The sequence below is a fragment of the Trematomus bernacchii genome, unplaced genomic scaffold (assembly GCF_902827165.1).
Source record: "Trematomus bernacchii unplaced genomic scaffold, fTreBer1.1, whole genome shotgun sequence".
Classification (NCBI taxonomy): Eukaryota; Metazoa; Chordata; class Actinopteri; order Perciformes; family Nototheniidae; genus Trematomus; species Trematomus bernacchii.
Genome location: NW_022987876.1, coordinates 1,628,770 through 1,772,948, shown reverse-complemented (window position 1 = coordinate 1,772,948; position 144,179 = coordinate 1,628,770). Strand labels below are relative to the sequence as shown.

At 40.1% G+C, this 144,179-nt stretch overlaps 11 protein-coding genes, 1 long non-coding RNA gene, 8 other non-coding genes and 2 pseudogenes across 20 annotated transcripts in view; 12 read left to right on the top strand and 10 right to left on the bottom strand.

Moving 5' to 3' along the window:
• Window positions 1-9,291, top strand: part of LOC117469596 (heterogeneous nuclear ribonucleoprotein A/B-like) — an 11,238-nt gene extending 1,947 nt beyond the window's left edge. The window contains exons 3-9 of the mRNA XM_034114033.1: window positions 555-723; window positions 1,283-1,441; window positions 2,517-2,648; window positions 2,772-2,880; window positions 5,828-5,980; window positions 6,560-6,654; window positions 8,493-9,291. Coding sequence (XP_033969924.1) covers window positions 555-723; window positions 1,283-1,441; window positions 2,517-2,648; window positions 2,772-2,880; window positions 5,828-5,980; window positions 6,560-6,636 — 799 coding nt within the window. The 3' untranslated portion in view covers window positions 6,637-6,654; window positions 8,493-9,291. The remainder of the gene's footprint in view (window positions 1-554; window positions 724-1,282; window positions 1,442-2,516; window positions 2,649-2,771; window positions 2,881-5,827; window positions 5,981-6,559; window positions 6,655-8,492) is intronic.
• Window positions 9,292-11,720: 2,429 nt separating this feature from the next.
• Window positions 11,721-11,793, bottom strand: trnav-aac. The gene has a single exon. It is a non-coding gene; the product is annotated as a tRNA-Val (tRNA).
• Window positions 11,794-12,559: 766 nt separating this feature from the next.
• Window positions 12,560-12,632, top strand: trnav-cac. The gene has a single exon. It is a non-coding gene; the product is annotated as a tRNA-Val (tRNA).
• A 12,241-nt stretch (window positions 12,633-24,873) lies between these two features.
• Window positions 24,874-24,946, top strand: trnav-cac. The gene has a single exon. It is a non-coding gene; the product is annotated as a tRNA-Val (tRNA).
• A 2,479-nt stretch (window positions 24,947-27,425) lies between these two features.
• On the top strand, window positions 27,426-27,498 carry trnav-aac. The gene has a single exon. It is a non-coding gene; the product is annotated as a tRNA-Val (tRNA).
• A 5,012-nt stretch (window positions 27,499-32,510) lies between these two features.
• trnav-cac lies at window positions 32,511-32,583 on the top strand. The gene has a single exon. It is a non-coding gene; the product is annotated as a tRNA-Val (tRNA).
• Window positions 32,584-35,063: 2,480 nt separating this feature from the next.
• trnav-aac lies at window positions 35,064-35,136 on the top strand. The gene has a single exon. It is a non-coding gene; the product is annotated as a tRNA-Val (tRNA).
• Window positions 35,137-42,158: 7,022 nt separating this feature from the next.
• On the top strand, window positions 42,159-42,231 carry trnav-cac. The gene has a single exon. It is a non-coding gene; the product is annotated as a tRNA-Val (tRNA).
• Window positions 42,232-44,710: 2,479 nt separating this feature from the next.
• Window positions 44,711-44,783, top strand: trnav-aac. The gene has a single exon. It is a non-coding gene; the product is annotated as a tRNA-Val (tRNA).
• Window positions 44,784-47,049: 2,266 nt separating this feature from the next.
• On the bottom strand, window positions 47,050-47,506 carry LOC117469484. Its single transcript, XR_004554598.1, has 3 exons — window positions 47,451-47,506; window positions 47,164-47,223; window positions 47,050-47,066 (listed from the first exon to the last, which is right to left on the bottom strand). It is a non-coding gene; the product is annotated as an uncharacterized LOC117469484 (long non-coding RNA).
• A 16,939-nt stretch (window positions 47,507-64,445) lies between these two features.
• Window positions 64,446-64,848, top strand: LOC117469595 (histone H2B 1.2-like). Its single transcript, XM_034114032.1, has one exon. It carries the CDS (start codon window positions 64,455-64,457, stop codon window positions 64,830-64,832), a length of 378 nt encoding a protein of 125 aa, XP_033969923.1. The 5' UTR covers window positions 64,446-64,454; the 3' UTR covers window positions 64,833-64,848.
• A 1,452-nt stretch (window positions 64,849-66,300) lies between these two features.
• On the top strand, window positions 66,301-66,677 carry LOC117469592 (histone H4). Its single transcript, XM_034114031.1, has one exon. It carries the CDS (start codon window positions 66,318-66,320, stop codon window positions 66,627-66,629), a length of 312 nt encoding a protein of 103 aa, XP_033969922.1. The 5' UTR covers window positions 66,301-66,317; the 3' UTR covers window positions 66,630-66,677.
• Window positions 66,678-67,484: 807 nt separating this feature from the next.
• Window positions 67,485-68,135, top strand: LOC117469579 (histone H2B 1.2-like). Its single transcript, XM_034114019.1, has one exon. The coding sequence runs from the start codon at window positions 67,498-67,500 to the stop codon at window positions 67,876-67,878; it is 381 nt and encodes a 126-aa protein (XP_033969910.1). The 5' UTR covers window positions 67,485-67,497; the 3' UTR covers window positions 67,879-68,135.
• A 513-nt stretch (window positions 68,136-68,648) lies between these two features.
• On the top strand, window positions 68,649-69,081 carry LOC117469586 (annotated as a pseudogene).
• Window positions 69,082-77,883: 8,802 nt separating this feature from the next.
• On the bottom strand, window positions 77,884-85,796 carry LOC117469554 (low choriolytic enzyme-like). Its single transcript, XM_034113993.1, has 10 exons — window positions 85,708-85,796; window positions 85,518-85,602; window positions 83,174-83,198; window positions 83,004-83,054; window positions 82,490-82,621; window positions 82,263-82,380; window positions 81,351-81,529; window positions 80,601-80,682; window positions 78,931-79,058; window positions 77,884-78,780 (listed from the first exon to the last, which is right to left on the bottom strand). Coding segments are annotated over exons 2-10 (771 nt in total). The 5' UTR covers window positions 85,572-85,602; window positions 85,708-85,796; the 3' UTR covers window positions 77,884-78,778.
• A 16,657-nt stretch (window positions 85,797-102,453) lies between these two features.
• Window positions 102,454-106,198, bottom strand: LOC117469541 (histone H2A-beta, sperm-like). Its single transcript, XM_034113968.1, has 3 exons — window positions 106,190-106,198; window positions 104,981-105,085; window positions 102,454-102,738 (listed from the first exon to the last, which is right to left on the bottom strand). Exons 1-3 carry the CDS (start codon window positions 106,196-106,198, stop codon window positions 102,454-102,456), a joined length of 399 nt encoding a protein of 132 aa, XP_033969859.1.
• A 2,564-nt stretch (window positions 106,199-108,762) lies between these two features.
• LOC117469563 (histone H3-like) lies at window positions 108,763-109,176 on the bottom strand. The gene has a single exon (XM_034114001.1). The coding sequence runs from the start codon at window positions 109,168-109,170 to the stop codon at window positions 108,763-108,765; it is 408 nt and encodes a 135-aa protein (XP_033969892.1). The 5' UTR covers window positions 109,171-109,176.
• Window positions 109,177-110,713: 1,537 nt separating this feature from the next.
• LOC117469576 (histone H2B 1.2-like) lies at window positions 110,714-111,148 on the bottom strand. The gene has a single exon (XM_034114017.1). The coding sequence runs from the start codon at window positions 111,133-111,135 to the stop codon at window positions 110,755-110,757; it is 381 nt and encodes a 126-aa protein (XP_033969908.1). The 5' UTR covers window positions 111,136-111,148; the 3' UTR covers window positions 110,714-110,754.
• Window positions 111,149-117,241: 6,093 nt separating this feature from the next.
• On the bottom strand, window positions 117,242-135,932 carry LOC117469540 (annotated as a pseudogene).
• Window positions 123,992-124,434, bottom strand: LOC117469569 (histone H2A-like). The gene has a single exon (XM_034114009.1). The coding sequence runs from the start codon at window positions 124,420-124,422 to the stop codon at window positions 124,039-124,041; it is 384 nt and encodes a 127-aa protein (XP_033969900.1). The 5' UTR covers window positions 124,423-124,434; the 3' UTR covers window positions 123,992-124,038.
• On the bottom strand, window positions 133,839-134,563 carry LOC117469571 (histone H2B 1.2-like). Its single transcript, XM_034114012.1, has one exon. It carries the CDS (start codon window positions 134,546-134,548, stop codon window positions 134,168-134,170), a length of 381 nt encoding a protein of 126 aa, XP_033969903.1. The 5' UTR covers window positions 134,549-134,563; the 3' UTR covers window positions 133,839-134,167.
• Window positions 135,933-137,202: 1,270 nt separating the features above from the next.
• Window positions 137,203-137,624, bottom strand: LOC117469583 (histone H2B 1.2-like). The gene has a single exon (XM_034114023.1). It carries the CDS (start codon window positions 137,613-137,615, stop codon window positions 137,238-137,240), a length of 378 nt encoding a protein of 125 aa, XP_033969914.1. The 5' UTR covers window positions 137,616-137,624; the 3' UTR covers window positions 137,203-137,237.
• Window positions 137,625-144,179: the final 6,555 nt, after the last annotated feature.

The window sequence follows — 144,179 nt, the reverse complement described above, 5'->3', positions numbered from 1 at the left end:
AATGGTAGAAATAATGACATTTAAAATGTGTCCCGAACTTCAAGTTCACTTTCGAGGAGCTGCAGTGCCCGTCTTTGAAAATGCACTCCTTGAATGTTGCAGTTCAGCAGAGTATTGTATAACTAAAGCAAAGATGCATTGAATTCTAGTGAAGAAGACTCTTAACGGTCATTTTACAACAGAGCTGCACAAGAAAAGGCTGTGGTAGCTCGATACGTTATGCTATACCCCATAAACGTGACGCAATGTTAATTAGCACTCTCATTTTGGTACAATTCTATTGCTCTTTTGCATCTAGCTAATATATGTGTAACTTGGCACAAGCACAATATGCAAGTGAAAGCAGTGCTTCATATTTTTAAATGTGCTAAGGCACTGCTTAATATGCAGCTCCATAGTCATGATCTTGATCAGCAATTTTGGCCATAACCATGTAAGCTATACTTTCCAGTTCATCTTGTTTCCTAGTCAACAAAGATTTGGAGAAATGTATAAATGTTTTGGTTGCTTTATGTAAAAGATTAGGAATTCACCAGCAACGTTTGTGTTTGCAGTAAAATGTTCGTGGGTGGCCTCAGTTGGGACACGAGTAAAAAAGACCTGAAGGATTACTTCACAAAGTTCGGCGAGGTGTCGGACTGCACCATCAAGATGGACTCCAACACCGGCCGGTCCCGAGGCTTCGGCTTCGTTCTCTTCAAAGAAGCCGCCAGCGTGGAAAAGGTGTTAAAATGCAATATCTGCTAACATGCATTATTAATTTAGCATTTCTGGCTCTTTTGATGTCTTGTATGACTTTTAAAGTGGTTCGTCAGTTTAGGCAATGGTAACATAAGAATTCCCAAAGATATCCAACCCAGCTTTTGGCTTGTAGACCCTAAAGTAGACTAATGTGGGGGGAAAAGGGATTTATAGGATTAGGGTTTTTGATTGGACAGAAAAAAATCTAGCCAACAGCAAATATGGACTTGCTGAATATAGATACAGATTTTGAATATATAAATATTCAATTGGTAAATACAAATAAGGGTAGTCATTTTATGAGCAACTGAATAAATGGAGCATCTCAAACAAAATATTGTGCCAAAGATATTCACTTTAATACGATGCCAGCTGTGACTTGCGTCCACATTTTTGTATGAAATGAAAGTACACAACAACATACATTGAGTTGTTTGCTGCACCTTTCCTAATTCCCTGAGACGTCACATGACAAAAGGAGATATTTTTGGCTATTTAGCTATGTGTTAGCCCTTAATGCTAACTGTAACTGTGTGTTCAGGTTCTGGAGCAGAAGGAACACAGACTGGACGGCCGTCCAATCGACCCCAAGAAGGCGATGGCCATGAAGAAGGAGCCCGCCAAGAAGATCTTTGTCGGGGGTTTGAACCCCGAGGCCACAGAGGATGCTATCAGGGAATATTTCGGAACCTTCGGAGAGGTCAGTGTTACTGGATAAGGTCAAATAAAACCACGGGTTAATACCACCGGGTGTCATGTTAAGAACCACTGGCAGAAAGACAGGAGGGCTGCAACTACTTTAAGAACTGAATATGTGTTGGAAGAGAGGGACCTCGTGTGTTCTGAATGGGGAAATGTTAGAATAATATTTGGTCTCGGCCCCGATCAAGACGTGCTGCTTGCAGTAGCTGCAGGTTTCAAAGGGCGCCAACATTAACTCCTTCCTGTGGTCTGTTGATTTCTCCCAGAGAAACAAAGGGGCTAATCATTTCAGTTGGAAGGAACAAAATCCCTTAATCTTATCCCCAAATCATTCGGGGTTGTTTAATGCTTTTTATATTTTTCATTTAACATGATTTCAATCGTATGCTTTTCTTTATCGGCTGACAACAAGAACAAATATTATTATATTATTGCAGGTACTTGCATTAAAGTGTCTGCTGCCACCAGAGCTGCATTGTGAGCTGTAAAACTCAGCAAAGCTCAGGCAAAATCACTAACTTGGGGTGTAAGCTACTCGGGCATATCATTAACACAGTACAGCCTTTTGTAATTTAGCATAACCCGCCTCGTATGTTGAGAAATGATCACAGGATTATCTTTAAATAGGAAAAAGTCAAATTCTTGTGGTTTTTGTTTTAAGTTAGGGGGCAGTTTCTTTATCCGTTTGACTCATGTTGTCACTATTTTTCTCTTTGTCATGATTTGTCCCTAACCCCCGCTGCTCAGAGTTAAGGGTTGAGGGCATCAATGATCTTAATATCACATTATATTACCCAGATAGTAAATGCACACTAAAAGAAAAAGACTAATCTCCTTTTGATTGCATAACATATTCCTAGAAGTCAAAGCCATTAAAATTCAAAGGCAAATGAATAAACAAAAACTATGGCAAATAATTTAAGATATCTTTTTCAGTTACTTGACAAATCAAACCAACCCACTAGAAGTCTTTTGTTAAATTATTGGAGGGGGCTTGAAAGCATTTTCGGAGGCGGCGTATTTCAGTTTTTATAGACCGTTTCTTGAACAAAATCCTTCACTTCTCCTTCTAGATTGAAACCATTGAGCTTCCCATCGACCCCAAATCGAAGAAAAGGAGGGGCTTCATCTTCATCACGTACAAAGAGGAAATCAGTGTCAAGAAGTGTCTGGAGAAGAAATACCACACCATCCAGGGCGGCAGGGTAACGAACAGTCATATATTTCTGCATACAGTGATGATATTTGCTGAATCAGATTTAGCAGGAACTGTTTTTTTGTCTGTAGTCAGGATCTAACGGTGTGCGTTTTTTGTTTTATTTCCACAGTGTGAGCTGAAAATCGCCCAGCCAAAGGAGGTGTACCAGCAGCAGCAGTATGGTGGGGGTCGTGGTGGAGGTTATGGAGGCGGTCAGGGAAGAGGCAGAGGCCGTGGAGGTGAGAATTTTAAAGAAATTGAATCCAAACTTGGGTCAAACCAAGCCCCCAGGAAGTGCTCCGGGACCCTGTGCCCAATATTCGTAGTGGCCAAACGGCGGTACTGCAACTTCCGTATCAGTCTGTGACGTCACCCAGCCCAAAACAACTTTTCCCCATTGACTAACATGGAAAGACAGGAGGGCTGCAACTACTTTAAGAACTGAATATGTGTTGGAAGAGTGTGTTCTGAATAATATTTGGTCTCGGCCCCGATCAAGACGTGCTGCTTGCAGTAGCTGCAGGTTTCAAAGGGCGCCAACATTAACTCCTTCCTGTGGTCTGTTGATTTCTCCCAGAGAAACAAAGGGGCTAATCATTTCAGTTGGAAGGAACAAAATCCCGTAATCTTATCCCCAAATCATTCGGGGTTGTTTAATGCTTTTTATATTTTTCATTTAAACATGATTTCAATCGTATGCTTTTCTTTATCGGCTGACAACAAGAACAAATATTATTGCAGGTACTTGCATTAAAGTGTCTGCTGCCACCAGAGCTGCGTTGTGAGCTGTAAAACCCTGCAAAGCTCAGGCAAAATCACTAACTCGGGGTGTAAGCTACTCGGGCATATCATTAATACAGTACAGCCTTTTGTAAATTAAACTGTAAATCAGTGGATAATTTTTTTTAATTAAACTACCCAGTATGAACTATTTTATAGCCCTTATTAAAATCATTCTATCCTTAAAGTTGTAAAATGCACTAAAAGCCGAATCTAGATTTATTTTCTGTCTCCATTCATTCTACTGAGCCAAGAGTGGGAGCTCGGGGGGCGGGGCTTAAGGGGCGCATGCTCTGTGACTTCACATACCAAGCCCCCTGGAAGTGCGGACTGAGGAAAATATTTGTTGTGGCCAAACGGCGGTACTACACTAACGTATCAGTCGCTGGGCCCGGAAAGACTTTTCCCCATTGACTAACATTGGGGAAAGAGACGCCTGTAAAAAAAAAATGTAAACGAAATAAACCACCCAGTATGAACATTTGTATAGCCCTTATTCGGTCCTCAAGTTGTAAAATGCGCTAATAACGTTATTCTGAGTTATTTTCCTCTGCATTACGAACGTGCATCTAACCCACGGGACTGCGCCGCCCGGCACGTTCATGTGACATGTTCAGTACTACATGAGTTTTACCTTTACCCATGGATGCACAATAAGAACGGATTATATGATTATGTGAATACTTTCGTGACGTTTCGCTCTCTCAAAAGTTGGGCCATTTTGTCTTCATGCGCCAATGAGCAACTCTCATAAGAAAGAACGAGGCCCCGCCTCCCACGCTGTATCCAGTTCTTATTATACATCCGTGGGTCAAACCCGTTTAACTCATATTCCCTCTTTATATACATTTTCTAAGTTTGATATAACTTAATAACAAGATTTAATTTGTATAAAATACCTCAATTTGAACATCTTACACACTATTAAATCCCTGCTTACTTCTGCACCAAACACTTTTTTTTTACTTATCTTGTGTTTTCTCAAATTCTATTCAAAAGTTTGCGCCTTTTTAAAAATTCTTCGCCCATATTATGCATGGCTCTGTTAACCTGTTTCACGCCTTCCCCCCGGTACCGGGCGGATAAACGCGTCATTTGCAGGAAACAACGTCTAAGGAATCTTAATATTGAATAAAACTATGAATGTGTTATATCCATGTAACGGGAAGAAACTCAGCTAACTGATCTTTTTAATTTTTTTTTTCAAAAAAAACCCACAATGCTAGCACTCAGCCTCTGAATTAGCCTCGATCGAAAAAAACGGGACCTACTAAGGCACTTAAACTCACTCATAACTCCCTTATTACTTATCCTAGATGCACAACCAAACACTATTTTTTGGTGTCCTGGAGACACTGAATCTAACGGTGCCCACCTCAACACTCAGTGATAAACATTCGCGACGCTATCAACGAAAGCGTACATCATCACATGTGGAGCAAAGAAGCTAAACATGTAAATATGGCTCACCTTGGTCAAAAGTGGTCTTCAATGGCATTAAAACGATAAAAAAACGATGCTGCAGTTAATCCATAGGTTCATCCTATGTGTCTGTGCCTTCTTTGAAATTATTTCTGATAATCCATAAGCAATACAACTGCGTTTTAGTTTCCAAACTCCAGAAGGAGACATTCCTCCAGTTTAGTTTCGCTTTCCACACGCGAAGCGGCAACATTTTTTCTTTACAAGCTGTCTGGGTGGGAGCCTCCTCCTTCGATTCTATTGGCTCTAACGGTCACAAGGGTATGTCAACCAACCAGATCGAGCAAGGGGGGCCAGAGATAGGTCAAATCCACCCAAATGACCACAGATGGCCCAGTTTTTGGCTAAATCTCTCTAAAAAGGTCAAATTTCACTTGTTTTGCATCAATCTTGATACAGGGTACTTATTATATGTTGTACTTTGGATTCCTAAAGCTTTTAGTCTACTAACCCATCATCCAAGGGTAGTTTTCACTATCTGTAAAAAATAATTTTTGGACGGACACTATAATTTACAGTTTTTTACTATGTAAAATCTGAATTTTCTTTAAAATAAAAAACATTTATATTGATTCTGACACTTCTACATCCAACTCACAGGTTTATCATTACTTTGAGAAAAGATTATTAATTTAACCCTTTTAGAAGGGAAGATATGGTCATTTGTTCTGGGAATGTCATTTTCGAGCCTGAGACCTGAAAAACAGGCTCAGAGTGGAACAGGTTAAGGCCCCACCCTCTGCGCCATGGGGAAACATTGTGAACAAAATGTAGTCCTTTTTTATATAATGGATTACTTCTGGCACATCTTCAGATGCATTAATGTCTCCTTAAACTTTTTAAGTGTTGTAATTTTTGTGGTTCAGTACGCCATTTTCAGTCTAGAACTTTGTTGTGACCCTTTTTTTGTTTTTGTTTTTGTTGACTCTGTGTCAGGTCAGGGCCAGAACTGGAACCAGGGCTATGGCAACTACTGGAACCAGGGATACGGTAACCAGGGCTACGGCGGTTATGGCGGCGGCTATGGCAACTACGACTATTCTTCCGGTTATGCATATGGCCCCGGATATGACTACAGTAAGTTGTTGTTTTTTTTAAGATGGCTGCTGCAGTGTATTGATTGGACAAAGGTGGATTATTACATTTAAAACTAGTTGTTTAACTAGCAACTGGCCGTTAAATAAGATCCGTTTTGGGTTAAATGGAACCTGTAAAAGTGATATAGCCCATAAGACTGGGTTTAAAAAGTTTCTATATCCATTTAACAGAAAAGCAATGACAGTCCTTGGAGAAGAGACTTGTGTTAAGGAATTTAAATGTGTAATAATTGCACTGTTTTTCCCTTTGTCCTGGTCCTGGTGTCTCTAATCACTTCATTAATTCAGCAAAATGTAATAAATACAGTCTATTATGTCAATAAGGTGTTAATTGCCCACAGGGGGTAAAGAGCTCGCCCAGATATATGTACAGTTAAAGCTATACAAAGCATACGATCGGTTGCAGCATGCATCGACTTCATGCGATAAAATATACATGCATTCGTACACACTTGAACACCTTGCTTTCTGCAGAGGTTGCCGTTCTGAATAATTCATCAGCTCTGACCCGGTTGACGTTTCGTTACTGAGTTTGTCTTCTGCTTCTTTCCCATTAAAGCAGCCGACCAGGGCAACGGCAGCTACGGAAAGACTCCCAGACGGGGGGCACACCAGGCCGGCTACAAGCCATACTGATGATCACAGTGGTGCAACGTAAGAGCTATAACTCTCTCCTTTTTAATTAAAGACGTGTCCAAAAGCACAGGCACTTTAAAACTATAACCGTGTCATTTATCCACCAAACACTTAACTGCATCTTATAGCTGCTTCTCCAAGTTCAACATGAAAATAACTTGGAAATCTGAGTAAAATGACTGATTTTGAAGATGCGATACATCACTCACCCGTTGGCCCTTATTTCTCTTAGTTTAAGTTAGTCTTTATTTGACAGGGACCGTGCATATTCTAAAACATAAGGTTGTCATCTTGAAGAGAACTTGTCTTAGTGTTTAAGATAATTATGTGTCTGATAGTTCCAAAAAAAGACTGACTCTTGTTAAAAAAGCCAGTGTTAGCCAGAATGCAATGTCTTGTTACAATAGCCATTATTTACTGAACATATTTTAATCTCTTTGATGATTAGCCTTTCAAAAACATTCAATCAACAGTTTGATCTTATGGCGTGTTTCCACTACACGGCCTCGCTCGGTATGGCTGGGCCTCGTTAGGACTGGCTCACTTTATGGCGCATTTCCATTACAGTTTAGGAACTGGGGCAGTATCTATAGTAACGCAGTGTAGGCGGAGCCGTGACGTCATCTTCAATGAGAACCCCAGAAAAACAACACAGCCGTTAGCTGTTAGCACTCAGAGCTCACAGCTCCTCATCTCTGTTCAGAAACTAGACAAAAGTGAAACAAGTACAAACCACAGACTGCCTGTGTCATGGTGAATACAGTCGCTGCTTTATTTATGTCTGTATAGGCCGTTGTTGTGAGTGTGGACGGTCGGAGCATATACTGCGTTAGCTTAGCCAATCTCCATTTAGAAAACACGCATTTTAAAAGGTTTTTCTCCTGCCGTCTGTCTGCAGACTTGACAAAGCATTAATTCATGGTTTTTACTAACCGGTATCAGTATGTTGTTACTTCGGCATCATTTAGAAACGTGTATTACAATTAAATCACGGTCAAATATGTCCATCTTGTTGTAGTTGTAGCCCCCTTGCCAGCGACGCTCTCTCTAGTTTAGCATACTCAGCCCGACTCAGCCTCGTTGTCTCTGGCCCTAGACCCACGATTTTATGAGGCCAGAAAAACTGTGAATTAGGACCCGCCGGCCGGTACTAGGCCAAGTGGAAACGCAACCAAAGACGGGCCGCTGACGTCACAGCCCTCTTAAACCGTGCTCCGCGCTGTAGTGGAAACGCGCCATTACACCTTCTGTACCAATAGGTGCTTTCAAACCAAGTGCTTTTCCCATTTAGTTCCGATAGTTCCTGGGATTTTGCGTTCACACCAAAAAGAGAACTTAGTTCATGAGAACTTTCCCCCTTTGTTAGTCCCTGCTAGAGAGGTGGTACTTTCCTGGGGAGAAAAAAGTTCCAATTTCGATTGGCTGAGCGAATTGCAAACCACGCCCCGTAAAAGTTTTTTTTATTAGCCCAGCGCACCAACGGAGAGAGAATAACTTATGGCAACACAAAAAAAAACATGGGAGATGAGGAGGTGTCGGCGTTCTGGCGAATTACTCTGAAGGCTTCAGTAGAAGCTGCTGTACTGAGTGGAGGGCTCTACGACAAGTGGAAAGTCAACCAAAAACGGGCCGCGCACGGCACGCTTAAACCACACTCCGCGCTGTAGTGGAAATGCGCCATAAGTACGGCAAAGTACTTGGTGTGAAAGCAGCTATTGAAGTACATTTATTTCAAGAAAGTCAATTTAAAATGACAAATTCACGATCTTGAATAATTTTCTTAGTCAAATTGAAGTTTTGTGCAACGTTTTTCGATGTGAAGTGTCTGATATTAAATGTATTGTTCCCCCCCTCAGGACTCCAGTGAGACCGACGGCTGGATGGACACACTGGGCATGACTCGACCTCTTTTATGACAGAAGACCATTTGTACAGAAAAACAACTGAAATGTAACTTTTTTTTTTTTGTTTCTTTTTTTTTTTTAATCTTTTCATTTTTAGGTTTTACTTTTCCCTTTGGTGTTTCTTTTTTTTTTTTTTCTTCTTCTTCCCCCTTCCACATTTCCATCAATGGAAGTGTAATTTTTACTGTACTTTTTGGTACCTGTTTTGATTCTAATGTATTGTAAGGCTTGTATTTTACATGTATGCTGGCTTTACAGGTTGAAAGATCTCGGCGCTGTAAAGGAGCTTTTTTGACAAATAAAACCGTTTTCAGTAATTTTTTTTAATTTTTTTTGGTTCTTATGCTTCCAGGTTTTGGGGTGGAAGATTAAGACGCTGAATGGGTTTAGGATTCAAATTCAATTGCCATCATTGATTTCTGTCTTTTTCCCCTTTATGTGGAACCATTTTAACTAGCTATAATTTGACTTTTCTTCCTCGAAAAATTCACCATGAAATACAGATGTTAATGGCGGAGTGGGGGGGGGGGGGGGGTGAATTCAATCTACATACCCTTTTACATAACAAGCCACTTGTTTAAGTTTCTATGCTGGTTTAGTTTGTGTTTGTCAAGTGTCACTGGTTTTTAGAAATAACCGCTTTGAAGTTAAATGTCTGCTTAGTTTTTTTTGTTTTTTTCTGGAGGCCATTGGAGTCTCCTCAGCTAGTGTCTCTGGCAATTTATTAGTAATAAACATCCTCGTTTGTAAAGTTTTGTGGTTTTCTAATGATTAATGTTACCGATAATGATATTTGTTCCTGAAGAATGCAAACGATGGCTTTTTCATTTTGGAATAGTTATTTATTCTGGTCCACAAACTGACTTTGATAAGACTATGGTCCCCGTCCACACATTTAAAACTCCTGAGGGTGAAAAGGGTTTCAGTAAAACATGTGCTTTTAATTGGATAAAACTACAGGTTTGGTTTCAAGGTATACGTTTGGTTCTTGCTGAACCCATGTTGTATAATGTGGTGAATGTCATTTAAGCTAATGGTTTAAATATGGGGAATTTATTTAAACATTGCATAGAAAACGTTAATCTTAAAGGATAAACCAATTGCAACTCAAAACATCTCTGATCCAGATATGGAATAACTGCATGTGGAATTAGAGTAGATTTCATTCATTGCATTAAAAAGGCTTACGTTCAATTAGATATTGGTCCCGATTTGGGATTATTTGAGTCAAAGCAGCGTGCAGATGAGGCATTGCACATGAACACAATAACAACAGTACATATAAAGAAATTGTGATTTGTATATTGAGTACAGTATTGAAATCAAGGTACATTATTATAGGCTAGCACAATTCATAAAATGTAAACATCGTAAGACAATTTAAATTTAAGTACATTTTTTAATTAAATCCTGATCACAAAGGGACAAACCTGAAATACATTATATACAAATGAGTGTGATGGCCTCATTGAAAAGGATCAAACTGAGTGGGATCCTGTGAAGCAAAGAGTCACTAAAGACACTATGGAGACGTGAGCCATCTTCAAAAGGTGAGTTGTCGAACAGAGTTGTTGCTGCTGCAGGGTTCTTACGGTCATTAAAAACCTGGAAAAGTCATGGAAATTCAAAATGCTAATTCCAGGCCCTGGAAAAGTTATGGAAAGCAATATTTTTCCCAAAGTTTTGGAAAAGTCATGGAAATGTAACTAAAGTTGCATCAAATATAATTTATATTTTAGCTAATCGCCGAAATAGTAATACTATAATAATACATACTGTATGGTATAGTAATGAAACGTAAAATGACATTTAACTGATGAGGTATTTTGCTGGTGAGAGATTTGAGTTGCTTTAGCGTGTAGAATCTAGTAAGCCTATTTGATTTGTTTTTAGATAGGCACAACATGTTTCATATGCAGACCTTATTTTCCTGTTCCATGTTAAAATAAACCATTTTCAGTGGTACCGCTGAGAAAGAGTATTTTTTTTGGTCATGGAAAATTAGGTAACGGTCATGGAGAAGTCATTGAAAATCCTTGGTGAAAAAGTGTATGAACCCTGTGCTGGAAGGAATGGTTTCCTGTGGGATCCAACTTGCATTAAGCTCTGAAACCCATTTTAAGTGAATATATCTAAAGGAGGTGCTTGAGTAAAGTATTGTTGACCTTTTCTTTATTAAACTGAATAGTACAGAGAATATTGTTCTTACGTAAGGGGTCAGAAACGGCCAATTAAGTCCATCTGCGGACCATACATATCTACATAATCCTTCTATTCGGTTTTAACATTAATATATTATGAAATACTGTACAAGAATCTTCAATAGAAAAAAGGTAACACTAAGGGATATAGTGTGTATGTGTAAGCTTAACATAATATTATTGCATCTTTAAACAGTCGATGCTAAAATATACAAGTGAAAATGTATATTTATCTCAATTGTTTTCTCTTAAAGGTGGGGTATGTAATTTATTTCAGAAACACTTGTTATATTCCATGGAATGCTCTTAACATCCCGATAGCAATGAATACATTAAATGCTTTGACAATAAATACATTAAAACATTTAATCTGTGGAAGCCGTGGCGCTGTAAAAAGCACGACCAATCATCTGAGCCGGCCCGGCTAAAATAACTGGATGGCCTATACCTGCCTGTCAGCCTTCCATCTGTGCACAAATTTATCTTGTGCCCTCATTGGTCATGTGCGCGTTTGTGTGTGTTGGAGGAGGGGCTCTGTAAGGAAGTGGCAGATTTTTCCCGGCTGGGTATTTTCAAATTCTAGCGCACTCGAGCTGGTTTCTCCAAAAATACATGCCCCACCTTTAATATACTTGTCACAATAAACTATAACTTTGTTTAACTTCTATACAGTTTTCAATAGGAAAGATGAGCATCTTATTTGAGATGAGCAACTAACATGTGCTCAAATTGTTTCAAATCAAGGCTGGAAGAAATACCAGAAAATAAAGAAACCTATCTTTCAAACCAGTTGTGGAGCCAAAAAGCTTGACCACGCAAAAGAGGTTTAATTTTAGCGGTGTCGCTGTTTACACTGTGATATTGACTGGATTAGCATCGAGGGTGTTTGAAGAGAACATTATAGAAAAAGAGATTAGCTGAATACAGTGCACAGTCCTTTCACTCATATAAAAATATAAAGCGTTCTGAGAGAAAAACATGTTTCCGCCCGGTCTCGAACCGGGGACCTTTCGCGTGTTAGGCGAACGTGATAACCACTACACTACGGAAACTGATGGCTGTGATGCGTTCACGGACCTTTATAAAACCAACCTTTAACGAATACATTATAGGCATGTGAAGTAAAAGTTAGATTTTTGAATGTTGTATTTGACACTAAAAAGGAGCAATTACGTTTAAATAATATGTATAGGATTATTATCAACTATCTAATAAATAAAATACAGAAACTGAATTGTATCTGATGACATTTCGGGTATCCCCTTACCCGCAAATACTCATCAATCACTTTGGGTCACACAACTAAGGAAAGAGCGCCCCCGAAATACCACTTGTGGCCAGAAATATATATTACATCCGTAGTGATAAGAACTACCATAGAGAATGAATGGTAAAAGTTAAGGGAGTTAAGCCTTACTGTTGCCGTGCAAGATCCTTAGGTCTCAGTTTGACTCCGTCTCAGAGCTCTGACAATCTGCTTTCATTTGAATTGAAAGATTTGGATCATGGGACTCGATTTTAGAGCCCAAGTTATAATGGCTTGTATTTGCACAGCATGTAAGTTTAACATGTGAATGTTAGAATTGTTGATTTGTGCTAAAATAACTATTGGTTGTTTTGTTATCAGTCTCATCCCCATTGCAGGTCCTGAAACATTGCATGCCTCTTACACCATTTAAATGTCAGTTTTATCGCTGAAATGTGTTTTTCTAAGTTGGGCCTTGTGAGTTTCATTGTCTGAAGTGGAGGAAAACTCTCGCCCCGACCGGGAATCGAACCCGGCTCTGCCGTTTGACAGGCGGCAAATCGCTTTCATCTGTTTCCGTAGTGTAGTGGTTATCACGTTCGCCTCACACGCGAAAGGTCCCCGGTTCGAGACCGGGCGGAAACACATTATGTCTTGATTGTTTCCATTTATAGAAAATAAAAAAGATAAAAAAGGCAGCACAGATTGAAGAATAACAATATGTAGAGAGGAAAGGAAAATGATTCATTCACATCTGGGGGCTAACCATCCCAAAACAACATGTCATGGACTTTAGAAAGAGCGGAGAAATGTAACTTGTATTTCAAATGACATTCATTCCACAATGGTGAGTATTTGTGGTGGTTTCTTATTATGGTTCTAGACTAAAAGTAAGAAATAGCATGAAGTGGCATCCCTCTGAACATGTGTAACCAACTGTTAAAGGGCCCATTTCTGCTGATCATATTTCCATTGTTGAGGTCTACTAAAATAGATTTAAATTGTGCAATTTTCAAAACTCACATTGGTTTCTCATACAGCATCTCTGTATAGTATGTGTATTCACTCTCTGTCCTAAACGGCTTGTTGGAGCTCCTGCCCCCCCGCTCCCTATGAGCCCAGTGTGCTCCGATTGGTCAGCTCGGCCACTCTGTTCTGATTAGTCAACCACCAGAGAGGCTCCGCCCATGTCTAACACAGTGCTTTTTTCGGCTCTAAGCGGAACATCAGTTTTACAATGGCGTCAGTAGTCGGTACAGCCGTATATGTTTGAACTGGAGTCCGAACCTGAAAGTGAGACAGACCAACGTGATAGACCTGATCCACCGTCCCAAACTAGACTAGAGCAGACGGTTTCACAGTGGAACGTTTTTATTTAGTATCGCTCTTACATTTCAGATGTTAGAAATGCATCATTTATCTACATCACAGTAACAAGTTTGTCCGCTAACTAACCGAACTGTACCTACAACTGTTGTTATTTAGGTGCACTTGTGGAAACTGCGCCATGATGCCTACCGAAGTGGAAAACGTCTGTTGCAAAGAAATTAGAAAGGTAGCCTAGCTGACAGTTACAACATTATGTAGCCAGCTAGCTGAAAACACCAACAGTAGCACACAACATTATATACCAAGATATACACCATACATATTTGTCCATTCCTCCCTTATAGGCGTTTTCGGCATCTTGCCTATCGCCGCTTTGTAAGCTGGTGCTGGTGCTTTTTAGGACGAGGCATCAGAGTGGTCATCCCGTCATGTGTTGTCCGCCGGATACGCCAGGAGTTTCTTGATCTGGCTGGACGAAATCAAATGCAAATCACAAAATATTAGAGAAACTTAGTTGTTTTAGGTTCATTAGCTTGCCAGCTAGATTAATATGCTAACCTACGTTTGCTAGTTGTTCAGTGTAATATGCCAACCTACTATGAACAACAGCTAGTGGTTCATATTAGGCTAGCAAGAACATGTTTACAATTGCAATCTTATACGGGTAGTCTGCTACGTTCGGTCATTCATTGTAGCTGGCATAAAAACAATGTTTTCCCTAGCATGTCTAGCTCTTGGTAGCCTTCTTTTTTAGCTCGGTAGCATTCACGCTACAAACGCCAACTATAATGTAATTAAGTTTCGCGACTGACCGTACGGTAAATCACCCGGAGTATACTGTCTATGAGTATTTCGTGTGTGAATGCAGACATTCTCCTGCTATGAGATACATGTAAGGCCATCTGCTGATATTAGAGTTGATATATGGAAACGCTAGCAACTTAGTTAGCCCAGTTAGCACTGTGTCAATGGCTTAGCAGCCCGAAAAACGTTTACCCATTTAAACAGTCGTGGTAGATACCTTGTTTGTTTTAAACATCATAAATACACAAACAACAATGAATACTTACAGGTTGTGTACCCGAATCTCCCGCTGGTCCAAACAAAGTAGGAACAGCATCGTTCTTCAGTGCCCTACGCTGTACATATCCGGCATGAATCGCTGAAAGGTTTGGGAAGCTTTGTTTCGTGAAAGGCTGGCAGAGGGTGTGGCCTCTGGGTATTCACACGTCACAGTACCCAGGAAGTAAACAATGGAAAATGAGAAATCTCCAACGAGGCGTTTAGGGGCAGCATAGACTGTGTTAGAGTTAGAGTAAAAACTGTAACTATAAGTATCTGAAATAAATATGTGTACTGAAACAAATAGCAATAACTGTATTGCATTGTTTTCTTATGCACAATTACTTCATACTGTCTTTGCCTTTTTCGTCCTGCATTTATTGTGCCCCTCTCAGAAAATAACTGGCCCCAGCCTGGCCCCCCCAGTCAAATTGGTCTAGAACCCGCCACTGCTTTTGAGTGTCAATAGCCGCGTTCACACCAAGTACTTTCCTGTACTTAGTTCCGGCACTAATGGCGCATTTCCATTGCAGCGCGTAGCTCGCTTTAAGCGTGCCGTGTCGTGCCGTCCCCTTTTTTGGTTGTGCTTCCACTAGGCCTCGTTCCGGCGCGGCACGGCGCGGGGCCACTTTTTCCCCTCTTTTCTGGCCCTAGAAAATTGTGGTTCTATCGGGGCCAACAAACAGGGCTGAGTCGGGCTGAGTATGCTAAACTAGAGAGAGGAGCGCTGGCAAGAGGGCTAGAACTACAACAAGATGGACATATTTGACCGTGATTTAATTGTAATACACGTTTCAAAATGATGCCGAAGTAACAACATACTGATACCGGTTAGTAAAAACCATGAATTAATGCTTTGTCAAGTCTGCAGACAGACGGCAGGCGAAAAACCTTTTAAAATTCGTGTTTTTCTAGATGGAGATTGGCTAAGCTAACGCAGTATATGCTCCGACCGTCCACACTCACAACAACGGCCTATACAGACATAAATACAGCAGCGACTGTATTCACCATGACACAGGCAGTCTGTGGTGTGTACTTGTTTAACTTTTGTCGAGTTTCTGAACATATATAAGGAGCTGTGAGCTCTGAGTGCTCACAGCTAACGGCTGTGTTGTGTTTCTGGATTTCTCATTGAAGATGACGTCACGGCTCCGCCTACACTGCGTTACTATAGTAACTACCCCAGTTCCTAAACTGTAATGGAAGCGCAGCATGAAGTGAGTCGGCCCTGTTAAGGCCCAACGCGGCCAAGCCGTACCGAGCCGTACCGAGTGTGGCCGAGGCCGACCGTGTAGTGGAAATGCGCCATAAGAGCCCCGGCGCTTTTAACCCCAGGGCACTTAGTACAGATCGCGTTCACACCGGAGTACTTTTCCCTGAGGGAAGATTACGCAAATGAGCCGCTGACGTCACTTCTTCTTCTTCTGCTTTGGCTTTACTGGCAGGCCACAAACCACTTCACGGCGAGTACAGTAGGTGGCGGTATGCACCTTAAAGTTGTTTGCAATCCGCTGCAAAACAAGAGAAGAAGAAGAAAAACTTCCCGCGTATACTGCGACGCCCACCCACTCGCTGTACATTAGGCGTCTGTTGTTTACCTTCCGACCTCAGACATGATGGAGATGGAGTCGACTGAAGTTGTGCTGTTTGTGCTCATGTTATACAGCTTTGTAACTGAGTTAATGCAGCCTGAGCAACTTGCGTACAATAACAAAACAAGCCGAGCACGAGTGGTGGTGGAGAACGCTTTTGGCAGACAGAAGGGCAGGTGGCGGTGCTTGATGAAAAGAAACGACTACAAGATCACAATCCAGGTGGCAGCATGTTGCATATTACATAACCTTTGTGAAAGTAATGAGTACAGGGACGAATGGACTGCCTTACCGGCGACCCAGCTTTATGAGGCATCTGAACAGCGTGTAAATTGTAAACATTTTGACAATAAAGCTAATCTTTTGTATAGTGCTTTTGTTTCTCTTTTATTTTCCAGTCAAGACAGGCAACATTACAATAGTGTACAGTGTGGCAATATAATAACAATAAACTGTGCCAGGTGTGTTGTATGCACAGTAAATAGGCTCAGCAGCAAACCCACCGTTATTAGTATATATATATCTTCCTGAGACCCACTGCATCCGTCTGCCATAAACACTATGGAAACATAAATGTTAGTTTCGGCCCATAGTGGACTCCATTTTGTGTTGTGTAAAATGGGGGGGGGGGGGGGGGGGGGGGGGGGAATTAAAGGTTTGCAAATCCCCATGTCCTCCTCAGAGGACAATCATAAAAACATTTAGTTTTAGGTCAAATAATATTTAAAATGATATAAATTATCATATTTGTGTATGTGCCCCTGCCATTCCTCCACAAGGTTGCAACATTGATGATAAATAAATGACAAATAAAGCTTTGCCAGTTTATAACCGATTGAAACATGATGGTATCAGAATAATCACTTACATGTGATGTATAGGATGCTACACAGGTCACTAAAGATAAAGTGTCAGGAGAAATAAGCAAGCTACAGGATCTGTTTAACAGTAAATAGAAGTTCACATTTTTAATGTAAATAAAATAGAAGTTGTACATGTAAATTAACATTATCAATATAAAATAAAGTGTCAGTTGTATCAAGACTATATAATAACAGTAATAACAATAATATAAAATGAACTGGTGAGCATCTTGTCCTCCGTTTCCTGGGCCTTGGTGAACAGCACCATCTGATCTCCACGCAGCGACTCATTCACCACGGCACGCCGGTCCTCCAACGCCTGGACGGTGTCAAAGAAATTCGCATCCCGTGTCTGCTTTCCTAAGAGGGGAAAATAAGCAAGATACAAGATCTGTTTAGTCGCCATGTAGTTTTACAACATACTAGGAATGTGTTTTTTGTATTTTCACAAATAGAATTAAGGTTTCACAAATCTGAAACTGTGTTATAAAGAATATTTTGACTCTCTGGGATAATCCAGTCCAGATTTGATGAGTCTAGGTATAGTGGTTTTAGATCAGGACCTGGTCTAATGTGGTCTACATGTAAAAAAAAGCACTGAAATCTCCCTTTTTTGTATTTTTACAAATAGAATTAAGGTTTCACAAATCTCAAACTGTGTTATAAAGAATGTTTAGCCTCTCTGGGATAATCCAGTCCAAATAAATCGGCTATGCAGCGATTTAAGAGGTTCAAACACGGAGGATTGTGCTTCATGTATGCTTGAATTTTGTTTAATGTTGTTGAGGCAAGTTTTCGTACCGGAAGTCATATGACCTCTAGCCCTGATGTTTACAATGTTTGTGTGAGACATTTGTAAATGCCGGTCTAGGCGTATACGTTTTCACGCTGTTTCATAATTGTACCAAGAAGGAAATAAACATGATTGTGAACATCAGTTCGATGCGTAACGTTCTTTCAAGACAAAGTTACAGTGTGTGTACCTTTGCGTTTGGTTGCTGGTAAGGGGGACGACCAAGCGCTGTGATCTAGAATGCAAAGCTCGCTTGTTTCCAATCCCGAGAGTTGTCCATCCTCGCCTGAAACAGACGATTAGTGCCATGAGTTAGTGAAGCAAATTACAGAAACACTACACAGTTATTCACAAGTCAAAACGTTTTCATACGGCCGAGAATATCTAGCTAGCTAGATGTAGCTAGCTCGGGGCCGGTGTTAGCCTATTCAGCCTAGCATGGCTAGCTTGATCTACTGAGCAAATAAAAGTACATCTGAGACCATTATTGTGCAGATTAAAACCCCAGTGCATGTAGTTGATTTTACCTTCGTCGTGGTCGTCATCGTTGGCCACTGAATCCGCCGTTTGTAGTCCTGCCCGAGTTTCTTTATTTTTAGCCGGTGTGTGCCGTGGGGCTGTGCACGATTCCCAGGTCGAGTGAAAGCTACTGAACTGGCTTCAGTAGCATTCCCTGGGTCGCGTCCTCGGCGTAGATCTCCAGAAGCGCTGACACCTCCTCATCATTTCTTGATGCTTGCCATAACTGCTTTCAAAAACAAACCCAACGCTCCGTCGGTGCGTTGGGATTTTGTAGCGAGGGAAAACAATGGCATCTCCACACAACATTTTCACAGTTGTACGGGCGTGGTTTGCAATTCGCCCAGCCAATCAGCACTGGGGCACTTTTCACCCTCAGGAAAGTACGCTCTCTCAGCCGGCTCTAAAAATGGGGGTAAAAGTACCCGAGATTAAGTACGATTTTTGGTGTGAACGCGACATAAGGGGTACTAACGGAACTAAACGCGAAAAGTACGGTGAAAAGTACTCCGGTGTGAATGCGGCTATTGTATCTTTCAAAGAACTGGTGATAAACTCGTCCCGACGGGGAATCGAACCCGGCTCTCCGGCTTGACAGGCGGCAAATCCCTTTCATCTGTTTCTGTAGTGTAGTGGTTACAATTAATTAATAATAACAATATGATAAGTGTTAATTCAGTCATAGAAAAATAAGCCCCACTTACGTTTGATAAGTTTGACGTGAAGTCGAATTGTGTCGGTAATGTCGTCTCTCTATCTGTAAGATGCTGCTGCTGTTGCTCCGTCTCTCACTCTCTGTCACTGGAAACGGGGTCTCCTTACCTCTACCAAAAGGGCGCAACAGCGCCCCCAATTTCTCGCTTGTGGCCAGAAATATATTGCAGTCACAGTGTAAGGACTACCATAGAGAATGAATGGTAAAGTTAAGAGAGTTATGCGAAAGGTCCCCGGTCCGAGACCGGGCGGAAACATATTATGACTTGTTTGCTTCCATATATATATAAAATAAATTAAATAGATAGTAAGGCGTCATTAATTGAAAAATGCCCAAATATTGAGAAATAATGTAATAATTGACAAGAATATAATTTGGTGTTCATGTCAATTATGAGACAGATCGCTATCTGTCCCTTGATTTTCTGTTGAACACAAATTACTGATGCGTCCTCGAACTCAGCATTAAAGGGGCGTCAACATGCACGTGAGTTGCTGTTGCTTTTTGGCGGCGTGTTGCTTATGAAGCACCTCGTGGGGAGTTTTGGTCAGAGACAGAGACACTTCATGACCGCATCACTTCTCCATCTTTCAAACCACCGCGTTGACCGGCCTTGTGCTCCGGTCCTCGGTAGGTATGCTGCTGTCCGCATGTTGTGCTAAAACCTAGCCTTAGCTTTCCTTTGAGGGGGAGGCTAACATTAGCATTGTGCCGCCTCGTTTTCTCTATATAAACTAAGCACAAAAAGTAAGGAAATGTGTGTTTGTTAGATTATTTCTTTGTTGAAACAATACTTTTTGGCAATACATCTTATACCATAGGAAAGCCTGTATATATATATACCTTTTTAAATGGTGCCACATTTGTGAGGAACATACATTTGTGGGATCGGCCAAATCTTTTTTTTTTGGCTGTTGACTGCTGTTAATGATTTAAAGTTACAGATGTATTTTTTATAAATAAATAACATAACAATAGCTTCTCCAGCCACTGGGGCTTGTCAGCATGCCAGTACTTTTTGCAGACCTTGCAGGTGAGTCGCGAAGCTAAAATATAGTACTGGCCGCTTGTCCCAAGGATGACTCTTGGCCTTCCAATGCCAGAAGAAACTACCTGAGGGTTCGGACAACCATAGAGACAGGGCAAAACACAATTGTTTCTCACCCTCTCCATGATCGCATGCTCTGGCTTCCAAATAAAATATGGATGAAGCTGATAATACTTGGGTGAAGGCAGGTCTGAGATTGAGTCTATAAGCTCAGGCTGAGGCGGATAACGCCACAGGGACAACATGTTCATAAGGTGTCGCACTGGAGGTGAACCTGGCCACAGACCCAATGTTTCCAACTCAGTCTTCATCCATATTTTCTGCTGGTGGGAGCAGTTCCAGTGGGCAACATCCTGACTATAGCCCGGGACAGAGGCTGCAGGCTGGTGTGCTGCGACCAAAGGGACAGGAGGCGCTGGAAAAGGCAGATCTGTAAAACACCATAGTACATACACAACAAGAGAACATTTAATAAAGCCTTAAAGGGCCCATGTCATGGCCATTTCCACTGATCATAATTACATTGTTGAGGTATACTAAAATAGATTTATACTGTGCAATTTTCCAAACTCACATTGGTTTCGCATACAGCATCTCTGTCAAGCATGTGTATTCAGCAGTATTCACTTTCTCCACTAAACGACTCGTTGGAGCTCTTGCCCCCCCCTCCCTGTGAGCCTAGTGTGCTCCGATTGGTCAGCTCGGCCACTCGTTCTGATTAGTCAACCACCAGAGAGGCTGCGCCCATGTCAGTGCTTTTCCCGGCTGCTCTCAGCGTAACATCAGTCTTATCATGGCGTCGGTACAGCGGTATATTTTATATACATATATATTTTTAACTGTTGTTATAGAAGAGTGTGACGGCCCCAGGGCCTTTGTCTTACGATGGGGTGGAGCTGAAGAGGCTAATCAGCACGATCACGGACACCTCCGGACACTACGGCCCCAGTCTCTCTCCAAAGCGGCTGCAGGAAGACTAACTCTGCGATCCTCTCAACCACCTATCTCTGCATTTATCACAATAAATGTGCCGTGGTTTTGTAAACTCGTGTATGTCTCCTTGTCTTTGTGGCCTACGAGCCGCTCATAACAAAGAGTAAGTTATTTTTACCCGTTATAAACTACTACTGTTTGATGAGAAATCAAATCATGGTTTGCTATATATGAATTCAGGGAAGAAAGGATAGGCCTACTAAGTATTTCCATTAAACTTTATTTTTAGAAATGTACAAAATGAACATAAATATACATATATACACGGTATATCATCCATTCCTCCTCCTCTTGCCTGCGCACAGCCGGTGCGGTGCGGTGCCTTTTAGCACGACGCCTCAGTAGAATCCCTTCCCCGTCATGGATTGTCCGCCAGGATCTGGCTGGACGAAATCAAATGCAAATCACAAAATATTAGAGAAACTTAGTTGTTTTAGATTCGTTAGTAGTAGTTGTGTAATGAACAGCTTGCCTGCTAATATGCTAACCTAGCTTTGTTTACCTTGGTAGCTAACACGATATGAACGTTAGCTTGGAGGAAAGGCAACTATAATGCAGTGTAATAAAACTACTATGAACAAAAGCTAGTGGTTCATATTAGGCTAGCAATAACGTGTTTATAATTGCAATCGTATACGGGTATTCTGCTACCATACAATGTAACTTGCATGAATACATTGTTTTGCGCTAGCATACAGCTAGCCTCGTTAGCTACATGCAGTATATGTACGGTCACAATGTACGGTAAACCGGAGTATACTGTATGAGTATTCCGTGTGTGTGACTGCAGACATTCTCCTGCCATGACAAACATGTAAGGCCATCTGCTGACATTGTAGTTGATATATTTAAACGCTAGCAACGTAGCATCACAAAAATGTTTTTCTGACCAAAACTAGCTCAAGCTCCGTGTGTTAGATCGCTACGCCAGCTATAATGTAATTACGTTTCGCGACTGACCGGCAAATCACCCGCAGTATACTGTCAATAGGTATTTTGTGTGTGAATGCAGACATTCTCCTGCTATGAGATACATGTATGCAAGGCCATCTGCTGATATTAGAGTTGATATATGGAAACTCTAGCAACTTAGTTAGCACTGTGTCAATGGCTTAGCAGTCCAACACAGTTTACACATTTAAACAGTCTTGTTTGATAAATACACAAATAACAATGCAAACTTACAGGTTGTATACCCAGATCTTCCCCTGCTCCAAACGGTCCAAACAAGCTGTGCATATCCGGCCTCAAACTGGGCAATGTTTTGGAAGCTTTCGTCTGTGAAATGCCGGTTCTTCGAACCTCTGGAGGAGGAACACGCCGCTGCTGGTGTGGCCATAGCTCTTCGGGATTGGTCCATTTCGTTCCGGGTACCGCATGACATCAGGCGGTACCCGGAACTAAATGGAAGACTCAAATGGGCAGTGACGTATCTCCAACGAGGCGTTTTGGGGAGGTATTTTCTGTGTTAGAGTTTTACTCGCTACAGGGTGTACTTTGAGGGTTTTGACTCTGCACACCGTTTACATGCATAAAAACCTTCATAACACACAAGGGGACGGGTAATAACCGGAAAAGCATGACATGGGAGCTTTAAATATATGACTGCCATGATTAAACCGTCAGGTTACTGGTGTAGCCAACATCATTCACAAGGAATGAAACTAATAAATACTCCCCAATCACCTCGAGTCGGTCGGACACTTGTCCTCCAATCTGAAGGACCTCAGTGAGAGCATTTGTCCTCACATGCTCATGTTTCTGAGCGGCAGACTTGTCCTGAAGGGAAGGATTTTTTTTTATTCTCATTCCCTCCTCTGAAGGGTCCTGTCGCAGGTGCCAGATGGACCCTTCCTGAGAGACATCCTTATCTTTCCTGGGAAAAGTTGGTCTCCTTCATCCTGCACACAGAATAACACAATGATTTGTAATGTTTTGGTCACAACTTTTATATTGAACCGACGGAGAGGAAGGTGGACAGGCAGGCAGATGTATTACTTCATTGCCCTGTAAATGTGGTTGATTACAACAATAGTAAATCCTTTCAGTCACAAAGCACATAGACTACTGTTGGAGCTATACATCGATTTATGTCATTTGGTCAGCTTCCTGTCCCCAGAGTCAGAACTAAACACGGAGAAGTTCAGTTATTATGCTCCAAATATCTGGAACAAACTCTCAGAAACCTGCAGGTCCGCTGCAACTCTGACTACTTTTGAATCCAGGCTGAAGACTTTTCTTTTTGCCGCTGCTTTTAATTGAACTATTCACATCTTAAACTGCACTGTAACGGCCCGTCCACACAGCGGCATAACTTTGATTCATGTACTTTTTCTTTTAATGTTCATTTTATTATCTTTGCTTTTTAATGACTGTTTTGAAATGCCATTTTCTTAATGTCTTTCATTTTTGTGAAGCACTTTGAATTGCCTTCTGTTGAAAGGTGCTATATAAATAAACTTATGTAATTTAGTAATTCAACATTTATTTTCTAGCTGTTTGTGTTAATGTGAAACTAATAATTGTTTTATTGTAATTACTTTTGGTGTAATTATTTAAGTTAAGCAAAGCCATTTTTAAAGGTGGTTTTGGGCACCAGCTGATTAGGTTTTTATTGGAGACAGGTGGTGGTGTGATTGCTGCACCAGAATGAAATGCCACAGGTGAAACCAATGTTCTTTATACGTTGGATTATTGGATTACAACTAAATAAATGGAAAAAACCACGTCTTGCCTTGACATTGAATGTTTTCCAGCGTAAGATGTGCTTACTGGTGCCCTAGCAGCTGTTTTTAAGCACTATATAGCAGATGGGTAACATATTTATAAAGACATATTTATTTATGCATAAAAGAAAATACCGGGCGGAAACAAATCTTTGTCTTACTTACACAATACACAAAATAAAGTAGATAAAAAAAGGCAGCACAGATTGAAAAATAGCAATATGTGGAGAAAAGAGATATTATTGATTCATTTCTGCGGGGTAGTGCACCCCGGAAACTACATTGTGGACTTTGGAAAGAGCAGAGAAATGTACCTTGTATTTCAAATGACATTGATTCCACGATGGTGATTATTTTAATTTTTTTTGTATTACATGGTCCTAGATTAAAAGTAAGAAATAGCACATAGTTGCCTCCCTCTGAAAATGTGTAACCAACTGTCAGGATTTGTGTACAGTCCATGAAGGCAGCAGACAAAGGGACATTGACCGACTGCATTCTTTAAATTGTCTAATTAGAGCCAGGTGTTCATTTCACATTAAAAGCATGTTGAGTAAAAATCGTTTGATTTTTGAGTGTTGTATTGGACACAAAAAAAAATAGCAATTACGTATGCATTTTATTTCTAGGATTATTATCCCCTGTCTAAAAAATAAAACACAGAAAAGTTATGTTACTTTTTGGGTATCCCTTTTCCCATAAATGCTCATCAATCACTTTGGGTCACATAACTAAGGAAAGAGCGCCCCCTAAATACCACTTGTGGCCAGAAATATATATTACATCCGTAGTGATAAGAACTACCATAGAGAATGAATGGTAAAAGTTAAGGGAGGTAAGCCTGTTGCCGTGCAAGATCCTTAGGTCTCAGTTTGACTCCGTCTCAGAGCTCTGACAATCTGCTTTCATTTTAATTGAAAGATTTGGATCATGGGACTCGATTTTAGAGCCCAAGTTATAATGGCTTGTATTTACACAGCATGTAAGTTTAACATGTGAATGTTAGAATTGTTGATTTGTGCTAAAATAACTATTGGTTGTTTTGTTATCAGTGTCATCCCCATTGCAGGTCCTGAAACATTGCATGCCTCTTACACCATTTAAATGTCAGTTTTATCGCTGAAATGTGTTTTTCTAAGTTAGGCCTTGTGAGTTTCATTGTCTGAAGTGGAGGAAAACTCTCGGCCCGACCGGGAATCGAACCCGGCTCTCCGGCTTGACAGGCGGCAAATCCCTTTCATCTGTTTCCGTAATGTAGTGGTTATCACGTTCGCCTCACACGCGAAAGGTCCCCGGTTCGAGACCGGGCGGAAACACATTATGTATTGTATGGCTTCACATCTTTATATATACAGTCTATGCTTCACATATATACTAAACTCTGCAAAAGATAGTTATCAGCAAAATAAATGGAAGAGGGAGCCCTGTTTGAAAAATGCCAATATGCCGAGAAGTTATTCCTTCGTTGTCTGCTTCTTTCAGACTACGAAGGTGCATGCCTAACGCTATGGACTTTGGAAAGAGAGGAGACATTTTAAGAAAAATCTAAATTCAACACATCTGGAGAGGCATGGTCCTGTAACTTTTATTTTTCATGACATTAATTCCACAATGGTGAGTATTTGTAGTGTTTTTGTTCTATGACTCTAGAGTAAAAGTAAGAAATAGCCTATACATGCCTCCCTCTGAACTTCAACTGTAAAGATTTGTATACAGTCCACTGCTACACTTTCTAACTTGTCTAATTAGAGCCTAGGTGTTAATTTTCACATGAAAAGCATGTTGAGTAAAAATGTTTTAGTTGATTTTAGAGCCCCGGCTATCATGGCTTGTGAAATGCAGCGCTGCCAATTTAATATTGTGAATGTTATTATTGTTGATTTTTGCTAATCAAACTTTTGTTAAGTATCATTTCAGTTTCGCCTTACCCACAAATGCTCATCAATGACTTTGGGTCACATAACTAAAGAAAGAGCGCCCCCGAAACACCATTTGGTGAAGCTAGGTTTCTTTTTCAGATACAAGTCGTGTTTCTCGCTTGAAGCCAGGAAAAGGCTAGTCTCTGTGACCTTTTTACCTGTGCTGGACTATGGTGATCTGATCTATATGAATGCACCTGCCCATTGCCTGATCAAGTTAGATACCGCCTTTCACAGTGCGCTGAGATTTGTTACTAACTGTAAAGTATTAACTCATCACTGTACCCTGTATGCCAGGGCAGGTTTGCCTTCACTAACTGTTCGGAGGCTCAGTCATTGGTACATGTTTATCTATAAAGCCATGCTGGGTAAACTACCAACTTATATCTGCTCTTTGATCTCACAGAGAGTGGCAAGTAGCTATTGCCTGAGATCCCAGCAACAAACTGTTCTCTCTGCTGCCGTCTGGCAGGCGGTACCGCAGCATCAGAACAAAGACTACCAGACTCAGAGAAAGTTTCATACCACATGCCATACGAATATATTAAACACCTGAGCTTGAACTATTTTAATTTTTTTTGACTATTTAATTTTATTCTTATACAAATGTATGTCTTGTTATTGCACCGTTGCAACGTTAAGGAACCTGTTACTTAAGTTTTTCATTCATTGCATAACTACACCGTAGTTGTGTATGACATGACAATACATCTTTGAATCTAATGAATCTCATTGATAAATGGTCTTTGGAAATGAACAGTTGTATTCCTCTTTAAAAGATCATATATAGTCTTAGAAAAGGATCTAACACCTTTCTGAAAATCTGGCAGCCTTACCTAGAGTATAGGTACATCAGTGACGCCACCATAGGTATGTGATCTGATTAGCCAACAGGCTTCTGCAGCACTATGTTATCTCTTTGTGTTTCACTCTATGACTTTTGTTTGTCCTATGATTTGTTTATTTGGGTGAGTGGGAGGGGCGATGCTTTGTGTTTTGTGTTATGTATAGTTGTTATATACACCTGAAAATGATAAATAAAATATTCAAAAACAAACTAAACAAATGCTCATCAATCACGTAGGGTCACATAACAAAGGAAAGAGCGCCCCCGAAACACCATTTGTGGCCAGAAATATATTACATCCGTAGTGATAAGAACTACCATAGAGAATGAATGGTAAAAGTTAAGGAAGTTAAGCCTTACTGTTGCCGTGCAAGATCCGCGAAAGGTCCCCGCTTTGAGACCGGGCGGAAACACGTTATGTCTTGTTTGGCTTCACATATATAAAACTCTGCAAAAGATAGACTCAACACACCTGGAGAGGGATGACCCTGTACCTTGTGTTTCTAATGACATTAATTCCACAATGGTGAGTATTTGTAGTTTTTTTTCTTCTATGGTCCTAGAGTAGAAGTGCCAAATAGGTAGCACATAGTTGCCTCCCTCTGAACATTTCAACTGTAAAGATGTGTATACAGTCCATGAAGGCAGCAGACAAACTACTACACTTTCTAACTTGTCTAATTAGAGCCAGGTGTTAATTTTCACATGAAAAGCATGTTGAGTCAAAATTGTTGAGTCGATTTTAGAGCCCCGGTTATCATGGCTTGTGAAATGAACAGTGTGTATGTAAGTTTAATATTGTGTATGTTATAATTGTTGATATAACTTTTGTTAAGCATCAGTTTCATCTTCAAGGCAGGGCCCGAAACATTGGAAGTGTCTTACACCCTTCAAAAGTCATTTTCAGAGGGTGGTTTTAAAGGGTGTTGTGGGGTTCACTATATATTACAAGCAGGTGGTTGAATATTCGCCCTGACGGGGACTCGAACCCGAGTCTCCCGTTTGACAGGCGGCAAATCTCTTTCATCTGTTTCCGTAGTGTAGTGGTTATCACGTTCGCCTAACACGCGAAAGGTCCCCGGTTCGAGACCGGGCGGAAACACATTATGACTTGTTTGTTTCCACATATATATAAAATAAATTAATAGTAGATAGTAAGGCGTCATTGATTGAAAAATGCCCAAATATTGAGAAATAATGTAATAATTGACAAGAATATAATTTGGTGTTCATGTCAATTATTAGACAGATCGCTATCTGTCCCTTGATTTTCTGTTGAACACAAATTACTGATGCGTCCTCGAACTCAGCATTAAAGGGGCGTCAACATGCACGTGAGTTGCTGTTGCTTTTTGGCGGCGTGTTGCTTATGAAGCACCTCGTGGGGAGTTTTGGTCAGAGACAGAGACACTTCATGACCGCATCACTTCTCCATCTTTCAAACCACCGCGTTGACCGGCTTGTGCTCCGGTCCTCGGTAGGTATGCTGCTGTCCGCATGTTGTGCAAAAACCTAGCCTTAGCTTTCCTTTGAGGGGGAGGCTAACATTAGCATTGTGCCGCCTCGTTTTCTCTATATAAACTAAGCACAAAAAGTAAGGAAATGTGTGTTTGTTAGATTATTTCTTTGTTGAAACAATATTTTTTGGCAATACATCTTATACCGTAGGAAAGCCTGTGTATGTATATATATATGTGTATGTATATATATATATATATATATATATATATATATATATATATACCTTTTTAAATGGTGCCACATTTGTGAGGAACATACATTTGTGGGATCGGCCAAATCTTTTTTGTTTGGCTGTTGACTGCTGTTAATGATTTAAAGTTACAGATGTATTTTTTATAAATAAATAACATAGTTGTTCAGAGTACAAAGTGACCAAAATGTATTAACTGATATTAAATATAATTGGTTTGGTCGAGGTAAAACATGTTATGATGTCATTTAACCATATTGCAGTGAAGATCAGAATCATTATCAGGTTTAATGCAGTTTTTTTTCATAAACAAAGATTTTGCAATTCACATTTTATATAGATTACTAAATGTACAATCAGGTTTATTTAGAATTATGCACAATATGGACCAAATTGCAATGAGTTTCTAGTGATTGTAAAACACTAGAATGAATCTTCAGAAATTAGCCTGTGAATCCCACAGCTCCAGTATTGAAAGGTTTGAGGATGTTAAACTTTACTAACTCAAACATGTTCTGTGTTTGCCCACAGGCGGAGAAAGGGTCACAGTGATGCAGTACAGCAGACAATGTCTATACTCAGCATCTCTGAAGAACAAAAGAAGTATCTGGATTTTAACTTCAAAGGCTGGGAGTTGAATCCACCTCTAGGTTTTTGGTAACAAAAGAGCACGTCACCCAGCTCAGGATCCTCCAGTTCTCATTCATGATGGCATAGGAAGACATGGTGCCGGACGACAGCACAACCTTCCTAGCCACTCTGCGAGTGTGATCTGACCTCAGTGCCTGACCAAAGGTCCCCCGAAGCAGCAGAGTACGGAGCTCCTCCTGCCGCTGATACTCACGGACCAGGCACTCCACCAGGTAGTGGGAAGAGACAGAAACTCCACACCAGCCATCACCATCCGAGTATCCACCAAATGGAGCCGGAGTATCTTCCTGTCTGAGGAACCCAGTGATAGTCCTTTGGCCGTAGACTCCTGCCTCAGCATCCCTGACATTCTGCACACACAGCAGGTAGGCCAGATGAGCTCTCTCATATTTGAGATTGAGCGCCTCCGTCAGCTGCTTGGACATGTCCTCTGGTGATCTGCCGCTGCGCCTCATCTCATCCAGGACAGATTTGCAGACCGCCTTTTTGTGAGTCAGGAAGGCCGGCACGATGTTGCTGAAGCGCTGGGGTAGCTTCTCCAGCCACTGGGGCTTGTCAGCATGCCAGTACTTTTTGCAGACCTTGCAGGTGAGTCGCGAAGCTAAAATATAGTACTGGCCGCTTGTCCCAAGGATGACTCTTGGCCTTCCAATGCCAGAAGAAACTACCTGAGGGTTCGGACAACCATAGAGACAGGGCAAAACACAATTGTTTCTCACCCTCTCCATGATCGCATGCTCTGGCTTCCAAATAAAATATGGATGAAGCTGATAATACTTTGGTGAAGGCAGGTCTGAGATTGAGTCTATAAGCTCAGGCTGAGGCGGATAACGCCACAGGGACAACATGTTCATAAGGTGTCGCACTGGAGGTGAACCTGGCCACAGACCCAATGTTTCCAACTCAGTCTTCATCCATATTTTCTGCTGGTGGGAGCAGTTCCAGTGGGCAACATCCTGACTATAGCCCGGGACAGAGGCTGCAGGCTGGTGTGCTGCGACCAAAGGGACAGGAGGCGCTGGAAAAGGCAGATCTGTAAAACACCATAGTACATACACAAGAGAACATTTAATAAAGCCTTAAATATATTACTGCCATGATTAAACCGTCAGGTTACTGGTGTAGCCAACATCATTCACAAGGAATTAAACTAATAAATACTCCCCAATCACCTCGAGTCGGTCGGACACTTGCCCTCCAATCTGAAGGACCTCAGTGAGAGCATTTGTCCTCACATGCTCATGTTTCTGAGCGGCAGACTTGTCCTGAAGGGAAGGATTTTTTTTGATTCTCATTCCCTCCTCTGAAGGGTCCTGTCGCAGGTGCCAGATGGACCCTTCCTGAGAGACATCCTTATCTTTCCTGGGAAAAGTTGGTCTCCTTCATCCTGCACACAGAATAACACAATGATTTGTAATGTTTTGGTCACAACTTTTATATTGAACCGACGGAGAGGAAGGTGTACAGGCAGGCAGATGTATTACTTCATTGCCCTGTAAATGTGGTTGATTACAACAATAGTAAATCCTTTCAGTCACAAAGCACATAGACTACTGTTGGAGCTATACATCGATTTATGTCATTTGGTCAGCTTCCTGTCCCCAGAGTCAGAACTAAACATGGAGAAGTTCAGTTATTATGCTCCAAATATCTGGAACAAACTCTCAGAAACCTGCAGGTCCGCTGCAACTCTGACTACTTTTGAATCCAGGCTGAAGACTTTTCTTTTTGCCGCTGCTTTTAATTGAACTATTCACATCTTAAACTGCACTGTAACGGCCCGTCCACACGGCGGCGTGCGTTGAAGCTTCAACGCTTCTGCCCATTCACTTTGAATGGGGTGACGTCACGCTTCGCCGAACTGCATTGTGGGAGCGAAGCGTAGCTTCAAAAGCGTTGCTCGCTGCAAAAGTTGAGCAATGTTCAACTTTTGAAGCTTCGGCGGAAGCGTCAGCCAATCAAATCATATGCCAGTACAAGCTCTAGCCAATCAAACCGCGTGCTTGTGTGTCCGGGGCGGGAGAGTGATTGGTTGTTGGTCGAGTTTCAGCCCCCCCCCCCCCCGCCGGCAAGCTTCAACGCACGCCGCTGTGTGGACGGGCCGTAACTTTGATTCATGTACTTTTTCTTTTAATGTTCATTTTATTATCTTTGCTTTTTAATGACTGTTTTGAAATGCCATTTTCTTAATGTCTTTCATTTTTGTGAAGCACTTTGAATTGCCTTCTGTTGAAAAGTGCTATATAAATAAATGTATGTAATTTAGTAATTCAACATTTATTTTCTAGCTGTTTGTGTTAATGTGAAACTAATAATTGTTTTATTGTAATTACTTTTGGTGTAATTATTTAAGTTAAGCAAAGCCATTTTTAAAGGTGGTTTTGGGCACCAGCTGATTAGGTTTTTATTGGAGACAGGTGGTGGTGTGATTGCTGCACCAGAATGAAATGCCACAGGTGAAACCAATGTTCTTTATACGTTGGATTATTGGATTACAACAAAATAAATGGAAAAAAACACGTCTTGCCTTGACATTGAATGTTTTCCAGCGTAAGATGTGCTTACTGGTGCCCTAGCAGCTGTTTTTAAGCACTATATAGCAGATGGGTAACATATTTACCCATCAAATAATCACAAATGCATAAAAGAAAATACCGGGCGGAAACAAATCTTTGTCTTACTTACACAATACACAAAATAAAGTAGATAAAAAAAGGCAGCACAGATTGAAAAATAGCAATATGTGGAGAAAAGAGATATTGATTCATTTCTGCGGGGTAGTGCACCCCGTAAACTATACATTGTGGACTTTGGAAAGAGCAGAGAAATGTACCTTGTATTTCAAATGACATTGATTCCACAATGGTGATTATTTTTATTTTTTTTGTATTACATGGTCCTAGATTAAAAGTAAGAAATAGCACATAGTTGCCTCCCTCTGAAAATGTGTAACCAACTGTCAGGATTTGTATACAGTCCATGAAGGCAGCAGACAAAGGGACATTGACCGACTGCATTATTTAAATTGTCTAATTAGAGCCAGGTGTTCATTTCCCATTAAAAGCATGTTGAGTAAAAATCGTTTGATTTTTGAGTTTTGTACAAAAGAAAAATAGCAATTACGTATGCATTTTATTTCTAGGATTATTATCCCCTGTCTAAAAAATAAAACACAGAAAAGTTATGTTACTTTTTGGGTATCCCTTTTCCCATAAATGCTCATCAATTTGGGTCACATAACTAAGGAAAGAGCGCCCCCGAAATACCACTTGTGGCCAGAAATATATATTACATCCGTAGTGATAAGAACTACCATAGAGAATGAATGGTAAAAGTTAAGGGAGGTAAGCCTGTTGCCGTGCAAGATCCTTAGGTCTCAGTTTGACTCCGTCTCAGAGCTCTGACAATCTGCTTTCATTTGAATTGAAAGATTTGGATCATGGGACTCGATTTTAGAGCCCAAGTTATAATGGCTTGTATTTACACAGCATGTAAGTTTAACATGTGAATGTTAGAATTGTTGATTTGTGCTAAAATAACTATTGGTTGTTTTGTTATCAGTGTCATCCCCATTGCAGGTCCTGAAACATTGCATGCCTCTTACACCATTTAAATGTCAGTTTTATCGCTGAAATGTGTTTTTCTAAGTTGGGCCTTGTGAGTTTCATTGTCTGAAGTGGAGGAAAACTCTCGCCCCGACCGGGAATCGAACCGGGCTCTCCGGCTTGACAGGCGGCAAATCCCTTTCATCTGTTTCCGTAGTGTAGTGGTTATCACGTTCGCCTCACACGCGAAAGGTCCCCGGTTCGAGACCGGGCGGAAACACGTTATGTATTGTATGGCTTCACATCTTTATATATACAGTCTATGCTTCACATATATACTAAACTCTGCAAAAGATAGTTATCAGCAAAATAAATGGAAGAGGGAGCCCTGTTTGAAAAATGCCAATATGCCGAGAAGTTATTCCTTCGTTGTCTGCTTCTTTCAGACTACGAAGGTGCAGGCCTAACGCTATGGACTTTGGAAAGAGAGGAGACATTTTAAGAAAAATCTAAATTCAACACATCTGGAGAGGCATGGTCCTGTAACTTTTATTTTTCATGACATTAATTCCACAATGGTGAGTATTTGTAGTGTTTTTGTTCTATGACTCTAGAGTAAAAGTAAGAAATAGCCTATACATGCCTCCCTCTGAACTTCAACTGTAAAGATTTGTATACAGTCCACTGCTACACTTTCTAACTTGTCTAATTAGAGCCTAGGTGTTAATTTTCACATGAAAAGCATGTTGAGTAAAAATGTTTTAGTTGATTTTAGAGCCCCGGCTATCATGGCTTGTGAAATGCAGCGCTGCCAATTTAATATTGTGAATGTTATTATTGTTGATTTTTGCTAATCAAACTTTTGTTAAGTATCATTTCAGTTTCGCCTTACCCACAAATGCTCATCAATGACTTTGGGTCACATAACTAAAGAAAGAGCGCCCCCGAAACACCATTTGGTGAAGCTAGGTTTCTTTTTCAGATACAAGTCGTGTTTCTCGCTTGAAGCCAGGAAAAGGCTAGTCTCTGTGACCTTTTTACCTGTGCTGGACTATGGTGATCTGATCTATATGAATGCACCTGCCCATTGCCTGATCAAGTTAGATACCGCCTTTCACAGTGCGCTGAGATTTGTTACTAACTGTAAAGTATTAACTCATCACTGTACCCTGTATGCCAGGGCAGGTTTGCCTTCACTAACTGTTCGGAGGCTCAGTCATTGGTACATGTTTATCTATAAAGCCATGCTGGGTAAACTACCAACTTATATCTGCTCTTTGATCTCACAGAGAGTGGCAAGTAGCTATTGCCTGAGATCCCAGCAACAAACTGTTCTCTCTGCTGCCGTCTGGCAGGCGGTACCGCAGCATCAGAACAAAGACTACCAGACTCAGAGAAAGTTTCATACCACATGCCATACGAATATATTAAACACCTGAGCTTGAACTATTTTAATTTTTTTTGACTATTTAATTTTATTCTTATACAAATGTATGTCTTGTTATTGCACCGTTGCAACGTTAAGGAACCTGTTACTTAAGTTTTTCATTCATTGCATAACTACACCGTAGTTGTGTATGACATGACAATACATCTTTGAATCTAATGAATCTCATTGATAAATGGTCTTTGGAAATGAACAGTTGTATTCCTCTTTAAAAGATCATATATAGTCTTAGAAAAGGATCTAACACCTTTCTGAAAATCTGGCAGCCTTACCTAGAGTATAGGTACATCACTGACGCCACCATAGGTATGTGATCTGATTAGCCAACAGGCTTCTGCAGCACTATGTTATCTCTTTGTGTTTCACTCTATGACTTTTGTTTGTCCTATGATTTGTTTATTTGGGTGAGTGGGAGGGGCGATGCTTTGTGTTTTGTGTTATGTATAATTGTTATATACACCTAAAAAGGATAAATAAAATATTCAAAAACAAACTAAACAAATGCTCATCAATCACGTAGGGTCACATAACAAAGGAAAGAGCGCCCCCGAAACACCATTTGTGGCCAGAAATATATTACATCCGTAGTGATAAGAACTACCATAGAGAATGAATGGTAAAAGTTAAGGAAGTTAAGCCTTACTATTGCCGTGCAAGATCCGCGAAAGGTCCCCGGTTTGAGACCGGGCGGAAACACGTTATGTCTTGTTTGGCTTCACATATATAAAACTCTGCAAAAGATAGACTCAACACACCTGGAGAGGGATGACCCTGTACCTTGTGTTTCTAATGACATTAATTCCACAATGGTGAGTATTTGTAGTTTTTTCTTCTTCTATGGTCCTAGAGTAGAAGTGCCAAATAGGTAGCACATAGTTGCCTCCCTCTGAACATTTCAACTGTAAAGATGTGTATACAGTCCATGAAGGCAGCAGACAAACTACTACACTTTCTAACTTGTCTAATTAGAGCCAGGTGTTAATTTTCACATGAAAAGCATGTTGAGTCAAAATTGTTGAGTCGATTTTAGAGCCCCGATTATCATGGCTTGTGAAATGAACAGTGTGTATGTAAGTTTAATATTGTGTATGTTATAATTGTTGATATAACTTTAGTTAAGCATCAGTTTCATCTTCAAGGCAGGGCCTGAAACATTGGAAGTGTCTTACACACTTCAAAAGTCATTTTCAGAGGGTGGTTTCAAAGGGTGTTGTGGGGTTCACTATATATTACAAGCAGGTGGTTGAATATTCGCCCTGACGGGGACTCGAACCCGGGTCTCCCGTTTGACAGGCGGCAAATCTCTTTCATCTGTTTCCGTAGTGTAGTGGTTATCACGTTCGCCTAACACGCGAAAGGTCCCCGGTTCGAGACCGGGCGGAAACACATTATGACTTGTTTGTTTCCACATATATATAAAATAAATTAATAGTAGATAGTAAGGCGTCATTGATTGAAAAATGCCCAAATATTGAGAAATAATGTAATAATTGACAAGAATATAATTTGGTGTTCATGTCAATTACATACATGCCAACCTTTCCAAATCCAAAAGAGGTAGGTTTGCTCGCGGCAAATGTGCACGCCCAAATTAGGTAATCAGAAGAAATGGAACCCCAGTAATTACATGTATAAACCATGTATTTAACATATATTGCATAATTTTATGCATTTTTCAGAAAAAGTGGTAGTTTGGTAAACAGTGACATCAACGACATGTTTGGTCTGTAAAATGCCCGAAATGTAAAAGAATGGGAGATAAATATCCCAAAGTCTCCACATTTTATTATATTTTTAATGTGTTTCAGGTCCTCTTTCAGTTGCATTGTTGGAGAAGCCTGTGACATTTGACATAAGATTTTCAACGACATAATTACTCTGTAGCTATGTTAGTTTGACAATAAAGAACCTTGAACCTTGACAGTGTAGATCAGGGGTGCCCAACCTTTTTTGAACCGAGAGCTACTTTTAAAGTGGCCAGTCTGCCGAGATCTACAGTCCAAATAGAGAGGCGCAGCCATTACTGACAGCCGACTACCAGGTAAATACACACTTCTACTTGTATAAAACTGACTTTGTACGATTAATACTTCATAAAATACTGCAGATCCTTTATCTTACCTCTTTCTAATCTACACACATACAAGTATTTAACTGAAGTTACACAACAGTGTTGTTGATACAGAGTTGGGAGTTTATTCACACGTCACAAACTACAGTGGGTAATGTTTTCAAGAAACATTGAACAGTGCTGCCACATATGACACAGGAAAAAAAGAAAAGACTCTGAACCCTTTCTTTGTCATTATATAAAAATAGTGTTGCTACAAAAGTATAAATTAGTTTTACTAATAAGACAACTCAGATCTGAAGCTACACAGGAATCTGCTGCCAGAGTGCAATAAAAAAAACAAAATTAATAGAATCAAACCCTTTTCTTTTTTTTGCATTTTAGTAGTATAAAAATAAATGCCTTTAAAATAGGATGCAAGCAACACTAGTTTCTTAACCTGAATTGATAATAGACTATAATCAATTTAAACAGAACAGATCTTAAAGTTTGCATTCTTATACCATTTTGTACAATAATTATAATGAATAAGTTCAAACAAACTAAAACTTACAGCTGATTAATAACGGTATCTAACTTGAGTTTTTATTATATCAAAAACCTGTTGAAATGCTATACTGTTATTTTTACTGTCCCCAAAAAGCGCGTCGGCAGCCTCCAGGAATGCTTCTTTCACAACTTCGCCGTCTTTGAAAGACTTCATGTGTTTTGCAAGAACGTGACTGACACGATAAGATGCTATGGTAGCAGCCTTGCTCTTGTTGTTGGGCCTGGTGAAAATTGACTGCTGTGCATTTAGCTGTCCTTTCAGGTCCCTCACCTTTTGGGAGCGTAGGACAGAATTAGGAGGGAATTCCGTCTCGTCGCGTTTGTGCACTGTTTTGAAATGCCGCTCCTAAATTACCCTTCTTCGATAAAGCCACGCTCGCATTGCAGATGAGACAGATGGACTTTGAATTGGAATAGATACAAAAATAATCATCCTCCCCACTCGGAGTGAAAATTATATATTTTGGGCTATTTTGCTTCTGCCATAATTGTGGTCTTGTGTGTGCGGACTGCACAGCAAACTAGTGCCCACTGCCTACCAGCCACGCCCCGATAAATCACAAAGCTTTGATGCGTTCAAGTGCATTATTCTGGCACAGGAAGATTATGTTATAGGACATTAACGATAAAACAGAATATTGTCGTTCTATTTTTAGACACATCTCGCGATCGACTGAAACACAGAGGACTGTTTGTATGATGGGATCACAGACACGCTGCAAACGGTGTCCGCCAAAAGTCGAGTCCAGTGTCTATGGAGTGTCATTTTTATTTGTTATAGTTTGGGAAGATTGAAAATCGGTAGGGAGAGTCAGCTAAGTCGGTAGGCGGTAGAAACATGTCAAAAGTGGTAGACTACCGCCCAAATCGGTAGGGTTGGCAGGTATGCAATTATTAGACAGATCGCTATCTGTCCCTTGATTTTCTGTTGAACACAAATTACTGATGCGTCCTCGAACTCAGCATTAAAGGGGCGTCAACATGCACGTGAGTTGCTGTTGCTTTTTGGCGGCGTGTTGCTTATGAAGCACCTCGTGGGGAGTTTTGGTCAGAGACAGAGACACTTCATGACCGCATCACTTCTCCATCTTTCAAACCACCGCGTTGACCGGCTTGTGCTCCGGTCCTCGGTAGGTATGCTGCTGTCCGCATGTTGTGCTAAAACCTAGCCTTAGCTTTCCTTTGAGGGGGAGGCTAACATTAGCATTGTGCCGCCTCGTTTTCTCTATATAAACTAAGCACAAAAAGTAAGGAAATGTGTGTTTGTTAGATTATTTCTTTGTTGAAACAATATTTTTTGGCAATACATCTTATACCGTAGGAAAGCCTGTGTATGTATATATATATATATATATATATATATATATATATATATATATATATATACCTTTTTAAATGGTGCCACATTTGTGAGGAACATACATTTGTGGGATCGGCCAAATCTTTTTTGTTTGGCTGTTGACTGCTGTTAATGATTTAAAGTTACAGATGTATTTTTTATAAATAAATAACATAGTTGTTCAGAGTACAAAGTGACCAAAATGTATTAACTGATATTAAATATAATTGGTTTGGTCGAGGTAAAACATGTTATGATGTCATTTAACCATATTGCAGTGAAGATCAGAATCATTATCAGGTTTAATGCAGTTTTTTTTCATAAACAAAGATTTTGCAATTCACATTTTATATAGATTACTAAATGTACAATCAGGTTTATTTAGAATTATGCACAATATGGACCAAATTGCAATGAGTTTCTAGTGATTGTAAAACACTAGAATGAATCTTCAGAAATTAGCCTGTGAATCCCACAGCTCCAGTATTGAAAGGTTTGAGGATGTTAAACTTTACTAACTCAAACATGTTCTGTGTTTGCCCACAGGCGGAGAAAAGGTCACAGTGATGCAGTACAGCAGACAATGTCTACACTCAGCATCTCTGAAGAACAAAAGAAGTATCTGGATTTTAACTTCAAAGGCTGGGAGTTGAATCCACCTCTAGGTTTTTGGTAACAAAAGAGCACGTCACCCAGCTCAGGATCCTCCAGTTCTCATTCATGATGGCATAGGAAGACATGGTGCCGGACGACAGCACAACCTTCCTAGCCACTCTGCGAGTGTGATCTGACCTCAGTGCCTGACCAAAGGTCCCCCGAAGCAGCAGAGTACGGAGCTCCTCCTGCCGCTGATACTCACGGACCAGGCACTCCACCAGGTAGTGGGAAGAGACAGAAACTCCACACCAGCCATCACCATCCGAGTATCCACCAAATGGAGCCGGAGTATCTTCCTGTCTGAGGAACCCAGTGATAGTCCTTTGGCTGTAGACTCCTGCCTCAGCATCCCTGACATTCTGCACACACAGCAGGTAGGCCAGATGAGCTCTCTCATATTTCAGATTGAGCGCCTCCGTCAGCTGCTTGGACATGTCCTCTGGTGATCTGCCGCTGCGCCTCATCTCATCCAGGACAGATTTGCAGACCGCCTTTTTGTGAGTCAGGAAGGCCGGCACGATGTTGCTGAAGCGCTGGGGTAGCTTCTCCAGCCACTGGGGCTTGTCAGCATGCCAGTACTTTTTGCAGACCTTGCAGGTGAGTCGCGAAGCTAAAATATAGTACTGGCCGCTTGTCCCAAGGATGACTCTTGGCCTTCCAATGCCAGAAGAAACTACCTGAGGGTTCGGACAACCATAGAGACAGGGCAAAACACAATTGTTTCTCACACTCTCCATGATCGCATGCTCTGGCTTCCAAATATAATATGGATGAAGCTGATAATACTTGGGTGAAGGCAGGTCTGAGATTGAGTCTATAAGCTCAGGCTGAGGCGGATAACGCCACAGGGACAACATGTTCATAAGGTGTCGCACTGGAGGTGAACCTGGCCACAGACCCAATGTTTCCAACTCAGTCTTCATCCATATTTTCTGCTGGTGGGAGCAGTTCCAGTGGGCAACATCCTGACTATAGCCCGGGACAGAGGCTGCAGGCTGGTGTGCTGCGACCAAAGGGACAGGAGGCGCTGGAAAAGGCAGATCTGTAAAACACCATAGTACATACACAACAAGAGAACATTTAATAAAGCCTTAAATATATGACTGCCATGATTAAACCGTCAGGTTACTGGTGTAGCCAACATCATTCACAAGGAATTAAACTAATAAATACTCCCCAATCACCTCGAGTCGGTCGGACACTTGCCCTCCAATCTGAAGGACCTCAGTGAGAGCATTTGTCCTCACATGCTCATGTTTCTGAGCGGCAGACTTGTCCTGAAGGGAAGGATTTTTTTGTATTCTCATACCCTCCTCTGAAGGGTCCTGTCGCAGGTGCCAGATGGACCCTTCCTGAGAGACATCCTTATCTTTCCTGGGAAAAGTTGGTCTCCTTCATCCTGCACACAGAATAACACAATCATTTGTAATGTTTTGGTCACAACTTTTATATTGAACCGACGGAGAGGAAGGTGGACAGGCAGGCAGATGTATTACTTCATTGCCCTGTAAATGTGGTTGATTACAACAATAGTAAATCCTTTCAGTCACAAAGCACATAGACTACTGTTGGAGCTATACATCGATTTATGTCATTTGGTCAGCTTCCTGTCCCCAGAGTCAGAACTAAACATGGAGAAGTTCAGTTATTATGCTCCAAATATCTGGAACAAACTCCCAGAAACCTGCAGGTCCGCTGCAACTCTGACTACTTTTGAATCCAGGCTGAAGACTTTTCTTTTTGCCGCTGCTTTTAATTGAACTATTCACATCTTAAACTGCACTGTAACGGCCCGTCCACACAGCGGCGTGCGTTGAAGCTTCAACGCTTCTGCCCATTCACTTTGAATGGGGTGACGTCACGCTTCGCCGAACTGCATTGTGGGAGCGAAGCGTAGCTTCAAAAGCGTTGCTCGCTGCAAAAGTTGAGCAATGTTCAACTTTTGAAGCTTCGGCGGAAGCGTCAGCCAATCAAATCATATGCCAGTACAAGCTCTAGCCAATCAAATCATATGCCAGTACAAGCTCTAGCCAATCAAACTTGCTTGTGTGTCCGGGGCGGGAGAGTGATTGGTTGTTGGTCGAGTTTCAGCCCCCCCCCCCCCCCCGGCAAGCTTCAACGCACGCCGCTGTGTGGACGGGCCGTAACTTTGATTCATGTACTTTTTCTTTTAATGTTCATTTTATTATCTTTGCTTTTTAATGACTGTTTTGAAATGCCATTTTCTTAATGTCTTTCATTTTTGTGAAGCACTTTGAATTGCCTTCTGTTGAAAGGTGCTATATAAATAAACTTATGTAATTTAGTAATTCAACATTTATTTTCTAGCTGTTTGTGTTAATGTGAAACTAATAATTGTTTTATTGTAATTACTTTTGGTGTAATTATTTAAGTTAAGCAAAGCCATTTTTAAAGGTGGTTTTGGGCACCAGCTGATTAGGTTTTTATTGGAGACAGGTGGTGGTGTGATTGCTGCACCAGAATGAAATGCCACAGGTGAAACCAATGTTCTTTATACGTTGGATTATTGGATTACAACTAAATAAATGGAAAAAACCACGTCTTGCCTTGACATTGAATGTTTTCCAGCGTAAGATGTGCTTACTGGTGCCCTAGCAGCTGTTTTTAAGCACTATATAGCAGATGGGTAACATATTTACCCATCAAATAATCACAAATGCATAAAAGAAAATACCGGGCGGAAACAAATCTTTGTCTTACTTACACAATACACAAAATAAAGTAGATAAAAAAAGGCAGCACAGATTGAAAAATAGCAATATGTGGAGAAAAGAGATATTGATTAATTTCTGCGGGGTAGTGCACCCCGGAAACTATACATTGTGGACTTTGGAAAGAGCAGAGAAATGTACCTTGTATTTCAAATGACATTGATTCCACAATGGTGATGATTTTTATTTTTTTTGTATTACATGGTCCTAGATTAAAAGTAAGAAATAGCACATAGTTGCCTCCCTCTGAAAATGTGTAACCAACTGTCAGGATTTGTGTACAGTCCATGAAGGCAGCAGACAAAGGGACATTGACCGACTGCATTATTTAAATTGTCTAATTAGAGCCAGGTGTTCATTTCCCATTAAAAGCATGTTGAGTAAAAATCGTTTGATTTTTGAGTTTTGTACAAAAGAAAAATAGCAATTACGTATGCATTTTATTTCTAGGATTATTATCCCCTGTCTAAAAAATAAAACACAGAAAAGTTATGTTACTTTTTGGGTATCCCTTTTCCCATAAATGCTCATCAATTTGGGTCACATAACTAAGGAAAGAGCGCCCCCGAAATACCACTTGTGGCCAGAAATATATATTACATCCGTAGTGATAAGAACTACCATAGAGAATGAATGGTAAAAGTTAAGGGAGTTAAGCCTGTTGCCGTGCAAGATCCTTAGGTCTCAGTTTGACTCCGTCTCAGAGCTCTGACAATCTGCTTTCATTTGAATTGAAAGATTTGGATCATGGGACTCGATTTTAGAGCCCAAGTTATAATGGCTTGTATTTACACAGCATGTAAGTTTAACATGTGAATGTTAGAATTGTTGATTTGTGCTAAAATAACTATTGGTTGTTTTGTTATCAGTGTCATCCCCATTGCAGGTCCTGAAACATTGCATGCCTCTTACACCATTTAAATGTCAGTTTTATCGCTGAAATGTGTTTTTCTAAGTTAGGCCTTGTGAGTTTCATTGTCTGAAGTGGAGGAAAACTCTCGCCCCGACCGGGAATCGAACCCGGCTCTCCGGCTTGACAGGCGGCAAATCCCTTTCATCTGTTTCCGTAGTGTAGTGGTTATCACGTTCGCCTCACACGCGAAAGGTCCCCGGTTCGAGACCGGGCGGAAACACATTATGTATTGTATGGCTTCACATCTTTATATATACAGTCTATGCTTCACATATATACTAAACTCTGCAAAAGATAGTTATCAGCAAAATAAATGGAAGAGGGAGCCCTGTTTGAAAAATGCCAATATGCCGAGAAGTTATTCCTTCGTTGTCTGCTTCTTTCAGACTACGAAGGTGCAGGCCTAACGCTATGGACTTTGGAAAGAGAGGAGACATTTTAAGAAAAATCTAAATTCAACACATCTGGAGAGGCATGGTCCTGTAACTTTTATTTTTCATGACATTAATTCCACAATGGTGAGTATTTGTAGTGTTTTTGTTCTATGACTCTAGAGTAAAAGTAAGAAATAGCCTATACATGCCTCCCTCTGAACTTCAACTGTAAAGATTTGTATACAGTCCACTGCTACACTTTCTAACTTGTCTAATTAGAGCCTAGGTGTTAATTTTCACATGAAAAGCATGTTGAGTAAAAATGTTTTAGTTGATTTTAGAGCCCCGGCTATCATGGCTTGTGAAATGCAGCGCTGCCAATTTAATATTGTGAATGTTATTATTGTTGATTTTTGCTAATCAAACTTTTGTTAAGTATCATTTCAGTTTCGCCTTACCCACAAATGCTCATCAATGACTTTGGGTCACATAACTAAAGAAAGAGCGCCCCCGAAACACCATTTGGTGAAGCTAGGTTTCTTTTTCAGATACAAGTCGTGTTTCTCGCTTGAAGCCAGGAAAAGGCTAGTCTCTGTGACCTTTTTACCTGTGCTGGACTATGGTGATCTGATCTATATGAATGCACCTGCCCATTGCCTGATCAAGTTAGATACCGCCTTTCACAGTGCGCTGAGATTTGTTACTAACTGTAAAGTATTAACTCATCACTGTACCCTGTATGCCAGGGCAGGTTTGCCTTCACTAACTGTTCGGAGGCTCAGTCATTGGTACATGTTTATCTATAAAGCCATGCTGGGTAAACTACCAACTTATATCTGCTCTTTGATCTCACAGAGAGTGGCAAGTAGCTATTGCCTGAGATCCCAGCAACAAACTGTTCTCTCTGCTGCCGTCTGGCAGGCGGTACCGCAGCATCAGAACAAAGACTACCAGACTCAGAGAAAGTTTCATCCCACATGCCATACGAATATATTAAACACCTGAGCTTGAACTATTTTAATTTTTTTTTACTATTTAATTTTATTCTTATACAAATGTATGTCTTGTTATTGCACCGTTGCAACGTTAAGGAACCTCTTACTTAAGTTTTTCATTCATTGCATAACTACACCGTAGTTGTGTATGACATGACAATACATCTTTGAATCTAATGAATCTCATTGATAAATGGTCTTTGGAAATGAACAGTTGTATTCCTCTTTAAAAGATCATATATAGTCTTAGAAAAGGATCTAACACCTTTCTGAAAATCTGGCAGCCTTACCTAGAGTATAGGTACATCAGTGACGCCACCATAGGTATGTGATCTGATTAGCCAACAGGCTTCTGCAGCACTATGTTATCTCTTTGTGTTTCACTCTATGACTTTTGTTTGTCCTATGATTTGTTTATTTGGGTGAGTGGGAGGGGCGATGCTTTGTGTTTTGTGTTATGTATAGTTGTTATATACACCTGAAAATGATAAATAAAATATTCAAAAACAAACTAAACAAATGCTCATCAATCACGTAGGGTCACATAACAAAGGAAAGAGCGCCCCCGAAACACCATTTGTGGCCAGAAATATATTACATCCGTAGTGATAAGAACTACCATAGAGAATGAATGGTAAAAGTTAAGGAAGTTAAGCCTTACTGTTGCCGTGCAAGATCCGCGAAAGGTCCCCGCTTTGAGACCGGGCGGAAACACGTTATGTCTTGTTTGGCTTCACATATATAAAACTCTGCAAAAGATAGACTCAACACACCTGGAGAGGGATGACCCTGTACCTTGTGTTTCTAATGACATTAATTCCACAATGGTGAGTATTTGTAGTTTTTTTTCTTCTATGGTCCTAGAGTAGAAGTGCCAAATAGGTAGCACATAGTTGCCTCCCTCTGAACATTTCAACTGTAAAGATGTGTATACAGTCCATGAAGGCAGCAGACAAACTACTACACTTTCTAACTTGTCTAATTAGAGCCAGGTGTTAATTTTCACATGAAAAGCATGTTGAGTCAAAATTGTTGAGTCGATTTTAGAGCCCCGGTTATCATGGCTTGTGAAATGAACAGTGTGTATGTAAGTTTAATATTGTGTATGTTATAATTGTTGATATAACTTTTGTTAAGCATCAGTTTCATCTTCAAGGCAGGGCCTGAAACATTGGAAGTGTCTTACACCCTTCAAAAGTCATTTTCAGAGGGTGGTTTTAAAGGGTGTTGTGGGGTTCACTATATATTACAAGCAGGTGGTTGAATATTCGCCCTGACGGGGACTCGAACCCGAGTCTCCCGTTTGACAGGCGGCAAATCTCTTTCATCTGTTTCCGTAGTGTAGTGGTTATCACGTTCGCCTAACACGCGAAAGGTCCCCGGTTCGAGACCGGGCGGAAACACATTATGACTTGTTTGTTTCCACATATATATAAAATAAATTAATAGTAGATAGTAAGGCGTCATTGATTGAAAAATGCCCAAATATTGAGAAATAATGTAATAATTGACAAGAATATAATTTGGTGTTCATGTCAATTATTAGACAGATCGCTATCTGTCCCTTGATTTTCTGTTGAACACAAATTACTGATGCGTCCTCGAACTCAGCATTAAAGGGGCGTCAACATGCACGTGAGTTGCTGTTGCTTTTTGGCGGCGTGTTGCTTATGAAGCACCTCGTGGGGAGTTTTGGTCAGAGACAGAGACACTTCATGACCGCATCACTTCTCCATCTTTCAAACCACCGCGTTGACCGGCTTGTGCTCCGGTCCTCGGTAGGTATGCTGCTGTCCGCATGTTGTGCAAAAACCTAGCCTTAGCTTTCCTTTGAGGGGGAGGCTAACATTAGCATTGTGCCGCCTCGTTTTCTCTATATAAACTAAGCACAAAAAGTAAGGAAATGTGTGTTTGTTAGATTATTTCTTTGTTGAAACAATATTTTTTTGGCAATACATCTTATACCGTAGGAAAGCCTGTGTATGTATATATATATGTGTATGTATATATATATATATATATATATATATATACCTTTTTAAATGGTGCCACATTTGTGAGGAACATACATTTGTGGGATCGGCCAAATCTTTTTTGTTTGGCTGTTGACTGCTGTTAATGATTTAAAGTTACAGATGTATTTTTTATAAATAAATAACATAGTTGTTCAGAGTACAAAGTGACCAAAATGTATTAACTGATATTAAATATAATTGGTTTGGTCGAGGTAAAACATGTTATGATGTCATTTAACCATATTGCAGTGAAGATCAGAATCATTATCAGGTTTAATGCAGTTTTTTTTCATAAACAAAGATTTTGCAATTCACATTTTATATAGATTACTAAATGTACAATCAGGTTTATTTAGAATTATGCACAATATGGACCAAATTGCAATGAGTTTCTAGTGATTGTAAAACACTAGAATGAATCTTCAGAAATTAGCCTGTGAATCCCACAGCTCCAGTATTGAAAGGTTTGAGGATGTTAAACTTTACTAACTCAAACATGTTCTGTGTTTGCCCACAGGCGGAGAAAAGGTCACAGTGATGCAGTACAGCAGACAATGTCTACACTCAGCATCTCTGAAGAACAAAAGAAGTATCTGGATTTTAACTTCAAAGGCTGGGAGTTGAATCCACCTCTAGGTTTTTGGTAACAAAAGAGCACGTCACCCAGCTCAGGATCTTCCAGTTCTCATTCATGATGGCATAGGAAGACATGGTGCCGGACGACAGCACAACCTTCCTAGCCACTCTGCGAGTGTGATCTGACCTCAGTGCCTGACCAAAGGTCCCCCGAAGCAGCAGAGTAAGGAGCTCCTCCTACCGCTGATACTCACGGACCAGGCACTCCACCAGGTAGTGGGAAGAGACAGAAACTCCACACCAGCCATCACCATCCGAGTATCCACCAAATTTAGCCGGAGTATCTTCCTGTCTGAGGAACCCAGTGATAGTCCTTTGGCCGTAGACTCCTGCCTCAGCATCCCTGACATTCTGCACACACAGCAGGTAGGCCAGATGAGCTCTCTCATATTTCAGATTGAGCGCCTCCGTCAGCTGCTTGGACATGTCCTCTGGTGATCTGCCGCCGCGCCTCATCTCATCCAGGACAGATTTGCAGACCGCCTTTTTGTGAGTCAGGAAGGCCGGCACGATGTTGCTGAAGCGCTGGGGTAGCTTCTCCAGCCACTGGGGCTTGTCAGCATGCCAGTACTTTTTGCAGACCTTGCAGGTTTAGTCGCGAAGCTAAAATATAGTACTGGCCGCTTGTCCCAAGGATGACTCTTGGCCTTCCAATGCCAGAAGAAACTACCCGAGGGTTCGGACAACCATAGAGACAGGGCAAAACAAAGTTGTTTCTCATCCTCTCCATGATCGCATGCTCTGGCTTCCAAATAAAATATGGATGAAGCTGATAATACTTGGGTGAAGGCAGGTCTGAGATTGAGTCTATAAGCTCAGGCTGAGGCGGATAACGCCACAGGGACAACATGTTCATAAGGTGTCGCACTGGAGGTGAACCTGGCCACAGACCCAATGTTTCCAACTCAGTCTTCATCCATATTTTCTGCTGGTGGGAGCAGTTCCAGTGGGCAACATCCTGACTATAGCCCGGGACAGAGGCTGCAGGCTGGTGTGGTGCTGCTAAGGGGACAGGAGGCGCTGGGCAAGTCAGAGCTGTAAGACACAGTAAAACACCACAGTTACATCAGATACAATTGAATAAAGCTCTATATAAATGACTGCTATAATACAGTGTCACAGATATCCATACCTTCATCGAGGACAGTGTCTCCCTGCGCTTCCACAGGGGCCATATTATGTGGTGATGAATCTGGGATGATGAGATACAAACAGGCAAGTGATGTATACACATTATACATCGAAATTAAGAAGCAGCATTTAAGAAGTTGTGAAAAATGAAAACAGAGACGATGATATCATTACTTAACTTTACCTAAAACCTGAGCACTATACTGTATGACACCGTGACAATGTGATTTGTCAGAATGAAATTGAAGTTGTTGTGAGATACACTGGTAGTATAAGAAGAACACATACTTTGTCTCAACACATTTGGCGCCTGCTCTTCAATCCCGAGCTTTGGGGCAATGGCGAGTAGCTGAGGAGGGACCGGCAGCGGGGCCTTCACTGTGTCTGAAGGATGAAAGGCGAAAACAAACATGAGGGTATATATACATAATATGTATGAAAAAGATTCAAGATGGATCCAAGTGAGGAGTATAAAAACCCAATAACCTTTCAGAGGAGCAGGTCCATCGGGTCTGGACACAGTGGCAGTGGCAGTTGGATAAGTCCTGTGGGCTGTAGAAACAATCCTGTGTCATGTTCCTCAAGTGTTAAGTTGTTTCAAGCTTCACAATCTGTCTTTACCTGTTGTCTCTTTAACAGAATTAAAATACCCCGTAAGCCACTGCAATATTTCAGTCTAAAAAAAGCATGCAAAAAAGGAAAAACACTTACCATCATTGCTGACATGTTAATTCCTTCAGTTAGTTGGAGAACAGAATAACACAAGCATCAGAACAGACCAGAACACGGCCAAAATAACAAACTAGTTGAGAATAATAATAGCAGGGAAAATCTGTTGGAAACAGAGTTATCCCTCCACACTGCTGGAGAGAAACCTGTTGGTGTAGACACAGCCGGTGCTCTGGAGACTGCTGCTGGTGGCCCTATAAAGCACAGGTGACAATGAACACAGTTTTAACATGTACAGTAAGTTTATATAATCACTGTATATCTAACTGGATCCACCTACTTCGTTCTTATTATACATCCATGGGTCCGTTACGCTTACCAATGACGTCACGCATTGGCTGTACGGTAACCCAAGAGGACATTTTACACGGTCAAATTCCGAATGTATTGAAACTCCAGACTCAACGTAAGAGCTTGAGCCTCTTCGGGGGATGCTAACATTTAAACATACACTTCATTCTTTACTTTGTCCGTTATTATATGTAGATGTTGTTTCCATAGCAACAACTTCAAAATAAATAAATCTAAATAGATGTGTGTTCTACACACCAAAATACGTTGTTTGAACACCCCTCTCGATCGATTTACAACAACAAAAATAGTATGGCCCGCCCTCATACACCAACGCAGTTTTTAAAGATATACATTTTTCAACACAGAATCATTTACCAAATTACAGAGTCAGAAAATGCTATCTGTTCATTGCAGTTATTGTTTATTGAATTAGATTACCATGAGCTCAACATAATTATGTAGAGTACAAGTCCACAGCCAAGAAAATGTTATTTGCATATCATTTTATTTATGAATATGGAATTATGGAATTCTAACACTGGAGTTTGACGAAGGTACGTTTTAACCGTTTGTTTTTTAGTTCTAATTGAAACAACAACAAAAAACAGAAACGGGTCGTTTTTTTGTTTTTCAATTTTGCCCCAAAACCAAAAAACGGAAATTCAGCTCGTTTTTTCGTTTTTCTGTTCTTACTTTTAAAACAAGTATACCACTCAATGTTTTGTTTATTTTTTTTTATTTTTTATAAAACTTTATTTTAAATTATTTGGCAGTACATGATATACACAAGTTACATTAATAATACATATAAATCACAATGCATACATATATAAATAACATAAACAGAGAGCACGTCCATATTCCAGCGAGGCTTAGTTCGGTCACAGCTTCAAAATGCTCCATGGCAGAGTCTGGGATTTGTCTAGGGTTTTTCTTCTCCTTAGTTCAGAGATTATTTGTTTCACGATGGTGCCACTGTTTATTATCGTCTGATTTAGTATCATCTTGCACCTTGTCTTCCAGATTTTCATACATGTTATACAAATTACTAACTGAAAAAGTTCCCTGTGTTTTATGACCACCCTCATCCAGAATACAATACATGATTGAGGCATATTCTACGTCGAACTCCAAACCGATGCCCCGTAGGAGCGACCACACCTCCTCGGCTCTGTGGCAGTCCATGAGGAGGTGCTGTAAGGTCTCATCTTCCTCACAGTTTATCATGGGGCATGTTTTAGTTTTCACATAGCAGCTCCATGAAACCACAGCTCTGACTGCAAGTCTGTTAATCGATATCAGCCACCTCACGTCTCTCATGCTCTCTGAAATCTGTTTACATTTCACTAATTTCAGGACTTCTTTACCTTCGTCAGGGTTTAGGTTTTTGTATGTTATAAAACCTCCATATTTGAAATCATTTACCATTTTAAAAATCACTCTATTCTGTAGTCCGATCCAATCAATCCCTAAATGTTGAACTTCAGTTGTGAAATCACCATAAACTAATTTATAATATGGACTATTTCTAGCTCTGCCTCTTCTTTTGTTCCATCCCTTTTTTCCATCCTCGACCCAAGGTGCTTTCCTATTTATAGCAGCCGAGATGTTTTTAACAAAGGTAATTTTTAGTTTAATGTCCAGGTCTATGGCTCCCAGGCCTCCATATTCCCTACTTTTAAATAACAAATTACGTTTAGTAACCTCCCTTGTTGTACCCCACACCAAATTGACACACTGTTTGTTTAGTTGCATAATTATTTGGGCTGATGGGGGAAAGATGTTTGCTAGAAAAAGGATCTTGCTAAGTATGAATGATTTTATTATGTTTATTCTTGATTTATAATTTGTATTTTTATTCTCCCATTGTTTAACTTGTTCTTTGACTTCACTTAGTTTGTTCTCCCAATTGAGTTCAGCACAGTTGTCGCTACAAATAGTTATTCCAAGTATTTTAATTTCTTTTTTCACTTGAATGTTGATGTCGCGTTTGGTATCGTCGGCGCCGATCCAAACACCTTCAGTTTTGTTATGGTTCAATTTAGCTCCTGATGCCAATTCATATAGGTTTAGGTGATTTGTTAGAACATCCATTTCTTGTTGGTTTTTTATAATAACAGTGACATCGTCTGCATAGGCGATGGCAGTTGTTGGCAATGGCAATGTTTTGTTTCCATAGGTGGGTGGGTCTCCAGTGCCTCCTTGCTTCTGATTGGCTTGTTTGCCCTATGCTTGCGCTGTACTCTTCAAAATAAAGGTTCATACTCTTTGCCTTTACACAGTGCAAAAACGACAAGCTTCTGCTATCTTTGATGAGCGATAACATTAGACTGATTCTATAATTTAGGGTGCATTTCACATCAACAAAACAGTACAAAGAAAGTGTTCTTTCTCAACAGAACAATCAGTGGTTCAAGTTAGTATATTCCTCAGTGTAACATATCCACTAGTTGCAAAGCTTAAACATGTCCTGCACTTCAAGTAAAATCAAATTTGAAAGGCTCTTGAGTCTATTCTACCATATATCCAAAGATTTTTTAAAGTTTAAAAAATAATTGTATTAAAGTTTTGTTTTTTCATGTGATATGTTCAGCACTGTCATTAAGTTTAGGGATATTTTGTATTATAAAACTACCATACAGGTCATTTTGATAGTTTTAAGAGATGTCATGTAAAACTCCAACCTGTGTAGATATACATTATACTATAAAGGATATCAGAAGCACTATTTTAGATATTTTAAATTTGAAAAAATGAGGTGCAACATAGTTGACAATGAAAGTCAAACATTTGACGCAAATAACATAGTTGACTGGACACATTATTAACCATCAGCACTATGTTCATTTCAAGGCAGAAGTTCAAAATTCCATTGATAATGATGTGTAATGACGTCTACATGTCATACAAATTGTCAACTAGGTTACCTGTCAACTAAGTTACTACAGTTATTACAGTACTGGGTAACTTAGTTGACAGGTAACCTAGTTGACAATTTCCCTATTTTGACCCATCATTTCAATGGTAGGCCTTGCCTGGATGACCACATGTCATTTTCTTGAACAGGTTAACATCACATTTGAACATATAATTGAATTAAAATTATTAAACAATTGTAAACCATAACAATGTACGTAACATTGTTGATGGTCAATTAAGATACTCATTGACAATGTGCTATTATACATAAAATATTGTAAAAAATTAGAGGACAATCACCACAGTGTGTTCAAAATGTCTGCCAAAGAGGAACATGGCATCATGTGATGCTGGTGACATGGTATTGGGACAAACCATTTTTGAGGGGGGAGTTCTGTTAGTAACATAGTTGACAGAACTTTTGCGGACATTCATATATTAAGATATTTAAATTATTTAAAGGAGGAAATCAATTAAAAAGATGTTATTATTCTTTAGTATTTAGACTTTTGAAATAAATGAATAATTTTTTTTATTTACTTTAATGGTTTTTATTCATTATTTTGAAACCAAGACACCCTCAACTGAAAAACGGACATAGCAAAAACTGACAATTTAAGAACATCATGACACATTTCAAGCTAAATAAAGCATAGGATGCACATAATGTTTGTGTGATATTATAACATGCTTTCCAATAATAGGCAAAATATGATATTTTTGAAGAAAATAGTTAGAATAATTATAATTATCATCAATGGACATCAATGGACATGGAATGTACCCTAAATTGTAGAATCACAGATTGATAACATTATTTTTGGCCATACGTTTTTCATAAGACTGATGAAGTTGGAATCAGTTGTAGTTACAGCTATCCCAAATACTATGAAATACTTTTACTGTGTAGTTCTTGATACTCTCCTGTCAAAGTCCCCTCCATGGTCTTGCTGCTATATGTGACGAGCAATACAAATACTTTTAAGTTCGATAACTGATCATTTTGGACTCAGTAGTAGACTACTAGCGCAAAGACTATAAAATACTTTTATTTTGTACTTTCAGAGAAATCCTCTGTCAAATTGTCCACCCTGAATACCTATTGAGTTGGCTTTTTCATTACATTTAAAATATAAATTGTACCTAAAATAATACGGAGTGAGCAGGGTATACATATTCACACCATATGCAATCATAGGATATTTTTAGTTCAAAAGATATTTGTCCAAATTGACTAAAATAGTACAAATGCAAAACATAAAAAAAGAAAATGTTTGGTGAGTGAAGTCCAAAGCCGTATTATAGATTATTTGATTGTGTAATTACAAGGTGAGAGAAAATAAATCCACATTGTCCTATTAAACTTGTATTTTTCAATTTGTTAGTACATTTTTCTCAGAAAAACCTTTTCTAAATTAAAGTAAATTATTTAAAAAGGTTGAATAGTTGAAATTGAACGTAAACTGTGTCAAACACCACTCCTGAAATTGACTTTGGTTGAAGTTTATTATAATATTGATATTATATAAAGATCTATATATATAACATTGATTAAGCCTTACGGGTCCCTTTTAAAATATATATATATTTTGTATAATGTTCTGGGCTGACAGTGCCTTATTTTCAATTTGAAAACACATGGCAATTTTATTAATACAGCAGATGAAAAGATTTGCAATTCTTCATGGGTGTCATTGGCTCTCTAGATAAAGGCAGTATCTGTTTACTAACCTCATATATTGATTTATTTAAATAAGTGACCTTTGAATACATATTGCAAACATAGCCTTAAAAAGCTGCAGGAAAAGGACTTGAAATATTACTTAAAGACTGGACTTTTTAATTCAGTCAAGAGAAGAGAAAAGAGAAGAAAGGAAAAAAATTGTTATAAGGGGTTATTAATGAGAGACATAATATGGCTAGGGAGGCTGTGGCTGATCGTGCGTTGATCTTCGGATCATGGGGGACTGGTTCAATCCCCACTGCAGTCAGCATCGTTGTGTCCCTGGGCTTCACCCCAAATAGCTCCTGTGAGGATTGTCCACAGTATTGAGTGTATGTAAGTCGCTTTAAGGTAAAAGCAACTAACAAGTGACATGTAGAGGTCAGTGGCACTCAGACTCTACAGGGGTCATTTTTTGATCATGGGGCATCACCCTTGTACAGCATCAGGACAATATCTCTATGGAGTCAGACATTGAAAGTGTGCTGGAGGCTGATGCGTTGACTGGGACAGATGGAAAGATGAGGCTGATGAGACTGAAGAATCTGCGAGCAACGAACTAGGGGCAGAGAAATAATCATATTTTAACCCTTTAATTGCCAGACCAAGAAGAAATCTATGGACAAATTATTTCTTTGCATTTTTTTATCAAATAGGACAAATAACCACAAACCATTTTTATTTTTTTTACTGACCACACAGTTTTGTTTTTATGAGCCTCTACCAACTGGTCGAGCTGGCCTTGGTAAAAGTGCATTTTCAACAATCATCATATAGTACAGTATTTGTATGCATCAAACTCAAATAAAACACAAACTCAAATACATGTTTTTCTTTTATGGAAGATGAGCAATATATACAACCAGATATATTCATAAAAAATAATAAATTATTATTGTAAAACAAAAAGAAATGGAAAAAGTAATGGAAAGTGTTTTTCATTATAAAAAGTTTGGCCTAACAACAAACAACTGGCCTAACAGCAAATGTCTATATCCTGTGTTGGCCTAACTTGCTCATCTGTGTGCAACTTTGGGCTGCATTTCATGCATGAAAGGTGCTATATCAATTATTATTGCTCTTTCACTCTGAGACTCATAAGGCAGTACTAGATTTAGTAATATTACCATGAATCTAGCCATTTATTTACCATATTTTATTGGAAAACATCTCTGAAACTCTGAAAAAGTCATATTGCTAGTTTACCATAAAAGGCCAATTCGACCAGTTGGTTGAGCATATTTTCAAAAAAGTAATTACACCCTTGTTACAAAAATGTTTTGTGCATCAAGTTATATAATTCTGTTCAGTAAGTGCTCTGACACTAAAATATGTCAAAAATGATATGGTTACCTTACAAAAGTTGACCAAAAGAGTGATTTCTTCAGGAGTGATTTTTAGCATGCCAACTTTCTCAGTGGAAGCTAGCTGAAGGGCATTCTGTTCGAACCACAGTGACATCTAGAGGTTGTTTTGTGCATAACATGTCAACCAAAACGATAGAGCTGGCTGAATCAGATGGAGTTACACTTTTTTATTTATTTTTCAACAAGATATCAAAACACAAAATGTGCTCTACCAAATGGTGGCGCTGGCTGCTAAAGGTTAAGACAGCATCATCATAAGAGGCCAACAAGAGTGACAGGGTGTGTCACTTTGCTGAAGGATAGACCAGCTATGCAGGATATTCTCTGAAGATTTCCCAAGGGCTAAAAGCTGCTGCTGGAGTACTGACTGGAAGTAGTGCTGATATCATGTCTACCATATCCTCTTAAAATACTCTGTCCAACAATATAAGTCTAATGACACATTTTTATTTAAGATGCATTCTTGTACTAAGGAGGGGAATTTGAAAAAGAATACCTGAAAAAGTACTTGTTGGTGTAGTTAAATTAGTATACTGAGTCAAACAGTATCACTCTCATTAAGAATTTATGGCAGAACATCATTCTATCTCTCATCAAAGATAGCAGAAAACATGCATTATTGTACTCAAGAGGGGAGTTTGACAGAGTACACAGTAAAAGTACTCTAAATAGTATTTATCAATGCTGACTTGACCACGCAAACGGGAAATACGGCCGCATCAATTCAGCAGTGTCAGTAACATCAAACAGAGAGGTACTCATACTTTATTTATAAGATAGGGATTCATGGCTGACAGTGCAAGACAGACAGCCAGATAGACAGATCGCGAGACAGACAGACAGACCAACAGACCGACAGACGCGCAAACACATACGCACCCACACACGGACAGACTGTCTTCTGTATGTTTTGCATGTAGCCATATATTCAATGTATATTCGTGCAAACACGCACTGCACTGTCTAGGCAAAGAGTATGAACCTTTATTTTGAAGAGTACAGCGCAAGCATAGGGCAAACTAGCCAATCAGAAGCAAGGAGGCACTGGAGACCCACCCACCTATGGAAACGAAACATTGAGTGGTATACTTGTTTTAACAGTAAGAACAGAAAAACGAAAAAACGAGCTGAATTTCCGTTTTTTGGTTTTGGGGCAAAATTGTAAAACAAAAAAACGACCCGTTTCTGTTTTATTATTAGTTTCAATTAGAACTAAAAAACAAACGGTTAAAACGTACCTTGGTCGAGTTTGTTATTATTTACTATAACTTTATTATATCCGAATATTCGTTCGTTGGAGTACTATTTCGGGTTTCAATTTCGTTATTCGGATATTCGTTTTTTCCCCGTTTTTTTTCAAATTGAATTTATTGAAATCTCCAATATCAACGTAAGAGCTTGTGCCTCTTCGGGGGGTGCTAACACTTAACCATAAACGTTATCGTTTACTTTCTCCGTCTTTATATGTAGATATTACTTTTCTCCGTTAATCTCTTACCCCTTTCACACCAAGGCTTTTCCCGTTCTAGCTCCGTGCTAGAGCTTTTCTGGTTCAGAACCGGTTCTTCGGTTCAGCTCCCGCTCTGTTCACACCGCTCAGAGTCCGACTGGTGCTGCCGCTGCTGCGTCATGACGTCACAGTTTACGTCGCTGATTTTCTCCCCAACGGCAATAACTACAACAACAACGGGGGACTGCGTCGGGTCGATCGTGTTGCTTTTAATCATACGAAGCCAGATTAAATTAAATAACGACTTCTCCAACCTTATACTTTTCTCCAGAGTGCCGTGGTTCATTGTTTATTAATGTGTTTCAGCGGCATTTACCGACCGCTGCAGTGCTGGCTGCTCTTCCACGGGAGTGTATTCTCCCGTTAGCTCCGGGTTAGGTCACACGGCTCTAAAGTATTCACTGTCTGACTGTCACACAAGCAGCTGATACATATCCCCAGTTCCCCTTAAGTGAATGTGTGTCAGTCTGAATTGACGCTGTTTGGTGTCAGTCTGAATTGACGCTGTTTGGCATCACAACGCTGTTATGAAAGTTTCTCTGGTATAACATGGGTGATGTTAGCATAGCAACCGAAGCTAAACTGACTACTTGCTAAGCCGTTTTCTACAGGCACTTTTTACCGGCGTATTTTTCATTATGATTCTACTTGTGATAGTCGGACATGACAACCTGTGCTGCCCATGTATTGATTCCATCCGATAGCTGCTATAATAACAAACAAAACGTCTGCCTGCTCTCCACAATGATCAATAACAGCGAACGGATGGTCAAAGTAAGGTACAAATAAACAGAATCACACGAAGCCTGGTTAGTGTTGCCTGACTTTATAAAGCGTGTTTTTTTTTTTACAAGTGTGTGGTTGCGTTCTAGTCACTTTGCTCAGCACTACTGCTTGTTACAACTTTTATTTGCCGTACTCGCCTTAACTGTTAGCTCAGGTTAATCTCGCCCCCCTTCCGACGTAAGCGTGACGTATGCGGTTCTTGCTTCTAGACGGACAACTTTTTGGTGCTCGAAACGAACCGGATTCCGGAGCTTTGAGTGTGAACAGGAAAACCCGGTGCTTTTCAAGCTCCAGCTCCGAACCGGCCCTGAAACACCGTTGGTGTGAATGGGGTATCTGTCACGTTGTTTCCAAAGCAACAACAACTTCCTGTCAACTGCGCTAACTCTCCTTCAAAATAAGACGGACACTTAAGACGTATACAACTGCAACGAAAGTAACAAACACAATGCGATATCCTTTTCAATTTCAAAGAACACAAATTGGGTTAAACTGTTTCATTAAGCTATCAACTCTTATTGCCGTTTCTATATAACTTGCAAACATTCACTAATTAAGGTCCGCCATTATGAGAATATTGCGTCTCATTTAATACAGTTTTGGTCAAACGCTTCCACGTTTTTTTTAATCTATGATAATAATATTTACAAAATTGGGATCCCCCTTATTACCTTTTTAAATGTCCACTACCCTAATGTGTATGGATGTATATTGTAGTATAACTTTCATATGACCAAAATATATATTTAATCTAACGAAGGTCCATCTTGTTGAATTTCTTTTAGAGGGGGCCTGATATCCACATATCAATGGCCGAGCATACAACCGTAAATAACTTGTAGGCTACCTTGTCTCAGACTCAAAATTAGATGGTGTTGCTGATGCTTTTTCAGACATGTCAACACTGTACAAGTTAACCCTGTTTACCAACAAATGATTTAAAAGTATGGTTTAAGAAGTGAGAAACGCCAAGAAGTGAGAAACACCCTGATCCCGCTGCAACCACCTCAACAAAGACATTTTGACACACTTCTATCCAGAGAGCTGACCCCTTTTTTTATCAGCTGTTTCTGTATTCAGACACATTTGACTGCAGGCTGAATGTACTAGAGAATTCTCCCTCTGTAGTGAGCCTCATCATGACTCAAGTGTATTAAAGTTTATTATATAGCCCAATATCACACATTTGTCATTTGTCTCAGTGGACTCAGTTTGTACAGAATGTGAGAACGACCCCCTCTGTCCTTGGACCCTCATATACTCTACTTTCTCCTGGTGGTGTTTTTACATAATTGTTAAATAATGATATAGAATCTAACTGTAAATATTATATTAAAGAGCAGTTATACATTAAATAAATTAATGTTTTTATGATGCTCATATTACTGATAATATAGATCATGTTTAATAAACTTTAACCTGTTAAGCCCGAGAGACCCCGGTACCGGGGCACTGCCGCAACATCTTGCAGGAAACAGTGTCTGAGGGCATGTTCATTTAATAAACTATGAATGTTTTATATCCATGTAACGAAACTCATCTAACTGATAATTTTTTTTTTTTTCAAAATAAAACCCACAATGCTAACACTGAGCCTCTGAATTAGCAACGAGCGAAAAATGCTAACACCTTACTGCACCGAAAATCACTCACAAAACCTTATTATTTATCTCTTCTCTACATCCATGAAATCGTTTCACATCGTGAGGTGACACAGAATCGATTGACACCCACATTACCACTGAATTATACGTATTTGCAACATTATAAGCAAAAACGGACATCAAAACAGGTGACGCTAGGTAGCTAAAAATGCTAACATTTTTACCTTGGCTCTGTAGTCTATCCAAAGTGGTCTTGAATGGCATTAAAACGATAAAAACGCTGCTGAAGTTAATCCATAGGTTAATCTAATGTGTCTGTGTCCCTTTGAAATGATTTCTGATAATCCATAAGCATTAAAACTACTTTTCCGTTTCCAGATGTCAAAGGTAGAGATAGGTTCACTCTGATGAAAAATTACATGCGCAAAGCCCCCACCTTTTCTCTTCACAACGTGTGTGTGTGGGGGACCCCCCCGCCCCTTTGATTCTATTGGCTCTAACGGTCAGAAAGAGGTGTCAACCATCAAAATCGAGCAAGGGGGGCCAGAGATATGGAAAATCCACCCAAATGACCCCAGAAGTGGTTTCTTTTTGCTAAATCTCTCTAAAAAGGTCAAATGTCACTTGTTTTGCATCAATCTTGATACAGGTATATGTTGTACTTTGGATTCCTAATGCTTTTAGTCTACCTTACCATCATCCAAGGGTAGTTTTCACTATAAGTAAAAAATAATTTTTGGACGGACACTATAATTTACAGTTTTTTACTATGTAAAATCTGAATTTTCTTTAAAATAAAAAACATCTATATTGTTCTGTCTTTTCTACATCCAACTCACAGGTTTATCATTACTTTGAGAAAAAAGATTATTAATTTAACCCTTTTAGAAGGGAAGATATGGTCATTTGTTCTGGGAATGTCATTTTCCAGCCTAAGACCTGAAAAACAGGCTCAGGGCTTAAAGGATATTTTACCTTTACAAATAGTGCGCTTTATCACTGCCTGGGTTTTGGTTGAATTGCATCCAAATGCTGCTGCGTTTTTGCGTTTGGCTAATTTTCCATCCGAAAAACACCTGTCCTGTACCACTTGTTATGACTTCTCTCTCTCGCGTATTCCGTTAAGACCCACCCCATCTCACTCCTCGTGCTGAAACCTACCAATCAGAGTAGGGGCGGGTCTTCACAGAATACGTTTGGGGAACAAAATCAAGCTTTTTAAAAGGCGAGTGGATTTTGGCAGGCAGTGAGTGCGGACCAACGATTGAACGATAACAAGAACGGCTCTCACCAAGTAGGACTCGGTTCCCCTCGTTCGTACCAAAGAGCCGTTCAAAAGAATCGGCTTGTTCGCGACCGACACATCACTATTGGCCTACCTGCCTGTCAGCCTTCCATCTGTGCACAAACTTATCTCGTGCCCTCATTGGTCATGTGCGCCTTCGTGTGTGTTGGAGGAGGGGCTCTGTAAGGAAGTAGCAGATTTCTTCCGGCTGTGTATTTTCAAATTCTCGCGCACTCGAGCTGGTTTCTCCAAACTTACCTACCCCACCTTTAACCAAAAATGTCTGTAAGAGGAAAAGGAACAGTTAAACAAACAGTGTGTCAATGTGGTGTGGGGTACAACAAGGAAAGTCACTAAACGTAATTTATTATTCAAAAGTAGGGAATATGGAGGCCTGGGAGCCATAAGGCGTTCACACCAAGTACTTTTCCCACAGTAGTTCATGAGAAATTTAGTTCATGAGAGTTCTTTTAGTTCTGATGAACTAAAGCAGATTGCGTTCACACCAAAATGAGTTCCTGGGGGTGGATTAGGCAAATGAGCCGCTGACGTCACTTCTTCTTCTTCTGCTTTGGGTTTACTGGCAGGCCGCAAACAACTTCACGGCGAGTACAGTAGGTGGCGGTATGCACCTTAAAGTTGCAATCCGCCAAAAAACCGAGAGAAGAAGAAAAAAAACTTCCGCTTCCGCTGTATGCTTCTGTTTACCTTCCGACCTCAGTCAGACACGCTATGGAGTTGACTGAAGTTGTGGTTTTGGTGCTCGTGTTACACAGCTTCGTAACTGAGTTATTTAAGCCAATAACTCAGCCACAAATACAGATCGACCATTCAAATGCAATAGCAATGCTGATTCGGAGGCGAAGGCGGTTAAGAAGCCTTAACAAAAGGACTGGACGGCGACAAGCACACGCTATGGACATGTTTCGTCGTAGGACAGCTGAGGATGATGACCGTTATCACGCCCAAAGAACAGCAATGGTACGTTCAGTAAATCACATTAATACTATCTAATGTAGGATTTATGGAGTTATGTAGGGCTAATTTGTGTCTTTGTATGTGTTCCAGATATGCGAATACTATGGAACGCGTCGTGTCGTGCTTGATGAAGCGAAACGACTGCAACATGGACAAAATCCAGGTGGCAGCATGTTGCGTATTGCATAACCTGTGTGAGCGTCGTGGTGATGAGTACAGGGAGGAATGGACTGCCTTACCGGCGACCCAGCTTGATGGGCCAGCGCCAGACATTGTTGAGGCTGGGGGGCAAGACACGCGCACAGCCCTTATGACGCATCTGAACAGCATGTAAATTGACAATAAAGCTGATCTTTTGTACAGTGCTTTTGGTTCTCTCTTTTATTTACCACAGTCAACAGACAAAATTACAATAGTGCATACACACCTTAGTGCAAAGATAAAATGTCAGTATCAAAACAGTACTCATACTGTATATTAATGAGTATATTATTATGTTGAATGTGTGTTAAAGACAATGGGATGAGGTTGAAGGCTCTTAAAAAAGCTTTTGGATACCATCTTTACTGTGATAAATACATACATGTTAAGCATACACACCTGAAGAACTACGTACGTGCAGCAGATCATCTTCACTGTGTGTTGTCGCCCAGAACCGCACCATACAGGTGAAATACTGAGTAGAAATACTGTCAGCAGAACAATGCACTTCATCAGTCATGACTTTTCAATATTTATAATAGTTTTTAAGTACTTTAAAATAGCTAAGTAATAATGAGCAATGATGACAACCATTCATATTTTTTTGTTTATTACAAATTAAAGTAAAATATACACAAGTGTCTTGATTAAATGATTGTAGAATAAGGATTTTGGACGTTTGCCCTGCAGCCATGAATTGCATTAAAAGCAGCAAGAAACTTTGAATTGATTTCATTTTATACACATTTATATCTGAGTAGGCAATATCAATATAATCAATTACTGTAGTACATGTCATTCATTTATTTGTGATATCAAGTCTATGCCTAGGTGGTGCATATTCTGGAAAATCATTTGAGAAACAAAAAAAGAACAAAATCTCAAATTAAGTTTAAATGACTTCTTCTGATTTGTCTGACCATAGGAAAGAGTTAGATAAGAAATAATACCACTAACATGTCTGTAGTATTGCCCAGTAAATAGGCTCAGCAGTTAACACCTTTATTATATATCCTCCTGAGAGGAACTCAGTTCACTAACTCCTATGTTCCCTTACTATACAGTTAGGTGTCAGTATTAATAACAGTGGCATATATATATATATATATATTATAATAATACAAAATGTACTGTCCCAGATGTAGGCAATTTGGGGTGAAGTGTCTTGCCCAGGGACACAACGACATGCTGACTGCAGTGGGGTTTGAACCTGTGCTCCCCTGATCCGAACACCAACGCACTCAGCCACTGCGCCACACGCCTCTCAACAAGTCATTGTATAGTTGACTAACGACGACAAGTTTTTATTTTATTTTTAATTGGAGGCCTGTTGGATTTAACCAGCTCGCTTAGCACTCTCAGAAGCCCAGCCTGAAAGCTATTTTGTTGCTCCACCTGGAGCGCCGCCACCTCCACCTGGCGCGCCGCCACCTCCACCTGACGCGCCGCCGAGTCAGCCATCACCTTTAGAAGCTGGTCCTGCGATTCCTGGGCCTTGTGTGCATGCAGCAGCCGTTCGTCGTGCATCTCCTTGTTGGCCATGGCATGCCGGTCATCATTTTCCTTGCTGGCCAAGGCACGCCGGTCATCCATCACCGTGATGGTGTCCAGGAAGCTGTCATCCTGTGTCCTCTTTCCTAATAGGAGAAATAAGCCAAGTAGTTTTACAACTTACTAGGAATGTGTTTACTAGCTAATATAAGATAGGATCAAATAGCTGACGCTCAAAGTGCCCTTATTTATTGTTTTGTGCTTGATGTATGCTAGAATTTTATTTTGTCCAAAAATGATTAAGAGCTTTCTTACCGGAAGTCATGTGACCTCTAGCCCCGGATGTTTACGTTTGTGAGAGAGTGAAAAGGGCGCGAAAAGTGTAAACGATGTATGTTCACGGTGTTTCATGATTGTACCAAGAAATAAATAAACGTGATTAGTGGACATCAGTTCGATGCGTAACCTTCTTTCAAGGCCAGAGTAGTTACAGTGTGTTTATATGTACCTTTGCGTTTGGTTGTTGGAAAGGGAGATGAGGAGGCGCTACCGTGGATTTCCGGAGGGGAAAGCTCACTGATATCCAATTCCAGGTGAAACACCACGTTGCCTGAAATACACGATTAGTGCCATGAGTTAGTGAAGCAAATTACAGAACATGGCACATTTATTCACAAGTCAAAACGTTTTTATAGCGGCCAAGAATAGCTAGTGAGCTAGCTAGCTGTTATTAGCTAGCTATGTTCCGGCCTGCTAACAGTGTTACCCAATTCAACCTAGCATTGCTAACTCAATCTACCGAGCAAATAAAAGTAGGCTACATCTGAGACCAGTATTGTGCAGATTAAAACAGTAAAGTGCATGTAGTATATTTTACATTCGATTAGTGCCATGAGTTAGTGAAGCAAATTACATAGCGGCCGAGAATAGCTAGCTAGCTGTTAGCCAATTCAGCCTAGCATGGCTAGCTCGATCTACCGAGCCATAAAAGTACATATGTGACCATTATTGTGCAGATTAAAACAGTGCAGTGCATGTAGTATATTTTACCTAATTCGTCGTCGTCCTTGGACAATTCCACCGCCATTGCATCCTCCCACCCCATCGTGCTAGAAGCGATGGTCTTTGCGGTGCCGGAGAATGTGGGTCTGTGGCCAAGCAAAGCATCCAAACGATCGTACCACTTGCTGGTCTTCCGACCGTTACCACTCTTGTTGTTGTGGTCTTTTATTTTTTTGTAGTCCTGCTGGTTTTGCAAAAAAGTAATCTCTTCGTTGCTACGCTGAGATTTTAATGCGTGCAAGTAAAATGGCTGCTTTTTAAAACTTTTCGGGAGTTGTACGGGGCGTGGTTTGCATTCCGCACAGCCAATCAGACGTACGAACTACTTTCTCCCACAACAGTCCCTGCTCTCTAGCAGGGACTGAAAAGCGGGTCTGACAAACTAATTTGAGCTACTTTAGTTCCTGGGGCTTTTTGGTGTGAACGCAAATATATCGTAGTTCTGATGAACTATTGTGGGAAAAGTACACCAAAGTACTCCGGTGTGAACGCACCTATAGACCTGGGCATTAAACTCAACATTACCTTTGTAAAAAATATCTCAGCTGCAATAAATAGGAAAGCACCTTGGGTTGAGGGTGGAAAAATGGGATGGAAAAAAAGAAGAGGCCGAGCTAGAAATGGACCATATTACAAATTAGTTTATAGTGACTTCATAACTGAACTTCAGCATTTAGGGATTGATTGGATCGGACTACAGAATAGAGTGATTTTTAAAATGGTAAATGATTTCAAATATGGAGGTTTTATAACATACAAAAACCTAACACCTGACAAAGGTAACGAAGTCTTGAAATTAGTCAAATGGAAACAGATTTCAGAGAGCATGAGAGACGTGAGGTGGCTGATATCGATCAACAGACATGCGGTCAGAGCTGTGGTTTCATGGAGCTGCTATGTTACAACTAAAACATGTCCCATGGTTAACTGTGAGGAAGACGAAAGTTTACTTTTGTATACTTTGTATTACATTATTTTATAAAAACATTTAAACATCTGAATATAAATTGAAATAGTTCTTAGATATATATATATATATATATATATATATTGAATTGAAGATATATAGATATATATGTATCTATATCTATATATCTGTAATTGAAGAGCTATTTTAATGTATCTATTTGAAATAATAATACTATTTAGATTTCAATACAAATAAATGTTTCTCTTCTATTCTCCAAAACTATGCTCAAAGGGTGATTTGTTCAGCGCATGCTCAGTAGCCAACCAATCCCTTGCGAGCAACAGCACAGTCTCATTTGCATCGGATGAATATAAATAGACCACGCTGTGTCTCGGTGTATTCATTCTACTTTGTGAACCCTCAACCGTTGATCATGCCTGAAGCAGCCAGCGTGAAAGCGCCCAAAAAGGGCTCCAAGAAAGCGGTCACCAAGACCCCCACCAAGACCGGCAAGAAGAGGAGAAAGTCCAGGAAGGAGAGCTACGCCATCTACGTGTACAAAGTGATGAAGCAGGTGCACCCCGACACCGGCATCTCCTCCAAAGCCATGGGCATCATGAACTGCTTCGTGAGCGACATCTTTGAGCGCATCGCCGGGGAGGCCTCCCGTCTGGCTCACTACAACAAGCGCTCCACCATCACCTCCAGGGAGATCCAGACCGCCGTCCGCCTGCTGCTCCCCGGAGAGCTGGCCAAGCACGCCGTGTCTGAGGGCACCAAGGCCGTGACCAAGTACACCAGCTCCAAGTAAACTCTGCAGCTGATATACCAACAACACAACGGCTCTTTTAAGAGCCACCCACTACTTCTATAGATGTATTCCTCGGTTTTGAATAAGTGTACAACTTGATGCATAATCCATGGATCCTAAATGTAAATCCCTTAAATATGAAATGCATATATTTCTCACATGTTAATAGTTTACTGAGCCTCGTTACAGCTCGCCCCACAATGGCTCGGTTAACACACAACGTATGCATACTTTTACAAGTGCAATAAGTATACATAAATATAAAACAGGGTCTAACTATATATCCTGAGAAATTGTAGGTTTTCACATTTCTGTATCCCTAATTAATACAGACTTGTTTTCCTCTATGAAATAACGATCTTTAAGTTCAAATAACGATCTTTAAGTTCTTACTTAGTCAGCACTAAAGTACTTGGAGCATAGGTTTCCCTGCAGACTTAATTTCAGTGGATACCCATTAAGTATTGATTTTGCTCGAAGCAATCAAAGAGAAATGTCAGCCCAGAATTTTAATAAAATGCAGGTGCATTATACAATTTATTTACAATACTTGATACTATTGTCATGCAGTTAAATAGCACTGGAGGGACCTTGGCTCCTACTTGCTCCATCCTTCTACAACAGGTGTATTTATACAGATATCATGAGACGCTTCATTGCACACAGGTTACCTCTTCATCTGTTATGTCACTTGTGTATTTAACGAATAATTCATGTCTAGTTTGATTTAGATCCCCCTAGTTAAGTAATTAACTCTTATGTGAGACAAATCTTATATTTTTATACAGTTTCCGTCGGATCTGACTTTCTGAGCTGCAGAATAAATATACCGTATATCTATTATTTATGCTGTCAATAAAATACAATGTGTCAAAAATCACTATCAACAAAACAAGAATGTTTCCATTGCTGAAACAAAATAGCAATTCATTTACCAAAGTCATTTTATAAGCTTGTAAGAGCTCAAATATATAGACTATTAATATATGAATGGAAGCAGTGTTATGCTTCTTTGTCTGTTACTTAGCATATTAAATGTATCATTAAATATGTGGTACATTTCTTGATTATTAATGTCATCATTGTTGCCATGGCAGCACAACTTAACTCAGGGTCTGTGTATAGCGTGTACAACTATTGACATGTCAAATGCATTAACTGTATGGGCTATACAGTATTTAAACATTATATATTTTCTGTCTTCTTGTCTTTTTTCAATTATAGATGTTATTCGGGGGTTTTATGACATATTAAGGAACCTTTAATCATCAAACCTTTAGTATAAAGCCTGCGCGAATTAGATAAACAATATTTAAAAGAAACAAAATGTGCTGGAAGATGATGTGGAGGCTGCAAGCGTTGGCCCCGCCTAGCAGCCTTCCCGCTGTCCGTCTTCTCTTAGGTCCGCAGTTCATATTGAAATACTGCCGGTCAGACTGCTTCCACTCATTCGTTCTGAACGACCCGATCTACCAAGACTCCAAAATGAGTGGACGAGGAAAAGGAGGAAAGGGACTCGGCAAAGGAGGCGCTAAGCGTCACCGCAAAGTGCTCCGTGATAACATCCAGGGCATCACCAAGCCCGCCATCCGCCGTCTGGCTCGTCGCGGCGGAGTGAAGCGTATCTCTGGTCTGATCTACGAGGAGACCCGCGGTGTGCTGAAGGTGTTCCTTGAGAACGTGATCCGTGATGCCGTCACCTACACCGAGCACGCTAAGAGAAAGACAGTGACCGCCATGGATGTAGTGTACGCTCTGAAGAGGCAGGGCCGCACCCTGTACGGCTTCGGGGGATAAGCAGCTGTCAGACCGACCAACCAAAGGCTCTTTTAAGAGCCACCCAAATTACATGAAGAGTTTCCTTTACACTATCATTCCATATCACTCATGTTTGAGTCAAATATAATGAAACACTTTGTTGAGTTGTACACTATAAAATAATTTCTCAAACGGGACACTAACATACGAAGAAGTATCTGTTAACCAAGATTAATATTTTAATTCAATATATCAGATACCATGGTGGATTCAGACAGTGTGTGTGTCCTGTGGGTAGTGTCCACAGTAATCAATGGATTAATGTCTAATATGTAATGTAAGGCGCTTTGAACACTTGGGAAAGCCCTAAAGTAAATACCATGAATTATTAAGTCCAAATGTATTTCAATAGTCAGGAAATTAATTCTCACAGCATCATTATTGGTTGTCTGAAACGCAATCAATTTATTCTCACACTTCACGTCAACTACGTGGGTGTTAGCATGAACACAGAAACGTTGTCTTTAATTGTGCATGATCAAGCCTGTGTATAACCTGCGGGCTAATAACATCATTTTTACTTCACTTAAACTCTGGAATGATTAATTGGCTTATATAACATATATATGTTTTGGGTGCCTGTTGGCCTGGTGGGAAGAAGAAACATTGCATTAGTCTGTGTTAAGTCAAGTTGGTAAGAGGCATGTTAGCTATATAACTTGAAAGAAAACTGCTCCCAGCAGTCTTTTTTGCGCATGCTCAGTCCACCTCAGAATACGCTACATCCACCTCGGAAAACGACCAATCCGATGCGAGCAACAACGCAGTTGTATTTGCATAGGGTGGCTATAAATATACCGCTCTGCCCGGCGCAGTCATCAGCTCTATCAGACATCGATCTGTAATCATGCCTGCAGACGCACCCCCCGTGAAAGCGGCCAAGAAGGGCTCCAAGAAAGCCGTCGCTAAGACCGCCAGCAAGACCGGCAAGAAGAGGAGAAAGTCCAGGAAGGAGAGCTACGCCATCTACGTGTACAAAGTGATGAAGCAGGTGCACCCCGACACCGGCATCTCCTCCAAGGCCATGGGCATCATGAACTGTTTCGTGAGCGACATCTTTGAGCGCATCGCCGGGGAGGCCTCCCGTCTGGCTCACTACAACAAACGCCGCACCATCACCTCCAGGGAGATCCAGACCGCCGTCCGCCTGCTGCTCCCCGGAGAGCTGGCCAAACACGCCGTCTCTGAGGGCACCAAGGCCGTGACCAAGTACACGAGCTCCAAGTAAACCCGACACACTTGCAAACAACGGCTCTTTTAAGAGCCACCCAAACCATCCAGAGAGCTCATCCTGTTGTATTTAGCGATAGTAAATGGACACACTTATATTATATGTCGTGCCTTTGCCACCACAAACTCAAGAACTCAAGCAACAATTCAAATTGTGTTTATTGCCGACATTTAAAGCATTCTCTCTGAATGATTGATACAGGTAATACAAAGTGATTGTGTTTAAGAAGAGAACACTTCACCGTTTAGTAATGTCAAAATGCTTTGCATGTTTGAAATAAATAATACAAATAAACTCATACTTTTATAAAGGGTTCTAATTTTACTGCAGAAGTCCATGATTAATGTCTTGCATTCACACTGAAAGGTGGTGCAATTTAAAGACTGTTTCTGCACACTACATGATCAATTAATGATTTATTTTTGGATCCCAAACGTTAATTCTCATATTTAACGTTTGGGAGTTGACTAAATTCTCAATTTTTTTCACAAAAATTGAATCATAGTTATACTTTAGAAAGGGACAATTCATTTTTGCTCAGCTCAACTAAACAAATCTAGGGTTTTATTATACAAAATCATAAACAAAACAAACGTTTATTTTCGAGAGTCCCCTGATCATCCCCTGTGGAGGAGTGGTTTACTTTGTCCAATAGTAAAGCAGCTACAGCGCACGTGTCTCCCGGCCTGCTCCGGCAGCTCCTTCATAAATCCGCTGCTCACAGACACAGCACTCCTCCTCTCGCTGTGAACACTGAGCAAACTACAATGGCCAGAACCAAGCAGACCGCCCGTAAATCCACGGGAGGAAAGGCTCCCAGGAAGCAGCTGGCCACCAAGGCTGCCCGTAAGAGCGCCCCGGCCACCGGCGGCGAGAAGAAACCTCACCGTTACAGGCCCGGTACCGTGGCTCTGAGGGAGATCCGCCGCTACCAGAAGTCCACCGAGCTGCTGATCCGCAAGCTGCCCTTCCAGCGCCTGGTGAGGGAGATCGCTCAGGACTTCAAGACCGACCTGCGCTTCCAGAGCTCCGCCGTCATGGCTCTGCAGGAGTCCAGCGAGGCCTACCATCCACGCCAAGAGGGTCACCATCATGCCCAAGGACATTCAGCTGGCCCGCCGCATCCGCGGGGAGAGGGCTTAGTGACTGAGACCAGGACACTCAAACACAACGGCTCTTTTGAGAGCCACCTACACCTTTTTAAAGAGTTACAATCCTACATAATAATATTGTAATTGTAAAACTAATGATTACACTGGTACACACTTAACTTTAGTACTTTGCTGTACCGTGATGAAGGAACTGGGTTTGAAGTTGACTGATGTTACAATCCCAATAAATGAGTACCTAATCTCAGTTACTGAGGGTTTGCCAGAGTATAATCAGAATACATTAATTTATGAGTATTAGTTCAGCGTAAACAAGAGTAACTGAATTGGTCGAACTATTTATGGTGTGTGTGTGTGTGTGTGTGTGTGTGTGTGTGTGTGTGTGTGTGTGTATATAAAGATATCTAAACACAAGAGCCACAAGGAATAGTAATGCTCCTTAGTTATATCTTTAGGGAAAGGTTGTTTTACGCTTATTCTAGGAGCCAACATTACAACTGTTTCACTTTAAAAACGATGATAACAGGTGAGTAGAGCATTAAGTGTTTTATTCTGTCAGTTAATTGTCCAAATTAAAAGAAAACATTTTCATTATCTATGTTCACCTTTTTATATTGACTGTACATGGTCGCCAAAAGAAGTTAAATTCACTTCATAAACAAGATAATATTTATGATTACATGTCTGGTAATACATTGAACTGATTCCCATTGTTGGTATGACAGGATTTAAACAGTAATCTTGCTACTGAAGAAGACCCACCTCTAGCTAAATGAGCATTACATATTAGTCAGTGTGACGGTTTAGCATGCAGGATTAGTTTAATTAAAGACCTTTTATTCATTTCAGTATGTTTTATTTACAGGAGTTACAAGGTGGTATACATAATATAACCCACAGACGAGGAAACATTAAAAATGAAGTAATACATGTTCTTAATGCACAGTATAAAACAATAGCCACGTTCAATCATTTTACTATTTGTAACCCATTGTTAACATGTACATTTGTCTACTGAACTAACTATAAATAAGATAATATTGAGGTTTTTATAATCAAAACATGTTTCCGCCCGGTGTCAGTACCATATGTGTTCGCCCTACCATATATGTTCGGGGTCCGTCGCTTACCAATGACGTCACGCATTGTGATAGGCTGTACGGTAATCGCACGCTGATTGGTGTAACTAGGGGCGCTGACTAGGGTATACCGGGGGTCTGATCAAAGGATGAAGCTGTTAACGTGCTGCTACCATAAACTGGCTGGAGCCCACAAACTGAAGCAGAATGATCTAGGGCTGTCCCGAATACCATTTTTCGGGCTCCGGATATTCGGTAGTAATCAGCAGCGAATATTCGGCCCGCGCGGGGGGCGTAGTAATCAGCAGCGAACTGCTTCAACACGTGTATTTCGGTGTATTCACGACATTCATTGTGTTATTCTACAGTATTGTTGTTTTATAGTTATTTGTTAATGCAACCCAGGGTTGCCAACTTTGGGTACCTGGCTGGAGTGAGATTTTGATATCATGGGTTTAATTCGATTTAATTACACATATGCGCACGAAATGACTGCTATCGTGTCAGCAGCAGGACCTTAGCATATAGGATATATATTAGGGCTGTCAAGTTAACGCGTTAATAACGCGTTAACGCAAAAAAAAATTAACGTCACTAATTATTTTAACGCGATTAACGCATGTGTATTTTTTGTCCTCGGCCGCCGTAGATTCAGAGCGCATCGAGTGTAAAATACCATCTACAAGCTGATGCTGACAGCCCCGCTCCTGCCGCCCGCTTGTGGCAGACCACACTTCCACGCTCACCGGCAGGCCCGGACTGGCCATCGGGAGGACCGGGAGGGAGTGTGTATGTGTGGCGCGACTCGCGCGAGCGAGGCACACCTTACGTGTTGTTGTTAGCATCTGGTGCTAGCTATTGCTAACGGATATAAGGAGCTGTTTCAATGACATTTCGCCGACAACTGCGCCGAGCACTTGACTTTATGCAGGTAGCCAGACAGTGGGACATTGTACGAAAAGTCAGCACACTCAGCACGGATAGTACGCGCAACATGATTGCAGCGTCCAGGCAGCTCCCGTTCGAGCATATATGCCTTGAGCTGCACATAGCTCCAACGATCCATCACAGTGTCTCCACATTCTCACACACACACACACACACACACACACACACACACACACACACACACACACACACACACACACACACACACACACACACACACACACACACACACACACACACACACACACACACAGTATTATTGTATGAGAGAGGTTCCAGGTTGAATTGAGGCGAATATTTGTAATGTTGTTGTGTTTAATATTCATGAGGATATTTGTCATTGTTCAAATGATAATAAACAAACATATAAAGCATATTTGTCCACTCATATGTTGATAAGAGTATTAAAAACTTGAAAAATATCCCTCTAAGGTACATTTAGAACAGATAAAAAATGTGCGATTAATTTGCGATTAATCGCGATTAACTATGGATAATCATGCGATTAATCGCGATTAAATATTTTAATCGACTGACAGCCCTAATATATATACAATATATACAAATACACAATGATGGACTCAGACTATAAAGGGCACACAGTTTCATTCACTAATGAAAGTCAAACATGTTTGTTTCCACTGTTTTATTGTGTGCCTGTCGCGATAAGCAATTAATTTACTTATCGTACGATAAATAAAAATGAACTCGATAACTTTTCTGACATCGATAAATTGCCATTTACATGAGGATGTGACTAGCAGTTTGAAAGGATGTACTTGAATTATTATTATATATTATCATTATGTCAGTGGTCTAAAATGGTCATACAACGGTGCCGACAATATTATCGTTTATCGCAATAATTTCCGGGAAAATGTATCCAACAAAATTAATTATCGTGAGAGGCCTATACATGAAACACACACACACAAACAAATCTACAGACTTACTCCAAACTCCCAAATATATTAATTAACACACTCTCACTTTCATATACTCTTTGACTCTATTTTGGCCTAGTAGAACAATAAGCAGCAGACTTTTACTTTTTTATCATTTCTACTGGATCTTAGATCTGCGCATGCGCAATACGGGTCCGCAGTTGCGGCTCCAGAGTATTTTTGTTGGGTAATCGCGCCAATATGGCGCGTTTCCACTACAGCGCGGAGCACGGTTTAAGAGGGCTGTGACGTCAGCGGCCCGTTTTTGGTTGCGTTTCCACTTGGCCTAGTACCGGCCGGCGGGTCCTAATTCACAGTTTTTCTGGCCTCATAAAATCGTGGGTCTAGGGCCAGAGACAACGAGGCTGAGTCGGGCTGAGTATGCTAAACTAGAGAGAGAATCACTGGCAAGGGGGCTACAACTACAACAAGATGGACATATTTGACCGTGATTTAATTGTAATACACGTTTCAAAATGATGCCGAAGTAACAACATACTGATACCGGTTAGTAAAAACCATGAATTAATGCTTTGTCAAGTCTGCAGACAGACGGCAGGCGAAAAACCTTTTAAAATGCGTGTTTTCTAAATGGAGATTGGCTAAGCTAACGCAGTATATGCTCCGACCGTCCACACTCACAACAACGGCCTATACAGACATAAATAAAGTAGCGACTGTATTCGCCATGACACAGGCAGTCTGTGGTTTGTACTTGTTTAACTTTTGTCTAGTTTCTGAACAGATATGAGGAGCTGTGAGCTCTGAGTGCTAACAGCTAACGGCTGTGTTGTTTTTCTGGGGTTCTCATTGAAGATGACGTCACGGCTCCGCCTACACTGCGTTACTATAGATACTACCCCAGTTCCTAAACTGTAATGGAAATGCGCCATAAAGTGAGCCAGTCCTAACGAGGCCTAGCCATACCGAGCGAGGCCGAGCGAGGCCGTGCAGTGGAAATGCGCCAATATGGTAGGGCTAACCCATACAGTGGTGGGGCTCAAATCAGTATTTGCAATGTAATTACATACACGCTCCCCCCGACAGTGAAACGCCACGCGTGAGGTTTAGATTATTTCCCTGTCTCTCTCAATCCAAATTGAACTGTATGAAATAAAAAGGCACATTTGTCTTGTAGTAAATAAAAAGGGCGACCTGGAGCCAATCCTGCAATTTCCCCACAGGTGAAAGAGTTGACATGCTGAAAACCCAACCCCTGGGGTCTGGGGGGATTTTCCCCCAGGAGATTTTTTTAAATACTAACATAAAATACACATTCTGGTACTCTCTTGAGAAGAAAAATAAATAAATCTATTACTACACGACATATTTAAAAAAATGAATGCCATTTTAGTTTTTTGTTACTTTGTTCTGAAAGCTGAACCTGCTGCTCCTCACAGAGAGAAGAGGGAAGAGGCTGTGTGAATTACTTTCAGAGGTGGGAGTAAGTCCTACATGTGCAAGTCATGAGCAAGTCTCAAGTCTTGACCTACAAGTATCAAGCAAGTCCCAAGTCACTGTGGTGAGAGTCAAGCAAGTCAAGTCAAGTCATTGCTCAGGTCAAGTCAAGTCAAGTCATACAAAATTCTGATGAATAAGCCCAGTTTCCGCATTTAAATCAGTTAAAAGACAGTGGTTATGAAAATGGATTCAACCCACACTATGATCTTCATTACATAGACAGTTAATAATTTGAAATCTAATTTAGACCGATGACAATCATATTAGATTCATATTAACCCTAGAACTGCAGACAATATAGCTAGGACGCAATCAAAAAGTCTGTTCAAAAAGGCAGAATTCCAGGTAAGAAAATCATATATGGCATTTGCCATTACACATATTTAATTTAAATGTCTGTTAACACTAGAACCGCCAACAGCGTCAGCACCTACATAGATATCATTTTCAAATCATTTCATTTGTTCCTCTTCATAATTTCCGTATAAACTAAGTAGGACGATTTAAAACTCAGTTAATTGGGTTAATTTAGAAATGGCTTCAGTTTATCATCATAACAGATCAAAAAGTTCAGATTCATTTTACAATAAATCAAGGAATGATGCACTTCTACAAACAAAAACAACATAATTAAAACATTTAAACAAACTACTAAAAGTAGATGAACTACATTATTCAACAGTTTACAGTAACTTTCTGATAATAACACAGGGGAAATAAACGAGGCATCTCTTTTCCTCTCTCTCTCTCCCTCTCCTGACGGCCCGTCAGTATCAGGGTTAGTACAAATGAATCCCTTGGCGGTTCTAGTGTTAATTTACCGTTTTGTATTCTCTTTGCAATGCTTAATCGATTTGAAACCAAGTCTAACGTAGCTTAAACTTAACGTTAGCTTTCTAGCTAACACAACACATTCACGCACCTTTCTCAGTGGGTTTTTTTGTAGTGACGAATGAAGTTGGATGTTGTGGTGGTCGTGTCACTGATCTTTATGCTGCAGACCCTGCATACCGCTGTTCTCTTCTTATTAGCGTCATCGACAACATAATCCTTGAATCCAAACCTCACTATTTTTGGAGTAACGCTAGCCGCTGCCATGTTAACTGACACTCCTGCCGTCTAGTGGGTTGCCAGGCATGGCGCTATAATCACCCAATCACGTTTTTCGAAAAAACTAAACGTAATATCTCACTACAAAAACAAACGCAAATATTTAATTTTAAACAGTCAAGTCCTTTCAAGTCGTCTGTCTATTACCCGTCCCCTTGTGTGTTATGAAGGTTTTTATGCATGTAAACGGTGTGCAGAGTCAAAACCCTCAAAGTACACCCTGTAGAGAGTAAAACTCTAACACAGAAAATACCTCCCCAAAACGCCTCGTTTGAGATACGTCACTGCCCATTTGAGTCTTCCATTTAGTTCCGGGTACGGCCTGATGTCATGCGGTACCCGGAACGAAATGGACCAATCCCGAAGAGATATGGCCACACCCAACGGCGCTGGCCGCACCCTCTGCCAGCCTAACGTTTACTGTTGGAAGCTCTGGTTCAGTTCACAATCGATCCAGTCATGCCACTGCCAAGGACCTGTTTCCTGAAATGTGAGGAGAAATCTGAGCTGTTTGTCCTACCGACGGAAGAACCACGACGAAGTCAGTTTCTTTTTAACACTGTTCCTTCAGAGGTTCGAAGAACGTTACTGTGTGCGCGGCATTTCACAGACGAAAGCTTCCAAAACATTGCCCAGTTTGAGGCCGGATATGCACAGCATTTGAAACTGAAGGACGATGCTATTCCTAGTTTGTTTGGACAGTTTGGAGCAGGGGAAGATTCGGGTACACAACCTGTAAGTTTGCATTGTTATTTGTGTATTTATCAAACAAGGTATCTACCACGACTGTTTAAATGTGTAAACATGTTTCGGACTGCTAAGCCAGTGCTAACTGTGCTAACTAAGTTGCTAGCGTTTCCATATCAACTCTAATATCAGCAGATGGCCTTACATACATGTATGTAGAATGTCTGCATTCACACACGAAATACTCATAGACAGTATACTCCAGGTGATTTACGAAACGTAAACGAAACGTAATTACATTATAGCTGGCGTGTCCGAGCGTGTATGCTACCGAGCTAAACAACAAGGCTACTAAGAGCTAGACATGAGTTTGCTCGGAAAAACATTGTTTTTACCCATATAAGATTGCAATTGTAAACATGTGCTTGATAGCCTAATATGAAACACTATCTGTTGTTCATAGTATAGTATAGCATATTGAACAACTAGCAAACGTAGATTAGCATTGTAATCCAGCTGGCAAGCTGACGAACATCAAACAACTAAGTTTATTTCACACTTCCAGCAGAGACAACGGGGAAATCCCCTCTCTTTGCCCGCTCACAGACCCCCAAAGGACGGTACATTACAGTTGGCTTTCCTCCGACGCTGATAGCATGTATAGCTAACGAGGCTAGCTATACATGCTAGCGGGAAACATTGTATGACCGAACGTAGCAGACTACCCGTAGAAGAATGCAATTATAAACACGTTATTGCTAGCCTAATATGAACCACTAGCTTTTGTTCATAGTAGTTTTATTACACTCCATTATAGTTGCCGTTCCTCCAAGCTAACGTTCATATCGTGTTAGCTACCAAGGTAAACAAAGCTAGGTTAGCATATTAGCAGGCAAGCTGTTCATTAGCTAGATCCACACTCCTACCACAACTACTACTAACGAATCTAAAACAACTAAGATTCTCTAATATTTTGTGATTTGCATTTGATTTCGTCCAGCCAGATCCTGCCGGACAATACATGACTGGACTACCACACTGATGCCTCGTCCTAAAAAGCCCCGGCTGCTATAGGCAAGATGCCGACAACGGGGAGTAATTGACGATATACCGTGTATATATGTATATTTACGTTCATTTTGTACATTTCTAAAAATAAAGTTGAATGGAAATACTTAGAAGGCCTATCCTTTCTTCCCTGAATTATTTGCTCCTATAACATATCATTCATATATAGCAAACCATGATTTGATTTCTCATCAAACAGTAGTAGTTTATAACGGGTAAAAATAACTTACTCTTTGTTATGACCGGCTCGTAGGCCACAACGGAAAAACAAGGAGACATACACGAGTTTACAAAACCACGGCACATTTATTGTGGTAAATGCAGAGATAGGTGGTGAGGGGAGAGGATCGCTGAGCTGCTTTGGAGAGAGAGAGGGGCCGCCGTTTGACTCCGGGCAGCTGGCTAGCACCTCGGCTCCGGCCAGGTGTCCGTGATCGCGCTGATTAGCCTCTTCAGCTCCACCCCATCGTAAGACAAAGGCCCTGGGGCCGTCACACTCTTCTATAACAACAGTTGTAGGTACAGTTCGGTTAGTTGGCGTATAAAATATACGGCTGTACCGACGCCATGATAAGACTGATGTTCGGCTGAGAGCAGCCGGAAAAAGCACTGTTAGACATGGGCGGAGCCTCTCTGGTGGTTGACTAATCAGAACAGAGTGGCCGAGCTGACCAATCGGAGCACACTAGGCTCACAGGGAGGGGGGGGGCAAGAGCTCCAACGAGTCGTTTAGTGGAGAGAGTGAATACTGCTGAATACACATGCTTGACAGAGATGCTGTATGCGAAACCAATGTGAGTTTGGAAAATTGCACAGTATAAATCTATTTTAGTATACCTCAACAATGTAATTATGATCAGTGGAAATAGCCATGACATGGGCCCTTTAAATATTATAGTTATCACATAGTCAATATATGTGTTCATAGTCGTTTATGTGTGATTATTTGCAAGTGAATAACTATTGGGTGGTCATTTCACCACCCTTATTCTGTATCAGCCTTTGGCCAATAGATGGCAGAATAAGCCAGCTAATCGTACATCTCTTTTTTCTCTCTGTTTTATTATGTGTTGAGGTGGAGAAGCCAAACTTTGCTTCTTGCATCTGTAAGAAATTAAAATCAATATGATACGTGAATATTAAATGAATGCACCATTTTATTTTGAAAAGCTTTATTTTGAAGGAAAACCCGGATGTTTACATTACGTCACTTCCGGGTTTACGTTATCTTTGTTTTCAGCGGTTAGAATGGATCAAATCAAAAGTCATGAATGAGAATATGAGGAGGAAAGGCTAGTGGAGTTACACAATAGACACACAACGTCTAAATCCTATTATTTGATGCGATATTAATCCAGAGGAACGGAGCCGGGAGGAAGACCCGAAGCAGCCAATGAGAAGAGGAGAAGGAACCGGCATACTCTCCCAGCGGGGGGATTCTTTCTCTCTCTCTCTCTGTACACAGCGCTGTGTAAACTACCTGTTTGATTCAAACCAACGCTACTTTATTAAATTACTCATTTGAACTTTCCGAGACTCCATTCGTCTCCTTTTTAACTTTCTCCTGGACTGCGAACCAAAGAATACATCTTCACATCCACTTACAATATGTTTATTTGTATTTTTTTCCTAATGTATCGAAGTATTACAGATACCACAACTATTCTGCATGTTGTTAACTACTCTTACTTATCCGAAGGATCAATACAGTTTGTAAAGTAGTTCCAGAACAGACTATGCCACTCTAATTGAGACATATGTGCTCACTGTGTCAGCGTGTTTGAGCACATACAGTATGATACAATTATTTCTCATTTATGATCTCAAGACCCTCCAGATTTATTTGCTTGGAAACCACTGGACTAATCGAGCATTTGTATATGATTTATATAACTATGTATTATTATATATAATATATCAGTCAGAGGTCTAAGATGTTCGATCGTAACGTACTTTTAACTAACTGTTTTTGAATAGAGAATATTTACTCGTACAGTAATATGTCTTACACATCGTTCTGTTGGTACTTGTTCTGAGTATTTCTTATCCATAGTTAGGGATTCAAAGTGAGAGTAATTACAGCTTCATTTCTAATTAAAGGAAATATATATCTAAATATTTATTGAACAAATTGCTAACTTCATTGCAAAGATAAATACAAAGTCATTAAAATCATCAGTACCAATCAGCAATTCCATTACATCAACATGTTTTTCATCATTGTCTCTATGATCAATTCATTGTTCAAATTGTTTTAAATGTTCTTCCCCTGGACACGTCATTAACAATTGCATGTGTCTTTAGCCCACTAAGTAAAACCATAAGCATATCATAAAGAGTATATTTTAAAATCAATAAAGTGAGTAAATGATTTAAATCCATTAACAAATTATTTGAAAGTTAGCCACTGTTAAACAACAGATCTGGACCTTTGGTTGAATCATAAAAAGCCGGGAGTTGAATTATCTGGAGGCCGACCCTTTACTTCCGTTTCTGGTGAGGAAAAGAAAGATTTTAATACATTTCTCAGAGAAACAATATTTCAACCCTTTCTTTCTTGTTCTGCTGTTACAGCTATATTAGTTGGATGTATCCGCTGTGTTTAGGTTTCTTTTGGAGAATATAGCATTATTTCCCACTTACATTTACATCGGTAAAGCTTGTTGACACGGGCAATGTCATTCTTGCTCATCGTACGAGCAGTCCCAAAGTCACGACTCGGATTTTTCTTAGCGAGGATGGTTGGTTCGTTGTTTTTGCTGAAGCTGTGTCTTGAGGATCAAAAGAAGACAACATTTTTGGCAAACAGAGCTGCACACACACATCACAAGCACACAGATACTTGCTTCTTCACTAGGCAAGTTAGATGTAAGACCTAAAAGTGATTTAATCAAATATTGGATGAAATATTACCCAAAATTGAAGAAAAAAAAACGATGAATAATAATTAAACGTTTGATTTTGAATGCAGGACTTTTACATGTCAAATAATACTTTTACAACCTAGAATAGCTATTTTTACTAGAGTAAAAGATCTGAGTATCATATATGCACATACATACATACATACATACATACATACATACATACATACATACATACATACATACATACATACATACATACATACATACATACATACTGTACATACATACATACATACATACATACATACATACCTACATACATACATACATACATACATACATACATACATACATGAGGCACTGACTCACTGAGTCAGATTTACAAATATTATATTTTGACCTTAATCGAAATATTCGGTTATTTTCAAAAGCTTTTTTAGTCTGATGGTTCGATTCATTTTAAACAGACCGTTCAACAAAAGGATACCCAAAATCTAAATATTGGATTGTTCTTTCTTAGTAAGATCCCATTTTCATTAGAAATGTGGTCTTACCTTGACTTGAAGTCCATGCTATCCTTCTGGACAACAATCTCTATTACTTTTTTGTAAAAGTCCTCCTTATCTTCCTCTAGTTTCAAAAGTCTAGCTTGTTGTTTGCGTCTACCGTCTCTGTGTAGAATTTACAGTAGCAACAAGAACCTGTGGGCTCACGTGCGCCCCCTTCAGTGCGGCAGAGGTTATGGCTGCCTCCCCTGGTGCATTTTCATTGCCGTTGAGACCAGCGAGCCTAAATATCATATATACGTGAAATAAGTTATTTAGAGACTATGGATGGCGAGGATAAATGTAATAAAGGGATCTACATACATTACATTGGTGACCTACAGTGAGATGGTAACAGGCATGCGCTTAGGGCCCGCTTTCCAGCCAGTTTCTGTGGGGTGACGCATTCTGAGGTGAGGCAGATCTCATCTGTGCCTCACCTCACCCCATGGTAACTGGCTTGAGCGCGCTCACAAAATAAGTGCCCGCGCTAAATTAGTGCCCGTGCTCCAGCAAGTTACTGTGGGCTTACGAGAGGCAGAGCACGTGCCTGCCTCACTTGTCATCGCTCCCGTAGCGGAGCTCGGCAAATTTGCTGATTTTGACTATAAAAACCGATTAGAATCATACATAAATCACACTTACAACACAGATCAGTGGAGACATTTTATTATTATTACTATTTCGTTTTTCTTTAGTTGTTTTTCCGTTACATTGGAGTATGACAGGTGAGGCTCTGCCTCCCCTGCCTCCACTGACTGCACGTCGCTGATACATACATACTACATACATACTGTACATACATACATACATACATACATACATACATACATACATACATACATACATACATACATACATACATACATACATACATACATACACTCACACAAACACTCACTTTCCGTAGTGCATGACAGAGTCGAAGTCGTAGGGAGTACCCAAGTTGTTAGTTTGCTGCTTCTTAAAGTTACCTTCTTTTCCTGCACAGGAAGAGAGAAGAAGAGAGCATTTATATTTGAGAACAGTTTTTACATTTTTGCTTTTTTATAAACGCTGGATTGAAAATATGGGAACAACTTGCTTAAAAGCATGCTGGTAGACTTCACAGCTAACTCCTTTATTGCATTAGTAACTATTGGATGGATTTAAGCCAGACATTCATGATGCTCACAGGATGTTTCCCTGACTTTTCTTCTAGTGCAGCAACTTGGCTAAAGCTTTCACCTGTCCAGTCAAATATCTCAACATCTAAAGATGGATTGGCACAAAATTCCAAGATAATATATTGTAATTATTTAAATCTAATGCCATCAGATACAAATCTAAATGTTTCCAATACTTATCTCTGCAAAGCTAACACCTTCCCCAGCCTCAGATTTCCTTTGTGTCGACTTGTAATTATCAGATGTTATCATTCTAAAAGACTAAACACAAGACAGGGGCTTTTTCAAGTGGGATGGAGGATGTACAAACTGGGGAATGGGAAAGACCCTCCAGAGCTGCTATCATGGCAATGACTTTGATGTTGGTGGCTTTTCAGACATAAGGCATGAACTTAAACTCACCTCTCTGTAGATCGCATCATTTTTCATACAACACATACTGTACAATCAGGACTGTGGATTAGAGCGTTTGTGTGTGATCTGACCTGGCTTAATGTTCTGGGAGAGGATGGAGACGTATTGGTCTCTGTCGGAGCGGACTTGCTCGTGTTGGAAGCCCAGAGCGTGGAGAACCTCGTGCTGCACTGTGGATGTGCCCAAACAACCATTTTTCTTCAGGGAGACGCGCTGTCCTCTACCCTGTCGGCCCAGGTAGGACCAACACCTAAAACACACACACACACACACACACACACACACACACACACACACACACACACACACACACACACACACACACACACACACACACACACACACACACACACACACACACACACACACACACACACACACACACACACACACACACACACACACACACACACACACACACACACACACACTCTTGTGAGAAACAGGGATCGGTTGTTTTTTTACATTCCAAAGTAGCTAATTTACTTACTCGTACATTCCCTGAGTATATACATTTTACCTTACTTTTTTCACATGTCCGTGAGTTGTTATCTGTACACCAAAGACAGATTCTTCTTCAAACTTCTCAGAAGTTTAATTTAAAGTCAAACAATAGTTTGATTATCAAATAGGTATAGTTATCCAACTTTTCGCAAGAAGATTGGACAAAACTGAAAAGTTTTTTTTTGAGCTTGGTTTTCATCTTCTTTCCTCCCCCATCAAGTAAGATAAGATGGACCTTTATTAATCCCCGTGGGGAAATTCAGTTGTACAAAGTATAACTATAAGCACTTTTAATTAATATTTGGTGACCCTGTACAAAAAGTAGTGAAATGAAGCCCCTCCCCTAAAGTATGATTTTCTTCAACACTGACATGAAGCAACATCACGACCAACCAAAACAGAAACAGATTCAGACTGAGAAAGTTAAAATGTAATCACAGAATAATGAGATTTCTTTGTGTTACAATGTGTGTTCTTACCCAGATCCAGAGAAGAAGTCGAGGTAATCTCGCTGGGTGTTCCTCCAGACAAAGCGAATGCAGGTGGATGCGTGGAAGGTCACCAGGGCTTTGATGATGATGTTGCGCTCTGTTCTGGCTGCAGAGACAAAAAACAGGGTGCTGAGCACTGTTCTCACCAAACCTGGTCTGCCTTCCAGCATAAGATCTCACATTTAGGTTGAATTTTAGGGCAAATGTGTATTTACTGTAGTTGGGGGAGATGTAGACCGGTACGTTTACGTGTCCTCTAGATTTGGGCCATCTGCAGCCTTTAGCCGTGCAGGGCATTGCATTCCTTCTTACATTTGGCACAATGTCGCCGTCGACCAGGTGCGTAGCTGCAGAACAATAAGTAAAACACATTTGTTCATGAATATCCGTAACATGAGTCTGGAGTTTCACAAATATCATTGAAATTTACAAATTTGCTGAGGCTAAGGGTTTTTCCCTTCTTGAAAAATACATTTTAACAAGTTACAAAACACACAAGCATGTCTGACCAACAATGAGAAACCTTAAAATGTCCTCAAATAACACAAGCTGAATCCAATAGATTTTTGGAAAAGAATCCTTAATAAATGTCTTCAATGGTAACTTTTGAAAACTCATATTCTGTTGTTCGACTTTGTCAAACAGAGATGAGATCTATACCAAGTCTTATTGTAATTTTGCCATCATGTTTTTGGATTTTGGATAGAAAATATGAAACTGGTGTCGTACTTATGTCAGCATTAGCTCTCTCGATGATGTCAGAGGCGTCCAAAGACTCTTCTGAAACAACAAACAGAGAAAACAAATGATACCAGAACATTTAAAAGTCAGATGTGAATCAAGAGAAACTAAGAAGAAACAAATGTCAATATACAGTAAATTCTTCATTTCCAACTCACGTTTTTCTCCGTTATCAGTAGCACCCTGCAAAACGAATGAACAACATTATAAATATAAAAAATATGTTATTTTTCTTCAATGTTATTCATACAAATAAAATAATGTATGCCCTTTTTTCTATAAATACAAAATAAACATTTTGTTTGTCAATCCCACAGCAACTGTTTGTGTTAAAGGGCCCATGTCATGGCCATTTCCACTGATCATAATTACATTGTTGAGGTATACTAAAATAGATTTATACTGTGCAATTTTCCAAACTCACATTGGTTTCGCATACAGCATCTCTGTCAAGCATGTGTATTCAGCAGTATTCACTTTCTCCACTAAACGACTCGTTGGAGCTCTTGCCCCCCCCTCCCTGTGAGCCTAGTGTGCTCCGATTGGTCAGCTCGGCCACTCGTTCTGATTAGTCAACCACCAGAGAGGCTGCGCCCATGTCAGTGCTTTTCCCGGCTGCTCTCAGCGTAACATCAGTCTTATCATGGCGTCGGTACAGCGGTATATTTTATATACATATATATTTTTAACTGTTGTTATAGAAGAGTGTGACGGCCTCAGGGCCTTTGTCTTACGGTGGGGTGGAGCTGAAGAGGGTAATCAGCGCGATCACGGACACCTCCGTAGCCGGTGCTATTAATCCCAGCGGCCCGGAGTCTCTCTCCAAAGCGGCTGCAGAAGGACGAACTGAGCGACCCTCTCCCCTCGACCACCTGTCTCTGCATTTACTACAATAAATGTGCCGTGGTTTTGTAAACTCGTGTATGTCTCCTTGCCTTTCCGTTGTGGCCTACGAGCTACTCTCATAACAAAGAGTAAGTTATTTTTACCCGTTATAAACTACTACTGTTTGATGAGAAATCAAATCATGGTTTGCTATATATGAATTCAGGGAAGAAAGGATAGGCCTACTAAGTATTTCCATTAAACTTTATTTTTAGAAATGTACAAAATGAACATAAATATACATATATACACGGTATATCATCCATTCCTCCTCCTCGCATCTTGCCTGCGCACAGTCGGTGCGGTGCCTTTTAGCACCCTCAGTAGTAGTAGAATCCCTTCCCCGTCATGGATTGTCCGCCAGGATCTGGCTGGACGAAATCAAATGCAAATCACAAAATATTAGAGAAACTTAGTTGTTTTAGATTCGTTAGTAGTAGTTGTGTAATGAACAGCTTGCCTGCTAATATGCTAACCTAGCTTTGTTTACCTTGGTAGCTAACACGATATGAACGTTAGCTTGGAGGAAAGGGAACTATAATGCAGTGTAATAAAACTACTATGAACAAAAGCTAGTGGTTCATATTAGGCTAGCAATAACGTGTTTATAATTGCAATCGTATACGGGTATTCTGCTACGTTCGGTCATACAATGTAACTTGCATGAATACATTGTTTTGCGCTAGCATACAGCTAGCCTCGTTAGCTACATGCAGTATATGTACGGTCACAATGTACGGTAAATCACAGTACAGTATACTGTATGAGTATTCCGTGTGTGTGACTGCAGACATTCTCCTGCCATGACAAACATGTAAGGCCATCTGCTGACATTGTAGTTGATATATTTAAACGCTAGCAACGTAGCATCACAAAAATGTTTTTCTGACCGAAACTAGCTCTAGCTCCGTGTGTTAGATCGCTACGCCAGCTATAATGTAATTACGTTTCGCGACTGACCGGCAAATCACCCGGAGTATACTGTCAATAGGTATTTTGTGTGTGAATGCAGACATTCTCCTGCTATGAGATACATGTATGCAAGGCCATCTGCTGATATTAGAGTTGATATATGGAAACTCTAGCAACTTAGTTAGCACTGTGTCAATGGCTTAGCAGTCCAACACAGTTTACACATTTAAACAGTCTTGTTTGATAAATACACAAATAACAATGCAAACTTACAGGTTGTATACCCAGATCTTCCCCTGCTCCAAACGGTCCAAACAAGCTGTGCATATCCGGCCTCAAACTGGGCAATGTTTTGGAAGCTTTCGTCTGTGAAATGCCGGTTCTTCGAACCTCTGGAGGAGGAACACGACGCTGCTGGTGTGGCCATAGCTCTTCGGGATTGGTCCATTTCGTTCCGGGTACCGCATGACATCAGGCGGTACCCGGAACTAAATGGAAGACTCAAATGGGCAGTGACGTATCTCCAACGAGGCGTTTTGGGGAGGTATTTTCTGTGTTAGAGTTTTACTCGCTACAGGGTGTACTTTGAGGGTTTTGACTCTGCACACCGTTTACATGCATAAAAACCTTCATAACACACAAGGGGACGGGTAATAACCGGAAAAGCATGACATGGGAGCTTTAACACGAAAGAGTCAGACTCACCGGAGGAATGGCCGACAAAGAGATGAAGAGGACGGAAAGCAAAACTGGAGTCATGACGGTGGTCCTCTGAAGTCAAACCTCAAATCTGAAAGTCAAGTGTTTGGTGGTTAAGGAAAAGGTTTGGTATGCATACGTTCTAAATTATTTATGTGAGAACAAAAATAGTGAGAAGAGGATCAGTGGAGCTTACCTGCTGAAGCTGACTGTGATGCTCGATGCAGCAGGTTCTCAGATCCTCACGCTTTATAGAAAGCTGTGAGGGTGTGTCAGAGGATGGACTCAGATCTGGACACCTCAGCTTTCAGTGAAAACATTTTATTTATGGAATGCTACTCAAGAATAATTCAACAGAAATGTATTTTTTACCAGGAAGGAAATGAGTCATTATCAAGAAATAAATGGCCAATGGTTCCCCTTTCCAGGAAACACTTAATACATCTTTTTATTTATGTGCATAAAATAAAATAAGATAAATATCTTTTGATCCCCAACTCAGTTGTTTCAGCAGCACAACAACAGAAAAGTACAGATTAATATGGAAGGTAATAAAGAAATAACAATAGTTTGCATTTAAGTATAAATTGTCCGAGGAGGATATGATAAATATACTGATTTGATGCACCTTTTGACTGCACTAAAAGGCATATTTAGTATATTGTATATGCATGTATTACCGCTATAAAATATAAATGAATACATATAACTACAATATTTTCTATATATTACACTCCGTTTTATCAACACACTCTCACTCCATAAACGTCCAGGAGCGACGCTTGGTCAGGGTCCCGAGGCGTGCAGTTGTGACGCACCGAGGCTCCTTCAGCTTCATAAACAGACGCAAAGAGCTTTCAACTAATTGCAATGTATTCCCATCTGCGGCGGGATTTGACGCTCATGGAAGCACGGCATTCGTTTGTGTCGGAGGCAGTTAAAGGCAATGTGAGCGTCCATTCCCATTGGATAACGGAGAATTGTACACCCGGAAGTAAGTATTCCCCTTACTGTCGATTGATTTGACAGTGATATCTCCACTACTCATCAACTCAAAAACACCAGATTATCCTTGTTAATTAAACGACATTGATAGGTTTTAGTGTGTGTACAATGCTTTTGTCACGTTTTCCCCTTCAATTCTGAGAAACAAGTCGTTTTCTATGAGTTTTGGATGGCCGAAGACATTACATTACCCACAATCCTCTGTAGCAACCATAGACTACATACAAAAATTAAATAATACATTATTCCGAGTGTGCTTGCTTTTCTCTTTGAAAGTCATCACATAACGGCATTGTAATACACGGTTCGGCTGCATTAAATATGACATATCTGCCGTAGTTAACTCTATTTATAGAGCCCTGATGACAAGACTTCTAGACAAACAGGAACTGCCGCCAAAACTGAAAACTTGACGTGGATCTTAAATATATAAGCAATTAAACAACATCTTACATTTCTTTTCACACAATACGTCTCCTTGCAGTATCAACACTAATTCGGCTGACTTCTATATTTGATCCAATTGGTAGATAGGCTGTATTTACGCCATAACGGTGCACAGCTGATAGAAAGGGATCCTACTGGTTAAAGCACGTTATTGCATTTTATAATTTTATTATTAGATATTAATAGGAGGATGTGCAAAACAGACAAACTAATAAGGCTTTATTTAAACATTAAAGAATACTTTAGGTTACGGTCTTCTTTTGAATAAGAAAAAAGCTTTGGGGGTATAGAAGATGAATATGGAGGGATGAAACCCTCTTTGATGGTCATACATGCAGAGCACACAGCACACACAGTGAAATGTGTATAAATATTAAGCCTGACAAAGTATTTAGCGTCTAATATATTGCTTTCCTGCAATGTTAACTATGTTTAAGCACTTATTTTAACTGATATTATACATATGTATTATACTCTTATAAGATGTATGTAGATAGTATAAGAAATGTGCAGAATATGACAATGTAATGGTGGAGGTACACACATATTGATAGATGTCTTGTAATGCACTGTTGAGGAACCTGCGATCCAAGTTTTTCATTCATTGCATAACTACACCGTAGTTGTGTATAATATGATATGCCAATAAACCTTAGAAAATCTTGAAATCTTGAATGGGATGTGCAAAATAGTCATTATATACAGTCTTTAATTAACTATTAGTAGAGAATAACGACGAGTAAAGAATATACTTTATAGGGATCCTATTAATATCTAATAATACAATTATAAAATGCAATAACGTGCTTTAACCAGTAGGTGTCCTTTTCTATCAGCTGTGCACCGTTATGGCGTAAATACAGCCTATCTACCAATTGGATCAAATATAAAAGTCAGCCGAATTAGTGTTGATACTGCAAGGAGACGTATTGTGTGAAAATAAATGTAAGATGTTTAATTGCTGATATATTTAAGATCCACGTCAAGTTTTCAGTTTTGGCGGCAGTTCCTGTTTGTCTAGAAGTCTTGTCATCAGGGCTCTATAAATAGAGTTAACTACGGCAGATATGTCATCTTTAATGCAGCCGAAACGTGTATTACAATGCCGTTATGTGATGACTTTCAAAGAGAAAAGCAAGCACACTCGGAATAATGTATTATTTAATTTTTGTATACAGTCTATGGTTGCTACAGAGGATTGTGGGTAATGTAATGTCTTCGGCCATCCAAAACTCATAGAAAACTACTTGTTTCTCAGAATTGAAGGGGAAAACGTGACAAATGCATTGTACACACACTAAAACCTATCAATGTCGTTTAATTAACAAGGATAATCTGGTGTTTTTGAGTTGATGAGTAGTGGAGATATCACTGTCAAATCAATCGACAGTAAGGGGAATACTTACTTCCGGGTGTACAATTCTCCGTTATCCAACGGGAATGGACGCGCACATTGCCTTTAACTGCCTCCGACACAAACGAATGCCGTGCTTCCATGAGCGTCAAATCCCGCCGCAGATGGGAATACATTGCAATCAGTTGAAAGCTATTTGCATCTGTTTATGAAGCTGAAGAAGCCTAGGAGCGTCCCAACTGCACGCCTCGGGACCCTGACCAAGCGTCGCTCCTGGACGTTTATGGAGTGAGAGTGTGTTGGTTTTATCTATACTGCCACTTATCTTTTTCTACTTTTAATATGGACTTATTTGATTAAAATTTGTATCAATACGATGAATACTTGCCTTCTTATTTAAGAGTATTTTATTTTTGTCTCTATATATATTGTCCCACTTTGCTTTAACAATGTATATTTCCCCTCTGTGAGAAGAACATAGGAATGTTGTCATCTTCATTACTGTATCACTGGTTTAGGGGGTCAGTGACAAAGGATTGGTTACCAGGAAACAAATTCTTGTTTCTCATGAAAAGGACGACAATGTTGGTCAATTCAAAGTAAAGCTCGACTTCTCTAGGGAACTGAGAGTACAGACGCTTCTCAGGAGCAATGATGATGCATGCTGTTGCTGGATGCATATACAGTACCTCTACTTCTTCTACTTCTTCTTTTTCTACCTCTACTTCTTCTTCTTCTTCTACCTCTACTTCTTCTTTTTCTACATCTACTTCTTCTTTTTCTACCTCTACTTCTTCTTCTTCTACCTCAACTTGAACTTCTACACCTCCATCATCGAGTCCATCCTCACCTCCTCCATCACCATCTGGTACGCCGCAGCCACAGCCAAGGATAAGGGCAGGCTGCAGCGTGTCATCAGCTCTGCAGAGAAGGTGATCGGCTGCAATCTGCCATCCCTCCACGACCTGCATGCCTCCAGGACCCTGAGGCGGGCAGGGAAGATAGTAGCCGACCCCTCCCACCCTGGACACAAACTGTTCGCCCCCGTCCCCTCTGGCAGGAGGCTGCGCTTCATCGGGACCAAAACCTCACGCCACCTGAACAGTTTCTTCCCCTCCGCTACCAGCCTCTTAAACAAGGCCCGGCCCCCCCGCTGACACTTTACCTCATTCATTACTCGTTATTCTCTAATTGTTCATCAAAAACTGTATATAATGGCTATTTTGCACATCCCTTTCAAGATTTCACGATTTTCAAAGGTTTATTGAAATATCGGTAACACTTTATATTAAGGTACACAAATTAACCATCAACTAGTTGTTAATTAACATGCATATTAGCAGTATATTGGCTCTTTATTAGTCATTATAAAACACTTATTAATGCCTTATTCTGCATGACCATATTCTACAAGTAATAAGCCATTAGTTGAGAGTTTTCCCTCAATAACCCTCTAATTAGTGTTTTTTTATTGTAAGTAAGGAAGTTGTTGTACATGAGTTTTGGTCTTAATATGCTCTGCTCAATATGGGCCTAATAAGGCAGTAGTACCACAAGAATAGTAATTCTACCATAATAACACTTAACAAATATGATCTATTCTTATGTAACAAGACATGAAACTATAAGTGTTGATTGTGTCTAAATAATTCAAAATTAGGTATTTATATCTAAGAATATGTTTTGGACGAAGGTACGTTTTAACCGTTTGTTTTTTAGTTCTTATTGAAACTCATAATAAAACAGAAACGGGTCGTTTTTTTGTTTTTCAATTTTGCCCCAAAACCAAAAAACGGAAATTCAGCTCGTTTTTTCGTTTTTCTGTTCTTACTGTTAAAACAAGTATACCACTCAATGTTTCGTTTACATAGGTGGGTGGGTCTCCAGTGCCTCCTTGCTTCTGATTGGCTAGTTTGCCCTATGCTTGCGCTGTACTCTTCAAAATAAAGGTTCTAACTCTTTGCCTTTACACAGTGCAACAATGACAAGCTTCTGCTATCTTTGATGAGCGATAACATTATTTTTGGCCATACATTTTTCATAAGACTGATCAAGTTGGAATCAGTTGTAGTTACAACTATCCGAAATACTATGAAATACTTTTACTGTGTACTTCTTGATACTCTCCTGTCAAAGTCCCGGTACAACAATGCCTGTCTTGCTGCTATATGTGACGAGTAATACAAATACTTTTAAGTTCGAAGACTGATCATTTTGGACTCAGTAGTTAGACTACTAGCGCAAAGACTATAAAATACTTTTATTTTGTACTTTCAGAGAAATCCTCTATCAAATTGTCCACCCTGAATACCCCATGCAGATGCTCCTGTTGTCTGTCAAACACAAGCAGAAACATTACTTTCCAAAAATGGAAAGTTATCTTGGTCCCGCTCCCCACGTGAAAAACAGGGTAAGTTTAGTACTGCTAATGTAATGAAAATGGCTAGTAGTGTTTTAGTTAAATGGATATTTAGATAGTCAACTAAGAAACATAAAGTACTTGAAACGTACATTTTGGTAACAATTTTGAATATGATCATTTTCTTGAGCTTTAAACTCCTGGGGTCAAAATGACCACCAAGGATAGAGGGTGTAAAGCAAATGTTAAGATAAAGGAGGGTTAAGAATACATTATCAGTTTTTTGTTTTACAATATCCTAAAGTCTATTTTTAACACACTATTGAGTTGGCTTTTTCATTACATTTAAAATATAAATTGTACCTAAAATAATACGGAGTGAGCAGGGTATACATATTCACACCATATGCAATCATATTTTTAGTTTGAAAGATATTTGTCCAAATTGACTACAAAATAGTACAAATGCAAAACATTAAAAAAAAAAGAAGTTTGGTGAGTGAAGTCCAAAGCCGTATTATAGATTATTTGATTGTGTAATTACAAGGTGAGAGAAAATAAATCCACATTGTCCTATTAAACTTGTATTTTTCAATTTGTTAGTACATTTTTCTCAGAAAAACCTATTCTAAATTAAAGTAAATTATTTAAAAAGGTTGAATAGTTGAAATTGAACGTAAACTGTGTCAAACACCACTCCTGAAATTGACTTTGGTTGAAGTTTATTATAATATTGATATTATATAAAGATCTATATATATAACATTGATTAAGCCTTACGGGTCCCTTTTAAAATATATATATATATTTTGTATAATCAGGGATGCAAACTCATCAGGTATGAAAAAGGTGACAAGGATCCGAGCCCCCCAACCCCACGGAATATCGGCAGTCAGAACAACTAAAGCAGCAGTGTTAATAATAACAGAAACGCCAAAGAGTCACATCTAATAGAAATATATTAAAGCATTTATTTTAATTGTGTAGCAGTCAGTTTATAATTTTGGCAGCACTGTTGAGCATTTTGAAAATGTATTTTCATGCCTCTGTGCAAGGCTTAGTCTTTCTATCTTTATAGCCACTGGTGTAAAGTAACTAAGTTCACAAACTCAACAAGTACTATACTTGGGTACAATTTTGAGATACTTGTACTTTATTTATGTATTTCAATGTTTTGCTACTTTGTTCTTCTTCTCCTCTACAGTTCAGAGGTAAATGGTGTACTTTGACTCCACTACATGTATTTAATACCTTTAGTTACTTTACAGATTTGGATGAATGATGTGAAATATAATCAAGTGTTAAATCAGACTTTAGTTCCACCTGGAGTAAATTCACAAGCTACCCTGCAGTATACAAAGTCATTCAAACTAGCTGCACCTTTACCAGCTTTGAGAACACTTTAATGATCAATCATTATAAAACATATCATATATATTATTCTGAAATGGACCAATCTGCACAATTACTACTTTTACTGTCGCTACTTTAACTATATTTTAATGATAATACTTTTATACTTTTACTTGAGGAATATTTTGAATGCAGTACTTTTACTGTAACAGAGTATTCCTACACTCTGGTACTTCTACTTTTACTCAAGTACAAGACCTGAGTACTTCTACTTTTACTCAAGCACAAGATCTGAGTACTTCTACTTTTACTGTAGCTACTTTAACTATATTTTGATGATAATACTTTTGTACTTTTATTTGAGGAACATTTTGATTGCAGGATTGTTCCTATACTCTGGTACTTCTACTTTTACTCAAACCTGAGTACTTCTACTTTTACTCAAGTACAAGATTTGAGTACTTTTACTTTTACTCAAGTACAAGATCTGAGTACTTCTACTTTTACTCAAGTACAAGACCTGAGTACTTCTACTTTTACTTAAGTACAAGATCTGAGTGCTTCTACTTTTACTCAAGTACAAGATCTATACTTATACCACCTCCGTTTATAGCCTATGAAAAAAACTATTAGAAAACGAAGGCTAAAGCTAACGTTAGCAGATAGTGACAATGTATGCTAGTTAGCTAGCTCAACGATAATACGCTCTGCCGCTCCGACAGGGAGCTCTGATCTGAACACCTGAACGGCCCGTTCTAACAGCTGTTCACCAGCGGTCCAGTCTGTGCCACAGTGACTCCGGACCGCACAGTTAATATTAACGAACGCACCCGTAGGTAATGTAGCTAATTAAGCTAGACCATCATAGCGGAGCGGCAGAGCCTTATTATACATCCATGAGCAGAGCCGACAGGCAGGAAGACTCGAGCACACAGCTCGCGCTGCATTATAATATATAAAAAAAGAACACCATGCGTGTCATGATGGCACATAACAGCTCGCGGCCGCAGATTACTCCGGGTCCCAGACCCCCCCCATACCCCGAAAATATTTTTATTGCAGATCTACATGAATCACACAAACGGCCTATTTTGGATTCAAAACGGCGAATTTTGCCGTTTTGAATCCAAACAAGTGACAAGTTTGCATCCCTGAATAATGTTCTGGGCTGACAGTGCCTTATTTTCAATTTGAAAACACATGGCAATTTTATTAATACAGCAGATGAAAAGATTTGCAATTCTTCATGGGTGTCATTGGCTCTCTAGATAAAGGCAGTATCTGTTTGCTAACCTCAGATATTGATTTATTTAAACAAGTGACCTTTGAATACATATTGCAAACATCGCCTTAAAAAGGTGCAGGAAAAGGACTTCAAATATTACTTAAAGACTGGACTTTTTAATTCAGTCAAGAGAAGAGTAAAGCGAAGAAAGGAAAGAAAATTGTTATAAGGGGTTATTAATGACAGACATAATATGGCTAGGGAGGCTGTGGCTGATCGTGCGTTGATCTTCGGATCAGGGGGGACTGGTTCAATCTCCACTGCAGTCAACATGTCGTTGTGTCCCTGGGCTTCACCCCAAATAGCTCCTGTGAGGATTGTCCACAGTATTGAGTGTATGTAAGTCGCTTTAAGGTAAAAGCAACTAACAAGTGACATGTAGAGGTCAGTGGCACTCAGACTCTACAGGGGTCATTTTTTGATCATGGGGCATCACCCTTGTACAGCATCAGGACAATATCTCTATGGAGTCAGACACTGAAAGTGTGCTGGAGGCTGATGCGTTGACTGGGACAGATGGAAAGATGAGGCTGATGAGACTGAAGAATCTGCGAGGAACGAACTAGGGGCAGAGAAATAATCATATTTTAACCCTTTAATTGCCAGACCAAGAAGAAATATATGGACAAATTATTTCTTTGCATTTTTTTATCAAATAGGACAAATAACCACAAACCATTTTTATTTTTTTTACTGACCACACAGTTTTGTTTTTATGAGCCTCTACCAACTGGTCGAGCTGGTCAACAATCATCATATAGTACAGTATTTGTATACATCAAACTCAAATAAAACACAAACTCAAATACATTTTTTTCTTTTATGGAAGATGAGCATGAAAGGTGCTATATAAATTATTATCGCTCTTTCACTCTGAGACTCATAAGGCAGTACTAGATTTAGTAATATTACCATGAATCTAGCTATTTATTTACCATATTTTATTGGAAAACATCTCTGAAACTCTGAAAAAGTCATATTGCTAGTTTACCATAAAAGGCCAATTCGACCAGTTGGTTGAGCATATTTTCAAAAAAGTAATTACACCCTTGTTACAAAAATGTTTTGTGCATCAAGTTATATAATTCTGTTCAGTAAGTGCTCTGACACTAAAATATGTCAAAAATGATATGGTTACCTTACAAAAGTTGACCAAAAAGAGTGATTTCTTCAGGAGTGATTTTTAGCATGCCAACTTTCTCAGTGCTGAAGGGCATTCTGTTCGAACCACAGTGACATCTAGAGGTTGTTTTGTGCATAACATGTCAACCAAAACGATAGAGCTGGCTGAATCAGATGGAGTTACACTTTTTTATTTATTTTTCAACAAGATATCAAAACACAAAATGTGCTCTACCAAATGGTGGCGCTGGCTGCTAAAGGTTAAGACAGCATCATCATAAGAGGCCAACAAGAGTGACAGGGTGTGCCACTTTGCTGAAGGATAGACCAGCTATGCAGGATATTCTCTGAAGATTTCCCAAGGGGTACAAGCTGCTGCTGGAGTACTGACTGGAAGTAGTGCTGATATCATGTCTACCATATCCTCTTAAAATACTCTGTCCAACAATATAAGTCTAATGACACATTTTTATTTAAGATGCATTCTTGTACTAAGGAGGGGAATTTCAAAAAGAATACCTGAAAAAGTACTTGTTGGTGTAGTTAAATTAGTATACTGAGTCAAACAGTATCACTCTCATTAAGAATTGATGGCAGAACATCATTTTATCTCACATCAAAGATAGCAGAAAACATGCATTATTGTACTCAAGAGGGGAGTTTGACAGAGTAGCCTACACAGTAAAAGTACTCTAAATAGTATTTATCAATCCTCAACCTCCAAGCTATTTTAATATAGATTTGAAGAAAAAAACCTCGATGCTGACTTGACCACGCAAACGGGAAATACGGCCGCATCAATTCAGCAGTGTCAGTAACATCAAACAGAGAGATACTCATACTTTATAAGATAGGGATTCATGACAGTGCAAGACAGACAGCCAGATAGACAGATCGCGAGACAGACAGACAGACCAACAGACCGACAGATTATTATTAGTTTCAATTAGAACTAAAAAACAAACGGTTAAAACGTACCTTGGTCGTTTTGGACCAAGGTACGTTTTAACCGTTTGTTTTTTAGTTCTAATTGAAACTAAAAAGAAAGCAGAAACGGGTCGTTTTTTTGTTTTTCAATTTTGCCCGAAAACGAAAAAATGGAAATTCAGCTCGTTTTTTCGTTTTTCTGTTTCTTACCGTTAAAACAAGTATACGACTCAATGTTTCGTTTCCATAGGTGGGTGGGACTCCAGTGCCTCCTTGCTTCTGATTGGCTAGTTTGCCTTATGCTTGCGCTGTACTCTTCAAAATAAAGGTTCATACTCTTTGCAGTGCGTGTTTGCACGAATATACATTGAATATATGGCTACATGAAAAACATACAGAAGACAGTCTGTCCGTGTGTGGGTGCGTATGTGTGTGCGCGTCTGTCGGTCTGTTGGTCTGTCTGTCTGTCTGTCTCGCGATCTGTCTATCTGGCTGTCTGTCTTGCACTGTCAGCCATGAATCCATATCTTATAAAGTAGAGTATCTCTCTGTTTGATGTTACTGACACTGCTGAATTGATGCGGCCGTATTTCCCGTTTGCGTGGTCAAGTCAGCATCGAGGTTTTTTTCTTCAAATCTATATTAAAGCTCCCATGTCATGCTTTTCCGGTTATTACCCGTCCCCTTGTGTGTTATGAAGGTTTTTATGCATGTAAACGGTGTGCAGAGTCAAAACCCTCAAAGTACACCCTGTAGCGAGTAAAACTCTAACACAGAAAATACCTCCCCAAAACGCCTCGTTGGAGATACGTCACTGCCCATTTGAGTCTTCCATTTAGTTCCGGGTACCGCCTGATGTCATGCGGTACCCGGAACGAAATGGACCAATCCCGAAGAGCTATGGCCACACCAGCAGCGTCGTGTTCCTCCTCCAGAGGTTCGAAGAACCGGCATTTCACAGACGAAAGCTTCCAAAACATTGCCCAGTTTGAGGCCGGATATGCACAGCTTGTTTGGACCGTTTGGAGCAGGGGAAGATCTGGGTATACAACCTGTAAGTTTGCATTGTTATTTGTGTATTTATCAAACAAGACTGTTTAAATGTGTAAACTCTGTTGGACTGCTAAGCCATTGACACAGTGCTAACTGTGCTAACTAAGTTGCTAGAGTTTCCATATATCAACTCTAATATCAGCAGATGGCCTTGCATACATGTATCTCATAGCAGGAGAATGTCTGCATTCACACACAAAATACCTATTGACAGTATACTCCGGGTGATTTGCCGGTCAGTCGCGAAACGTAATTACATTATAGCTGGCGTAGCGATCTAACACACGGAGCTAGAGCTAGTTTTGGTCAGAAAAACATTTTTGTGATGCTACGTTGCTAGCGTTTAAATATATCAACTACAATGTCAGCAGATGGCCTTACATGTTTGTCATGGCAGGAGAATGTCTGCAGTCACACACACGGAATACTCATACAGTATACTGTACTGTGATTTACCGTACATTGTGACCGTACATATACTGCATGTAGCTAACGAGGCTAGCTGTATGCTAGCGCAAAACAATGTATTCATGCAAGTTACATTGTATGACCGAACGTAGCAGAATACCCGTATACGATTGCAATTATAAACACGTTATTGCTAGCCTAATATGAACCACTAGCTTTTGTTCATAGTAGTTTTATTACACTGCATTATAGTTGCCTTTCCTCCAAGCTAACGTTCATATCGTGTTAGCTACCAAGGTAAACAAAGCTAGGTTAGCATATTAGCAGGCAAGCTGTTCATTACACAACTACTACTAACGAATCTAAAACAACTAAGTTTCTCTAATATTTTGTGATTTGCATTTGATTTCGTCCAGCCAGATCCTGGCGGACAATCCATGACGGGGAAGGGATTCTACTACTACTGAGGGTGCTAAAAGGCACCGCACCGACTGTGCGCAGGCAAGATGCGAGGAGGAGGAATGGATGATATACCGTGTATATATGTATATTTATGTTCATTTTGTACATTTCTAAAAATAAAGTTTAATGGAAATACTTAGTAGGCCTATCCTTTCTTCCCTGAATTCATATATAGCAAACCATGATTTGATTTCTCATCAAACAGTAGTAGTTTATAACGGGTAAAAATAACTTACTCTTTGTTATGAGAGTAGCTCGTAGGCCACAACGGAAAGACAAGGAGACATACACGAGTTTACAAAACCACGGCACATTTATTGTGGTAAATGCAGAGACAGGTGGTCGAGGGGAGAGGGTCGCTCAGTTCGTCCTTCTGCAGCCGCTTTGGAGAGAGACTCCGGGCCGCTGGGATTAATAGCACCGGCTACGGAGGTGTCCGTGATCGCGCTGATTACCCTCTTCAGCTCCACCCCACCGTAAGACAAAGGCCCTGAGGCCGTCACACTCTTCTATAACAACAGTTAAAAATATATATGTATATAAAATATACCGCTGTACCGACGCCATGATAAGACTGATGTTACGCTGAGAGCAGCCGGGAAAAGCACTGACATGGGCGCAGCCTCTCTGGTGGTTGACTAATCAGAACGAGTGGCCGAGCTGACCAATCGGAGCACACTAGGCTCACAGGGAGGGGGGGGCAAGAGCTCCAACGAGTCGTTTAGTGGAGAAAGTGAATACTGCTGAATACACATGCTTGACAGAGATGCTGTATGCGAAACCAATGTGAGTTTGGAAAATTGCACAGTATAAATCTATTTTAGTATACCTCAACAATGTAATTATGATCAGTGGAAATGGCCATGACATGGGCCCTTTAAAATAGCTTGGAGGTTGAGGATTGATAAATACTATTCACAGTACTTTTACTGTGTACTCTGTCAAACTCCCCTCTTGAGTACAATAATGCATGTTTTCTGCTATCTTTGATGAGAGATAGAATGATGTTCTGCCATAAATTCTTAATGAGAGTGATACTGTTTGACTCAGTATACTAATTTAACTACACCAACAAGTACTTTTTCAGGTATTCTTTTTCAAATTCCCCTCCTTAGTACAAGAATGCATCTTAAATAAAAATGTGTCATTAGACTTATATTGTTGGACAGAGTATTTTAAGAGGATATGGTAGACATGATATCAGCACTACTTCCAGTCAGTACTCCAGCAGCAGCTTTTAGCCCTTGGGAAATCTTCAGAGAATATCCTGCATAGCTGGTCTATCCTTCAGCAAAGTGACACACCCTGTCACTCTTGTTGGCCTCTTATGATGATGCTGTCTTAACCTTTAGCAGCCAGCGCCACCATTTGGTAGAGCACATTTTGTGTTTTGATATCTTGTTGAAAAATAAATAAAAAAGTGTAACTCCATCTGATTCAGCCAGCTCTATCGTTTTGGTTGACATGTTATGCACAAAACAACCTCTAGATGTCACTGTGGTTCGAACAGAATGCCCTTCAGCTAGCTTCCACTGAGAAAGTTGGCATGCTAAAAATCACTCCTGAAGAAATCACTCTTTTTGGTCAACTTTTGTAAGGTAACCATATCATTTTTGACATATCTTAGTGTCAGAGCACTGACTGAACATTATTATATAACTTGATGCACAAAACATTTTTGTAACAAGGGTGTAATTATTTTTTTGAAAATATGCTCAACCAACCGGTCGAATTGGCCTTCATATTGTAAACTAGCAATACGACTTTTTCAGAGTTTCAGAGATGTTTTCCAATAAAATATGGTAAATAAATGGCTAGATTCATGGTAATATTACTAAATCTAGTGCTGCCTTATGAGTCTCAGAGTGAAAGAGTGATACTAATTTATATAGCACCTTTCATGCATGAAATGCAGCCCAAAGTTGCACACAGATGAGCAAGTTAGGCCAACACAGGATATAGACATTTGCTGTTAGGCCAGTTGTTTGTTGTTAGGCCAAACTTTTTATAATGAAAAACACTTTCCATTACTTTTTTCCATTTCTTTTTTGTTTTACAATTATAATTTATAATTTTTTATGAATATATCTGGTTGTATATATTGCTTGTGTTTGTGTTTTTGAGTTTGATGTATACAAATACTGTACTATATGATGATTGTTGAAAATGCACTTTTGCCAAGGCCAGCTCGACCAGTTGGTAGAGGCTCATAAAAACAAAACTGTGTGGTCAGTAAAAAAAATAAAAATTGTTTGTGGTTATTTGTCCTATTTGATAACAAAATGCAAAGAAATCATTTGTCCATAGATTTCTTCTTGGTCTGGCAATTAAAGGGTTAAAATATGATTATTTCTCTGCCCCTAGTTCGTTCCTCGCAGATTCTTCAGTCTCATCAGCCTCATCTTTCCATCTGTCCCAGTCAACGCATCAGCCTCCAGCACACTTTCAGTGTCTGACTCCATAGAGATATTGTCCTGATGCTGTACAAGGGTGATGCCCCATGATCAAAAAATGACCCTGCCACTGACCTCTACATGTCACTTGTTAGTTGCTTTTACCTTAAAGCGACTTACATACACTCAATACTGTAGACAATCCTCACAGGAGCTATTTGGGGTGAAGCCCAGGGACACAACGACATGCTGACTGCAGTGGGGATTGAACCAGTGCCCCCCCTGATCCGAAGATCAACGCACGATCAGCCACAGCCTATTAGCCATATTATGTCTCTCATTAATGTTACATCACCCCTTATAACGATTTTCTTTCCTTTATTCTCTTTTCTCTTCTCTTTACTGAATTAAAAAGTCCAGTCTTTAAGTAATATTTGAAGTCCTTTTCCTGCACCTTTTTAAGGCGATGTTTGCAATATGTATTCAAAGGTCACTTATTTAAATAAATAAATATCTGAGGTTAGCAAACAGATACTGCCTTTATCTAGAGAGCCAATGACACCCATGAAGAATTGATCCTCCTGCTAATCTTTTCATCTGCTGTATTAATACAATTGCCATGTGTTTTCAAATTGAAAATAAGGCACCAGAACATTATACAAAAAATATATATATTTTAAAAGGAACCTGTAAGGCTTAATCAATGTTATATATAGATCTTTATATAATATCAATATTATAATAAACTTCAACCAAAGTCAATTTCAGGAGTGGTGTTTGACACAGTTTACGTTCAATTTCAACTATTTTAGTCTTATATTGACTCAACCTTTTTAAATAATTTACTTTCATTTAGAAAAGGTTTTTCTAAGAAAAATGTACAAAAAAATTGAAAGATACAAGTTGAATAGGACGATGTGGATCTATTTTCTCTCACCTTGTAATTACACAATCAAAGAATCTATAATACGGCTTTGGACTTCACTCACCAAAAAACATTTGTTTTTATGTTTTGCATTTGTACTATTTTGTAGTCAATTTGGACAAATATCTGTCGAACTAAAAATATTCTATGATTGCATAATGGTGTGAATATGTATACCCTGCCCACTCAGTATTATTTTAGGTACAATTTATATTTTAAATGTAATGAAAAAGCCAACTCAATAGTGTGTTAAAAATAGACTTTAGGATATTGTAAAACAAAAAACTGCTATATAATGTATTCTTAACCCTCCTTTATCTTCACATTTGCTTTACACCCTCTATCCTTGGTGGTCATTTTGACCCCAGGAGTTTAAAGCTCAAGAAAATGATCATATTCAAAATTGTTACCAAAATGTACGTTTCAAGTACTTTATGTTTCTTAGTTGACTATCTAAATATCCATTTAACTAAAACACTACTAGCCATTTTCATTACATTAGCAGCACTAAACGTACCCTGTTTTTCACGTGGGGAGCGGAACCAAGATAACTTTCCATTTTTGGAAAGTAATGTTTCTGCTTGTGTTTGACAGACAACAGGAGCATCTGCATGGGGTATTCAGGGTGGACAATTTGACAGAGGATTTCTCTGAAAGTACAAAATAAAAGTATTTTATAGTCTTTGCGCTAGTAGTCACTACTGAGTCCAAAATGATCAGTCTTCGAACTTAAAAGTATTTGTATTGCTCGTCACATATAGCAGCAAGACAGGCATTGTTGTACCATGGAGGGTACTTTGACAGGAGAGTATCAAGAAGTACACAGTAAAAGTATTTCATAGTATTTGGGATAGTTGTAACTACAACTGATTCTAACTTCATCAGTCTTATGAAAAATGTATGGCCAAAAATAATGTTATCGCTTGTCATTTTTGCACTGTGTAAAGGCAAAGAGTTAGAACCTTTATTTTGAAGAGTACAGCGCAAGCATAGGGCAAACTAGCCAATCAGAAGCAAGGAGGCACTGGAGTCCCACCCACCTATGGAAACGAAACATTGAGTGGTATACTTGTTTTAACAGTAAGAAACAGAAAAACGAAAAAACGAGCTGAATTTCCATTTTTTCGTTTTGGGGCAAAATTGAAAAACAAAAAAACGACCCGTTTCTGCTTTTTTTTTTGTTTCAATTAGAACTAAAAAACAAACGGTTAAAACGTACCTTGGTCGTTTTGGGGTATTCACAGTTCAGCTACCAATAGCAAGGTGATATTGACCTGTACGTTTCATATTTGCACATTTATATATTTGTAAAATGTGTACTGAAGGTTAGACAGGAAACCGGGTACAGGAAGTAGGAGAATGTGAACTGAATAGCATGGCAGTAGACATCCATGAGTAGACTGCTACTAATTTTCCCTTTGCAACCTGAAGAGTAAAAGGTCAAGTCCGTCAGAAAGCAATGACTGTAAGTGTAAGTGTAAGCCTTACACCTCTCTTAAGTGGTTACATTGGAATAAAACAGATATTTCAACGTGTGCCTACTTTGTTCATGTACTGTTGAGGTTAATTTCAATAGTTGTGTGCTATAATGTATTTACAAAGTGTGAAGAGGAGGCAACTTTAGAATAGGGAACCTGTTCAGGTCAATTAGAGTCAAATTACTAGTTTATTGGTTATGAACAAGACTTCACTTTAGGATAGGGAACATGTTCTTAGATAGAAATACCTAATTTTGAGTTAATTAGACACAATTAACACTTGTAGTTTCATGTCTTGTTACATAAGAATAGATCATATTTGTTAAGTGTTATTATGGGAGAATAACTATTCTTGTGTTAATGCTGCCTTATTAGGGCAGCACGCCTCCCTGGGCGATGGTCACTCCTCCCAGCAGCTTGTTCAGCTCCTCGTCGTTGCGGACGGCGAGCTGCAGGTGGCGGGGGATGATACGGGACTTCTTGTTGTCCCGGGCGGCGTTTCCAGCCAGCTCCAGGATCTCATCGGTCAGGTACTCCAGCACAGCGGCCAGGTACACCGGGGCTCCGGCACCGACACGGTGGGCGTAGTTACCCTTCCTCAGATGCCTGTGGACACGGCCGACGGGGAACTGGAGCCCGGCCCGGGAGGAGCGGGTCTAAAGGCCCCTACACACCAGGCCGATATCGGCCGTCTTGCGTTGTTTGGCGACAACGGGTTCCTTGTCGCCCAAAGTCAATTTGGTGTGTCCCGAACCCTCGGCCGTGACACGCCTTATTTGGCCTTTCACGGTCGACACCCGGCCGATTCAACATGTTGAATCGGCCGGGTGTCGGACACAAGCTATCGGGCCAAGAAACCACTCTGATCAGCTGTTCAGCTAGCAAATGAGAAGCGAAACGGAAGTGAGGGACGTAAACAAACGATTTAAGGCACAGGACAGCAGCTAAACACCAGCAGGTGATACTTAAAGACATTAAACATAGCCCTTAAATGTCCTCTCTTACCTCCCACACATAGCAGGGACATCTCTGATATCGGCGGGAGCGTCCCCGGCTGTCCTCTGCTGAGAGCTCCGTGATTTGTTTGGTCAAGTCCGGTTTTTCATCTCATCGTAAATTTAGCAAGAAGTGGCCATTATTACATTGCTGACTCAATAAACTACACACCCGCCAGAACACTGCGATCATCAGATGCAGGTCTATTAACTGTGATTTTATAGTATGTCTGCACTTTATGTGCTCATTTCATCATTCATGTATTTTTATATTCTAAAACATGTTTTCGATGGACGAGAGTGAAAATGGAACGCACATGCTATTTGTTTGTTTATATCAGTCTGTTCTTCTTCTCTGTCTTCCGGTTGTTGCCTATTTTGAATGACGAATACACACTACCGCCGCCTGCTGGTAAGGAGAGTTATTGCCACTCACGCATGCGCAGTTCGTACGTGCTCGGCTGAAGTCTTTGCGGTGATTTCAGTGCGACACACGGCCAAGACGCAGGAGAACTCGTCGATGGAACTGTCGGTGTCGGGTGTCGGCGAGTTCTCTGGTGACTGCCTGGTGTGTCAGGGCCTTTAGCCTTGGCTCGGGCCTTCATGAAAAGGTGGATAAGGATGTCACAGACTGAGTGTTATATCATTATATATAATATCACTTATTAGTACTACTTGTACTACATGTAAGAGCAGGATGTTATGAAACAGTTTACTTCTGATTCATTCTTGTTTAATTGATTTGTTACCTCTTGAAAATCTCTTTCCACATTGTTGTGCGATACATTCCTCGTTGAGATTATTACTGATACTGCCTGCTTCTTAGTTATTCCATCTTTGGCTGGGACAAGAATCTGTATCTAACTCTATGTTTACTTGTTATCTCCCACACTTCCTTCTACATGTTACACTCATTTCATAAAGAAGGAGATAGGGAAGGGGTTAGTGGTGGTCTAATGGATAGTGAGGTGGGCTGAAGATTGGAAGGTTGTGAGTTCAAATCCCGCCAGGAACACCACCACTAGTGTGCCCTTGAGTAAGGCACTTAGTCCTTAGTTAGTCCGGGGAGAATGTCCCTGTAATTGGTAATTGTAAGTCGCTTTGGCGTCAGCTAAATGTAATGTAAGATAAAATGGACCTTTATTCATCCCTGTGTGGAGCAGAAACAGAGTGAGAGTGAAACACAGGACAGTACAGATTCACAAGGATAGAAAATGATACACAAATAAAATAATATAGTAACTGTTAAGATATTTACATATTTGGGTTTGGATTGTTAGATATATTTACATGTAAGTGGGCAGGTCTTTGTACAAACAGTACAGTTACTGTCACTGGGTTACAGGTTTGGCCCCTGGCTGTTCACCCTGATGGCTCCAGGCACAGAGGACTGTCCGAGGACGGATGAGTCTGAGGGTGGACGTACTCCTCATATTCATATCCAGCTGAATGTATACCTGTTTTCTTTATCAGGTTTTATTTTAAAATTGTAGTGCTGTATTTTATAGTGTACCTTTCCTGTTTGGGACAAATAAAGGAATTGTGATGTACCCCAAAGCTGTTTGTCATTTTCAATTTCTTTGACGATATTTAAAAAAATAAATGTGTCACTAGGTGTTTATAAAGTCTAAACATATCTGAAATATTTTGATATATTTTTTTCAAAACAATGTAAATGTTATTTGCATTATATCATGATGTATGCGCTTTTGTCTTCCTCTGATTTGTCGCTTACAAAATATCAATTAATAAATAGCACAACTTCCACTCTTATTCACATGTTTTAACAGATGAAACATTCAGGAGAGAGCTCTGGAGGACATGTGGTGGCTCTGAAAAGAGCCTTCTGATGAGGAGCTAACGTTTACTTCTTCGCTGGTTTTGCAGCTTTGGCTTTAACCACCTTCTTCACAGCTTTCGTGGGAGTCACTGCCTTCTTGGGGGTCACAGCTTTCTTGGGGGAGGCTGCCTTCTTGACCACCTTCTTCTTCGGGCTCTTTGTGGCCTTCTTCACGGGGGTTTTCTTAGCAACTGCAGTGGGACTCGAACTTGGTACCCCCTGATTCGAAGTCCAGCACTCTATCCACTGAGCCACATATATGTAGAGAGTAAGTGTTCGGTTAGAAACCTGAAATAAAATCAGACAGCTCTTATGATTACATCTGGATGAAATAGAGGTTATTGTGGTATCTGCAAACACACTCATGTTTGGATAAGACTGACAGATGATCACTAGAGACCAAATATTAGCCTTTATCTGTTTTAAAGGAAAGACACTCATTATTTAAATTACAAACTAAAACGAACATGGTGTAATTTAAATAGTCAATATTCCCAGTTTTAATACAAACTTATAACTGTGACAAAGTTCTGTTTCAAGGTAATACAATATGATAGAAATCACCAATAATACTTACAGGTGTTTTGTACATTTTTAATGATCAGGAAGTCTTCATTATATTCTTCATCATAACAATTGTTCATTATGAGATTGATGTCATATTCTTTAGGAACATAGTTGACTCTGTTGTGAAATGAATGTAAAAGTTGCCTTCTTATTTGACTGATGCATCAAACCTCTTGGTGGTAGAACTATTGAACTACAGCCAAATACAGTCAAGTAATCCATAATGATCCGTTTGGTCACTTTGCCTCAATCACAATGTTATGAACTTTTTTTATTGGCATAGTAACAAACTATATTATGGCCTTTTATTATTTTAGTATCGTTCTTACCTTTACATGAATGGAAGTTGATATGAAATGTTCTGTTGTCAGATTGTTATAGGAATGGTTCTTGATTACCTTCACAATAATAATATATGAGTTAATAAGGATAAACCAACCAAATGAAAGGTTGGACTAAACTCCAACTCACCCTTTAAATCTCTATCCCACTGTTTTTCAGTAGGATGGAAAGTTCCTATCTATAAACTATTATTAGTTTTTTCTCAAAACAGATTAGATTTTCTGAAGTGAATTGAACTTTGTTCCATGTAAGGTCATTATTAAAAGGTGATATTCATTTGTTTAGGGTTGACTAAAATAATGAGAAACATTTAATTTGGATAATTTAGTGACAGAATAAGAAACTCAATGCTGCTCTACTCACCTGTTCCATAGTTTCTATAAAGTGAAACAGTTGTAACGATATATTTTAGTAAACTTAAACAACCTTCCCCAAAAGCTATTAGGGAATATTCCTATTACTTATGTTTCAGAACTGCATTACATGGTTATATAAATAGTTTGAATGATTCATGACTGACATTAGCTTGTGTTTACACTGACCTGTTACTCATATATTAATGTCTTTGTAACTTCAGTAAACCTCAACAATTTCCCTTGTTTCATTCATCACGGTTCAGTAAACTAAGTAAAATATGAACCAGTGTAATCATTATAATAACGTAGGATTGTAACTCTTTAAAAAAGGTTTAGTGGCTCTTAAAAGAGCCGTTGTGTTTGGGTGTCCTGGGGCCTCATTTATAAAGGGATATACGCTCAAAAAATGGCATACGCCAGTTTCTACGCAATGTTTGCGATTTATAAAATACTAACTTGACGGGAAAATGTGCTGTCCTCCACGCAAACTCTAACCCATGCATACGCACTAAGCACACAAACGGGAGAGACGAGAAACTGCGACACCGTTGGCAGAAGGAAGAATGGAGAGAAATATGTGGAAATAATACCATAAATAAAATGTTACCTCTCATTTATCAAATATGAAGAATTCATTTTCAAACATTGATTAAAGCCAATCTTTAAATGATTAAACAAACGCCTGTTTGAGACTCCTCAGTGCACACAAAAACATAACTTGGAGAAATAAATAAATACGGATATGCTATTTAAAACCACCTCGAATATGTTGTGTTATGAAATGTTTTCTCATAAATGATGCGGTAAGCAGGAGGACAGAATTACGTCTAAACTGACGCCGTTTTGCATTTCTATAGGTTGTAGATACGAGCATCGTTTTATATACTATCACGTTTAATCGTGTTTTATGCCGTTTGCCAAGACTTGATAAGTCGTTCGTAAAACACAGGAGGTATGGAAACTACGAACACCATATGTTGTAAATTGTACAGCTAATATAACACAACACATTAGTTGTATTTCCTTTAACTGGTGGATTATGGATATATAGTTGCTGATCGACAGCTGGAACACAAACCACCACATACAACAAAAATAATTCAGATCCAGTCGTCATGACTACACTCCGGAGGGATTCCCCGATCATTTCTTACAGTTTCTCATCAAGGGGGTGTCTCCTGTCCCCGGGACAAACACACTGCCCGAGGAAGGTTATGTGTATTTTTTTTGTCATTAACTTTTTTCGGACCACTTATTTATTTATTTTGGTGACAATCCGACCTCCATGCTGCTACTCTGGTTCAAACTGCATCCACCAAACAATATGATTTATCTCGACCTCCCCACAATAACCAAAATCTGACATGGTGTGAGATGTCTTTTTTAGCTGTTCTATCGTAATTTCCTGCGATCTTCTTCATGCAGTCAGTCAAAATGAATGAATGAATGGGCGTTTCTTTGACTATTTATAGGCAAATATGGGCGTTACGAGTCGATTGTGATTTATCAAGGGAAACAGGCGTAGGGAGTGCCGTACGCACTTCCCTCGCCGGTACGCAATGTTTTGTGAATCGGAAAATGGCGGAAAATTTATGTACCTATTTTTGTGCTTTGTACTACGTAAGCAACCTTCCTACGTCAATCCTACGCAAGGCGTTATAAATGAGGCCCCTGGTCTCAGGCGCCGTTTACACGAGGAGAAAACTGCTTGTATCTGCATAGTTTCGCGTGGGGGTTCTTGAATGAAATAATATTATAAAAGGCAAACCAGAATTGTTAACGCCCAATATACTCCTTAAACAAAATAAACAGAGTCAGATTTCATGCATTGATCCATTATATTGACAATTTTCCAGCCAAACAACACAAACAAAATTAAAAAGTCCGCTCTGCGATACACCAAACTTGTCTTTACTGCCTAATCCAGGCCATTATTGTTCATTGCTCCTGCGCCTGTTTGTAGGCAGAGGACCGGCGTGTCCCAGAGGAGCGATCTCACCCGGTGTTTGTAGAGAATATCTCTCTTTCTGAGCGCGTCCTCTCCACGGAGACGTGCTTCTTGGGCGGTCGATGCAATATCCACAGATTCGGTTTCTTTCAGTTAACTTCCCCGTTGCATTTATCCATATGCTGTGGAAATTACTATATCCCGCTGAATACCAGCAATCGCCACACACACTTCCTCCTGTCAGTAGCTACTGCTAGTGCTACTGCTACTGACCATGCTACAGATATTAGTGCAAAATCTACAGCTCCTCTACCACAACCATCAGCAACAAGTGGACATGGAGAATTACATGAACTACATGTTGCTAAATACACCGCGGGGCATAAACAGAAGGGTAGCCATGGCAACATTGCTGCGGGGCTGCTCCAGGCTGCTCTTCTTCGCTGCTTTTGGTGTATTTTGGCGGAAGTTACAGCGCCACTTACAGTCCCGGCATATGTACTACAGCATTTCCAGCGGTCTCGTTTGAACAGACACGTTAAATGAAACGAATGCATGTGAACGGAAGACTTTTTTGAATACGCATACTGTGCATAAACGCAAACGTTCCCGTGTGAAGGAGGCCTCAGTCACTAAGCCCTCTCCGGGCTGCGGCGGGCCAGCTGGATGTCCTTGGGCATGATGGTGACCCTCTTGGCGTGGATGGCGCACAGGTTGGTGTCCTCGAACAGGCCGACCAGGTAGGCCTCGCTGGACTCCTGCAGAGCCATGACGGCGGAGCTCTGGAAGCGAAGGTCGGTCTTGAAGTCCTGAGCGATCTCCCTCACCAGGCGCTGGAAGGGCAGCTTGCGGATCAGCAGCTCGGTGGACTTCTGGTAGCGGCGGATCTCCCTCAGAGCCACGGTACCGGGCCTGTAACGGTGAGGTTTCTTCACGCCGCCGGTGGCCGGGGCGCTCTTACGGGCAGCCTTGGTGGCCAGCTGCTTCCTGGGAGCCTTTCCTCCGGTGGATTTACGGGCGGTCTGCTTGGTTCTGGCCATTGTAGTTTCTCAATGTTCACAGCGAGAGGAGGAGTGCTGTGTCTGTGAGCAGCGGATTTATGAAGGAGCTGCCCGAGCTGCCGGAGCTGCCGGAGCAGGCCGGGAGACACGTGCGCTGTAGCTGCTTTACTATTGGACAAAGTAAACCACTCCTCCACAGGGGATGATCCGGGGACTCTCGAAAATAAACGTTGGTTTTGTTTATGATTTTGTATAATAAAACCTTAGGTTTGTTTAGTTGAGCTGAGCAAAAATGAATTGTCCCTTTCTAAAGTATAACTATGATTCTATTTTTGTGAAAAAAATTGAGAATTTAGTCAACTCCCAAACGTTAAATATGAGAATTAACGTTTGGGATCCAAAAATAAATCATTAATTGATCATGTAGTGTTGCAGAAACAGTCTTTAAATTGCACCACCTTTCAGTGTGAAAGCAAGACATTAATCATGGACTTCTGCAGTAAAATTAGAACCCTTTATAAAAGTATGAGTTTATTTGTATTAGTGATGGGAATTATGGCTCTTTGAAGGGAGCCGGATCTTATGGCTCCGTTCCTTTCAAAGAGCCGTTCAAAAGAGCCGTTCAAAAGAGCCGTTTTTTTAAGGTTACTAGGTTTATCTGCAAAATAATCACCAGGATAATGATTGACTGTATTGCCAGACCTAATGTCAATAATCGGCATTGTAAACATGACACAAGGTGGCGCCATATCCATGTCATCATGTCAGTGAATGTACTTTGAATTTACCCTCTGTATGTGTTAAGTAAATAAAGTTGCCTTGCCTTGAATGAAATTCATGCAACTCTTAATATTAGATACTGTGTTTTTAAGTGGCGATGGAGATTATTTGTTGATCCTGCTTTAAAGGATATTTTGCCTTTACAAATGGTGCGCTTTATCACTGCCTGGGTTTTGGTTGAAGTGAATCCAAATGCTGCTGCGTTTTCGCGTTTGGCTCATTTACCATCCGAAAAACACGTTGTCTACCTGTCCTGTACCACTTGTTATGACTTCTCTCTCTCGCGTATTCCGTTAAGACCCACCCCATCTCACTCCTCGTGCTGAAACCTACCAAACAGAGTAGGGGCGGATCTTCACAGAATACGTTTGGGGAACAAAATCAAGCTTTTTAAAAGGCGAGTGGATTTTGGCAGGCAGTGAGTGCGGACCAACGATTGAACGATAACAAGAACGGCTCTCACAAAGTAGGACTCGGTTCCCCTCGTTCGTACCAAAGAGCCGTTCAAAAGAATCGGCTCGTTCGCGACCGACACATCACTAATTTGTATTATTTATTTCAAACAAGCAAAGCATTTTGTGTTTTTGACATTACTAAATGGTGAAGTGTTCTCTTCTTAAACACAATCACTTTGTATTACCTGTATCAATCATTCAGAGTGAATGCTTTAAATGTCAGCAAGAAACACAATTTGAATTGTTGCTTGAGTTCTTGAGTTTGTGGTGGCAGAGGCACGACATGTAATATAAATGTGTCCATTTACTATCGCTAAATATAACAGGATAAGCTCTTTGGATGGGTTTGGTGGCTCTTAAAAGAGCCGTTGTTTGCGGTGTGTCGGGTTTACTTGGAGCTCGTGTACTTGGTCACGGCCTTGGTGCCCTCAGACACGGCGTGCTTGGCCAGCTCTCCGGGGAGCAGCAGGCGGACGGCGGTCTGGATCTCCCTGGAGGTGATGGTGCGGCGCTTGTTGTAGTGAGCCAAACGGGAGGCCTCCCCGGCGATGCGCTCAAAGATGTCGCTCACGAAGCAGTTCATGATGCCCATGGCCTTAGAGGAGATACCGGTGTCGGGGTGCACCTGCTTCATCACTTTGTACACGTAGATGGCGTAGCTCTCCTTCCTGGACTTTCTCCTCTTCTTGCCGGTCTTGCTGGCGGTCTTAGCGACGGCTTTCTTGGAGCCCTTCTTGGCCGCTTTCACGGGGGGTGCGTCTGCAGGCATGATTACAGGTCGAGGTCTGATAGAGCTGATGACTGCGCCGGGCAGAGCGGTATATTTATAGCCACCTATGGGCATAGATATGTCTCATAATTATTTGTGTGAACAGAAAAATAATTTGTGTGTAAATATGTGATTTGTAAATGTAAAACACCATCCACAAATGCATTTAAAAGATTTGCAAACTCACAAATAAATTTGCAAATGTAAAACGGATCTGCAAATACGCTAAATATTTTCACAAATAAAAAAAAGATCTGTGAATATCTCTTTAACATTGACAACTTTCGATCAGGCATTTGTGAATCCATTTTGTATTTGTCAACCAAAAATGCGCTTGCAGATCTCAAATCTCTGCTTGTGGATCTCAAATCTCTGCTTGTGGATCGTCTTTTTACACACACGGAATTTTGAGACATACTTTCCGCCGGTCTCGGCAAAAAATCTACTCGTGTCACTCGGTTGTTTTCGGAAACCACGTGATGGCCTGCTGATGACAACATTTCCGCATGATTTCAAAGTAAGAGCATGATGGTTTGTTTAATACTCTGTTTTTGTATTATAATGAAGAGCGGAACGTTAGATGCATTCTTCATCACCATCATCATCATGTTATAGTGATACAGTTAGTTTGTGTTAGTTTATTGGTTCAATACAGCATATATCGAGCACATTCGTATGCATTGATGTTGAAGTACAGGCTCTGCCACTTTCGGGTCCCGGAGCAGCTGGCAGCGAAGCAGCCCAGAGGAAACTCTTTCTTCATTGTTTTTTGTGTATTCAGTCAAGCGGGTCAAAGTTACAAAGCACTTCACATCTTATTAATCGGCCTAGTTTTACCTTACCAGTACAGATAAGGTCATCTGTAAAAAAGCACCGTATTTAGGTTAGCCTTCATAGTAAGGCTACATCAAATGTTATAATATTCATTGTGTCCTTTCTACTGTATATGCATATATTCCTGTCTATTGCTTTCATTTGTATTTCATGTTATTATGTTTATACTTGTTTCCACACATTTCACAATTTGGGATGAATGAAGTATCTATCTATATGTCCGTCTGTCCGTCTGTCCGTCTGTCCGTCCGTATAATATAATATATGTGAACTTCGTAATTTGAAAAATGATTGATACGAAAATGATATGCTGCTACAGTACAGTACAAGTAGCCTACTTCTGGGTGTTTCATTCAAGCTCGGCTCCGTGTGTGTCTGTGTGGCACGAGTGAGCGAGCGAGAGAGAGAGAGAGAGCAAGATTGTTGTTGCTGCGCTAACCGATATTAGAAGCTGTTTCTACAACTAAGTGAAAGGAAAGTCCTCTCCTGTCAGATAACGTCAGCTCAGTGAGGTAAAGGACTCTCAGTGTTTAGATAGTTAACTTTAGTCTAAGTTATCTCAGTGGGTCTCAAAACAGTTTGATCACCATTTATGTAAACAAGTATTTCCGAGGCACACTTCATATGATCATTATAGTTAGGCTATAAAACAATAAGAGAATAAATGAAAAACAGGTATGAAATACTATATGACAGTAAAACAAGAATACAGTTTAAAAAGGGGAGTGATTTGTAAAATATCCATAAAGAAAAAGTACATCTGTTTACAGTTCTGTTTCATGGGTGTCTATCTATCTATCTATCTATCTATCTATCTATCTATCTATCTATCTATCTATCTATCTGTAGACAGACAGACAGACAGACAGACAGACAGACAGATAGACAGACAGACAGACAGACAGACAGACAGACAGACAGACAGATAGACAGACAGACAGACAGACAGATGGATGGATGGATATATGGATATATAGATGGATGGATAGATGGATATATAGATAGATAGATAGATAGATAGATACCTCATTCATCCCAAATTGTGAAATGTGTGGAAACAATAACATTAAATACAAATGAAAGCAATAGACAGGAATATATGCATTTAATGTAGCCTTACTAAGGCTGACCTAAATACGTTATTAACCGGCCTAGTTTTACCTTACCAGTGCAGTGGTAAGGTAATCTGTAGAAAAGCAAGATGTGAAGTGCTTTGTAACTTTGACCCGCTTGACTGAATACAAAAAAAACAATGAAGAAAGTTGAACCAATAGACTAACACAAACTAACTGTATCACTGTAACATGATGATGATGGTGATTGTTACGACCCTGGGTCGTTATGTCATTTGTGTGTAGATATTGTTCCCTCCTCCTGTATCTGTCCTGTTGTGTCCTACTTATACCGTATACTGGTCCTCTTGCTTGTCTTGAAAACCTCAGAAAAGAAACTACTTTAACCTGTCCTTGTTGGACACGCTTTAATTTATGCAAAAGTGTGAAACCCTTTTCTTTTGGTTGATTCTCGTTTTCTCCTGTTTATACGTCAGAGTAGGTAAGAAGCCTGTACGTTTATTTTTCTTATTTGTTAGGCAATATATATGTGTTCAGAGATTTGTTTGTTTTGTGGGTTGTTGCGTTTCTTTGTTAAAAACTTTGGTAATTAAAATGACCAAACGGCATTCTCTGTCTCGGTGTCCATGTTCTTGGACGAGGGAAGAGTTGGGAGAGGGCAATTTTATGCTGCGCCTAGTTTCCCCTAGATCTGGGCGTAACAGTGATAAAGAATGCATCTAACATAGCCGTGGGAACATGTTTCAAATGGAGGGTGCTGTGGGGATGACACCAATTTGCTGCCCTAGGCAAGATTTTAGCTGGCATCCCCCCCCCCCCCCGTCGAGGCGTGCAGGAAACTAAACCCACCTCCCCTGAACATGGGTCGACTGAAGAGTCTCGTCATGCCTGCCTACAAGAAGTAGCGCTGAGCAAAGTGACTAGAAGGCAACAACACACTTATAAAAAAAAAAACACTTTATAAAGTCAGGCAACACTAACCAGGCTTCGTGTGATTCTGTTTATTTGTACCTTACTTTGACCATCCGTTCGCTGTTATTGATCATTGTGGAGAGACGTTTTGTTTTGTATTATAGCAGCTATCGGATGGAATCAATACATGGGCTGCAACTTAAAGGGGACCTATCATGCAAAATGCACTTTTGTACGTCTTGTATACATGAATATGTGTCCCCGGTGATCCAGGGAACTCACCAAGTGTCAGAAAACACAACCCTCTCTATTTTCCTCCATACCCAAATCTCTAAAAAAGGGGCTGCAACGGATCTGATAAAAACTGATCCAGATTTGAACACTGTCCTGACGTCAGGACGGTGGCGCTACGGCTATTGGGCCAACTCCACCAATCAGGAGGAGACAGCCATGACCATTGCCGTTCGAAAGCGCTGGAGACGCTGTAGTACATATGCCAGGCCAGTAGATGGTGCTGTTCTCACTGAATCTGCCCTTGCAGAGCAGAGCTAAAAAAAAGTGCAAATTGAGCAAAATGAGGCATGGCTAAAATGCATGATCTGTTTGGTATTTTGAAAACAGAAACGTATAAATATACCTTATATAGGTATGGCCCTATATCATTTAAATATACCATGATAGGTCCACTTTAAGGGGAACTGGGGATATGTATCAGCTGCTTGTGTGACAGTCAGACAGTGAATACTTTAGAGCCGTGTGAGCTAACCCGGAGCTAACGGGAGAATAAACTCCCGTGGAAGAGCAGCCAGCACTGCAGCGGTCGGTAAATGCCGCTGAAACACATTAATAAACAATGAACCACGGCACTCTGGAGAAAAGTATAAGGTTGGAGAAGTCGTTATTTAATTTAATCTGGCTTCGTATGATTAAAAGCAACACGATCATCGACCCGACGCAGTCCCCCGTTGTTGTTGTTGTTGTTGTTGTTGTTGTTGTTGTTGTTGTTGTTGTTGTTGTTGTGAGCGCCGTTGGGGAGCAAATCAGCGATGTAAACGGTGACGTCATGACGCAGCAGCGGCAGCACCAGTCGGGCTCTGGGCGGTGTGAACAGAGCGGGAGCAGAAAAGGGAAACCGGAGCTGAACCAGAAAAGCTCTAGCTCGGAGCTAGAATGGGAAAAGCACTGGTGTGAAAGCCGCATTATTGACATGTTGGACAGCTTATATAAAAAGGCTTAAAATGTATTTAGTATTGTATTAACATGTTTTAACACGTCACATCCTCTAAGGGGGTCCGGGGGTATGCCCCCCCGGGAAGATTGTTTTTAACATTTTAAAGTAAAATGCTTCAATCTGGAGCACTTTGAGCATAATTACAAGAGACTGGATCTAGGGGGTACAACTCTAAAACACCATATGAAGAAGATCGGTTTACATTTTAATAATCAAATAAGTATGTGAACATAACCAATAACCTACCATAGCCAATAACAAATAAATGTAACGTACTTTATTTTTGTTGTTCATTTATATCTTATTTTACGTAGTTAACAGTTATTTATTTATGCATATTTTTTAATCTCTCCAGTTTTAAAGGATATTTTTGGTTTACTGTCTATAGTATACATTGCAATGATTTCAAACCTGTTTTTATTTATCCTAATAATTATAAAGGAGTGCCTTGGAAATATTTGTTTACATAAATTGTGACCAAACCGTTTGAGACCCACTGAGATAACTTAGACTAAAGTGAACTATTTAAACAGTCCTTTACCTCACTGAGCCTCTCAGGGGAAATGGAAAATGTAACCGGGGTGAAAAGGGTGTTATCTTTACTTAATTATGAATGTTGTTACATCAATGCCGAAAATTAGTTTTTTTTGTATTATATTTGTATTATATTTCCATTAATCTTGTGGACGTGCAGATTCCCTGTCCTCCGTCAGGGGGTGCTGCAGCACCCTCAGCACCCTACTTCCCATGGCCATGGCATCTAACGTTCCGCTGTTCATTAAAAAAACAGCGCTTTAAACAAACCATCATGCTCTTACTTTGAAAACCATGCGGAAATGTCGTCATCAGCAGGCCATCACGTGGCTTCCGAAAATAACCGAGTGACACGAGTAGATTTTAGCCGAGACCGGCGGAAAGGTTGTCTCAAAACTCCGTGTGTGTAAAAAGACGATCCACAAGCAGAGATTTGAGATCCAGAAGCAGAGATTTGAGATCCACAAGCAGAAACGTGAGATCCACAAGCGCATTTTTGGTTGACAAATACAAAATGGATTCACAAATGCCTGATCTAAAGTTGTAAATGTTAAAGAGATATTCAAAGATCTTTTTTTTATTTGTAAAAATATTTTGCGCATTTGCAGATCCGTTTTACATTTGCACATTTATTTGTGAGTTTGCAAATCTTTTAAATGCATTTGTGGATGGTGTTTTACATTTACAAATCACATATTTACACACAAATTATTTTTCTGTTCACACAAATAATTATGAGACATATCTATGCCCATACACCCTATGCAAATAGAACTGCGTTGTTGCTCGCATCGGATTGGTCGTTTTCGGATGTAGCGTATTCTGAGGTGGACTGAGCATGCGCAAAAAAGACTGCTGGGAGCAGTTTTCTTCCAAGAAAATGCCTCTTACCAACTTGACTTAACACAGACTAATGCAATGTTTCTTCTTCCCACCAGGCCAACAGGCACCCAAAACATATATATGTTATAAAAGCCAATTAATCATTCCAGAGTTTAAGTGAAGTAAAAATGATGTTGTCATTAGCCCGCAGGTTATACACAGGCTTGATGATGCACAATTAAAGACAACGTTTCTGTGTTCATGCTAACACCCACGTAGTTGACGTGAAGTGTGAAAATAAATTGATTGCTTTTCAGACAACCAATAATGATGCTGTGAGAAATAATTTCCTGACTATTGAAATACATTTGGACTTTGTAATTCATGGTATTTACTTTAGGGCTTTCCCAAGTGTTCAAAGCGCCTTACATTACATATTAGACATTAATCCATTGATTACTGTGGACACTACCCACAGGACACACACACACTGTCTGAATCCACCATGGTATCTGATATATTGAATTAAAATATTCATCTTGGGTAACAGATAAGGAATGATGAAAAAAAAGATGAAATGTTAAATACTTATTTGTAAGTTAGTCCCGTTTTAGAGAAATAAATTTTTTTTAAAGTGTACCTCTCTTCAAGTGTTTTATTATATTTGACTCAAACATGAGTGATCTTAAAAGACACATAGTAAAAGGAAACTCTTTATGTAAATTGGGTGGCTCTTAAAAGAGCCTTTGGTTGGTCGATCTGACAGCTGCTTATCCCCCGAAGCCGTACAGGGTGCGGCCCTGCCTCTTCAGAGCGTACACCACATCCATGGCGGTCACCGTCTTTCTCTTGGCGTGCTCGGTGTAGGTGACGGCATCACGGATCACGTTCTCCAGGAACACCTTCAGCACACCGCGGGTCTCCTCGTAGATCAGACCAGAGATACGCTTCACTCCGCCGCGGCGAGCCAGACGGCGGATGGCGGGCTTGGTGATGCCCTGGATGTTATCACGGAGCACTTTGCGGTGACGCTTAGCGCCTCCTTTGCCGAGTCCCTTTCCTCCTTTTTTTTTTTTTTTTTTTTTTTTTTATTTTTATTTTTTTTTATAAAACTTTATTTTAAATTATTTGGCAGTACATGATATACACAAGTTACATTAATAATACACATAACTCACAATGCATACATATATAAATAACATAAACAGAGAGCACGTCCATATTCCAGCGAGTTCGGTCAGAGACTCAACATTTGTCCAGAGTTTTTCTTTTTAGTTCGTTGATAAGTTGTCCCACATGAGGCGACCTTTTACAGCACATGTTTGCTCTATCTATTATTTTATCTAGTATATCTGTTAATCTATTCATTTTTATTATAATCAGTATTCATAGTTAAACATCTGTAATTATCTATATCACATTCTTATCTATGTCTTCCGTTACTGCATTAAAATCTCCACCCAATACAATTCTATAACCCACCGTTAAAACCTCTCCAAGTTTTCTAAATACCTGTAACCCACTTGTTGCGTCAGGGGCAGTATAAATACCAACAAGTAGACATTTTTCATTTCCACAAAAACAATCCATCACAACCCACAAATGCCAACTTCATCAGCTCCGCCATCTCAGACGGAGACAACACATTCTCCCCCGTGCCACATTTTACACTCTACATCTCTAAATTAGCCCGTTTTTCTAAATCGTTCAAGTTTCTGCTTGCAGGTCTCTTTTTTTTAGAGACCTCAAACGGGGCCTCCCTCTGAGCCTCACTCGCGGGGTCTGGATAATCCGGAGTCGGAGAAAAAGACCCCGAGTGACTCTCAGGGGGCGAGTAGAGGGGCATGCTGACTCGCTGACCAGCTGTAAGGCTGTCAGGGCTAGAGTCAGATCCTGGGCTTTCGCTAACACTCTCATAGTATTTATCATCATCAATCTCACTGTCAGAGCTGCACTCACTCTCAACATCACTGTCAATGGTCAGTCTGCCCTCACCTGACAGGGGTGGAGAGTCGTCTTCAGGAGATGAAGGCTGTTGATCATCAGGGAGAGGGACATCCTTGCTGGCAGGACGACGATCAGGCTGTTGCTGGGCTGAAGGACGAGGACCAGGACCAGGCTGCTGCTGGGCTGAAGGACGAGGACCAGGACCAGGCTGCTGCTGGGCTGAAGGACGAGGACCAGGACCAGGCTGATGCTGGGCTGAAGGACCGGGACCGGGCTGCTGGGCTGAAGTACGAGGACCAGGACCAGGCTGCTGCTGGACTGAAGGGTCAGGACAGGGACCAGGCTGCTGCTGGGCTGAAGGACCAGGACCGGGACCGGGCTGCTGGGCTGAAGGACGAGGACCAGGCTGCTGCTGGGTTGCAGGTCTAGGACCGGGACCGGGCTGCTGCTGGGCTGAAGGAACAGGACCGGGACCGGGCTGCTGGGCTGAAGGACGAGGACCAGGCTGCTGCTGGGCTGCAGGTCGAGGGCCGGGACCGGGCTGATGGGCTGAAAAACCGGGACCGGGCTGCTGCTGGGTTGCAGGTCGAGGACCGGGTCCGGGCTGCTGGGCTGAAGGACCAGGACCGGGCTGCTGCTGGGCTGCAGGTCGAGGGCCGGGACCGGGCTGCTGGGCTGAAGGACCGGGACCGGGCTGCTGCTGGGCTGCAGGTCGAGGGCCGGGACCGGGCTGATGGGCTGAAGGACCGGGACCGGGCTGCTGCTGGGTTGCAGGACGAGGACCGGGTCCGGGCTGCTGGGCTGAAGGACCAGGACCGGGCTGCTGCTGGGCTGCAGGGCGGGGCTGCTGCTGGGTGACTGAAGGAGGACCAGGCTGATGCTGGGTAACTGAAGGAGGGCCAGGCTGCTTTTGGGCTGCAGGACGAGGCTGCTGCTGGGTTTTTGCCTTGTTTACATAAGAAGATGGGCAGTTGAAGAAGTTGTGTCCAATCTTTCCACACAGGTTGCAGAGACTGTCTGAATCGCAATCTTTACCCTTGTGGCCCAGTTCATTGCATCTCCAACATTTCGCTGTGGTCCATTTTCTGACCTGATGGTCAGCTGAGTTGCAGATGAAACAGGTGACGGATTGCCCTGGATAAATTATTCTGCCATTATAGGGGCCGAGAGATATCGAATTTGGGAGATTTTGGATCTCACCATCACTGTTTCGATTCATCTTAATTTTGTATTTTCTCACTCCATACCATATCCCGAATTTATCTACTGGTTTGTATTTGCTGATTATATTTCCATATCTCTTCAAATAGGTCTCAACATCATGGTCTGGAATACGGCCAGTCCAGAATTTAACAATGATGTTTGAGATGTCCATTTGAATGGAAGATTCGAAAGTCCAGTCTTTCCACTTGGGATCTGAGGATTTAGTTGTGAGAACGTCAAGGAAACGTCTCAGTGGAGTTTCTAGCAAAAAGCAGAGTTCAAACTCCTTTCTGTTTGGCAGTGCTATGAAGGAATATACATCATTTGTGTTGATCCAGCAGGTGTCAAATAACAGTGATTCTCCAACATATTCACGACTAGGGGGTTCTCCTGAGCCTGTGAAGTTCAGGCGAACCCAAAACTGTCCAAATTTTGAAGCAAAAGATGGCACGCTTCCAGGGAGAGACATTTTTTTTTTTTTTTTTTGTATATATATTTTGTTCTTTTTGTATTTTTTCACCCTTTTTCACCTCCTTCCTTTCCTCTTCTAGTCATTTTGAGTCTGTTGGGACGGGTCGTTCAGAACGAAACTTCAAAACGGTCAACTATAGTTACGGGCATTTTCCAGCACCTGCACCTTTTCCGCGACCAGACATTTGCTATGTTATTGTTCTTCGAGACTCCGGTCTTGTCTCTTCCTGATGTTTTCTGTTTAGGTTAGCAGAAAACACCTTTTCCGCGACCAGACATTTTCTATGTTATTGTTCTTCGAGACTCCGGTCTTGTCTCTTCCTGACATTTCCACTCATTCTCAAGTCTTGATGAGTCGGGTCGTTCAGAACGCACCTTTGCCTCGACCAGACATTTTCTATGTTATTGTTCTTCGACGTTAAGAAGAAAGTCTGGGAGCCTTTCCTCCGGTGGACTTACAGGCGGTCTGCTTGGTTCTGGCCATGGCTAGCGAGAGTCTGCTTGTCTGTTGTCCTCGTCCACTCATTTTGGAGTCTTGGTAGATCGGGTCGTTCAAAACGAATGAGTGGAAGCAGTCTGACCGGCAGTATTTCAATATTCACTGCGGACCTAAGAGAAGACGGACAGCGGGAAGGCTGCTAGGCGGGGCCAACGCTGCAGCCTCCACATAATCTTCCAGCACATTTTGTTTCTTTTAAATATTGTTTATCCAATTCGCGCAGGCTTTATACTAAAGGTTTGATGATTAAAGGTTCCTTAATATGTCATAAAACCCCCGAATAACATTTATAATTGAAAAAAAACCAAGAAGACAGAAAATATATAATGTTTAAATACTGTATAGCCCATACAGTTAATGCTTTTGACATGTCAATAGTTGTACACACTATACACAGACCCTGAGTTAAGTTGTGCTGCCATGGCAACAATGATGACATTAATAATCAAGAAATGTACCACATATTTAATGATACATTTAATATGCTAAGTAACAGACAAAGAAGCATAACACTGCTTCCATTCATATATTAATACTCTATATATTTGAGCTCTGACAAGCTTATAAAATGACGTTGGTAAATTAATTGCAATTTCGTTTCAGCAATGGAAACATTCTTGTTTTGTTGATAGTGATTTTTGACACATTGTATTGACAGCATAAATAATAGATATACGGTATATTTATTCTGCAGCTCAGAAAGTCAGATCCGATGGAAACTGTATAAAAATATAAGATTTGTCTCACATAAGAGTTAATTACTTAACTAGGGGGATCTAAATCAAACTAGACATGAATTATTCGTTAAATACACAAGTGACATAACAGATGAAGAGGTAACCTGTGTGCAATGAAGCGTCTCATGATATCTGTATAAATACACCTGTTGTAGAAGGATGGAGCAAGTAGGAGCCAAGATCCCTCCAGTGCTATTTCACTGCATGACAATAGTATCAAGTATTGTAAATAAATTGTATAATGCACCTGCATTTTATAAAAATTCTGGGTTTTAGTTTTAGTTGTAACATAGCAGCTCCATGAAACCACAGCTCTGACCGCAAGCTGTTGATCGATATCAGCCACCTCACGTCTCTCATGCTCTCTGAAATCTGTTTACATTTGACTAATTTCAAGACTTCGTTACCTTCGTCAGGTGTTAGGTTTTTGTATGTTATAAACATTTTTGATTGTTAAATTTAAAATCGTTTACCATTTTAAAAATTGCTCTATTCGGTAGTCCGATCAAATCTATCTCTAAATGCTGAAGTTCAGTTATGAAGTCACTATAAACTAATTTATAATATGGTCCATTTCTAGCTCTGCCTCTTCTTTTGTTCCATCCCTTTTTTCCACCCTCAACCCAAGGTGCTTTCCTATTTATTGCAGCCGAGATGTTTTTTACAAAGGTAATTTTTAGTTTAATGCCAGGTCTATGGCTCCCAGGCCTCCATATTCCCTACTTTTAAATAACAAATTACGTTTAGTAACCTCCCTTGTTGTACCCCACACCAAATTGACACACTGTTTGTTTAATTGCATAATTATTTGGGCTGGTGGGGGGAAAATGTTTGCTAGAAAAAGGATCTTGCTAAGTATGAATGATTTTATTATGTTTATTCTTGATTTATAATTTGTATTTTTATTCTCCCATTGTTTAACTTGTTCTTTGACTTCACTTAGTTTGTTCTCCCAATTGAGTTCAGCACAGTTGTCGCTACAAATAGTTATTCCAAGTATTTTCATTTCTTTTTTCACTTGAATGTTTATGTCGCATTTGGCATCGTCGGTGCCGATCCAAACACCTTCAGTTTTGTTGTGGTTTAATTTAGCTCCTGATGCCAATTCATATAAGTTTAGGTGATTCGTTAGAACATGCATTTCTTGTTGGTTTTTTATAATAACAGTGACATCCTCTGCATAGGCGATGGCAGTTATTTTGGGTGCATGGCCAACTGGTGTTCCTGATATTAACCTGTCATTGTTTATTATTTTAATTAATGGACTTATGGCTAGCATGTATAGAGCTGCGCTTAGAGGGCACCCCTGCTTAACCCCTCTTTCAACATTAAATGCATTTGTCAACACACCGTTTACATTTACACAGACACAAGACTTAAAATACAGACACTTAATCATGTTTTCCTCCTTTTCCTCTTCCAGACATTTTTCGTTAAATCTACAAGAAACGAATGAAGTTGAACCGAACGAGCGACAGACTATATATCTTATCTGCGGACGTAAAGGAGAACTACATGGAGACCTTCACTTTTGGTTGGTTATGGTTTTTTATTTTCAGGTAACTTTTTATATATTGGTATACGCTTAAAGTGACAGGTATTAAGGCACTTTAAAGTATATTAAACATGATCTATATTAGCAGTAATATGAGCATCATAAAAACATTAATAGATCGTGTATATATATATATATGTATATACATGTTTATATATATATATATATATATATATATATTTGTATTTGTATTCCTCTGGATTGTAGGAAACGGTATTTCGATCTCTCTGTCTGTACACACAAACTGAAAGATTGACATTACAGTTGATGTGATGGTTTAGACTGCTTGGAAACCCAAATAAAAGCTTTTTGATTTCATATTTTATAGAATATAATCACAAATAAAGGAACATACACTTATCCTCTCTTCTGCAGCACAGTTCATTATTATTCATGTATACAGCTATTTATTTAATGTATAACTTTAACAATTATGTAAAAACACCACCAGGAGAAAGTAGAGTATATGAGGGTCCAAGGACAGAGGGGGTCGTTCTCATATTCTGTACAAACTGAGACAAATGAATAATGTGTGATATTGGGCTATATAAATAAACTTTAATACACTTGAGTCATGATGAGGCTCTCTACAGAGGGAGAATACTCTACAGTACATTCAGCCTGCAGTAAAATGTGTCTAAATACAGCAGGAAACGGCTTATTGAGAAAAGCATCAGCTCTCTGGATAGAAGTGTGTGGCTCTTAAAAGAGCCTTTGTTGAGGTGGTTGAAGCGGGATCAGGGTGCAAGACGTGCAATAAAGTTCTGTCTCTCCATATACACCTTTAATTCTGGAAATACTGTGCTACACGTGTTATTTTCATATACTGTTACACTGATCACACACACTGGGTCAACTTGTACAGGGGTTTGAAGTAGTTATGAACCCAATAGGTTTAAAGTATTCTCATAATAGCGGACCGTAATTAGTCAATGTTTTGAAGCTCTATAGAAACGGCAACGATAGTTGAATGAAACGGTCCAAAACTATATAATAGAGGCACAGGTTTGATGAAGGAAAGCTCTCTGGATAGAAGTGTGTGGCTCTTAAAAGAGCCGTTGTTTGATGAAGCGGGTTCAGGGTCTTCACTTCTTGGAGGCCTTCTCGGTCTTCTTGGGCAGCAGCACAGCCTGGATGTTGGGCAGCACGCCTCCCTGAGCGATAGTCACTCCTCCCAGCAGCTTGTTCAGCTCCTCGTCGTTGCGGACGGCGAGCTGCAGGTGGCGGGGGATGATACGGGACTTCTTGTTGTCCCGGGCGGCGTTTCCAGCCAGCTCCAGGATCTCAGCGGTCAGGTACTCCAGCACAGCGGCCAGGTACACCGGGGCTCCTGCACCAACACGGTGGGCGTAGTTACCCTTCCGCAGATGCCTGTGGACACGGCCGACTGGGAACTGGAGCCCGGCCCGGGAGGAGCGGGTCTTAGCCTTGGCTCGGGCCTTTCCTCCGGTCTTCCCTCTTCCTGACATAACTGATTTCTCGGGTTTACAACAAAGTGTGGCTTAGTGATGTGTCGGTCGCGAACGAGCCGGCTCAAAGAGCCGGCTCTTTTAAGTGAACGACGGGAGCCGGCTCGCGCCCGCGAACGAGCCGTTTTTTTTTTGTTATTTTGTTGTTGTTAAGTAATACAAGACAGAATGATATGATGATCTCCGCGCTACAGCTGCTCCGTGCATGCATGCAGTGACATGTAATATCCAAGGATTAGAGACTGTTGGATGCTGCTGTTTTGAGCATTGCAATACATTTATTTTTATTATGTTTTTTTATGATTAGAGACGGTTGGATGCTGCTGTACTGAGCATTGCAATATATTTATTTTCACTATGTTATTTATTTATGATTATCCTTGGGCTCGGCAAAGATTTGATGTCAGCTGTTGCTGTCTTTTTTTTCTATAGTTAATACTGAAATAGAGCCCTGCTGTTTAGTCAGGGCCTTTTCTTTAAATATAATTTTAAAATGTCGATAGAGTAGCCCATTTTTTAAAATGTCTATGCTTAAGTTTTTATCTCAATCTCAATCTTTATTTATTTATATAGCACATTTAAAACAACCTTCAGTTGACCAAAGTGCTGTACAGGCAATACATATTAAATAACACAATGGGAGTACAATAATAAAACAATAATTAAAAACATGATAAAAAGCACAATAACTAGAAAAATATTTTTAAAAAAACACATACAAATGTAAAAATGTAATGTTCAACTAGTATTAAAAGCCAGTGCAAAGAGGTGAGTTTTTAGCTGAGATTTAAAAAGTTCAATAGACTCAGCAGTCCGGATATGTACTGGGAGGCTGTTCCACAGTCTAGGAGCTGCAACACTGAAAGCCCTGTCACCTCGGGTTTTGTTATAGGTGTTGCTATCTGCTTTGTGTAGCGTGGTTCGACAAGCAAGTCTGTGCATTCATTGGGTGGTATCAGAGAGATACAAGGGTCTGTAAATGCAATGAAAACAATTGGCCACAGCAAATAATTGATATTAAACATGTCATTTTTACTTTTGAATACTTCAGTACAAAGGATGTATTGAATAATTTAAGTGATATGTGTACACATATAAATCATTAGTCAAAACAAGGCTACATTTGATTGAATTATAAAAGGTATAATATGTGGTAAACTGAAGAGCCGTTTGGGAGCCGAAAGAGCCGGCTCTTCTTGGTGAGCCGAGCCAAATGATCCGGCTCACCAAGAAGAGCCGGAATTCCCATCACTAGTGTGGCTATTTGCTCGCCACAGCGGCTCTTTATATCCACCAGCTGCTCTCTGATTGGCCATCAGCGGGGGTATCGACGATCGTCCAATCAGAAGGGAGCTCACGTAAAGACGTCTCCTTCCAGTTGATACTAAAAGAAAGACACTAAACCTGGAGTTATTCGAGTAAATGCAATGAATATATTTATCATATCTGTCAGATGACCACAGTGTTAACAATGTAGACCTATTTATTTATTGTTCATCATTTTACAATGTGTCGCTAACAGGCTACAGATGCAGGCAGCAAGTAAAGAGAAAGCGAAAAAGATGAAGTTATACAATGAAATAATATCAGCACATGATAAAACCCAAAGTAATTCTAACAGTGAAGTGCTATTAAACCCAGGTCTCAATATGTTATTACTTTATTGTATTCAAATGACAAATACATTTAATAAATCATATTAAGCTGTCTGTGGCTCTTTCCTGCTGTAACGATGCAAATGTCCCCTCTGTGGGACTAATACAGGTATTCTGATTCTGATCATATTGTTTCTAGTTGTAAATCACTGCTATCACCTGAGCAGATCTAATGGACCTAAAGGCAGCTTTATTGTTTGTTGATAAAAGGCTTATTGATTTTCCACCAGAACAGTATAGCTTAGTCTTGTTAAGATACTGTGTATTTAGAAACACTGCTTGTATAAAGTGCGTCTTCTCCGACTGAAATCAAAACACGAGTCAGTGAATGATGGAGATAATCAGAATGAAAGATGGAAGAAACATATTAATACCACACTGTACTAAACTAGAAGTAAAAGCTGTGCAGTAAACATGTTCCTTCAAGTGTTCACATTATCATGAAAAGGTGGATAAGGATGTCACAGACTGAGTGTTATATCATTATATATAATATCACTTATTAGTACTACTTGTACTACATGTAAGAGCAGGATGTTATGAAACAGTTTACTTCTGATTCATTCTTGTTTAATTGATTTGTTACCTCTTGAAAATCTCTTTCCACATTGTTGTGCGATACATTCCTCGTTGAGATTATTACTGATACTGCCTGCTTCTTAGTTATTCCATCTTTGGCTGGTACAAGAATCTGTATCTAACTCTATGTTTACTTGTTATCTCCCACACTTCCTTCTACATGTTACACTCATTTCATAAAGAAGGAGATAGGGAAGGGGTTAGTGGTGGTCTAATGGATAGTGAGGTGGGCTGAAGATTGGAAGGTTGTGAGTTCAAATCCCGCCAGGAACACCACCACTAGTGTGCCCTTGAGTAAGGCACTTAGCCCTTAGTTACTCCAGGGAGACTGTCCCTGTAATTGTAAGTCGCTTTGGCGTCAGCTAAATGTAATGTAATGTAATGTAATGTAAGATAAAATTGACCTTTATTCATCCCTGTGTGGAGCAGAAACAGAGTGAGAGTGAAAAACAGGACAGTACAGATTCACAAGGATAGAAAATGATACACAAATAAAATAATATAGTAACTGTTAAGATATTTACATATTTGGGTTTGGATTGTTAGATATATTTACATGTAAGTGGGCAGGTTTTTGTACAAACAGTACAGTTATGGCGCGTTTCCACTACAGCCCGCAGCCCGGTTTAAGAGGGCTGTGACGTTTGTGGTTGCGTTTCCACTTGGCCTAGTACCGGCCGGCGGGTCCTAATTCACAGTTTTTCTGGCCTCATAAAATCGTGGGGCCAGGGCCAGAGACAACCGGGCTGAGTTTGTGACGTCAACGCTCTCGGCTGCTGATTGGTCGGAGAGAATCGTCACAATCTGCGCGCGAGTTAATCCATTTTTACAAACAGCATTTTTGTTAACAGAGGAGCTACAACAATGGCAAAGAAAAGCACACCATGGTCGGTCGAGGAAGTGACGACGTCCATTATATTGCAGATGATAAGGTCCAGCGGGTGCTCGACGGGACAACTCGCAATATCAAAGTCTTTCAGGAGGTCTCTACACAGACACTGGACTCTGCAACGGCGTTACTGGAGTCTGCATGGTACGTTTTTGCTAACGCTGTTATTTGCTTGAAAGCTTTGTGTCCCTGCTTTGTGTCCCTATCTGTTCTAAAGCTCACTTCTAACAAATAAGTCTATTTTATCCTTACATTTATGTTCGACAACCCATGCTTTTATGTAGCCCCGAAGGCTAGCTAGGCAGATAGCATTAGCGAGAGCTATTGTTTGCTAACACCATATGTGCCATTGTTTACGTTTAGTTTGTCTTTTCTATAGTTGTTGTTGCTATTTATAGTATTGTGCTGCAGTAGTTTGTGGAATTTACAAGTCATGTTTCTGTTCTAGATGATTACATTGGGACTAGCGAGGAGGAACAGTTCCGAACAACGTCCTCTGCATCAACAGCACAAACCGAGGAGAGGATCTGGCCCTGCAGGAACGGCAACTGGACCAGCAGAATCAATGCCATGTCTTATCTTATTGCTTGTTGATAAATAATTGCACCCACCAGCGATCACACAGAAAGATGGCATCATCTAGGCGTCCCTCTGCAGTCAGAAATATCATAAACACCATCGTCCACAAAGCACTGTACAGGGGTTTATGGATTTAAGAGAATACTTATCACAGTGAAACCTTTATCATCTGTTGCAATTAAAGCAAATAAGAGAATAAATACTTGGTTAAATAATACATTTTAACTCTTTAGCAGGACAACTCTGCATACTGTTTGAAATTGAGTTTGCTAGCTTGAGGTCCTCCTCTAAAACATAACATTACATAATGGTATTAAGAATACATGATAAATACATGTAGTAAAAATTACTCAATTGTAATACCCTCGTTGTGCTAGACTCAAACACATTGCTTATATATTTCAAAGAGAAGAGAACAAAAGAAAACACCTATACAAAGAGAGCGGTGCACAGCGCTTAATATTTACTTGCACTATATTTCTGTTGATCTGGGTTATTGTGTTGCACTGTTGGAGGAGCCTGTGACCTAAGATGTTCATTGTCATAACTACACTGTAGCTATGTTCGTATGACAAAATAAAAAACCTTGAACCTTGAGGCTGTGTCTTTCAGACAAACCATCATAATCATATTATTTTATGCTGTGGATACTTTAGCCTCCATCCATGTTAACAATGTTTTACACTTGCATTTATGAATATAGTTCTGTTGTGTTTTACACTTTTGTATTTATGTTTATAGTTTGCTTTGATATTTGCTTAATTTATTAGATTATTATTATTATGGGGGCAGTACTGGTGCTTGAAATTCAAATATTTACTAAATAGTCAATTCTGATAACATTTGTTTGGTTTAAATAATTTGACAAACACATGTATGTGAAAAAGAAAAGATGTATTTATGTTCAATACAATACAATGAATATTTAGGTATTACATTATACATTCTAGGTATTCAGTTAGCGCATCAGACCCTCTCGTATGTCCCTGCCCTCCTCTGCACCTCAGGCATCCTGAAGTTCTCCACCCACTGAGTGTGAGTGAAAGATGGAACAATCACATTCCACCACTCGGTAGCTCGGTCGGTAACTTCTGAAATACACAAACAAAAGCATACATATTTTAATACGTAAAAGTGGTAGCTACAATTAATTAAATACTTGAAATACTTTGGTCGTATAGGGAGCGTGAGCCTAAACACATTGCTAGTTAGCGAACGTTAGCTTACCAAGTAGCATTGTAGTTAGTAGTGATTCGAGTCGTCCTGTAGTCTCTGCGGCGTAGGAGGACTGCCCGAACTCTCGCGTCAGCTTCTTCTATACCTCGTCTTGCTATAAGTCGCCTCTTTCGAAACAACTCTTGTCTATTTCTTGTGATAATAAACCACACAGCAAAAAACAAGCAAACGATCGCTTTCACATCTTCACATCCTCCATTGTTGTGTCGCATTGAAGATGACGTCACGGCAGTTTTAAGCAGCGTCGCTCCGCCTACACTGCGTTACTATAGATACTACCCCAGTTCCTAAACTGTAATGGAAATGCGCCATAAAGTGAGCTGGTCCTAACGAGGCCAATCGCGGCCCAGCCATACCGAGCGGGGCCGAGTGAGGCCGTGTAGTGGAAACGCGGCATTACTGTCACTGGGTTACAGGTTTGGCCCCTGGCTGTTCACCCTGATGGCTCCAGGCACAGAGGACTGTCTGAGGACGGATGAGTCTGAGGGTGGACGTACTCCTCATATTCATATCCAGCTGAATGTATACCTGTTTTCTTTATCAGGTTTTATTTTAAAATTGTAGTACTGTATTTTATATTGTGTAACTTTCCTGTTTGGGACAAATAAAGGAATTGTGATGTACCCCAAAGCTGTTTGTCATTTTCAATTTCTTTGACGATATTTAAAAAAATAAATGTGTCACTAGGTGTTTATAAAGTCTAAACATATCTGAAATATTTTGATATATTTTTTTCAAAACAATGTAAATGTTATTTGCATTATATCATGATGTATGCGCTTTTGTCTTCCTCTGATTTGTCGCTTACAAAATATCAATTAATAAATAGCACAACTTCCACTCTTATTCACATGTTTTAACAGATGAAACATTCAGGAGAGAGCTCTGGAGGACATGTGGTGGCTCTGAAAAGAGCCTTCTGATGAGGAGCTAACGTTTACTTCTTCGCTGGTTTTGCAGCTTTGGCTTTAACCACCTTCTTCACAGCTTTCGTGGGAGTCACTGCCTTCTTGACCACCTTCTTCTTCGGGCTCTTTGTGGCCTTCTTCACGGGGGTTTTCTTAGCAACTGCAGTGGGACTCGAACTTGGTACCCCCTGATTCAAAGTCCAGCACTCTATCCACTGAGCCACATATATGTAGAGAGTAAGTGTTCGGTTAGAAACCTGAAATAAAATCAGACAGCTCTTATGATTACATCTGGATGAAATAGAGGTTATTGTGGTATCTGCAAACACACTCATGTTTGGATAAGACTGACAGATGATCACTAGAGACCAAATATTAGCCTTTATCTGTTTTAAAGGAAAGACACTCATTATTTAAATTACAAACTAAAACGAACATGGTGTAATTTAAATAGTCAATATTCCCAGTTTTAATACAAACTTATAACTGTGACAAAGTTCTGTTTCAAGGTAATACAATATGATAGAAATCACCAATAATACTTACAGGTCTTTTGTACATTTTTAATGATCAGGAAGTCTTCATTATATTCTTCATCATAACAATTGTTCATTATGAGATTGATGTCATATTCTTTAGGAACATAGTTGACTCTGTTGTGAATTGAATATAAAAGTTGCCTTCTTATTTGACTGATGCATCAAACCTCTTGGTGGTAGAACTATTGAACTATAGCCAAATACAGTCAAGTAATCCATAATGATCCGTTTGGTCACTTTGCCTCAATCACAATGTTATGAACTTTTTTTATTGGCATAGTAACAAACTATATTATGGCCTTTTATTATTTTAGTATCGTTTTTACCTTTACATGAATGGAAGTTGATATGAAATGTTCTGTTGTCAGATTGTTATAGGAATGGTTCTTGATTACCTTCACAATAATAATATATGAGTCAATAAGGATAAACCAACCAAATGAAAGGTTGGACTAAACTCCAACTCACCCTTTAAATCTCTATCCCACTGTTTTTCAGTAGGATGGAAAGTTCCTATCTTTAAACTATTATTTGTTTTTTTCTCAAAACAGATTAGATTTTCTGAAGTGAATTGAACTTTGTTCCATGTAAGGTCATTATTAAAAGGTGATATTCATTTGTTTAGGGTTGACTAAAATAATGAGAAACATTTAATTTGGATAATTTAGTGACAGAATAAGAAACTCAATGCTGCTCTACTCACCTGTTCCATAGTTTCTATAAAGTGAAACAGTTGTAACGATAGCTTTTAGTAAACTTAAACAACCTTCCCCAAAAGCTATTAGGGAATATTCCTATTACTTATGTTTCAGAACTGCATTACATGGTTATATAAATAGTTTGAATGATTCATGACTGACATTAGCTTGTGTTTACACTGACCTGTTACTCATATATTAATGTCTTTGTAACTTCAGTAAACCTCAACAATTTCCCTTGTTTCATTCATCACGGTTCAGTATACTAAGTAAAATATGAACCAGTGTAATCATTATAATAACGTAGGTTTGTAACTCTTTAAAAAAGGTTTAGTGGCTCTTAAAAGAGCCGTTGTGTTTGGGTGTCCTGGTCTCAGTCACTAAGCCCTCTCCCCGCGGATGCGGCGGGCCAGCTGGATGTCCTTGGGCATGATGGTGACCCTCTTGGCGTGGATGGCGCACAGGTTGGTGTCCTCGAACAGGCCGACCAGGTAGGCCTCGCTGGACTCCTGCAGAGCCATGACGGCGGAGCTCTGGAAGCGAAGGTCGGTCTTGAAGTCCTGAGCGATCTCCCTCACCAGGCGCTGGAAGGGCAGCTTGCGGATCAGCAGCTCGGTGGACTTCTGGTAGCGGCGGATCTCCCTCAGAGCCACGGTACCGGGCCTGTAACGGTGAGGTTTCTTCACGCCGCCGGTGGCCGGGGCGCTCTTACGGGCAGCCTTGGTGGCCAGCTGCTTCCTGGGAGCCTTTCCTCCGGTGGATTTACGGGCGGTCTGCTTGGTTCTGGCCATTGTAGTTTCTCAGTGTTCACAGCGAGAGGAGGAGTGCTGTGTCTGTGAGCAGCGGATTTATGAAGGAGCTGCCGGAGCAGGCCGGGAGACACGTGCGATGTAGCTGCTTTTTTTTATTTTTTATAAAACTTTATTTTAAATTATTTGGCAGTACATGATATACACAAGTTACATTAATAATACACATAACACACAATGCATACATATATAAATAACATAAACAGAGAGCACGTCCATATTCCAGCGAGACTCAGTTCGGTCAGAGACTCAACATTTGTCCAGGGTTTTTCTTCTTAGTTCGTTGATAAGTTGTCCCACATGAGGCGACCTTTTACAGCACATGTTTGATCTTTATCTATTATTTTATCTAGTATATCTGTTAATCTATTCATTATTTTTTTTTGCTAGTATCTTATAATCAGTATTTATAGTTAAACGTCTGTAATTATCTATATCACATTCTTATCTATGTCTTCCGTTACTGCATTAAAATCTCCACCCAATACAATTCTATAACCCACCGTTAAAACCTCTCCAAGTTTTCTAAATACCTGTAACCCACTTGTTGCGTCAGGGGCAGTATAAATACCAACAAGTCGACATTTTTCATTTCCACAAAAACAATCCACCACAAGCAGCCCCCCCGGAACCACGTCCCCCTCCCTGAAGAAAATGCCAAACTCCATCAGCTCCGCCATCTCCGATGGAGACAACACATTCTCCCCCGTGCCACATCTTACACACATCGTCAACATCCCCGGTGGTATTCAGTCTAAGTTTCCGCGTAAAGAGGAAATCATAGTTAGTGTCCAATAAATATTTCATTTTCCTCTCTCGAAAGTTCTCAGACCGAATACCACGTACATTCCAAGTAGCGACGTTTATGAAGCTCATGTTGGTTTTATATTGTCTCTAAATTAGCCCGTTTTTCTATTTCGTTCAAGTTTCTGCTTCCAGGTCTCTTTTTTTTAGAGACCTCAAACGGGGCCTCCCTCTGAGCCTCACTCGGGGGTCCGGATAATCCGGAGTCGGAGAAAAAGACCCCGAGTGACTCTCAGGGGGCGAGTAGAGGGGCATGCTGACTCGCTGACCAGCTGTAAGGCTGTCAGGGCTAGAGTCAGATCCTGGGCTTTCGCTCACACTCTCATAGTATTTATCATCTTCAATCTCACTGTCAGAGCTGCACACACTCTCAACTGTAGCTGCTTTACTATTGGACAAAGTAAACCACTCCTCCACAGGGGATGATCCGGGGACTCTCGAAAATAAACGTGTTTTGTTTATGATTTTGTATAATAAAACCTTAGGTTTGTTTAGTTGAGCTGAGCAAAAATGAATTGTCCCTTTCTAAAGTATAACTATGATTCAATTTTTGTGAAAAAAATTGAGAATTTAGTCAACTCCCAAACATTAAATATGAGAATGAACGTTTGGGATCCAAAAATAAATCATTAATTGATCATGTAGTGTTGCAGAAACAGTCTTTAAATTGCACCACCTTTCAGTGTGAATGCAAGACATTAATCATGGACTTCTGCAGTCAAATTAGAACCCTTTATGTATGAGTTTATTTGTATTATTTATTTCAAACATGCAAAGCATTTTGTGTTTTTGACATTACTAAACGGTGAAGTGTTCTCTTCTTAAACACAATCACTTTGTATTACCTGTATCAATAATTCAGAGTGAATGCTTTAAATGTCAGCAATAAACACAATTTGAATTGTTGCTCGAGTTCTTGAATTTGTGGTGGCAGAGGCACGACATGTAATATAAATGTGTCCATTTACTATCGCTAAATATAACAGGATAAGCTCTTTGGATGGGTTTGGTGGCTCTTAAAAAAAGCCGTTGTTTGCGGTGTGTCGGGTTTACTTGGAGCTAGTGTACTTGGTCACGGCCTTGGTGCCCTCAGACACGGCGTGCTTGGCCAGCTCTCCGGGGAGCAGCAGGCGGACGGCGGTCTGGATCTCCCTGGAGGTGATGGTGCGGCGCTTGTTGTAGTGAGCCAGACGGGAGGCCTCCCCGGCGATGCGCTCAAAGATATCGCTCACGAAACAGTTCATGATGCCCATGGCCTTGGAGGAGATACCGGTGTCGGGGTGCACCTGCTTCATCACTTTGTACACGTAGATGGCGTAGCTCTCCTTCCTGGACTTTCTCCTCTTCTTGCCGGTCTTGCTGGCGGTCTTAGCGACGGCTTTCTTGGAGCCCTTCTTGGCCGCTTTCACGGGGGGTGCGTCTGCAGGCATGATTACAGGTCGAGGTCTGATAGCGCTATTGACTGCGCCGGGTAGAGCGGTATATTTATAGCCACCCTATGCAAATACAACTGCGTTGTTGCTCGCATCGGATTGGTCGTTTTCCAAGGTGGATGTAGCGTATTCTGAGGTGGACTGAGCATGCGCAAAAAAGACAGCTGGGAGCAGTTTTCTTCCAAGTTATATAGCTAACATGCCTCTTACCAATTTGACTTAACACAGACTAATGCAAAGTTTCTTCTTCCCACCAGGCCAACAGGCACCCAAAACATATATATGTTATAAAAGCCAATTAATCATTCCAGAGTTTAAGTGAAGTAAAAATGATGTTGTCATTAGCCCGCAGGTTATACACAGGCTTGATGATGCACAATTAAAGACAACGTTTCTGTGTTCATGCTAACACCCACGTAGTTGACGTGAAGTGTGAAAATAAATGGATTGCGTTTCAGACAACCAATAATGATGCCGTGAGAAATAATTTCCTGACTATTGAAATACATTTGGACTTTGTAATTCATGGTATTTACTTTAGGGCTTTCCCAAGTGTTCAAAGCGCCTTACATTACATATTAGACATTAATCCATTGATTACTGTGGACACTACCCACAGGACACACACACACTGTCTGAATCCACCATGGTATCTGATATATTGAATTAAAATATTCATCTTGGGTAACAGATAAGGAATGATGAAAAAAAAGATGAAATGTTAAATACTTATTTGTAAGTTAGTCCCGTTTTAGAGAAATAATTTTTTTTTAAAGTGTACCTCTCTTCAAGTGTTTTATTATATTTGACTCAAACATGAGTGATCTTAAAAGACACATAGTAAAAGGAAACTCTTTATGTAAATTGGGTGGCTCTTAAAAGAGCCTTTGGTTGGTCGATCTGACAGCTGCTTATCCCCCGAAGCCGTACAGGGTGCGGCCCTGCCTCTTCAGAGCGTACACCACATCCATGGCGGTCACCGTCTTTCTCTTGGCGTGCTCGGTGTAGGTGACGGCATCACGGATCACGTTCTCCAGGAACACCTTCAGCACACCGCGGGTCTCCTCGTAGATCAGACCAGAGATACGCTTCACTCCGCCGCGGCGAGCCAGACGGCGGATGGCGGGCTTGGTGATGCCCTGGATGTTATCACGGAGCACTTTGCGGTGACGCTTAGCGCCTCCTTTGCCGAGTCCCTTTCCTCCTTTTCCTCGTCCACTCATTTTGGAGTCTTGGTAGATCGGGTCGTTCAAAACGAATGAGTGGAAGCAGTCTGACCGGCAGTATTTCAATATTCACTGCGGACCTAAGAGAAGACGGACAGCGGGAAGGCTGCTAGGCGGGGCCAACGCTGCAGCCTCCACATCATCTTCCAGCACATTTTGTTTCTTTTAAATATTGTTTATCCAATTCGCGCAGGCTTTATACTAAAGGTTTGATGATTAAAGGTTCCTTAATATGTCATAAAACCCCCGAATAACATTTATAATTGAAAAAAAAACAAGAGACAGAAAATATATAATGTTTAAATACTGTATAGCCCATACAGTTAATGCTTTTGACATGTCAATAGTTGTACACGCTATACACAGACCCTGAGTTAAGTTGTGCTGCCATGGCAACAATGATGACATTAATAATCAAGAAATGTACCACATATTTAATGATACATTTAATATGCTAAGTAACAGACACATAAGCATAACACTGCTTCCATTCATATATTAATACTCTATATATTTGAGCTCTGACAAGCTTATAAAATGACGTTGGTAAATTAATTGCAATTTCGTTTCAGCAATGGAAACATTCTTGTTTTGTTGATAGTGATTTTTGACACATTGTATTGACAGCATAAATAATAGATATACGGTATATTTATTCTGCAGCTCAGAAAGTCAGATCCGACAGAAACTGTATAAAAATATAAGATTTGTCTCACATAAGAGTTAATTACTTAACTAGGGGGATCTAAATCAAACTAGACATGAATTATTCGTTAAATACACAAGTGACATAACAGATGAAGAGGTAACCTGTGTGCAATGAAGCGTCTCATGATATCTGTATAAATACACCTGTTGTAGAAGGATGGAGCAAGTAGGAGCCAAGATCCCTCCAGTGCTATTTCACTGCATGACAATAGTATCAAGTATTGTAAATAAATTGTATAATGCACCTGCATTTTATAAAAATTCTGGGCTGACATTTCTTTGATTGCTTCGAGCAAACTCAATACTTAATGGGTATCCACTGAAATTAAGTCTGCAGGGAAACCTATGCTCCAAGTACTTTAGTGCTGACTAAGTAAGAACTTAAAGATCATTATTTCATAGAGGAAAACAAGTCTGTATTAATTAGGGATACAGAAATGTGAAAATAACCTTCAATTTCTCAGGATAATATATAGTTAGACCCCGTTTTATATTTATGTATACTTCTTACACTTGTAAAAGTATGCATACGTTGTGTTTTAAAAGAGTCATTGTGGGGTGAGCTGTAACGAGGCTCAGTAAACTATTAACATGTGAGAAATATATGCATTTCATATTTAAGGGATTTACGTTTAGGATCCATGGATTATGCATCAAGTTGTACACTTATTCAAAACCGAGGAATCCATCTATAGAAGTAGTGGGTGGCTCTTAAAAGAGCCGTTGTGTTGTTGGTATATCAGCAGCAGAGTTTACTTGGAGCTGGTGTACTTGGTCACGGCCTTGGTGCCCTCAGACACGGCGTGCTTGGCCAGCTCTCCGGGGAGCAGCAGGCGGACGGCGGTCTGGATCTCCCTGGAGGTGATGGTGGAGCGCTTGTTGTAGTGAGCCAGACGGGAGGCCTCCCCGGCGATGCGCTCAAAGATGTCGCTCACAAAGCAGTTCATGATGCCCATGGCCTTGGAGGAGATGCCGGTGTCGGGGTGCACCTGCTTCATCACTTTGTACACGTAGATGGCGTAGCTCTCCTTCCTGGACTTTCTCCTCTTCTTGCCGGTCTTGGTGGGGGTCTTGGTGACCGCTTTCTTGGAGCCCTTCTTGGGCGCTTTCACGCTGGCTGCTTCAGGCATGATCAACGGTTGCGGGTTCACAAAGTAGAATGACTCCACCAAGACACAGCGTGGTCTATTTATATTCATGCGATGCAAATGAGACTGTGCTGTTGCTCGCAAGGGATTGGTTGGCTACTGAACATGCGCTGAACAAATCACCCTTTGAGCATAGTTTTGGAGAATAGAAGAGAAACATTTATTTTTATTGAAATCTAAATAGTATTATTATTTCAAATAGATACATTAAAATAGCTCTTCAATTACAGATATATAGATATAGATACATATATATCTATATATCTTCAATTCAATATATATATATATATATATATATATATCTAAGAACTATTTCAATTTATATTCAGATGTTTAAATGTTTTTATAAAATAATGTAATACAAAGTATACAAAAGTTACATTAATAATACACAAAACACACAATGCATAAATATATAAATAACATAAACAGAGAGCATGTTTGTATTCCAGTGAGATATTTGGTCACAGACTCAAAATGCCCCATGGCTGAGTCTGGGATTTGTCCAGGGTTTTTCTTCTTCTTAGTTCGGTAATAACCTGTTTCACGATGGTGTAGCTACTTATTGTTCTCTGATTTAATATCATCTTGCATCTTGTTTTCCAGATCTTCATACATGTGATGCAAATGACAAGCTGAAAAAGTTCCCTGTGTTTTATGTCCATCTTTTCATCAAGAATACAATACATGATTGAATTATATTTGACATTGAACTCTAAACCGATGCCTCGTAGGAGCGACCACACCTCCTCGGCTCTGTAGCAGTCCATGAGGAGGTGCTGTAAACTTTCGTCTTCCTCACAGTTAACCATGGGGCATGTTCTAGTTGTAACATAGCAGCTCCATGAAACCACAGCTCTGACCGCAAGTCTGTTGATCGATATCAGCCACCTCACGTCTCTCATGCTCTCTGAAATCTGTTTACATTTAACTAATTTCAAGACTTCGTTACCTTCGTCAGGTGTTAGGTTTTTGTATGTTATAAAACCTCCATATTTGAAATCATTTACCATTTTAAAAATCACTCTATTCGGTAGTCCGATCCAATCAATCCCTAAATGCTGAAGTTCAGTTATGAAGTCACTATAAACTAATTTGTAATATGGTCCATTTCTAGCTCGGCCTCTTTTTTTTTTCCATTCCATTTTTCCACCCTCAACCCAAGGTGCTTTCCTATTTATTGCAGCTGAGATATTTTTTACAAAGGTAATGTTGAGTTTAATGCCCAGGTCTATGGCTCCCAGGCCTCCATATTCCCTACTTTTGAATAATAAATTACGTTTAGTGACTTTCCTTGTTGTACCCCACACCACATTGACACACTGTTTGTTTAACTGTTCCTTTTCCTCTTACAGACATTTTTGGTTAAAGGTGGGGTAGGTAATTTTGGAGAAACCAGCTCGAGTGCGTTAGAATTTGAAAATACACAGCCGGAAGAAATCTGCTACTTCCTTACAGAGCCCCTCCTCCAACACACACGAACGCGCACATGACCAATAAGATAAGAGATAAGTTTGTGCACAGATGGAAGGCTGACAGGCAGGTAGGCCAATAGTGATGTGTCGGTCGCGAACGAGCCGATTCTTTTGAACGGCTCTTTGGTACGAACTAGGGGAACCGAGTCCTACTTGGTGAGAGCCGTTCTTGTTATCGTTCAATCGTTGGTCCGCACTCACTGCCTGCCAAAATCCACTCGCCTTTTAAAAAGCTTGATTTTGTTCCCCAAACGTATTCTGTGAAGACCCGCCCCTACTCTGATTGGTAGGTTTCAGCACGAGGAGTGAGATGGGGTGGGTCTTAACGGAATACGAGAGAGAGAGAAGTCATAACAAGTGGTACAGGACAGGTAGACAACGTGTTTTTCGGATGGAAAATGAGCCAAACGCAAAAACGCAGCAGCATTTGGATGCACTTCAACCAAAACCCAGGCAGTGATAAAGCGCACCATTTGTAAAGGCAAAATATCCTTTAAGCCCATAGCCTGTTTTTCAGGTCTCAGGCTGGAAAATGACATTCCCAGAACAAATGACCATATCTTCCCTTCTAAAAGGGTTAAATTAATTTAAAAAAATCTCAAAGTAATGATAAACCTGTGAGTTGGATGTAGAAAAGTCAGAACAATATAGATGTTTTTTATTTTAAAGAGAATTCAGATTTTACATAGTAAAAAACTGTAAATTATAGTGTCTGTCCAAAAATTATTTTTTACTTATAGTGAAAACTACCCTTGGATGATGGTAAGGTAGACTAAAAGCTTTAGGAATCCAAAGTACAACATATACCTGTATCAAGATTGATGCAAAACAAGTGACATTTGACCTTTTTAGAGAGATTTAGCAAAAAGAAACCACTTCTGTGGTCATTTGGGTGGATTTTCCATATCTCTGGCCCCCCTTGCTCAATTTTGATGGTTGACACCTCTTTCTGACCGTTAGAGCCAATATAATCGAAGGGGGAGTCCCCCACACACACACGTTGTGAAGAGAAAAGGTGGGGGCTTTGCGCATGTAATTTTTCATCAGAGTGAACCTGTCTATAGCTTTGACATCTGGAAACGGAAAAGCAGTTTTAATGCTTATGGATTATCAGAAATCATTTCAAAGGGACACAGACACATTAGATTAACCTATGGATTAACTTCAGCAGCGTTTTTATCGTTTTAATGCTATTGAAGACCACTTTGGAGAGACTACAGAGCCAAGGTAAAAATGTTAGTATTTTTAGCTACCTAGCGTCACCTGTTTTGATGTCCGTTTTTGCTTATAACGTTGCAAATACGTATAATTCAGTGGTAATGTGGGTGTCAATCGATTCTGTGTCACCTCACGATGTGAAACGATGTCATGGATGTAGAGAAGAGATAATAAGGTTTTGTGAGTGATTTTCGGTGCAGTAAGGTGTTAGCATTTTTCACTCGTTGCTAATTCAGAGGCTCAGTGTTAGCATTGTGGGTTTTATTTTGAAAAAAAAGATCAGTTAGATGAGTTTCTTCCCGTTACATGGATATAAAACATTCATAGTTTTATTAAATGAACATGCCCTCAGACACTGTTTCCTGCAAGATGTTGCGGCAGTGCCCCGGTACCGGGGTCTCTCGGGCTTAACAGGTTAAAGTATATTAAACATGATCTATATTATCAGTAATATGAGCATCATAAACACAATAATTTATTTAATGTATAACTGCTCTTTAATATAATATTTACAGTTAGATTCTATATCATTATTTAACAATTATGTAAAAACACCACCAGGAGAAAGTAGAGTATATGAGGGTCCAAGGACAGAGGGGGTCCTTCTCACATTCTGTACAAACTGAGTCCACTGAGACAAATGACAAATGTGTGATATTGGGCTATATAATAAACTTTAATACACTTGAGTCATGATGAGGCTCACTACAGAGGGAGAATTCTCTAGTACATTCAGCCTGCAGTCAAATGTGTCTGAATACAGAAACAGCTGATAAAAAAAGGGGTCAGCTCTCTGGATAGAAGTGTGTCAAAATGTCTTTGTTGAGGTGGTTGCAGCGGGATCAGGGTGTTTCTCACTTCTTTGCGGCCTTCTCGGTCTTCTTAAACCATACTTTTAAATCATTTGTTGGTAAACAGGGTTAACGTGTACAGTGTTGACATGTCTGAAAAAGCATCAGCAACACCATCTAATTTTGAGTCTGAGACAAGGTAGCCTACAAGTTATTTACGGTTGTATGCTCGGCCATTGATATGTGGATATCAGGCCCCCTCTAAAAGAAATTCAACAAGATGGACCTTCGTTAGATTAAATATATATTTTGGTCATATGAAAGTTATACTACAATATACATCCATACATATTAGGGTAGTGGACATTTAAAAAGGTAATAAGGGGGATCCCAATTTTGTAAATATTATTATCATAGATTAAAAAAAACGTGGAAGCGTTTGACCAAAACTGTATTAAATGAGACGCAATATTCTCATAATGGCGGACCTTAATTAGTGAATGTTTGTAAGTTCTATAGAAACGGCAATAAGAGTTGATAGCTTAATGAAACAGTAGTTTTTGTTCAACAGTAACCCAATTTGTGTTCTTTGAAATTGAAAAGGATATCGCATTGTGTTTGTTACTTTCGTTGCAGTTGTATACGTCTTAAGTGTAATTTGGTTTGGTTTCCTATTTATGGACATGCTTTTATTTTGAAGGAGAGTTAGCGCAGTTGACAGGAAGTTGTTGTTGCTTTGGAAACAAGGTGACAGAGATTAACGGAGAAAAGTAATATCTCCATATAAAGACAGAGAAAGTAAACGATAACGTTTATGGTTAAGTGTTAGCACCCCCCGAAGAGGCACAAGCTCTTACGTTGATATTGGAGATTTCAATAAATTCAATTTGAAAAAAAACGGGGAAAAAACGAATATCCGAATAACGAAATTGAAACCCGAAATAGTACTCCAACGAACGAATATTCGGATATAATAAAGTTATAGTAAATAATAACAAACTCCAGTGTTAGAATTCCATAATTCCATATTCATAAATAAAATGATATGCAAATAACATTTTCTTGGCTGTGGACTTGAGACGAAGGTACGTTTTAACCGTTTGTTTTTTAGTTCTAATTTAAACTAATAATAAAACAGAAACGGGTCGTTTTTTTGTTTTTCAATTTTGCCCCAAAACCAAAAAACGGAAATTCAGCTCGTTTTTTCGTTTTTCTGTTCTTACTGTTAAAACAAGTATACCACTCAATGTTTCGTTTCCATAGGTGGGTGGGTCTCCAGTGCCTCCTTGCTTCTGATTGGCTAGTTTGCCCTATGCTTGCGCTGTACTCTTCAAAATAAAGGTTCTAACGCTTTGCCTTTACACAGTGCAAAAATGACAAGCTTCTGCTATCTTTGATGAGCGATAACATTATTTTTGGCCATACGTTTTTCATAAGACTGATGAAGTTGGAATCAGTTGTAGTTACAACTATCCGAAATACTATGAAATACTTTTACTGTGTACTTCTTGATACTCTCCTGTCAAAGTCCCGGTACAACAATGCCTGTCTTGCTGCTATATGTGACGAGTAATACAAATACTTTTAAGTTCGAAGACTGATCATTTTGGACTCAGTAGTTAGACTACTAGCGCAAAGACTATAAAATACTTTTATGTTGTACTTTCAGAGAAATCCTCTGTCAAATTGTCCACCCTGAATACCCCATGCAGATGCTCCTGTTGTCTGTCAAACACAAGCAGAAACATTACTTTCCAAAAATGGAAAGTTATCGTGGTCCCGCTCCCCACGTGAAAAACAGGGTAAGTTTAGTGCTGCTAATGTAATGAAAATGGCTAGTAGTGTTTTATTTAAATGGATATTTAGATAGTCAACTAAGAAACATAAAGTACTTGAAATGTACATTTTGGTAACAATTTTGAATATGATCATTTTCTTGAGCTTTAAACTCCTGGGGTCAAAATGACCACCAAGGATAAAGGGTGTAAAGTAAATGTGAAGATAAAGGAGGGTTAAGAATACATTATATTGCAGTTTTTTGTTTTACAATATCCTAAAGTCTATTTTTAACACACTATTGAGTTGGCTTTTTCATTACATTTAAAATATAAATTGTACCTAAAATAATACGGAGTGAGCAGGGTATATAACATACATACTGTCGGCTTTGGAGCCAGGGCCAGAGACACCTGGAAGCAGATCTGGGATAGCAGGGCTGATGGTTATGCTGCCTTCGTTTTAGGAGTGAAGTGCATCACCAACAGCAAGATGTACAACCTTCAGCAGTACATCCTCAAGCAGCAGAGGGCTGAGCCCTGTCCACCACCTGCTGAAGGCTGCATTGCATCAGCTACCTCCACTCTGACATCCAGCACTCCAGGTCAGCTCACAGTAATATGCAAATACTGCTTTAAGGTGAACATGACATTGACATAATTCATGTTATTGTTTAATCTCCTAGTGATGGAGGAGGACGAGGAACTGGAGAGGGCAATGTTGAATCTGTCTCCTTCAAAACTCTACACTGAACGAAGTAGGTGGATCCAGTTAGATATACAGTGATTATATAAACTTACTGTACATGTTAAAACTTTGTTCATTGTCACCTGTGCTTTATAGGACCACCAGTAGCAGTCTCCAGAGCCCCGGCTGTGTCTACACCAACAGGTTTCTCTCCAGCAGTGTGGAGGGATAACTCTGTGTTCAACAGATTTTCCCTGCCATTACTATTATCAACTAGTTTGTTATTTTGGCCGTGTTCCGGTCTGTTCTGATGCTTGTGTTATTCTGTTCTCCAACTAACTGAAGGGATTAACATGTCAGCAATGATGGTAAGTGTTTTTCCTTTTTTGCATGCTTTTTTTAGACTGTCATACAAGGATTTGGCATTTTAAATATTGGCTTAGGAAACCTAGCTTCTTACCCTCTAAGATATCATGCCACACCTTTGAATGAAAGATGTGCTTGCTATATATGTATACTGTTTCTCTGCTTTACCTGTTTCCAAACACATATAGACATTATGTTTTTCTATTTCAAATAATTGGGATTCACAAGTTAAT

What these genes read in the sequence shown, in the direction of transcription:
- LOC117469595 (XM_034114032.1), top strand. Translation starts at nt 64,455, where the DNA reads ATGCCTGAAGCAGCCAGCGTGAAAGCGCCCAAAAAGGGCTCCAAGAAA.
- LOC117469592 (XM_034114031.1), top strand. Translation starts at nt 66,318, where the DNA reads ATGAGTGGACGAGGAAAAGGAGGAAAGGGACTCGGCAAAGGAGGCGCT.
- LOC117469579 (XM_034114019.1), top strand. Translation starts at nt 67,498, where the DNA reads ATGCCTGCAGACGCACCCCCCGTGAAAGCGGCCAAGAAGGGCTCCAAG.
- LOC117469554 (XM_034113993.1), bottom strand. Translation starts at nt 85,571, where the DNA reads ATGACTCCAGTTTTGCTTTCCGTCCTCTTCATCTCTTTGTCGGCCATT. An exon ending in GACTTCTTCTCTGGATCTGG is followed by an intron (nt 81,530 to 82,262) that starts GTAAGAACACAC and finishes TGTGTGTTTTAG; the next exon opens with GTGTTGGTCCTACCTGGGCC. An exon ending in CTCCCAGAACATTAAGCCAG is followed by an intron (nt 80,683 to 81,350) that starts GTCAGATCACAC and finishes CTTCCTGTGCAG; the next exon opens with GAAAAGAAGGTAACTTTAAG.
- LOC117469541 (XM_034113968.1), bottom strand. An exon ending in CCACGAAAGCTGTGAAGAAG is followed by an intron (nt 102,739 to 104,980) that starts GTGGTTAAAGCC and finishes AGGGGCCTTTAG; the next exon opens with ACCCGCTCCTCCCGGGCCGG.
- LOC117469563 (XM_034114001.1), bottom strand. Translation starts at nt 109,170, where the DNA reads ATGGCCAGAACCAAGCAGACCGCCCGTAAATCCACCGGAGGAAAGGCT.
- LOC117469576 (XM_034114017.1), bottom strand. Translation starts at nt 111,135, where the DNA reads ATGCCTGCAGACGCACCCCCCGTGAAAGCGGCCAAGAAGGGCTCCAAG.
- LOC117469569 (XM_034114009.1), bottom strand. Translation starts at nt 124,422, where the DNA reads ATGTCAGGAAGAGGGAAGACCGGAGGAAAGGCCCGAGCCAAGGCTAAG.
- LOC117469571 (XM_034114012.1), bottom strand. Translation starts at nt 134,548, where the DNA reads ATGCCTGCAGACGCACCCCCCGTGAAAGCGGCCAAGAAGGGCTCCAAG.
- LOC117469583 (XM_034114023.1), bottom strand. Translation starts at nt 137,615, where the DNA reads ATGCCTGAAGCAGCCAGCGTGAAAGCGCCCAAGAAGGGCTCCAAGAAA.